Genomic DNA, 144,179 nt, shown 5'->3' on the forward strand with positions numbered 1-144,179 from the left:
ACTCCAGTTAAAAGACTGGGATAGAATCATAAATGGAAAAAAAGAGCAGCTCTTGGCATTTAACCAATCAAAACTGCATAGTGAGGACTCACAAAGTCTGACATGAAAGTGGAAAAAACAGTATATGGTGCATTTATTAAATAGAAGCAACGTGTTATGGATACAAAGAAAAACAAACATCATGAGGGTCAATACATTTCCATATAGTAAGAGTCCTTATACACTGGAAAAAGTTTAATTCTTCATGAAATCACAATCATTTCAAAAACAGTACATGTAAGTAACCATATAATCTCAAAGTATATAAAAATGGGAGGATTACAAACATAAATTTACAAAAATAATAGTTATTTTAGTCAGCTTTTCATCACCATGTCCAAAAGACTTGAGAAAAACAATTTTAGAGGAAAACATTTATTGAGGGGGCTCCCAGTTCCCACGGTCTCAGTCCATAGACTGCCTACTCCATTGCTATGTGAGGCAGAACATCATGGTGGACACAGCATGGTAGAACAAAACATCGAGGGACATGGCACCAGAAAGCAGAGAATGAGCTATATTCCTCTCGTCAAGGACAAAAATAAACCCTAAAGGCACACTCTCAATGACCCACCTCCTCCAGCCACATTCTCCCCTCCTATAGTTACCACCCAGTAAATCCCTATCAATCAGGGAATTAATTCACTGGGTTAAGGCTCTCTTTTAACCCAGTCATTTCACCTCTAAACTTTCTTGCATTGTCTTGTACATGAGCTTTTGAGGGACACCTCATACCTAAACGCATAACAGTAGTGATAATTTATTACCAGCTTTTAAGCGTAGAACAAGAATAAAGGAAATTTAAGAAAATAAAAATTTTAAAAACTATATAGTTAATAACCCTGATTTAATAATATGTATTTATATAATATTCTGTACCACAAATGAAGAGAAACACTTTGCAAGCACTACTTAACTACTATAAATATATAATTGATAACATACCTGGTCATAAAGTAAAAGATTTCTAAAGATTGCTACCCACATTGTTACCATAAGAAACTATATTCTCTGGCCATCATATTAGATGAGAAATAATGAGAAGAAAATTATAAAAATAGCCTCCTTAAAAACATCATACATTTGGACACTACAAACCCCAACAGTTATTAACTTATATAAAAGAAGATAAGAAGAAATCTTAGAAAATTAGAACTCCTAGGAAATGGAAGATTAGGAAAAAACATTACATATAAAGCTTGGGAAATAAAGCTATAGCAGGAAAATTATAACCTTGCTACTTATTGTAGAAAAGAATAAAAGCTGAAAAGTATACATGTTATTAAAGAAGAAATGGAACAATTGAAAAAAATCAAAGTTGTCTTAGGAAATAATAGTGAAATAAGAATAATGTAGGTAAACAAAGAGCAATTGGGAAGATTAACCCACATGAAATTGGTTGTTTGAAAAGACACACTAATGAACTTGAAAAACCTCTTGTGGCATTAATAAAGAAAAAGGAAATGACAGTGTATAAATAAGTAAGATTGGAATTAAGCTGGGGTATAATTGTACCAAATGGTGTAGGGATTTGAGCAAAACTGAAATGAGGCACATGCTTAGGACGTTCATATGGATTAAACATAGATGAGGAAGAGAAGCAACATTGTGGGAATAAAACCCTGGAGTAGGTATGCCTTATTTATTATACTGGGATAATTTAAAAACAGAATTCTAGAATGTGTGTTTTTACCGCAACTACAGGCATTCCTAAAATACATTACATTAAATTAATTTTGGACCTTGATGCAAATGATTAGGACAAATTCAATCCTTATTAACTTAAGAGAAAACAAAGATTCTCAAACTTTTGAGAATATTGAATTCAAATACTGTATGAACTTTAAAAGAGCAAGAAACTGGGTCTGAGCATTAGGAATTTTAAAAATACTCATTGTTTTTCATGTTCATGCTAATGTTCCTTGAGAAATTTATTTGTATTTTTATATCAGAAACATGTCATTTTTCAAACGTAAATTGATCTAGACAAGTATGACCTTATTAACACAGAGCAACAGCTTACACATTGTACATTTTTGGAGGATGTACACTTGAAGAAAGTAGAATTAAAGCATTAATATTATTTAATACCATCTCTGAGTCTTCAGAGCACAGGTTATAAGATACATGTAGCTTACACAGTTCAGGAATACTTGTGTTCTCTCCATATACATGGTATGTTATTTGCATTTCGCCTATACACATACATTCATTTCAAGTATTTTTAGATTACCAATACAATTTGAACACTCCTAATCCAAAATTTGAAATCCATAAAACTCCAAGATCAGAAATGTTTTAAGCCCTAACATAACACCACAGTTGGGTAATTCCATACTTGATTCAATGGGCTTAGTTATAGACTAAAAACAAATACACTAAAATGTTGTATTTTCAGCTTTGTGCATAAGCTGTATATGACTTCCATTAATTTCATGTTTAGACTTGGGTTTCATGGCCCAAATATCTCATTATATATATGCAAATATTCCAAAATCTAAAAAATTCCAAAATTTAAAATTCTTCTAGTTTTAAGTATATTGGATAAGGGCAACTTAGCCTCAACAATATAAATACTGTATATGGTTCTTTGTTTAGTTAATAATGACAAAAAAATCTCTACAAGTTCAGAACAGACAGAGTTGGTTTTATTTCAAATATTTACAATCCATGGCTAGTGGAAACTGTGGATTTGGAACCCCCAGATAACAGGCTAAGTACTCCTTGAAGTAAGTTTAAAGAAATTATTCAATTAACCAATATGTTCCTATGGCTCATATACTTCTTGAGAGCTAAGTAGTCTCAGTTTATAAAAAGATGTCAGATAAGTACTATTTTTGATTCCCCAGTTTTTCCTGCTTATTATGGACCATAGTAAAATAAATGAATCAGTAAGAATTGCAAAAGGTTTGTAAGGGAGAAACCTGAATTACATATTGTCATAACTTTATTGGGGGAGAACCTGCACATTTTGTGTCCCCTAAAGCTAATTTTTCTCCTTCCTTCCTTGCTACTCTCTCTCCCTCTTTTCTTTCTTTCTTTCTTTCTTTCTTTCTTTCTTTCTTTCTTTCTTTCTTTCTTTCTTTCTTTCTCTCACTCTTTCTCTCTCTCTCTCTCTCTCTCTCTCTCTCTCTCTCTCTCTCTCTCTCTCTTTCTTTCTTTCTTTATTTTCCACAACATGTTAGTCTTCTGAAATTGCAGGGAATATAACAGCCTAGAAGTGCAAAGGAAAACGTGGGCTTAGAAGCCATAAGGAATTTGAGACTGCTTCATTTATCTGAAAAATCACATCTAGAAACTATCATTAAATAGAGAAGTTTAAGATTTGTGTTGCAGAGTTCCATTATCTCACTCATGAGAATAAGCACTAGATAACTAGGTTCTCCTCCCAAGACTGTTTTTAGTACAGTTCTTGTAAACTTGAATATGCAGATGTGTGTAGTTATAATTACTTAGAATTGAAAGACCATTAAGTGTGAAAAGAAGATAGGGAACAGCAGAGTAAAAGAAACTAGGAAATTATAAACCATAAGAGTAGTCAAGGAACTTTATAAGTTTTCTAGATTCAAAGACTAGAGTGATTTTCAAATCATCTCAAATACACCAGTGCATTATCTCAATAATAACCATGATCGACTTTTATAAATAAACTGAATTATTGCTGAAATATGTTGAATCTATGTAGAAAATTAAACATTATCAGTATCAAAACAGAATAGCCTGCCTCCCATTTAAAAAAATGATTCTCTATCTATTGTTACGTAGCCACTAATCTGTTTTCTATATATTTTGTGTATTGATTTTGTAGTTGCCTCTTTTCTTCCCAAATTAACAATACCTGTAAGAGTCATTAATCTAATCATTAATTCATGTCCCAGTTAATTACAAATGCTGCTCAACAACATTTGGCCAAGCATTGATCCATATATCTTATTAGAAATTTCCTTAAAATGCAATGTACTGCCATTCATCATTAATTGACTTATGGAAAATCCTTTGTGTTTCATTTTATGCCACAGTGCTCTGTTCCAAGCTGATCCTTGAACTAGATTTTCAGTTGTTTTGAGCACAGTCTAATGAAGTTGAAGGACTATATTTAATTGTGTTTCATAGTCACAGATTATACCTCTCACTCCAGTTAACAAAAAGATGTGGATGATCTCTTTAAAAGGTCAATGTAATCATAATCCCTGAGAAAAAGTGAATGTTGAATATTATTGTCACATAGGAATAATTTGCTTGTTGAAAATAAAAACCCAGATGTAGCAATTCATACCCCTTCAGCAGCAGAGTGTGCACATTCCCATGTTCTTGCTCCCTCATCTGTGTTTTCCTCCAGAAAAGATTCTCAGAAATCCTGACAAGTATATTAACCAGAACTGCTAAATGCTACCCACCATGCCAGATACATTCAAAAACAAACAAACAAAGAAAAACAGTGATACTACTCTAATTGCTCAAGTCCTATTCCAAATTTTAAAATTTGTAGGAGGAGTATCCTTCATCATTTGTGTCTTTCATATTTGGATGGTGTTTGTCTTCTGAGTAATAATTCAAGTTCCAAAGCTTCTTTCCTATTGTTATGAGGTCCTCTTCAATTTATAATTGTCATTCTCTAGGATTTATCTACATTTCTGGTAGCAAAAACAGAACTTACCTGAAAGTAGCAGATATCATTCATTGGCCAAAGTGCATCATATGAGTAAAGTGCATCATATGAGTACTCCTAACTTAATAACAAACAAAAACTAAACAGAGTTATTGAGTCCTGAGTAAGAAGAGTAGGGAGGTTATTTTAAATTTACTATGGACAACATATTGTTTTAAAATACATACACACATATTTTGGAATGACAAAAATATAACTAGTCAACATATGCTTTACCTTTAAAACTTATATATTTTTTTGTGGTAACAACTTTATTCTCTTCACATAATTTCAAGACTACAATACATTGTTAATTATACTCACTGTGCTATACAATAGATATCTTGAAATTATTTGTTCAATACCCTTTCCTACCACCCAGAGTATTAATATCCATTAATGTTCTTTTCACTTGGAGAGGAGTTTTTAAGGTTTATCTTAATTGCTTTACCTATCCAGAACTTTACTATATTTCTACTTATAATTCTATTTATCTTTAACATGCTTATTGATTTATTTTATGTACTTACAATTGACCATTTTCTAATCCATAAGCTGATAGATTGGTCCACTTATTGATAGCAGTGAATTTGTTGTCAAAGAATGAACAAGCACTAAAGAATACTTACAAATTTGTGGGAAGAGTGTTCTCCATTTGTGTGTCCTGTCATGGCTCAAGTCTCTTCTGAGGGCTTTCCAACAATTTTAAATGAAGGAATGAAGTATTCATTATTGAATTTTGCCTTCACTGGTACATTTCCTTTCATGTGGTTCAATCCTCTTCTGAAGTTGTTTGTCCCTACTCTGGGGCTGATTCTCATCATTAGTTGTAAGGGTTATATTCACTCACATAATGCTGACAATTCTAACTGTCCATATTCGATTTGTATTTTTTTAAATTCTCTAGAAAAAAGGAGCAGAGTTAAAATCAGTCTTGTGATCAAATATTTTAGTCATTATCATCCAAAATACATGCACTGAAAACACCTTTGGAAGTGTTGATTTTGAAATTTGTAAAAAAAAAAAAAACAATCTAGAATGAACAGTAAATTCACTCTCAGGGACTTGCTGCTTATTTGAAATATGGAAATTGACAGTCCTGTAATATTCTTTTTGTAAATCTGAATCAACTATTCAAATTTATATCCATCTTCCTTTGTTTCCCATTCTGATATATCTGTTTTGTATTACCTTTCTAATTCTTCATTAAATTACTCAGAATCTTAGGTGTTTAAAACAACTCAAGACATTTTGGATGTCTTGAGTTTCTGCACATTGGGATCTTGACATGGCTTAACTAGTTTTCTCTGCTCAAGGTCTTGCTCAGGATGGCCATCAAGGTATCAGCCATGCTGTGGTCACTCAGGTCTCACCCAGGGAAGGGTCCACTCCTGTGGGTACAGGCAGGACTGTCTCCTGACTCAGGACTATAGGACTAAAGACACTAGTTATTTCCCATGTGAACAGCTACTTCCCCTATTATCAGAACTGAGAGAGAAAAAGTGGATGAAATCTTCAACTTTTTGATGATCATGTCTTACAATAGATACCCTGCCATTTCTGCAGGGTTCTGGTTATTAAAAAGTGAATTGGCAATTGGCTTATTTCACTTAGCATGATATTCTCCAACTCCATCCATATTGGCAAATGCCATAACTTTATTCTTCTTTGTAACTGAATTAAAACAAATCAAAAAGGTAAAAAATAAATAAATAAAACACTGAAAAACAAAATAAAACAAACAAACAATAAAGAGGTGAATTGGCAAGAACTGCACACTCATGGGGAGAAGATGATACCAGGTAATGAACAGCAAGAGACAGAAATTACTGGAGATCACTCTAGAAACTTAACACACCTTTAACACATTACATTTTTTGATACACTGTGCTTGCTTACCTGAATAAAATTCATACTAAAATGTTATTTTTGGCAACTAATCAACTAATTTTCTATGCTTCCATCAGAATTATCTAGGCTAATCACATATCTATGTTTTTCACAAGCCCAGGATTTAATGTGTCCTGCCATCACAAACAATAGGGTATTTTATTTGGAATAAATTGCAAAAATATGATTTTCCATAACATCAATTTACTATTTTTACCTCCACAGTTATTTTATGCTTTCTGTTTTCTCTTATTTCTCTTCATTGTTTAAAAATTTCAAAATGACCTTTCTATGTCCTTTCTTTCTGGATCTAGAATGTTCTTTTATTTCCAGGACATTAAAACTAGTCCACATTTAAATGTACACAAGATTCTTATATTTTGGGGAACTTGTGGAACAGGTGTTCTCTGTGATTGTCATTATTAGAGTGTTAATGAAGGCCTTAGAATCCTGAAAGTTCTAGAAAACTCCTTGAATGCTGGATTGTACTGTATTTGGAATATAATTTTTTTTGTTGTTGTTCTTTAAATTTTTTAAATTAAATAGCCAGCATGGTGGTGTACATCTGTAATCCTAGAAACTCAGAAGGCTTGGGTAGAAGTGTAAATTTGAGGCCAGCCTCAGCAATTTACTAAGGCCCTGTCTGTCTCAAAAAAAAAAATGCTGGGATGTATCTTAATGATAGAGTGATAGAGTGTAGAGATCCTCTGGATTCAATGCTCAATACCAAACAAACACACACACACACACACACACACACACACACACACACACACGTGAACTATAGTGTGTTTACTATAATCCTTCTCATTTTTCCTAATTTATTTTAATTAATAAACAATAAAATGATTTAAAGTATCACATACAGCCATTTTAATACCACCTTGAGAAAACATGTCTTACTTATATGAGGAACTTAAGGATACATCACTCTATTGCAAAATATTTAACTGAGATTAGGAAGCACAACTCTTTCCTAAGTTGTCTGGCAATTCTTTTATTAAAAAGAAATTGGAGAAGATTAACATTAATAAGAGTATAGGCTCACAGAAATATTAATTTGTTCCAACTGCAAGAGCTTGGAAGAGGGACTTGAGCTACAGAAAGAATTACAACCTGCCCAACATATCAGTTGTAACCTTGTGAGATACTAAGTGAAGGACCTAGTTAAACCATTCCCAGACTTCTGACCCATGGAAACTGTGAGATAATAAATGCTGTTGTTTTAAGTTGCTCATTTTGTGGTAATTTTATAACAAAACAATAGAAAAACAATACATTATCCAAGAAAAAGAAAATCATGGTTTCATCCATGGATGAAACCAAGATCTCAGCTGACATGGCATGGACATGGTAAACCAGTTGACATGGACATCACTCGTATTCTGTACATATGGAAATTGCTGAAATTCTGCCTCTCTCTGCTCCAGGGAGAAGTGCTTTGAAGTTGGTTGAAGGCAGTGAATCACCTTCACCTGTTCCACTCCACTTCATCATCTGAGTGTGTGCCTGAACAAGGTGTTGGGTTCTGGGTCCTCTTACACACTCTGTGATACAGGACCTGAACAATGGAGGACCTACTTATTGCAGGAGCCAGATGTTGAGGACATCTCATGCTACAGGAGCCTGTTTTGAAAAGTGTGCAAGCACAGTGAGACAAAAATACCTTCCTTTTTGGTGTCCCATAGAATACTCTAATAATATTGCACCATCCATCTGAGAAGAAATATCTAGAAGACATATCTTTATTTTTGCAAAGAAGCAATAAAGGTTTAATAAAAACCTGAGAGAAAGTGTATTGATAAGTGGTACAGCAACTCATTTCACAGAAATGAAAATTAAAGCCATAGTGTTTAAATCATTTGTGAAGATTAATAGTAGGACCAAGACAAATAAAATTACTTCAATGCTATGCCAAAGTCATTTCCAATAAATCTTACCACCACATATAATACTGAGAGTAGTTTTATCAAAATCACTTAATTTGATCATTTTTATTTCTTTATCAAAGAACTTGTCCAACACATATCCTCTGGAGAATATGAATTTTAAGACATTTTAATAGACATGTCTGCTACATAAGCAAACTTAGAAAGAATATTATCTTGGATTTTAATCAAATAATTTTTAAATTAGGCATATCTACAGTAAAACACACAGCTCTGATTTGCATTGTTTAAGAGACCAAAGTATATGACTTTTGTAATTAGTATTCCGCTTGGTATTTATTACAGCTCCATTAAACCAGGACATTTCCCTGTGCTCTTCCCAGCCAATTTTCTACTTATTATGGAGACAATAATTTGTCTAATTTCTGTTGGGCCACTGTGCAGTTTGTGTAAATTAACTTGTGCATTCCATTGTGCCTGGCTCCCACTAATTAGCAAAAGTTCTTAGAAAGATATATACAAGAATTGCCTCTTTCTTTGTTATTACTGGTTATTTTTCGGAAGCATACATACACCACAAGTTTTTAAAATGAGTTCCCTGTTCTTTTTCCTTTAAAAAGGATTTTAACTGATGAATAAAATCATAAAGACTTGTACGTATCAATGGACATCATGTAATGTTTTGATACATGGAGATGCTGTGTGATATTTAAGTCAGGTTAAATGTAATTATCTCCTCAAACATTTTTCATTCTGTTATGGTGAAAATTTTCAAAATAATTTCTTCTAGGTTTTTGAAATGTGCAGCACATTATTGTTTTCCATAGTTGCTCCGTCAGGCAATCACATTAGAACTTCTTGCTACTTTTCAATTCCCAGTAGCCAAGCTATGGAACCAACCTATGTGGACACCAGGTGAGGTGGTGCATAGCTGTAATCCAAGAGGCTCCAGAAACTGAGGCAGGAGAATCATGAGGTCAAAGCCAGCCTCAGCAACTTAGTAAGTCCCTTAGTAAATCAGTTTCTCTCTGTTTATAAAAAAAAAAATCTGGGGATGTGGATCAGTGTTTGAGTGTCCCTGGATTCACTCCCCAGTATCAAAAAAAAAGATGAATGGAGAAAGAAAATGTGTTATATATACAGAATGGAATACTACGCAGCCATAAAAAGAGTGAAATTATGGTATTTGCTGGTCCCAAAAAAACAAAGGTCAAATGTTTTCTCTGATATATGGGTGTTTAACTAAAACAAAGGAGAGTAGGGAGGGGAAGTATAGCAGTTCATTGGATTAGGTAAAGGGAAATTAAGGGAAGGGAAAGGTTTGGGAATAGGAAAGACAGTAAAATGATTTGGACATAACCTTCCTGTGCTCATATATGAATACACTACTAGTGTAACTCTACATCATCTACAACCACAAGAATGGGATCCTAATTGAAATGGATTGCATTCCATATATATGTATAGTATGTCAAAATACACTCTCTAGTATCATGTATATCTAAAAACAACAAATGGAAACAACAAATAAAAAAAATAAAGCTAATGCAATTTGAATCACCACCCTTAAAAAAGAATAAGTTCTTGCTACTAACTATAATTTAATATCCATTGATCAAGCTTTATCCATTCCTGGCCTCTGGTACTGTCATTCTACTCTCAACTTCTGTTACCTCAACTTCTTAAACTCCTCATATGAGTGACATCATGCTTAACTTGCATTTCAATGCATGACTTATTTCACGTAGCAGAATGATCTCCACTTACACACATGTTGTTGCAAATGACGGGATTTCATCTTTTATTGCTGAATAGTGTTCCATTGTGTATATGAACCACCTTTTCTATGTCCATTTATTAGTCTATAAACATGTGGCCATTTCTTGGCTGTTTTGCTTGATGTATCAGTGCATATGAAAGGGAAGTTTTCTCTTCGACATACTAATTTTATTTTCTTTGTAAAGATACCCAGGAATGAGATTGCTGGATCATATGGTAGTTGTGTTTTCACTTTTTAGTAACTTCCATACTGTTTTCTGGTAACATTCCCACTGATAACATGCAAAGATTTCTTTTTTCTTCCACAAGCTCACCAGAATTTATTAATTTTTGACTTTTTGGTAATAGTTCTTCTTAATAGAGTGTTGTGATGTTTCATTGTGGTCTTGATTTGCATTTCCCTAATGATGAATGATGTGAAGCAATTTTTTTCATATACCTTTGGCCATTTGTATATTTTTTTGAGAAATATCTATTTATGTCTACCATTTATTTTTAAATAAGATTATTTTTTTCTTGTTTTGATATATTTTGCTATTGAGCCTCTGGAGTTCCTTATATACTCTGGATACCAACCCCTCATCAGATGTAAAGTTGGAAAATATTTTGCCCCATCTGAAGGCTGTCTCTTCATGTTGTCGATGGCTCCTTTTTTATACAAAAGATTTTTGTTTGATACAAGACCATTTTGTTTACTTTTGCTTTTGTTTCCTGAAAACATCCTTGCTAATTTCAGTGTCCTGAAGCATTTCCACGGTGTTTTGTTCTGTAGTTTTATAGTTTCAGTTCTTACATTTATACCTTTAATCCATTTGGAGTTGCTTTTTGTAACAGATGAGAGATTAAGGTCTAGTTCCATTTTTCTGCATCTGGGTTTGTTTTCTTTTCTTTTCTTTTTTTTTGGTAAAATGCACAAAAAAGTGTCTCACTTTTTCAGTACTTATATAATTTACAATATTTTATTATATTGTTGCTTCACTTCAACCCCCCAAATCACACAGAAAAACAGGTATTGCTGAGAGGAATTTCTGATAAGTCAACCTTTTAAAGAACTAGCTTTGACATCACATCATCGAAGATGAAACTTCATTTTCTTTTTTGGTAACTACTATACCTGCTAATTTTATGTCTTTCTCAAATACTGCTTTCCTCTGTGTCCCATTATTAGCCATTCATTTCTTCTGAGCACCTTTGCATCTAGGAGTGGCTTTGTCCTTAGGGTTTCAGTCAGAAAATTTTCCAAATTCAAGGTTGTGAGTGGAACAATGAGGTGGTGGGTGCTGGGGCGTGTGCTTTTGGGGTATATATTTGGTGAGCTGAGCTGAGTTTCTCTCTGCTTCCTAGTGAGATATCTTGAGCTGCCTCCCTCAACCACACTCTTCTTCCATGTTATTCTGCTTCACCTTGAACCCTGAGCAATGGAGGATGGCTATGCACTTGGACTTCTGAAATTGTGAGCTCTCAAATAAATTTTTCCTCCTCTAAAATTATTCTTATTTTATATTTTGATCATAGTAGAGAAATAAAGCTGACTAAAATAATGGGCAACTAGAATTTTTTTTTAAAAAAAAGAGTACATAGTAGAAAATGTATGTGTAGTGCATGTACCATGTATATCTGTAATTTTTTAATTGGTTTAGATAAATGGATGCATGTGTACCTTAATACTAGAAAATTTTCTAGGAAAATGTGTTTCTTTTCAAAATATGTATTCAAAAACTGTGATTCTAAGAAACTCAAGTTATAATTATGTGGATTTTGTCTTACTTATCATCAAATGCACCCAAAATGATTCCAACACTGATACATATAAACAGTGTGTTTTAGATAACATCTCAAGATTTGGAAGTAGCTGTGTACAGAAGGTAGTGTGGCAGTTTATTCCTGCTGGGAAACTTGTGACCCTTTATATAAATTGGAAAATATTCTGTGAAATTTCTTATATATCATTTCTTACATATCATAAAATAGATAAACTACTTTCACTCAATCCACGTAATTGAAGAACAGCTTATTCATGAACTAATTTACAAAGATATTCAGGAAAAGTAACAATGAAGTATGAAGAAGTTCACAGTTACCGATGTGGTTGGTGGGTATGGGGATCATTACCAACACTTCTCCTAAAGAGAAAGGAGTCAAAAGAAAGCATGCAACTGTAGAAGACAACCTTTTGCAGAAGTTTGACCTATGGTCAAAAAACACTCCCACTTCCCTTGGATCTATCTGGTGCTTCCATTTAGCTGGATCAATAAGAAAACTAGAAGGCAAAGGGATTAGATTTCACATCAATAAACATTACTGTCTCCTCAAAGGGAATAACATTTCTAGAAATAAAGGATATTTCTACATATCCTGATAAAGCTTCAACAAATTAAAAGACATAAGAACTAGAAACTTACCTACCTGTACCTAATATTAGCTTCAAAATACATTTTAAAAGGCATAGAATTACAGGGAAAATGGACAAATGCAACATTTGGGCAGGAGATTTTTAATGTGCTTCTCTTCGTAATTGATAAATTAAGCAGAAAAAAATCACTAAGGATACAAAATACTTTAATAATGCAATTAACCAATTTGATCTAGTAGATAACTATAAATTCCATTCATCAACAGCAGAGAACATTTTAAGCATGAAAGAACACTTCTGAAAATTGACCACATACTGAGGTATGAAGCAAAGCTTATCATATTTCAAAGACTTATTGTCATGCAGAAAAGATTCTCTCCATATAGAAAAAAGCAAATTAGCCATCAATTATCTAAAGGTAAGAGGATAACTAGAGGATCAAAATTTCCAAGGAGTAGGGTGAGAATGAAATATTAAGTCAGATTGTAGCACAAGATTTCTAAAACAAAAATAATAATTAAGCAAGCATTTGAAAGTAATTTAGAAGTTGAGGAGATATTCTGAAGAACTCTATTGTATGATGATTGAAAATCTGTAGCAATAGCATTAATACAACCAGTATGGAGTGAAATGAGCAAGACCTATTACAGAGGATCATGTAGGTCCTTTTTAAATTCTCTAGCTTTTCCTGAAGTTAAATGGGTACAGGTTGCAGAGCTTTGTAAGAGGAAAATAAGATTCTTGACATGGACTTTAACAAAATTTGACATATACCTTTATAACACTACTTTGACACATTCACATTCAGATTTTACTGTGAAGAAACCACAGGAGAAAATGAAGTATCACTGTGACATGCATTGGGATGGCATTGCATGATTGAAATAAATTATCATTGGACCTCAGCAGAGATAACCATGCTAGAAATAATGAAAAAGGTTTGCATCTTGATATACTTTGAAACTAGTCAACATGCTTGTGTCATGGTGCAAGGAAAAGTATGGCTCATGATTGTGAACTTAAGAATCTAGATAGAAAGAGTTGCCATCAGATAAAAAGCAAATAAAATAAAGGGTAGGTCATGTAGACAAAGTCAAGAGCTCAGCTTTGGATACATTTTGTTTCAGATTGTGTGTATGTATGGGTGTGTATGTGTGTGTGTGTGTGTGTGTGTGTGCATGTGTGTGTAGGTGGAGGAGATTATTTAAGCAGTTGGAAGAATAGGACTTGGGTTAGGGACAGAAACTTGTGCTAGACATACAAGTTTGTATGTGAAGGGCGATAATATGGTATTTACTCTTGTTGAGCTAGTTGATGAAACCAAGGAAACAGATATTAAAAGAGAAGAGAAGGTGTATCAAACTTGACTCCCAAGACAAACTAACACAGTTAGTAAAGCAACAAGAGTAGGAAACAGAAAAAAAGAAATGAGAAGTAATAAAGACAACTGAAGAAAAAGAATCGAGAAGAGGGCAATCAAACACATGTGCTAAACCCTGGTATTTGTTCCAGAAATGTGAAAATAAAAGATTGAAATTATATTCAGCAAATTGTGCTGGTGGGACTGCAAATTGGTTCGGCCAATTTGGAAAGCAGTATGGAGATTCCTGGGAAAGCTAGGAATGGAACCACCATTTGACCCAGTTATTGCCCTTCTTGGTCTATTCCCTGAAGACCTTAAAAGAGCGTACTACAGGGATACTGCCACATTGTTGTTCACAGCAGCACAATTCACAATAGCTAGACTGTGGAACCAACCAAGATGCCCTTCAATGGATGAATGGATTAAAAAAATGTGGCATTTATACACTATGGAGTATTACGCAGCACTAAAAAATGACAAAATCATGGAATTTGCAGGGAAATTGATGGCATTAGAGCAGATTATGCTCAGTGAAGCTAGCCAATCCCTAAAAAACAAATACCAAATGTCTTCTTTGATATAATGAGAGCAACTAAGAATAGAGTAGGGAGGAAGAGCAGGAAGAAAAGATTGACATTAAACAGAGGCACGAGATGGGAGGGAAAGAGAGAGAAAAGTGGAATTGCATGGAAATGGAAAGAGACCCTCATTGTTATAAAAAAACTACATAAAAGAGGTTGTGAGGGGAATTGGAAGGAAAATAAGGAGAGAAATGAATTACAGTAGATGGGATAGAAAGAGAAGATGGGGTGGAGGGGGATAGTAGAGGATAGGAAAGGTAGCAGAATACATCAGTCACTAGTATGGCATTATGTAAAAATGTGAATGTGTAACCTATGTGATTCTGCAATCTGTATTTGGGGTAAAAATGGGAGTTCATAACTCACTTGAAACTATTGTTCGAAGTATGATATGTCAAGAGCTTTGTAATGTTGTGAACAACCAATAAAAAAAAAGAAATTATATTCAGCAAATTGGAGACTGCTGAAACAATAAAGAACTCAGATTCAAAAGGGGAATTTCGTGAGAAAAATTGGACTGAAATGATTTGAAATGAGATTAGGATGTTAAAGTTTATGAAAATAAAGGTTTATTGTTTCTTTAGTAAATTATATACAGACATTAAAAAACAGAAGAGAAGATTTGAAAAAATTGTAGACAAATTTCTAAGAAGACTCAGAAAATAAAAATGATTTAAAAACTGGAAGAGGATTAGGGTGAGCAGGATATTTAATATGTCTGTGTATATTAATTATATATACACATTTACATTTAGATAATGAGAAACTCATTATACATGAATAAAAATAAATAAAATACATAATATATGAATATATATGTACATATAATTCAGTAAATTCCTGTTCATCATGCTGTAGTTCTAATGAGTCCCAGCAATGGAAGTTAAAGAAAGAGAACAAATAAAATTTCAGTAATGGAAACTCTCTCATTTTTGAAGATATGTGGTCACTGATAAAAAATCAAGACAAATGAATTTGAAAAATTCCAATTAAGAAAAAGTTTTCAGCATGGTCAAAGTACAAACTATTGAGTTTTCATAACTACAGAAATCAATTGGTGAAAATATAATTTAAATCAGGTTTAATTTAAATTAATACTAAAATATAAAGATCTTGGGAAAAATTAGCAAAAAATTTCTGGAAACTGTTTTTTTCTTTTTTTTTTTCTGAATGGGGGTAGATTTTCTACCTATAAAGGAATGAAATTTGAAAGATGATACAATTGTTATTTCTCTTTTGAGGTTTTCAAGTCTCTTATTTCTTTTTCTTACCAATTTGCTCTGGTTAGGACAACTAGCACTAGGTTAAGATGTGTTGAGGTTGACTGTCTTTGCATTGTTCCAGACCTTAAAGGAAAATCTTTCAGTATTTCTCCATTGGAGAATTAGTCCTACCTTTTTCATAAAAGGCCTTTGTAGTGTTAAGTTTCTTTCACAACAAATGGTTGAGTTTTTCATGAAAGTATAGAATTTCGTCAAGTGATACTTCAGCATCCATTGAGATGACCATATTAATTTTGTTCTGTTAATGTGGTAACTTTGATTTATTTGCATATATTAAAACATCTTTGCATCCCATAGGTGAGACTCTCTTGGTTATTGTCTATAATCCTTTAAAAATGTTATCAAATTCTGTTTGATAATATTTAATCACTAGTATTTTATGTATTTCTTATCAATGATATTGAGCTGTAGTTTAATTTTCCTGTGTTGCCTTTGACTGGTTTTTGTATTGGAGGGCGACAGACAGTTTGTAAATGTCCCCTTTTTGAAGTTTTTGGTAAGAATTTAAGGAACATTGGCATTAATTATTCTTTAATGTTATGGAAAATTTGCCTGTGAAGCCATCTGAACCTGGAATTTTTCTTTGTTGGAAATTTTTTATTAGTGATTCAATATTATTATTTATTATTATTTATTACTTTCAGTTTTCAGCTAGTTTTTATTAGTGATTCAATATTATTATTTATTACTTTCATATATTATGTATTTTATTTATTTTATTCATTTTTATTTCTATTTCTCCTTGATTTAGTATTTGTAGGTCATATGTGTTATTTATTTTAAATTGTTCAGTGATTTGGCATGCTACTATTATTGTTCTTACAATGTGTTAGATTTTTGTAACATCATTTAGAGTGTCTTCCTTATTTTCTTTACATGAATCTTCTCTCCTTTTCTTGGTTATTCTAGCTCAGTTTTATTTTTTATTTTGTATTTCCAGATCTTATTTTGTATTTCAAATTTCAAAGACCCAAATCTTAGTTTAGTAAATTTTTTTTACAGTTTTTCTGTTCTGCATTTCATATTTTTCTCTTCTAATATTGAACAAATTCTTTCTTCTGCTACCTTTGATTCAGTTTGTTCTATTTCTCATTCATTGAAGGGTAATGTGAAATGCTCATTGGAGATCTTTCTTCTCTGTAAATGCAGATGTTTGTTGTGATACAATTCCCGTTTATTTTTTATTTTGCTGTAGTATGTTCTTCTGTGTATTTCATTTTGCTTTTCATTTATCTAGAGATATTTCCTAATTTTTTGATGTGTTATTTTGCCCAATTGTTGTTTAATAGTATGTGTTTAATTTTTCATCTCTATGTGAAGTTCTTTATTTTTCTTTTGTTACTGATTTCTAGATTTTATTTCACTGTAGTTTGAAAAGATACTTGAAATGACTTCAGTCTTCCTAAGTTTGTTCCTTTGTTGTATAGCATAATGCATAAGCTACACTGGGCAAGGTTCCATGTGCATTTGATATTTTATATATATATATATATATATATCTCCTATTGCCACTGAATCTATGATGAACAAATAAACACAAAATTAAATCAATCATAAGGGAAAATTATGCAATTAAGAGTGTGAACACAAGATGTTCCAGATGGCTGCAGGCATTATGCAGCATATTATTTTATGGTTAATTAATTTACAAGTAGAAGGAGTACCTTTAAAATAATAATAAATATAGACTAATGGTATACACCTAAGCTAGCCCAGTCATGTATTATAGTCATCAAGTAGTTTGCACTGTGTATGAGCATATGTGCTGTATTGTGTATGGCTGGTGACACAGCAGGTTTGTTTGCAGTGAATTGCCACATTTTTCACAATGTTACAGTGGCTCTGATAGTACCAGGGGATAGGAATTCTTTATCTCCATTATTGCTCCCTAGGCCCCAGTGTAAATGCCATGTGTTGTTGACTGAAATTTTCTTGCATAGCACAAAGCCATGTGGCTGTTTCTCCCTTCTCCTATGTCAATTTTAACATTATATTTTTAAGTGCTCTGATGTTGGCTAGATGCGTGTTTATAGAAACAGTAGCTACAGGGGAATAGGAACACAATGGTGAGTGTGCTAGTTTTCAGTCAAATTCACTCTGTAGCATCATGTCTTGTATTTTTGTCTCTTATGACAATTGTAGACTTAAAGTCCACCCTGTTTTCTGTAAGGATAGCCATCTTTCTCTCATTTTGTTGCCATTGGTGAAGAAAATCATTTTTCTATCTTTTTACATTCAGTCTATGCATAGTCTCAAATCTAACCTTTTAGATTTATAAATGGTATACATTTTGATATTGTTTAATGTCTTTTGATTTATGAATTTAATATAGTTACCCTTCATTATTCACATGTAAGGATATAATTGCCACTTTTTCTGTATGTTTTGTACTTCAATTATTATTTTCTTCTTTTCTTGCAATCTTCTTTTTTAAAACGTTCATTTTTGTTGTAAAGTAGTTTATTTTCTCTTCAGATTTTTGTATTTTCTATAGGGCTTTTTTCTTTGTGTTTCAAAATTTTATAAAATTTAAATTTAGTTGATAATAACATTATTAGTATAAATTCTACATTTTTACTTCATGTCTCCCATTACTGATATTAGAATTTACTTAATTTCTATAGTTATACTTAGTACTTTTTCTTTTAAATTTATAAAGAATTAAAAGTGATTGGTGCATCACCATCACAGTCATATCATTCTGTATTTTATATGCTTTTTAAAATATGTTTTTATATATGCTTTCACTTTACCCTTTGGTGTCCTTTAGTAACTTCCTTTAGTAGGTCTTGTGGTGACAAACTACCTCATTTTAGATTTATAGACTTTCCCCCCCCATCTCTCCTTTACTTTTAAGAAGCAGCTTTTTCAAGTATAATATTTGTGGCTTGTAGAATTTTTAAAAATACTTTGTATATTCACCCAAATCTTTCCTCCTTTGTAAGTTCTGGTTGTAAAATCAGTTGACAGAGTTGTGATGGTTCTTTTTTATGTAACAAATCACTTTCATCCCAATTCTTGGCAAATTATCTCTTTGTCTGTACATTTTGGAATTTAATTGCAACATGTCTTCATGTAGCCCTCTTTACATTATATCTGTTTGGGGCCTTTTGGACTTGATGAATTTGGATGTCCCTTTTCCTCTCCAGAATTGGAAATTTTCAATTTTTTAAAAAATAAGCCCTTGTAATCCCCACAGCTCAGGAGGCTGAGGTAGGAGCATCAGGATTTCAAAGCCAGTCTCATCAAAAGCAAGGGATTTAGCAACTCAGTGAGAACCCTTCTCTAAATAAAAATATAAAAAAGGGCTGGGGGTGCGCTCATAGGTTGAGTGCCCCTGAATTCAATCCATGGTAACACCTCCCCACCCCCCACCAAAAAAAGCCTCTGTTCTTTTCTCTTTCTCAAATACATTAATGTGTTCCTTCAATAGTGTCCCATTCATCCCATTCCTCTGGCTGGGTTACTTTAAATGATTTGTTTTTGAGGTTGCTTATTCTTTCTTTGCTCATTTGAGTCTGCTATTGAAGCTTTCTACTGAATTTTTCATCTCATTTGTTGTATTATTCAGTGGCAGAAATGTCTATATCAATTAGGTTTCAGCCTGTGTCTTGGATATTATTGCCAACTTTTCATTGGGTTTACAGTGACACTTGGGAATAGAGTAGAAAGATTTCAACAAGAAGAAGCAGACAAACGTGTGTTCAGGAAGGATACAGTGGAGCACTGCTTGCTGAAGAGATTTGTGTGGGTAGAAGTTGATAGTTGCATTGTATCCAGAAAAGGAAAAAAAAACCCAAGGGCCTCTTAGAATCCCCAAGTGCTCTCTTATTCCGTCAGACTCAGGTGCTTCTACAGGATGCTTATTTCAGGAAGAGCCCAGATCTGCTTTCTAGGGCCACCTTGGGATGGGATTCTACGTGTGTGTGTGTGTGTGTGTGTGTGTGTGTGTGTGTGTGTGTATGTGAAAGTGTTCTGTGGTCACAGCTATGATTGAAGAAGGTCCAGGGTCAATGGCAGACTTTGGTGACATTCGTATGTTGCTAGTTCTGCAAGTGCAGTGAATGAGGAAGTTATGGCACCATGCTGGCTTCCACCAAGGTTTCAAAGGAGGCCCTGGGAGGCCAAGCAGAGGTTTACCACAGGGTTGGGATGCCTGCAGAAACCCTCAATAAGGTCATGCCTCATGTATCTGAGTTAATAAACCTACAGTGGAAGATGCCAAAATGATAGATTGAAGAGCACATGCTACAGCTTTCCAGGAAGGCACCTGTCACCAGGACGAAGACTCAGTGAGCAATCACAGTGACCAGAAAAGCCATGGGGAGAGGACTCCCTAAGGTCTTGGAGGCCCATCCCTCACTACCACATTCACACACATGGCAGTTGGAGATTGAGGATTTAATATCTGCTCAGGCTTTGATCTCATTTTGGGTCACTCACTCCTTTCTAATTCCCCATTTTTCCCTTTGAAAGAGTAATGTGTACACTGGCCATTTCTGCCATTGCATCTTAATATTATGTAACTTTAAATGTTTTTTTCCACAGCTTAAAATGTAGGAATTTACTTTGATCCTCAAAGGGGACTTTGAACAGGGATTTATCAGTGATGATGAAAAAGCTATGACTTTAGGATTATTGGGGTTGGAGTGAGTGCATTTTTATTGTGTGATTGTCATAAACCAAAGAGGTCAGGGAAAGACTGCTATGGTATAAGTATGTCCCCCAAAGCTTCTTGGGTTGGAATCTTGGTCTCCTGTGTGGTAAGATAAAAGCCAATGGGACTTTTAAAATATGGGCCTACTGGAAGTTCCTTAGTTCATTGAGGACTATACAAGAAATACTGGTCTCCTGGAGTGAGTTCTCCAAGACTGAGTTGTTAGCAATCCTGAACCTGACCCCATCCCCAAATGGCTAACTTCCTGCTTCAAGATGAGATCTGTTCTTCCCACATGTAATTCTGCCATTGCCATCCACCATGAGGTGACACAACCAAGGAGTATCATAGCCAGAAATTATACCATGCTGTGTGCACTTTCAGCTTCCAAAACTTTAAGATAAATAAACCTCTTTTCTTTATAAAGTTAGCCTGCATTTGGTGTTTCATTATAGTAACAAAACAGGCTAGCACAATGGATATTCACATTAAATAATATGCTTTTCCTAGTCTCTCATTCAGTCTATATTCAAATCTTCTCCATTTAAAAACTTGGTGATATATTCCTATTCTCAGTATTCTGCTTGAGTCATTATTAGTGGTATCACTGTTTGTATTCACTTCTGTGTATCATGAAACCTGGCCCTGCCAAGTAACTTAACTTTGCCAGCCTTTTCACACTGATAATGCTGCACAAAGAACTGTACAGAACTTCCACAGGCTATGTCCATAATGGGTTTCTGCAGCCTGGCTAAATCTTCCTACATTTTTTCTGGAGGGAAGGCACTGGTCAATATTGAAAATAAAAAAATCATTTTTTAATATTTTTCTATTCCTACTATTGTAGTGATTATTAATCACTTTGATAATCTTTGAAAAATATTGCTTACAAATATATTTTTAAAACGGCTCATTAAAATGTTTTACTTTTGATTTGAAATTTTTATGCTAATTGCAATGTAATCTATGTTACTCAATCTCTGTTCAGGTGGTGAAATTCTTGTGTTTTATTGATGCATGCTTTTGGCTACAACCCTCATCTACTCTCCATTATCTCTTTCTTCCTTTGGTAATAGAATATCTGAATACAAGTTGGATTCAGGGCTATATTAACTACATTTATCTACTTCCCTTTGGGAAAGGTACAGCCACATGCCCAGCAAATTCAAGCTATTAGGATGTGGTTTTGCAACTACTGGGTGATGACTTTAAAGTTAAGGGTTATTTCCAGCACATTCCTTTTATCTCTTTTCCCACTGGCAGCAATGCAAATTAGCCAGGGAGAGCCAAAGCAGACATCTTGGACTATAAATTGAAAGTTCAAGGTGAGTTTGGCAAAGCAATTTGAGAGAAGACTCTGGTCTCTAATGACAGCTACGGCACCTTTGTGTTGCCTTAGTTGCCAGGGAACTGGCTTTTTAGATGAGGGAAAGCTAATCTCTGCAATGTTAAGTGTACCAGTATTTTGAGCCTCTCAGTTATACCTCTGAACTCAAAATATATATACTATATTCTTATAGCCACTTCGTTATAATAATATTGAGAAAATTTAAGGAATATTAAGGTTAAATAGAATTAAAAGATTGCCCAAATCAGAAATTAAATATTTCCAAGTTAGCCAGACCATTTTCCAAACCAGAAAATGTTTTCTATTTATCAGCCATGCTTGTGTATTTTATAAATAATCATTTGGATCCAATAGTGAGTTAGAATAATGTTAGGGATTCATAGATTGCTGATTTATTGTATTGTGGATTAAGTTAAATATGCAATATTTCCTTAGCTGTTCCAGATGGCGAATGCTAGAACTGTCTCAACATTTCATTCACTGCCTGTGTATACTTGTCTACCAGGATGATAAAGCACTAATAGATTCTTATTACTAACCACGGGCAAAATGTGTTTCTTTTCGGCATTTTTGTGACTATCCTAACATTTTACAATGAATGCCCAGAGCAAAGTGGAAGAGGTGGCATATAATAGAGATGAAGCAAAAAGTAAATGACAGGATAGAACACAGATATATATTCTTAAGATAAAAAATATTCAATGTAACTCTTTTTCTCTGGATAATGACCTATTGAGAAAATATTTCAAATTACTAGTTCATAGAATCATGGGACTTTAAGCTAAAAGGCAAGGTGAATAATAATCTCGTGCAAACCTCAGCTCCGAGGAAGGTGATGAATTAATACCCCAAGTCCACATGCCGGTTAATAGCATTTTTCCAAAATCGAAAATTAGAAAAGTCAGGAGAATATCCAGCTCTCTAGTGATTCTTCTTAATTCAATGCATGTAAGAATGTTATGTAAAGTTGGATTTGTACCATCCACTGATCTACATAATAGGTAAATAAGCAGACAAATGATGGTACCATGTGACCTGTGAAACAAAGGGTATGTCACAAGGGTGTGGAACCCAGGGAAGAAGCGAAACTTGTTTTAGAGGGCAGACAGCTGAGTTTTTGCATGGAGGAGCACCATAGAGCTGAGGTGCAGCATAGTTATTGTCAATGAGGAAGGGGCTGAAGAAGGATACTCTGGCTAGGAGGAATGCCTGCAGAGGGCAAGGGAGCCGTGAAAGTCCATAGTGACTTGAAGATAGCAAGAAGCCCAACACAACTCTGAGGCTGGAGGATTGGTGGACATGCTCCCTGTGTATCAGTGAGTGTGTGAGTGTGTGCTCCTTGTCCTCCTTGTCCTCCTCCTCCTATACCTCCTTCTTCTTCTTCCAGTTGCCTCCCCTTTTTAATCTTCAGAGTAAAAAGGGAAAATAAATGAAGAAATATTTGGGGTATGAATAATATAGACATAATAAAGACTTTCCCCAAGATGAGGGAAGTGCTGATGGAAAGAAAAGGTGAAACTTGATAGGAATATAAAAATAAAATACATATTCAAACCTGGGAACTATAAATTGCAACAGATGTTATGTTTTTAATAGGAACAGAGGATTATGGGACGTAAAACATCAATTTAGAGGTAGTGCAAATATTGTCCACCTGTAGATTTCCAGAATGACTCAATATATCTGAATGTCATTTCAGAAACCTAAGACAGCAATAAATATCATTAATTATACTCATCAGGAAGTAAATCAGAAAATACATATAAAGACACCATAAGTGCCAGCTAAGTGGTAGGTTAGTGAATAAGTAAATAGTCATATTTCTAATGATAATAATTATTATTGCCATTTTTATCTACACTATTACTGTGATGACAGTAACCTTAGATATATTCTACCTGATAATGAAAATAAATATCTCATCCTTGGGAAAAAACAGAAATGCAAATGTCTGTTTGACAGGCATCATTGTAAAGGTAAAGTTGAAAACACAAGATTAGATAAAATCCTTATGGAATTTTGTTTTTTATTTGTTTTGTTGAAAGAAAATCAATTTATAAAATTTGAACATGCTAAGTTAAACAAATAAATACTAGAGCCTGTTAGCTATCAACAAGAACAATAGAACTGCTACACTTGTGTCTATGCTGGAATAAATAAATTGCCAACTCACAGCATCCTCTAAGTAGCAGAGAGGGCTGGCTCCCAGCCAAATTTGAAATATGCAAAGTTTTTCTTCAGCTGCTGCCTTTTCAAATCCAACGCAGGGAGTGGAGGAGGAGAGATTATAGAATATGACCTGAAAATGTCTTAAGGGAGTTTAAGCCTTGGGCTTATCATGGCATATTCTATTCTCTCAATCATATATTTTCATAAAAGTGAAATGAAGTTAAATGCATATTTGAAATTGGCTTGAAGGAAAAAGAAAGTCACAAAAGAGAAACATGGCATTAGGGAAGCATAAGACATTTTACAGGAGACTTGACTTTTGTAGTAATGGTTGTCACTGATTATTGGTACATAAAACTCCAGTGTCAGTAACTGACAGAACTGTTTGATAATGGGCTTCATAAGTCATTGCCCAAACCTGAGATTTGTGTGACCTCAAACATAATCTCTGAAGATAGTATTCCTAGAATATCAGAGATTCTTTTTTGCTTTTCAGGGATAGAAATGCAGAAAAATGCAGACAAATTTATTTTTTCCACCCTATAAGGAGAAATCTTTACCACCATCACTGTGATACTTGTCACAGCCACTTGTGCATGCATGGTCAGAGGATGCCTGTCTAAGCCCAGCTCTTCTTCATTTGCTTTCCAAATATCAACTCATTTAATTCAGCAGCAACTTTTTTAAAGTTCCTTGTTGTGCAGATGAAGAATTTGAGGTTCAAGAACTCATAGAACTTCTTCAACTTCACACCGGAAATTTTTTCATTTAGTTAGCTATCATTTCTGTGAGCTCAATGTGTTTTAAGCTGATCTGATTATCTTGCAGAGGGAATCTCTGTTATGGGAACACAACTCTATGTAGAATTGCTATTGTAATGGCTGAGTTGCTTCTGTAGTTGGTGTGCTGAAGGGAGAAGCAGTGAGCCCATAGTTCTGTGACCATCCACATGCACAGAAACCTAACAAGATCACAAAATCCAGGTGCACTTCTGTGGGGTATAGTGCAGGCAGTGCTGAAACATTCACTCACTGGCATTATTTGGTTTATGACTTCATCTTGCTTATTTGATGACTTCCAAAATTAAAACAACTTTAAGTGTAAATCATCATGTTCACCCATACTTGGATTTGAAATAATCTAAGTATATTATTCTGGATAGATATGCTATTGCACATTATGAGACCCCTGGTGGATGCCTGAAAACAGTTAGTACCAAACCCTACCTCCACTATATTTTCTTAAACATGCATGCATAGAGAAATCCAATGTCTCTTCTATCTTAACAAAGAACTATCACAAATGGTGGCCTTAACTTTTGTACTTGGAGGTAGGTTAGAAAAAACTAGCACAGATTTATTTTTCCACTTTCATCAATGGAAGATTTATTTTAACTGTAGATCAAATGATTTACTTCTTTTTTTCATTAAGTTAAAAAAATCACCTGTTCAGTTAAAGGAAAACTGTAAAGAAATTTATAGCTTCTGCTTTGCATATCCAAATTGCCAGCATCACTACACTTGTAGTTTGGAGGCATAATCATACAAAATAACTGTTACTTGAGCACAAGTGCTATAATACCTTGAAAGATGATGTGATAACATAGATAGCTACTAAGTGACTAACATGAAGGTAGAATTACAGTGTGAGTACCCTGCATAAAAGGATGATTCACACTCCAATGGAATGGAGAGGACAGTGTGAGATTCCATCTTGCTTCTCAGAATGATGAACAATTTAAAACATGATTCTTTATGGAATTTTCTGTTTAATATTTTTAGACTGCATCTGACACTGGGTAACTGAAACCAAAGAACATAAAACTGTGGATAAGAAGAAATTACCTTAGCATTAGTAAAAGGCTGCAATATTTAAAAGAAGAGGGATTTTGAGCACTCTACTAATTATTTCATATCAACAACTGCCTAATTATCATATAGTTAATGTTATCCTATTTGGTTTCAAATAAGCACTGATATAAACCTAAAGTTTTCCTGCTTTAAAACCTCATTTCAAAATTGTAGGATCCTTCATTCCTACAGTAAAACAAGTACCTTAATAGACCATAAATCATTGTTGTTGATCCATAGAATCCAATTGAGTATATATTTTCCCCTCATATAAAGTTTACTTTTTTGCTTATTTTTATTTTATTTACTTGCTGAAGTAGTGCTAATTGAGACAGATGGCTTTATGATTTTTTATTTTCCATCTCTAAATAAGACATTCAACTGAACTCAGATTTAAAAATGATGTTTACCTCATCCTTTTGCAATTTCCCCTCTAGACTTCAAAATTTAGTAAATGTTTTAGGTTGGAAGAATTTAGAAAAAGGTTTAATTATTTGCAAAATACATAGAATAAATTAGAGAACCAATTCACAACCAAGTTGAGGTAAACCAAATCAATTCTAAACACATTTAGATTCACTTTTCCAAAATGACATTTGATTGTGATTCTAAAATTCAACTACATCTCCATTAATAGTGTTATTGCATTTGGAAGTTTTCTCACTACATATTTTAGAATATTTAACTCTACTTGATGGGCTACACTAATCCTAATTGCAAACCTGCCTTGGTTATCTATGAATTCAGTTTCTAGTTCTTAATTGAATCATAAAACTGTAAGCTAGTAAAAGCCTGATGTTGTTTGTTATTGATTTAATTAAACTATCACTCAATTTCTGCTTCTAACCTATTGGTGAAGTGGTATGGAATGTTTATTCCTTCTATCTTCTTTAACATTTGCAGATATATTCTCTTATCATTACAGCCTTATGAAAACAAAGAATGTGATTTTTTTTTCTTGTAGAATAACTCCTCATTCTAGGGAAGGGAGAGTCACATACTTACTTACCTGGTAGATTTTTTTTTATTCCATTACAATGTATCTAATATCTAGAGTTGTGAGAGTATGAATTAATTTATTATTTCACCATTTTTATTCAAGCATATTTCATATCAAATTATCTAATCAGCAATGACCTCCAGCGGGTTTATGGCAGATAGTTTAGTGATTAGATTTCCATCCTTCTATGTCTCTAGGTTTCTCCATTCTGGTCACACTGCTCAGATTCCTTCAATGGTTGACACTTTCCCTCTTCTTCGGAATCATCTTTCCTTCTTCTGTAAATAGAATAGCAATACTGTTCAAATCACAGAAGATGATAAAAAAAATCCTTCCAGCAAGACACCACAAGGTACTCAGGGACCTTGGTTAATCAATGGTCCATCCCAGAAGAATATGTCCACTTTCTGAGCTTAAGTGATTCATCCTGGTTTCCTTAGCTGAACATATAAGGCATGGAATAGATGCTTTATTTTCTGTCCATAGTGTCTACCCTGTGTATCAGGAGCAACAAATAATCCACCCAACGCCTCTTCAAATAAGCCCCAATAGTACCTAGAGGTCAGAAGGCAAAGCAGGTATAATGAATTACCTCTATCTTTGAAACAATCAGATTTTTGTTTTGCAGTTACTTTTGAAATATAATTTAAGTTTTTGTCAAAAATATTCATATGAGAAATGTACTAAGATGGTTTCCTGTTGTTCATATAATCTGTAAATTGGAGACTTATGGTCCTGAAAACTCTCAGACGATGCATTATCAATATGTTATATAGAAACCAGTGTGATGTACTTAGAAAAGGATTCAATGAAATCAAACAAGGGAAAGGGGAAAAATATATCACATATGCCATTTATTATTTCCTTTTGTGTTGTCTTTCATTCATTCTCTTCTTCACTATATATTAATTTACTAGAAAATATGTATTGATCACCTAAGTGCTAAAATCTTTTTGATTCTTTAAATCCCTCAACATCAGCTGAGTGTCAGCCTTTCTATTAAGGTCTACTAGACACTCAGAAGCAAGAAGTCTTGTTCGTGCTTGAAATCCTGCTGCATGCACAGTTGTGATCATGTTACTATGGACCTAAGAGTGTTATCTTTAGGAATCTACTTTTATGCCACTGTATTGTCATTTGTTTCTGATTTTCCCATACACTGTGGATTTATCAGACACAGGATGGTATAATGCATGTTTTATAAAATTTATCAATGACATGTAATTCTATCCAGCATGGAATCTCCAGACATAAATTTTATATACTCTCTCTATTTTGCTCATACACGTACAGACACTTATACACATGTAATGCTGATAGTATTCTGGTATCCAGGGATTTATGCTGGCAGAAGTTGAAGTAAAAAAAGGCAGAAGTGAAATACAAACTTTTAAAAAGTGGATAATGAATGTTTATAAGATGTACTGGAATAATGGTAAATCCATAGTTACCTGAATTACAAGTGAACCATCCCATTTCTTAGTTATTTTTAAGTCATAATGTTAGTGCACATTTATGGATGACATTATGATAACTCAATACATGTATGCAATGTGGAATGTTAAATCAATATGATTAAACATTTTAATTCCTCAGTTTTGTCCATGCTATGGACACACTAATTCCTTACTTCGTCTCTGTCACCATTTGTTTTTTTCCTGTGAGAGAAGTCAAGTGGTCTGAAGTTACACTCATGCATAAAGCATTTTAAAATAGCCTTCATTTATGAGCAATCATCTATGAAGGACTAACATTTGTGGAATCTTGCTGTGTCCTTTTTCTGAGATTACAACTTCTGTACAAAGTGACAAATATATTTAGATGGAGCAAAAAGTGTTGTCTGTACAGTGTTCGATTTGTAGAGTTAGCATTTGTATCTTTTTGGATAAAATGCCCAGAAGGGAAATGTTGAAGAATACTAATAAATACTAATAAATAACTAAAGTAGACTTTGTCCCAAAAGGGCAACAGCAGGCTGTATTTTCAGGGGATAAATTTGTGTAAATGATTTACATTTCTTTTCTCAGGAAATATTGTAAATACATTTTCTGACTTTTTATTTTATTCTCTCAAAAATTTTAGAAGGAGAGAGAAAAAAGTCGAGAGAAATGAGATTTGTAATCGTTTATCTTATGTCTACTTCAGGGTAATATTATATACAGGAAATCTTTAGAAATAGAAACTTTAGACAATTCAACAGTTTTTCTTAATTTATACATTTCTTGTAGCCAAAGTCTTATTGATTGAATAGATGTCTGGTAAAAGATCATTTTATAGATATTTATAAATTAAGAGGATGATAAATATAGTTATATCTAATTAGCTATACATTCTTAGTAGAGAAAGAAGAAGGTAGTGTATTTGGTGAGGATTTTTTTCTCCATTTCTGTAAGGAAATGAGCAACATTCTAGATGAGCCATGAGCATAAATTTAATTAAAATGAGAGATTTTTTTTCTTTTACTGGTGAAAGTGTCTTATTGAATGGTTTCTTATGTGTTGTTTGTATCAGTGCCTACACTAGAAATACCAATACTTGACTTTAGCATAACACAGGAGATGTCTGAATGTTGCAGTAGAGCACAAGAAAAGATGAAGTTTATTTCTAAATAATAACTTAGAAGACATCTATTGACCCATTTTATAAGTGATGACACTGAAGCACAGGGAGGTAGAATTAAAAGGATAGACTTATGGTTCAGAATCCAAGTTTTCTCATTTCCAAGAATATAGTCTCTTGGTGTTTTATGTTCATACTGACAAAATGATACATGATATCTCAAACCACTACAAAACCCACTTTTGTCAAGGTAATTATTTCCATTAAAATTAATTTAAATGCTAATTTCAGCACAATGTCTCAAAGGTCACCAAAAACTCTTAATATAGTTCTTCAGGTTTACCTATGTCAGAAAAAGTCAAATTTTATGCTGTATGTAAGCTTATATGCTCATCTTCCAAAGTTACAGGGATGCGGGTGGAAGACATGGACATGTGGGTAAGAGAAATTTCTTGCCCACAGCAGAGTGAGCAGCATGAGCACAATGTTTGTATTTGCAAAACCAATGTGGAGGTACCAGGATTATAACACTCACAGAGGGTGTGCCCCACAGATGAGGACCCCTCAGTTAAAGGAGCTCAAATCTCTTATGAATGTCTGTACACAAAGCTGTCATTTTGCTGAGGACACATTACCTTTATATTGTTGGAGAGTAAGGAAAATTCAATTTTGTCTCCAAAAGATCTCTATAAGAATGAGACAGTTCATGATAAAAAATTTTTTGAGAAGCCATTCCGGGAAAAGAGGGTAATTAGTAGTTGACTTACAGTGCAATGGACCCCTACAGAACTATGACCTTACACCCTTCTATTATGCACTTATTTATTCGTCACTCATTGACAGAAAAATTCATTTTTTTTTATCTTTCTATTCATTTATTCTAGTATTTATTCAGTGAAGATTCCAACTGTGTGCCAGGAACTGACCTTTTCTTGCAAAACTTCATTTAAACCAAATGAAATTATTTTCCACTTAAAGTCAATCACTCAATTAATGTGTTGACTTTTATAAGACAATGTAACAATTTTCTGATATTTTTTTCAACATAAAAAAACATAACACTCATTGAGATTATCTTGCTTTTAGAATCAACTAAATACCATATTTTTATTTATTCTTATAGGATTCCTAAGAGCAAAACTTAATTTTTTTCCTTAAGTTGAGCTCATACAATTGCAGTTTTCATTTTTACAACTTTTTTGTAATTCTTGTTTCCTTTGGTATTTGTCAGAGTAAAAATGTATTTATTTCTAGTTTCCTAACTTGCAGTCTTAGTCCTAGAAGAGAGGCTGTACAATCCTCAAACATTTCTTTTATACTCTATACTTCTAGGTAGTCTCTTTCTCATAGTTGGAAATTACACATTAATTGAAATTGATATCTCTGGCATTTAGTCTATGTTGCAGCTGGGCTTTTGTTTGGTATTCGAATTGCAGCAATTAACAAGTAGTTATATAATTTATACCATTTTCAAGTGGGAATATATAGATATATATGTGTGGGGTGATGTGTGATAGAGAGGTGATGGGGAGAGGGAGGGAGGGAGGGAGGGAGAGAGGGAGAGAGAGAGAGAGAGATAGAGAGAGTCAAAACAGTACCTTGAACATTTTTTATTCCCCCTTCATAGCCTACGTTATTGTACCTACTGAAATGTAATTAATAATTGAGGATCAAATTTCTATCTTCTACCTGTTGATTGGCTATAGTAAAAAAATGCCTTAAAAAAGAGTTATAAATAGAGCTTAGCAAACAGAAATAACTCAACTAAAATAGCCTGAAATACCAAGTATTAGTAAGGATGTAGAGCAACTGGAACTTATATGTTGCAGGAAGAGTGTAAATTAATGCAATTTCTTTTAAAACAATTTTTCACAACATCTACCAAAGTAAACCATCAAAAATATAGTAATAGATGTTGATTCCCTAGTGGAAACTATTAAATTTTATGCTATGATACTTAAAAGACCTTAACAAATTAAGAAACATGGAACATCAAGGATTAGAATATCCTCTATCATAAGGAGAGTAATTCTCCCCAAACTCTTCTGCAGATACAACAGATTTTATTTAATGTACCATCATTTTTGTTTCTGTTTCTGAGGGAACATGGTGGGGGGACTGGAAATGGATAGCTGCTCAGATGTATGTAGTCAAGGGTCAGGTACCCAAGACATGCTTATAGAATAAGCAGTATCTAGTGGATTTTTATAAGAGATTACAAAACTTTTAAGAGACACTCATAACAGAGATGATATGATATAATTGAGGGGAAGATAAAGAGAATTTTGATACAGATTAGCAAGTAGAGAAATATATCACATAATAAAAATCCAGAAATAATTTGTGACAGAACTGGATGGCATGTCCCATTCATGAGAACATAACAGCTTTTTAATAAATAATTATAAATATATTTATATAATATATATATAATATATACATATATATAAATTACATACTTTACATATAAATATATATTATATATAATAATTGCATTTATACAATTATATGTATACTTTACATATATGTATATATTATATACATATAAAGTATATATTATATATAATTATATATATATAATCTTATACACATATGAAAACAAAATTTGTATCACTCACTTTAAGAATAAAATATAAAATGCAAATATAAAATTCTATCATGTGACAAATAAGTATACTAACTCATTTAACACCACCAAGAATAAAAAAGTTAAAATGGTACACACTTGTAATCCTGGTGACTCTGAAGGCTGAAGCAGGAGGATTGCAAATTTAAGGATAGCCTCAGATATTTAGTGAGACACTAAGCAACTTAGCAAGATCCTGTCTCAAATTAAAAAAAAAATAGTTAAAAATGTCTGGGGATGTGGCTGAGTGGTAAAGTGTCCTGGGTAAGATCCTAAGTACGAATAAATTAATAAAATATGAGAGACAAATATAAAACACTATTATGTAACAATAGGTATATTAACTCACTTGATCATCAGAATTGCCATAGTATTATTTCTTTCATAGAAGAGCAACTTCCAACTGAGAAAAGTTGTATATGTTCCTCAAAGTCAAGTGGTCATTAAAAGGAACCAAAGTTGAACCTGTGCAATTTGTGATTAATGCCAAATAATAGTATTATAAAAGTAAAAAGAAACAGATAAAATTATTTTAAATCAACATTTTATCTCACCTCTTGACAATATGTCAAGGCAGGTATGGAAAACATGTTAAAATTAGCATGTCCGTATTAGTAAGAAGTTGAAAGAAGTCAATGTCCTCCATGAGTAGTTAGTATTATACTGTGGAATTCAATCTAACAGTATAAATCCGCTCTATCAGCAAGCACAGATGCAACTCAAACTATAATTAGCAAAAGATGCATAAATAAATAATATATTATTTATAAATATTTTCATTCACAGTAAAGTGAATGGTTTATTTATGGTTTAGATATTGGGTGTCCCTCAAAAGCTCATTTGTGAGAGAAAATAAGAAAATTCAGAGTGAAATGATTGGGCTATGAGAGTCTTAATCTAATCAGCTTATTAGGCCCTTGACAAGGACTAACTGAGTTGTTAACTGGCAGGTAGGATATGGCTGGAGGAGGATCATTGGTGGTCATTGGAAGGTCATTGGGGGCATTCCTTCAGAGTACATATTTTGTTCTTGAAGAGTGGTGGTGCTGCTCTCTGCTGCCTAGTTTGGTGTTCTGAACTGCTTTCCTCCACTACACTTTTCTGCCACACCTTCGGCCCTGAGTAATGAGGCCTCTGAAACCGTGGGCCCCAAAATAAACTTTTCTTCTTTTAATTGTTCTTTTGGTGATAGCAGTTAAAAAAAAAACAACAAAACTAATTTCCAAGATTTACTGGCTGCAGATAAATATGCTAAGCATGGCTGCTGCTGCTGTTTCTGCTGCTGCTACACAAGGATCAAACCACTATAATGCTGCTAAAACCACTTTATAAAAAGAAACTCTGAATAGGGTGCAGAATAGATAAACCTTGGAGACACTCACTAAGTGACATAAACCAATCACAAAAAGAAAAAAAGTACACTGATTTCACTATTTCTTACATGAGGAACTTATAGCAGTCAAATTTCTAGAAACTGAATGCAGATTGTGGTGACCCCAGATGGAGGAGTGCTGGGGAGTTGTGTGGAATGGGTATAGAGTTTGACTTTTGACTGGGAGTTCTGTTAGATGAATTTCATAGCAATGTAAACATGCTCAATACTCCTGAATCATATATTTATACTTATTAAGGCAGCAAATTTAATTCTGTGTAATTTTCCCTTAAATTAAAAATAAAAAAGTTTTAGGAAATTATTAGCATTAAATTCACAGTAGTAGTTACCTCAAGAGGTCAGGGTGATTTTCTATTTCCTAACCAACCATGAAAATAATTATTCTTTTAGTTGTACAAATAGATCATTATATTATATTATATGAGATATTTTTACAAAGATTGGAGCTAGAAGTCAGTAATGAGAAAGCCCACTTCCTTTCATTTGCCCTAGGTGACTTCTGACTGCTTTTCTAGGATCTTAAGACTGTCATGTTATACACCTGTGCCTTGCTGAAAGGAACTCTGAAGTTGGATCTGCCTGGATCAGTTTACTTATCTCAGGTCATGCTGTCTCATAAGGTGGCTTAGACTCTGTACCTCATCTTTGTGCAGATGGAATGAGAGAAACAATCTCCACATTTAGGCTCATTTCCTAAGAATCACAACAGAAGTGGCAGAAATGACATTACCTTGGTGTGTGGGAAGTGTGGGGAATATCTCAGCTCTCTTTATGGCTTGTGTTCCTTTCCCTTTATTCTTTGGATGGATTTGTTTGCTAGCATTCAGCATTCTTTGTGATAACCAGCATTTTCTCTTCACCTTTACCATGTTCCACAGTCTCCTAAGGTAACTAGGATACACCCAGCTACTTTTTAAGTGGCCGCCATGTGATTTTAGAGCCTGTGGTTTGTGAGGTCTCCACAGGATTCTGAGGTCAGGCGATAGGCTACCTGAGGTGTTCCAAGATTTACTGGCTGCAGATAAATATCCCAAGCATGGCTGCTGCTGCTGTTTCTGCTGCTGCTACACAAGGATCAAACCACTGATACTGATTGTAATGTGTGAGGTGCTGAGTGAGGCCAGATCTCTGCTTCTCCTCCCCTCTATCCACAGACAATGGTCTTGGGCAGGTTATGACTGCAAAAGGACTGACTGGCCAGTGGGTTAGACAGAATGTCTAAAGTTCCTGCAGTGTGGAGAGAGGTTGTAGGTCTTTGTGAAGCATACTTTCTTTGGGAAGTCAAGAGTTTGAGGTATTGCATTTCTTTCTCTCACAAGCTGGAATATGAGGTCAGTAAAATCACATTTCTGTAAGACAGGCCATGTGTGTTCAAGCCACTCAACTCCACAGAACTCTTGACTACTAAAGTCTAAATGCTAATGAGAACTATCTTCTTGTAAGTTTTGAGACTTAGAAAGATAGTGCATATCTGGAGAGTTACAAGAGAGCATATCTTGCAGGAGGTACTCAACTCACCTGAGCTTGTAAAATTGCATTTGTAATCTACTAAATGATCTAAGGGAAACTAAAGATTGAGCTGTTAGCATAGTATTATTTTTCCTTTTAACCCTCAGCAAATCCCATGACTTGGCTGGCGGTCTCCTGCATCTCCAGAAGAGGAAAGTGCAGGTAGTGGATAAGTAATATGAAATCATTTTTTTAAAGAAAATGCAGAGCATATACTTTTAATTTTCATGAACTTGTGGTTCTGTTAAGTCATGAAAACTACACAGATGGACTGAAGAATCCTAATAAGAAAAAATTCATTTGAGCAAGAAAATTAAACTGTTCATAATTAAAACAAATCCATCATACCTGGATTTGTTTAGTGCAGTGGTTAAGAGATCTACATCAGAGAAGACTCCCCACGTGGTTTGAATCCTCTCTAAAGTTCATCAGTATGCCACATGAGAAAAACTGTTTTACCTCTCTGATAGGCAGTCTCTCGTCTATAAAATGATTATAATGACAAGAGTATCTACTGGAGAGGGCAGTTGTGAAAACAAAATGAAACCCTATCCAAGCTCAAGGTGTGTGTCCTGTAAATTTTCTTGTTCTTATTACCAAGTGTACAAATGTAGTGTACTGAGTTTCCAGCCCTAGAAAAATTCTCAAATTAGAGCTGAAATCTTGCAGTTCCCATAACTTCTGTAGTTCATCAAATCACTCAAGTTGAGGTTATTAATCTATTTCAATTGATTGACAGTTGCACAGTAGTCTTTTGATTTATAATTTGCACCCAAGTTATTGAATTTATAATTTGGACAGAGCTCTGAATGTGTTTTTGATTTATGTGTGTCCCCCATAAAGTTACAACAAATCATTGGTAGTTCAGCAACATTTACTGTAAGACACGCACATTTAGCAGTTGGATTTTAAAGGGCAAGTGAATTTTAATTTCATCATATAAAACAGGGGATAGATGCTGCAAATAACTGCAAAAAGAGCAATATGATCAAGTGAGGAAAACCGTACTATTTAATAACTACATAATCCCAAATTCAGTTTATAATTTTTTCTCTGCCTGAGCTCTATCACAGATAGGATTTTTCAGACCATGGTAAACATCTAGGTCAGCATATTTACCTTTCACACAGGAGGGCTAAAATGCTGGGGGCCATACCACAGTTAGTGGCTCTATTAGGAATTTCATTAAACTTCCTCATTTTAAGTTTTATAATCTTTCCAGTGTATCACACAATTCTGTGACTCAGTTTATTTCTCTGAAGTATAAGAAGAAAATAATACATACTCTGTTTATCTGTGGAGTTTTTTTAATAATATGAGAAAAAAGTTCATAAGCTTTAAAATATAAAAGCACAGTACAAGTTTCCACTTAGACCTGTGTTTGATTCCTTAGGCAAGAAAGCTTATAAGGAGTGGAGTCCATCCTTTATCATAGAAGCTATTTATCAAACACCTGCTCTTTGTTAAAGAGCTACTCTTAGAGGGACTCCACCACCCACCTACTTTCATTTTGTATGAATTAATTTTGATTGATGTAATATTGAAACACATTTATGAGGTAAATGTGATGTTTTAATTCATGGATATATTGGGTAATGATCAACTTATGGTAATTAGCATATCCATCACCTGAAATTTTTATTGTATCTTGATGGTGAGTACACTGAAATCCCTCTCATTCTTCTTAACTATTGTCACCCTGTGTATCCATGATACCAGAACTTATTACTGCTAAGCATAACATTGTACCTCTGTCCAATGTCCTCACACTCCTCTCCCCCACACTCTGCCCAGCCTCTGGTAATTGCTATCCTACTCACAATTTCTATGAAACTACTAGAATTCACATGCGAATGTGATCATGTGACAGTTGTCTTTCTGGACTTGGCTTGTTTCCTGAAACATACAGTCCTCCAGGTCCATCTAGGTTGTCACAAATGATGACATTTTATGTTTACTTGTGATTGAATTGTATTTCATTGTAAATTTCTTTATCCACCCGTTCTTTATTTTAATTCTCACACAATCCCATGATGTTTTTCTGTTTTCAGAAGATATTTGACTCAGGATCAGAAACTTTAAGGGAATTATTCTAAGAGTTTGAACCCAAAGCCTCTACCTGAGACATTTTTCTGCACTGACACTGGACACACTTAGAATCTGCAAGGTTCATCAGTTAATATTTTCTGGCAAAGCAAAAATGCCTTCCTCTTTAAGATCTGATCCTAATTGTAAAACAGTTTTATTCTTGCTGCAGTATTAGCTGTAATATTAATCTTTCTTTCTGACCTCATTCTGGCAAATTGTCTTGGAAAGAGAAATAAATAATGCCTCTGCAAATTGATTTATATGAACTCTTGAGATATAGCACTAGCAAAAATACCAGGCCATATCTGGGCCCCCATCATTGAAGCAAAGTGTCTATGTCTTATTATTTATTTTCATTCCAAGTTCAGAATAACTATCACAATGCTTACTTTCTTAATGCCATGGCTTCAATAAAGTACCTTGAACTTTGACTTCCACTGATGAGATCTTGAATATAATGCAATGGTTCCTTCCATTGGTTCCAGGAATCTGAACTTGAGGTGGAGGTTCAGCTGGAGCTGCAAAAAGGAGCAATCAGAACAAGGAGGCTGCACTGTTGGACTTCCACCTTCTTCAGGGAACTCAAGGAGAATATTGTTTGCAGAGTTTCAGAGGTCCTTGTCTTGTTTGCTCTGTTTTGCCTGAGGGAAGTGAGATTGTTTGATTTTATTTTAAAACTGACCTTTGATTTTGACAAATTCATCCTTTTTCTAGCACGAATGACACACACACACACACACACACACACACACACACACAATTCAAAGCAGAAATAGGGTTATGTCTATATCCTCCCAAATTATTTTAATTGTTTTCTTCTCAGTGGAAATTGGTGCAATTTATATCAACAGGTTATTATTGTCTTCCATCCAATTCAGAATTGGTTTACTAAATGCCTGCTGCTGTGGACTAAATATCATGTCCCCAGAAAATTCATTGGTCAAAGCCATAATTCCCAAGTGACGGCTCTTGGAGTTGGGCTTTTCACAGGTAATTAGGTCATGGGAGTAAAGTCATCATGACTGGTACTAGTTTTCTTGTAAAAGGAGACACATGACAGATGCTCTGTCTCCATATGAGGATCCAGCAAGAGTCACTCAAAGAACAACTGGCTTGGTGTTATAAAAAAATATGAATCCCGGAAGTTATCTAATGCAAAAAGGCATAGAAGATGTTAAACTAAAAAATAACATAAACAAATAATAAATACTACACTTTGAGACTCAACTGCAATTAAGAAAGCTACAACAACAATCTGGATAAGAATAATAGGATCACAAACATCCTTTAGATCAGCATCTGTTTCATGAGAAAAAGAGCAATGACCTGGAACTTGTAGTTTCAAAAGTACAATAAAATATTGGACCATTTTGAAATGAGGATGAAGAATAGAATGAACTGTATGCATGAGTTGATTACTCTGCCATAGTGAGGTCAACATAACTAGACTTCAGGCCTGGCAGAGAAGGGACATGAAAATGCTCAGGTATTCACTTTTCTTGTTTTTGGTTCCTTTTTGTGTTTTTAAAGTTATAATGATTAAATGTACGTATTGGTTGGAGAAATAAGTATGAAAGTCTATTAGAAATTAAGGTTATGATAAATCATCTAAAACTTGAGAACCTATCCAATGTTAGAAAGAAGTCTTGAAAGGAAACTAATCCTTGAACAATGTTTGATCAAAGAACTATGTAAAAAGAAAAATGGCTTAAATATAAATACAAAAGATCACATAGATTTTTTATACCTTATAGAAAATTGAAGGTCAGAGGAAAAGGAACAGCACACTACAGCTGGGCGATGCACTATGGCAGGGGTGGGTACAAGTGATAAGAACCTGGTGAGGCTGCCTTGCTAGAGTGTTGCAAGCCTATGTCAAAAGCTTAGCTCCTGCTTGTGAGAGGTTGACACACTTTCTTTTCTTTTCTTTTCTTTTTTTTGTTGTGGTATTGGGGATTGAACCCAGACTGTCTCAGAGGCAAACACTCTACCAACTGAGCTATATCTCTGGCCCTCTTCATACAGACTTTCTAGATTGTTCTAACCACTATTAATTCCTGTGTTCTTCATAAACCTGTACAGCCTAATTTATTCACTCTTTTCTCACTGTGGAGATTGAGAAATGTGCTTCACAGTGGACAGTGAGAAATGTGGACATCCATATGTGCTTCCTTTGTTCTGTTTCTTCTTTCAGTTTCATAAGCTCAGGGACCATGGCTTTGTTTTGTCTATGGATTTCTAAACACCCAGACCTGTTCAAGAAAGGTTCAATAAATTCAATTAACAGAGGTAAAAACAAAACTTGAATGGAAGCGTGTTTTGACTGAAGACTAAATACAAAGCTCATCTGTCTGCTGTCTTGAGAGCAGGAGGCCTGGTTGGACAGATAACTGAGAGTTCCGGAGCAATATCCACCTAGTGAAGAGCAATGGGAAATCAAGAGCCTGAGATATGACTCCCCCATGCCATGCAGCGATCATTTCCTCTGACAAATCTTGTCCATTTTATTAATGAAGTTCCCTTTTACATAAGCATGCTTGGGACTTAACTTGAGAAAACCATGGCAATCTACCCCCTGGATGTAATATTTTTGAAAACAGAAAAATTCAAAGATCTTTGGAAATCAAGCTTCAAAGACACTTATTTAAGGGTGAGATGAATATTAACTTTTTTCAAGAACTTTATGTGAAAGAAAAGGAAAACATTTTTGCCACAGCATGAGGTCCAGATCTGATAGTGTCAACTAAAGAGCTCACTACTGAAGGCTAAAAGTACTTATAATAAACTGTGATATATTTTATTAATTCCAAAATGTAACAGCACCCTAGCATAAAGCAGAGAAACAAACAAAAGCATTGTTCCTACAGCAGCAGATTTTTATCATGCTTGTTTAAAGAATAGGAGACTTACACTCAGATATCAGTAGCACAGTTGTTAGACAGTAGATATGAGAAAAAATATAGTTTTTAGTTTAGCTATCTCTGACTTTTACTCATCGTTTTTAAAAAATCACTTAAAATTACATTGTGTACATTTAATCTGAAAAGACTAAACAATATGATGCAAATTTAAAATCTAGTTTAGATGGAAAGTATTGCAAAAGTATTGTGCATAAAATGCAATGTCTTGGCTGGGTTAGGCTGATTCTCAAAAGACCATTAAAGGCGATAGTTGAAAAAAAGCCCTAGTTCATTTGCCTATGCTAACCAGATCCAGCAAGGTAAAAGGAAGGAAGGAAGGAAGGAAGGAAGGAAGGAAGGAAGGAAGGAAGGAAGGAAGGAAGGAAGGAAGGAAGGAAAGAAAGAAAGAAGGAGAGAAAGAAAGAAAGAATAAATAAAACAGCATGAAAAAATTCAAAAGCAAATAAAATTGGTAGTGGTGGTGGTGGTGGTGGTGGTGATGGTGGAGGTGGTGGAGGGGGAACTTGCTTGTTTTTTGGCCAGGAATACATAAAAAATGTCTCAATGTATTATTTATAGTGTCAGAAATTCCAAAGAGGAACACTTGATTTAATTCAAAGTATAATTCCAGTTATGTGCACAAATAACTGAAGAACCTGAGATTGGAAACAACTCATGGGAATGTATGTTTTCAGAAAGAGCAATTGGTTCCTTTATACAAAAATTGCTACAAAGGACAGAATCTGCAAAATGGGTAACCTAGGAGACAGGGAGGAAATTCTGAAGAGATCAAAGAGTCTGGTGTTCATTGATTGTGCACAAATGTATCACAAAGCTATCACAGTACCACTCACACCCCAGCACTTGAAAAGGAGAATTTGCAAAGCAAGAAATGGAATCAGGCCTGTTTTCAAGTTCCTCCCTTCTGAAAGAGGTGAACAGGTAAAAGGTATGTTCCTCTAGATTGGAGAGAAAGGATCACTAAAGACCAGTGGTACATGGATGCTAAAGTTCTGACTGTACAAGTCATGAGGAAGGTGCCATTCATGAGAAGCAACACTTGGAGGCAAAGACACCCTGGAGGACCTGAGAAAAGTGAATGCTATGTGGAGTCAAGTACAGTTCTATACAATGCAAGTCCACAAAATACCTCTATCTCTGTAAAAGAAAAGAAGATTAGATGTCCCGCCCCGTCTGGAAGCTATTGATGCAACAGGCCTAGGGTTGGTAACCAGATACAAGACAGAACACACAGAAATATTTGAAGATCTGGAATTGGACTCTGGATGTGATTGCTGAAAATAGCTGGGGAATGGGAGAATGAAAGCTGTTTGCTGCAAGCAGTTTCAATTTGCTTTGTTGATTAACTTTGTTGTAAGTGAGCACATGCTATTTTTCTTTCCTGTGGACCTAGAAGAATTCAAAACTGCTTCTTACAGGTGACAGGCATGCTTACACATTGAAGCCTCTGTGCCATTGATAAAAAAAACAGTTCACTCATGTGGGCACCTGCACTTCAAGTGAATGTTGTAAACAAATATGTGACAAATGGATGTCAGTGAGACTTTGGAGAACTGATCTTCTCAGCTGTTCCTCTTTTCCCCTGAAAGTTGGTGATGCTAGATTCAAGAGAACTCTTTCTGACACCCTTCGTGTTTCATGCCTGAACTGTGCTCTGAAAGTTCTTGAGGAGAACAGCTTAGAAGTGCAGAAGTGAATCTGTTTGTTGAAGCAGCTTCAAGTGGCACAAGCTAACTTGTTCTCAGTGAGCACATGGGGATTTTCAGCAGTGTGAATGAGAATGGCTTCTCAGAGCTGGTAGGCATGTTTGCATTTGGCAAACTTTGCCATCTGTCACCCAGAGTTCCTTGCATGAAACCTACATTTCCAGTGTTTTCAGAAAGGTGTGATGAGTGGGTTTCCATGGAATTTTGTGGAATTGATCTTTTCAGGCAGTCCTCATTGCCTTCTCAAAATTGTTGATCCTGGTGCAAGGGCTCTCTTGTCAGCCAACATTGTATTTTGAGCCTGACCTTGGCTCTGAATGTACTTGCTGTACTTCCCATCTTTCCTCTCTCTGGTCCACTCCTCAGATCCCATCCTCCTTTCAATAGGGCCTCATCCAGGAAGCCTGCCCATGTGCCTCCCACTTGATTTAAACTTCTCCAGTGCACTTATTGTCAAAGCAGGGACTCCCAGGAGAGAGGGCTCTCCATTCTGCACACTGAAATTTCTCAGCAGGGAGGACTCCTCCATGCTTGGATGGCAGGGCTGCAATCACCTGGAAGGTGGAAATAGGAGGCTGGTGGTGTTCCTAGCCAGGATGCTGGTGACTGCAGTGCATTTAATCTATGGCCCTCAAGGAGCTTTATGCTGCAGATTTGTGTACTTCTGCATCTGTATGCACACAGTTCTTCATGTGGGGAAAAAAGCAATGTTCTCAAAGTTTGCTTTATATTATACTCAACTGGTAATTTACAAACCCCAGTGTCCCATCTTAGCCCAGAGCCATTCCATCAGCCCAGGGCCACTGGGTGGTCCAGCGGTCAGTACTATGCACAGCTCCCAGGTGGCTCCAGTGTGTAGCTGAATTTGAGAGCCAGTGTACAGTAGGATTTGCCCTTGAGGTTAGATTCATTGACTTCCTCTTATGTCATTTCACTGGTTCAGGATATTCCTTGTCTCATGAACCATTCTGTGAAATCTTCAAGTTAGCCATCTCTGGTCATTTCTTCCCTTTGATGGCACCTGGTTCAACAGCTTGTTGTTGGGTGGGGTCAGTCATGGGCAGTCCTGGGTCACAGAGAGGGACAGGAAGACCATAATGTGGAATGGTGGTGTAGAGAGTAAGGGTGGGGCCAGAGCCCACACTGTGGTTAGGGTAGGGAAGGGATCTGAAGAGACTACCTTGAAAGCGATCTCTGGCTGCAGTTAACCAGGAATCAGGGCCTGGAAATGGAAGCCATGACAGGGCTTCTGACTAGAAAGGACACATCTTTCTGGGCTCAGTTGGAGGTCCATCGAGGCAGAGGAAAAGAGAGAGGATGCAGGAGAGGGAGATGGTCTAGATCACAGAGCAGCTCCGTCATCATATCTTAGAGAATGGATTTTTTTCTTCCAGTTGTTGGTAAATGCTAATTCATTCTCGTGTTACATTCACATCCACCTCATCCATTGGAAAGGCCACTCAACCACCACAGGCAGTGGTATCTTGGTGGAAGTGTGCATTCTAAAAGGAGGTGAGGTTGGCGCCAATAGAGTGTGTGGGCGCTCAGGCATTGGCAAGCTTGCTTTGGAGAGTGAATCTTCTAAATGTTATTGGGCTGTTTTTGAAAGATCGTGTGGTTTGGCTAGACCTAGAATGCTTCCACACAATTTAGCATGGTGTATATTTTAGAGAGCATGATCACTGAGGGACAGGTTGCTGGTGTGAAGCCATGAGCATTAACATCTATCAAGTTTCTCACCTGGAGTTGGTTACCTACAACTGGTGACAGTGTTTTGCTCCTACTGAGCAATACTGAACAAGTCTCTGGGCCAGTAATCCATTGCTGAACTACATCACCAACAAAAAGACACTGAGTGAAGGTGAGGACCAGAAGAGCCCGGGAACCACCTGACAGCAGCCCTGAAGTCCTGAGCTCTGGCACATCATATGCCAACTCAACTGGGTATCAACCTCTTCCTGGGCTCATTAGAACTGTGTGCTTCAACTTTCAGAAACAAACGCAGAATGACAGAATCTTCTCTGAGGACACTTTTCTAAGTCTTGTTTGCAGCACGTGTTCTAAGTCTTATTTGCAGCATGTCTTCACTGGAATGAGTAGTCATTTGGCATTCTGTTGTACTTAAAATTTCATGAGATTCTACTCTTACTTGGTAGGTTGTGTGAAAGTGACTCGGCCTGAATGCATTTTACATCCCAAAATATGGCTTGTCTTTTCTCCTAAACCTATCAGGGCAGTCAGAGCAGCCAAGGAGTACTATAAATTCAGGCACAAAATGGCCAGATAGACTGGGATCACTGTATATCTTTCTAGAACCTTCTTTCATGCTCTGGCATCCCTGAGGTAAAGTGTGGAGACTCTGTAATGCAGATTTGTTAGCAAGTAGTTTTCTTGGGAGGTGATGCTAGAAAACTCCAGGTGGGAACAGGAAGTGATTAGGAACTGGAAGACAGGGTGTACCAGCCAGTTGTTGTCACTGAGTGACTAAGCACAGTCCTGATAAGGAGTGCTGGGGGTCCATGTAGATCATGCTACTAATAGAAGCCCTCCTACAGGATGAGAGAGCTGGGGTGTTCTTTACCCACTCCTGCCAGCCATGAGGGGAAGATGCTGCTGGCCTTCACTGTAGGCAAATGGGCCATGGTGCTGGGGGCTGGAGGTCAGCTGGGGTGTGAACAAATGGCATAGTGCTGGACAATGTCATCCAGCTTTGAATCCCCAGACTGGGATCTTTAGCAGGGCAAGGTCAGAGACTGTGCTCAGTGCAGTGTCTACTTCTCAGCATAGTGCCAGGCACACAGCAGAACTTCATCAATACCCTTGGAATGCTCTGGCTCGCCCCAGCCCTTCTCTAGGCCTCTCAGCTGGGCTCTCTCTGCTGGTCCTGTCTGTTCTACTATATTCAGCTCTTGCTTCTTCGTCTTTTGCTTTCCTGAATTATGTCCTCTTTCTTCACACTCCTGTGGTCACTCTTTCTCCACACTCCTGTGGTCCCAAATGGCTGTGTGGCGGGGCTGTGGCAGAGAGATCTCATTACTACCAGAGATAGAGTTTTTAAGCCAAATAAGACACGTGCTCTGCTGCCAAGGATGGTCTTCAGCATAACGTGAGGTAGAAGTTTTGAAATTAGGATTGTCCTCCCAATCTTAAGGCATGTCATCCCTGTGTGCACACCAGAAAGTGCCCTGGGAAGAAAGTCAGGTATGGGTTTGGAATCAGAGACCAGCATGAGAAGAACACTTTCACTGCTTATTGGACAATGACCTTGGGCATGTTCTGTAACCTCTTGGGACCTCAGTGTTTGCATATCTGAAATGGGGATAGTTGTATGACTGACTTCAGGAGGTGGGTAGAGAGAATCCTAGAAGTAGAGGAAGAAAACACACAGCATCTGTGAAGCACCCCGCCCCCACCTTTAGTCTCCATGATTTTCTAAGCGTGTGTTGATTGACTGTTGGTTACAGCATACCTGTAGATCTACCTGAGGTCCCGTCTAATTTTGCCCAGTTGCCACATTTGCAAGGACACCTTCTAATAGAATTGGATCTAGGAAGCTGGGGTCCCTTTGCAGAACATACAGGATCCATAGCAAAGTTCAAGCCCCTGAGACAGAGGGCTTCTGCTGGTGTCCTCATGTCCTCGTGGGCACTGCAATGTCTTTCTCCACCGATGTTCATTGAGAGCCTGGTCCAGGCCAGGCCAGGGCTCCCTGCTGAGAATGTGGCAGAGAATGAAGCACATGCCTGGCTGGCTTGTAGGGGAACAGTCGGGGGCAAGACAGGCCAGTGATGGTGAAGACAAGACCAGTTAGTTGACTTGTCCGAAGGTCTTGGAGCCAAGCACTCTTCTAAGCACCTTATCATAAAAGCTTCCTCATCCCTCAATAGTTGCAAGAGGAACAGTGCTTTGGTTGTCCCCATTTTCCATAGGTGACAACTGAGGCACTGAAAGATCAGGTCACTTGGCCAAGGTCATGGAGATAGCACAGGGGGAAGTATTGGCTGCAAACCCTCCCATGTGGCTCCAGCTTTGGGCTCTTTATCCCCCACGGCCTGCAACCTCTTGGTAATGCTGTGGCCCCTGTGACCTGTCTGTCACCAAATAGTGATTCACTGCAGGGCCTTTCCCGAGTCCTCTTCCACCTCAGAGTGCCTGTGTCTCACAGAGAGTTAACCAGTTTCCTGGGCCCCACTGGAGTTCCTGGTTTTGCCAATCTGGGGCGGGGCCTGAGAATGTGTGTTTGTAACAAGGTCCCAGGTGACCCTGAAGCTGATGGGTCTCAACACAGGTGACTTTCCTCCTCCCCTCAGGTCATTTGACAATGCCTAGAGACCTTTTGAGTTATCACAAGTCAGGGGTGCTGGTGCAAAACTCAGGTAGAGGCCATGGGTGCTGCTGAATGTCTACACTGCACGGGGAAAACCTCTACAGACTAAGAAGGATATGGCCTGATGGGCCAAGGGCGCCAAGGTGAGGAACCCAGTGTGGAGTACAAGCACATGAGCTTGGGTGTGTTCAGGTATGGCCTCGGGGCTTGTTTCAAATGTGGCTTCTGTCAGTGCAAAACTCCAGCACCTCTGAGTGGAAGCCTTTCTGACAAGCTCTGAACAGCAGTGTATTCTGAAATTTTTTTGTATACATATAATTTTAGCCATTTTCACAATTATTTGATAGGTGTCATGAATGTTTTAATTGTTAGAATTTGTGTGTGTGTGTGTGTGTGTGTGTGTGTATGAGGTTTGGAAACAGGGCATAAATTTGGCCTTCTTCATGGGCCATATTAGTATACACAACTGCTAACAGATGCTTAGCAGTAATTATAAGTCACATTTCCTTCCTTTAATATTTCTATGAAGATATGCCTTTCATGTGTAAAGACAAGTGTTTTCAAAATTGATTCTCTGGACAGATCTTTGGGCTCAGGTGTCAGTGTTCCAAACTGTGCCAGAAAACACCAAATCTGATTTCACAGACTGGGCTGTCCTTAGCTCTGGCCTCCAAATTCATTCCCCTTCCTGGCTGTACAACTCATGAGACTTGCCAGAAAGGAAGAGCCATGGAAGATTTTAAGGAGGACAGCCACAGGATCCTCTTTGCTCCTAGCCTCTTGAGAAAATAATAAAAACAATAACATCAAGCAAACACATGGTCTAGAACCTTCTGTAAATAATTAGTATTTACCATATTGATATGTGTGCCGTAGTCCAAATTGTATTTCAGAGAGAGAGAGAGAGAGAGAGAGAGAGAGAGAGAGAGAGAGAGAGAGACAGAGAGAGAGAATGTGTGTGTGTTTGATTCTGAAGAATCAAAGCCAGAGAACAGAGATAATTCTATTAGCTGCATCTGGATAGCACTTGGCCTCCTTTCCTAGCAGGAAAGGTCCGGAAGTCAATGGCAGAGCTTGTTCGTGGTGTAGCCAAGTTGTCTCTGCAGCATTTTCAATGCTAGAGCATCTGTTCTGAGAATTTTAGTATAGCACCTAATTTTTTTATCTTTGCAGGAACTTGCAAATGTGGGTGTTGAATGAGGGGTATCCATCAGAGGAGAAAAGTTCTTGTTTTGGAGATGGGGAATGTCTAAAGGCTTGTTAGAATGAGTGAAATGAGGTCACTTAAGACTTCAATGAGAGATAGCAAAAGCAGGGGTAGGGGATGGGGTTATGGCTCAGAGATAGAGCACTCACCTCACATGTGCAAAGCCCTGGGTTCAATCCTCAGCACTACATAAATAAATAAATAAATAAATAAATAAAGTTATTAAAATGAAAAGCAGGGGTGAGGGTGGATATACAACAAGCCTCTGAGATGTTCTTTCCATGTCAGGTGGTAGCAGGACATTGGAGCAATGCCTGTGCATCCACTGCTCAGTTCCATCTTGCAGGCAGACCCAGCACTGCAAGCTGATGAGGAACAGGACATAGGAAAGCCATTTACTGCAGATGACACGATTGAGCATCTGGCTCATCACAGAGGATGGGGGGAGGCAGATGCAAGCCAGGCTTGGAGGACCCCATGGAGTACCACCAGGTGACCAACAGCCAGTTCAAAACTCTATTGTTCCTTAGAAAACTTGGATTAGAACCACCATTTGGCCCAACTACCCCACTCCTCGGTCTATACCCAAAGGACTTAATATCAGCATACTGTAGAAAGGCAGCCACACCAATGTTTATAGCAACTCAATTCACTATAGCTAAACTGTGGAAGCAACCTAGATGTTCTGCTGTGGATACAAAAACATTGTCCTATATAAACACAAAGGACTAATGCTCAGCATTAAAAGAAAATATAATGATACCATTTGCAGGTAAATGAATGGAGTTGGAGACTATCATGCTAAGTGAAGTTAGCCAATCTCATAAACCCAGAGGCTGGATGTTCTCTCTTAAGAACTAGATGCTGATCCAAAATGGGGGGAATGTGAGAAATGGAGAAATTTTGATCAAATGGGAAGGAGGAGAGGGAAGGATGTATGGGGCAGGATAGATGGTGGAATGAGAGGGACATTATTCCCCCAGGTACATGGATGAGTAACATAGGGTGCAATGCTACATCGTGTCCAATTAGGCAAATGAAAAGTTGTGTTGCAATAGTGTACAGTGAATCCAAATGCATTCTTGCTGGGGTCCTGCCCTAGCGGGGTCCAGGGAGTCCTGAAGGATGAGTGGCGTCGGCGAAAAGATGAGACAGGAGTCGTTCCGTTGGAGCAATCTCCAGAGAGAGATGCAGCTTTCTCTGGGTCATCTTTTATTACAATTTTTCTCATCATTATAGATTCAGAATACGTCATTGATTATATAATTTAAAACTTTGCCAAGACATGACATTTCCTTAACCATGATTGGGGGTACAAAAAATGTAACATTAATTTACATTTTTCCAGGATATGACCTTCAGTTATGTGATTATTAAAAGTACAGAATCATTAATAAAATACGTCACTAATTTACATTTTTCAGATTTTTTCAAGATTTACTATTTTTCCCAAGATATGTTATATTCTTATTAACTAATGCCAAGCTACGTAACCAGACTCTAAGTCTCCTAACCAATCATTAACCTAAAGTACACTTGTACTTTATTTCTAATCTAAAATTCCCATCTAAAAAAGTCCCTTTAAATCTTATATTTAAAATATCCTAAAGTTTATGAAGCATTTGTGAGGCCCTAGGTTCCATCCCCAGTATCAAAACAAAATAAAATAAAAATCTCAAAGCCATATACCCTTTGAAAGATGGAGGTGTGGATGTGGCAAGCCGTCATCAGGGCTCACCCCTTATTACACATCAGAGAATTCATACTGGAGAGAACATTGGGGTGTGTGTGTTGGGGGTGGAGCCATCCCTTCAGAAGCCAGAGAGCTCCCCCTGCTGGTTACAACCCTGGAATGTGGACTATGTGGGGAGCCTCTGCTGGCTCTTCTGCTCTTTGTTATACTGGATAATTTGTAGAACAGTCACCTTTTAGGCAAGTGGGTCTATCAAGCTCCTAGTCTACCATGCTAGAAGTTAGTATTATTAAGATTTTTGTTTTGAGATGGGATCCTGCTGTTTTGCCCATGCTGGTCTTGAATTCCAGCAATCCTCCTGCCTCAGTGTGTGGGACTACAAGTGCATGCCATTGTGCCTACCTCTAGAGCAACTCTTTGAATTTGGTAAAACTGAGAAAGCCCACTAGTATAACTCAGAACTCTGCATACATCGATTCTTCACCCCAGAGAAAAACCCTGGGAGCTGAAGGAATGTGAGGAAAATTCCTTTCAGATTTGAAATCCACCACATGAGCTGAAAGGAAGCTGAAAATGGCCTGCCCGGTGCCTTCTACCTGCGGAGGCCAGTGTTTAACTGTGCCTGTCCTTGGTCACCACATCCTGTGGATCACGGGGAGGGGTGTCACAGGTGCCAGAGTGACAAGGCTGAGCAGGTGGACAGCCATCAGTGACCTAGCCCAGCCATGATTAGGCTAAGGAGATGGATCTTTAGAGAGCATTGCCCTGCAGACCTTCCTGGGCTGGCCTCCTCCCGTGGGTTCAGCTGTAGTTTGGGGATGAGACTGAAGGCCCTTGATATAGGACACCCTGTGTCCTTGTTTCTCTGTAGCATATTACCTTCTCTGTGAGGCCACAAGTAGTCTGTATCTGAGCAAGAAGCAATTCCCATTGCAACTGCATGCTACTAGATTTGGAATTTTTGGAATGAAATCTTCTTTTAAGATTAAAACCACTAAAATATGGCTGTCATAAAAATAAAAACCTCAAAAACATTATTCTAAATGAAAGACCGCAGATATCAGAGTCCATATTATATGGTTTTATCCTTAGGAAATGTCCAGAAAAGGACATTTTTCAGAGACAAATGAGATTTAGTGGTGTCCTGAGAATGGCAAATGAGAGTGACCACAATGTTATGGGGATGGGGGCGAGGGGGTTCTAAAACTGAATTACGGAGATGATTCAATGTTTTGGTAAATAACTAAATCTCTAAAGTGTGGAGAGCCACAATGAATGACCACACCTTCCAGAGGTTCTCTGGTCTTGTGATAACCATTTAAGTAATTTTCTGTTCATCATCTCACCACTCTTATCAGTTGCTGAAGGCCATGTCTCATGCTTCCTCTGAGAAGGGAGCTTCCAGTGGGTTCTCACCAGTTGGGAGTTACTTTGAAAAAGAATTTGACTTTCCCACGTTTTCTCAGTGCACCTGGCTGATTTCATATTTTTGTACTAGTTGATAAGCTTTCCTTCTAGAAAACTGCCAATTAAACATTTACTTAGAAAAATGTAATGGTGCCGCCTGGTTTTCAAATTCATAAATAGATTAGCATAGTTTCATCTTTAGGATAGTGTGGTGTGTTTTTGTGTGTGTGTAATAGAAATTGAGTGCTTTTAGAGTTTGCACTGTAATAGTTTCTGATGCCAACTGCTCAGAATTGGGATAAACTTCATGGGTTAAAAACATGGTAGTTTAAAAGGCTGCCCTCACAGATTGAGGAGTCCCCAGACCACCTTCACTTCTGAGAGCTGGCTACAAATTCAGGGGTCCCCACTACGCCTGTATGTTAGATAACTCACTAGAATGATTCTCAGAACTCAGGACAAAGGGCTATGTTTTTATTGCTTGTTTTTGGTACCAGGGATTGAACCCAGGTGTTCTTAACCACTGAGTCACATCCCCAACCCAACCCTTTTTTATTTTTTATCAGAGACAGGATCTCTCTAAGCTGCTTAGGGCCTTTCTAAGATGCTGAGTCTGCCTTTGAACTTGAGAAACTCCTTCCTCAGCCTCTGGAGTCACTGGATCATGGATATGCACCACCATACAATATTACATTGTCATCATAAATTTAATGATAGCTAAAAGAGACTCAGTAGAACCAGCCTAAGGAAGAGATGTAGATTGGGCAAGGTCTAGGAACTTCCAAATGCAAGGCTCCTGTCATTTCCCAGGAGCACATTAGGCTACCTGCACACTTATGTGTGACAATACACAGAGTACTGCCAACCAGGGAGGCTCACCTGAGCATCAGTGTCCAGGGTTTTAATTGGACTTTCATTACACAGATATAGTGGATTCTATCCTTGACCCCTCAGTTGAACCCAGTCACCAGCCCCCTTCCTTTCCCTAGAGGATGGACTGATACCACATGGCTCAAAGCCCCAACCCTCTAATCATTTGGTTGGTAATTCTGGCAAGGCCAGGCTGCCACTCTGCATATCATGCATGGTCCAAGGGCTCTCTTGTTGCTCAGGAAATTCCAAGGAACCAGCAACAAGGATCGGCCAAATACTTTATTACATAGCACCCACCTTAAAACAAATCAGTCAAAAATCCTTCTTCACTTATTATTCAATTAAACATGTACCGCAGTCTGTCTGGGCCAAATAACTGGAAGTGACAAGCAACTTGAAGGTTGAAGCTAGACCTGCTTTATTTCAGAAAAACTCAGCAGGAACTGAGCGGGAACTCAAGGTAGTGGGCACCCAAGGTAGTAAGAGCCGCTTTATTGCAGAACAGCAGAGGTATACATACCTAACTGATTACACACAGCTCGACTCAATTAGCATTATCTAGATACAACAGTCAGCCAATAAGGAATCCCCACCAACTTAATGGCTTGGTGGCGTTGTCTTACAAACCACTCCTCCTGGCAAACTGCCAGGCACCATCTTGATTTGCGGTCCCCAACAAACATGTAACAAACATGAAGATTACAGACATTCCTCAATAAACAACTGTAGTGTATCATTCCTGCTTATAGACTCCCTGTTGAGGAGACTGGAAACCAAAGTCTTTGTCTAACACAGCAGGAGTGAGCTCAGCTACAATTACTAAGGAAGAAGAGGGGGACAGGAATCTGTGCCAAATACTCCAAGACATTTGGAGGTCACCTCAATGACCTTCTCTGGGACTTGGTTTTCTTCTCTAGAAGAGGAAGGGCTTTGCCCATGTGGAAATAAAGGCCTTTCAAATAAGAGCAGTCAGAGATGATTCAGAGGTTCCTATAAACAAGTCATCAGCCACCTCCACCTGCAGCAGACATCCAAATGCATGCAGGGAGTGAGACACCTTTTCAATGGAAAAAACATAATAAAAGGAAGCTCAGGTGTGCCCCAGGTTGAGAGCTGTGGGCGTGGAAAACTGGGATGACCTAGCTGGGAGCAGGACATCTCATGTGGCTGCTTCAGGGAGATATGTGACTTTCCATGGTTGGTCCTGAGTTGGTAGTGGGGGCAAAAGACAGAGGAGCTGCAGTGATTGACCAAGTTCAGGCCATGTCTGAGATGACTGCTGCACAGGTCACCTTCTGGCTTCCAGGATGGTTGCTGAAGAAGTGTGAGCCAGACCTGTGGCTCAGTGGTGTGGCTATCTTCCGCTTGTGTGCTTATGGATCCCCCTTCTGCTCATTCTCTTGCTGGAGAGAGGCTGGCCAATTCAGGGACCACTAGAGATGCTATCTTCACCACGTGGAGAATGTTCCATTGTTCATGTACACCGTAGCACATGATCTTGTTATATCATCTTCATAATATCTGTTAAGAAATGGTGGCCGTGCAGAAGAATGGAGCAAATTGTTCTCTTTAATGTGACGTCTAGCCTGTTCATTGATCCAAGTTCAGAAAGAAGCACAGATGCCACCACATCAAGCCAATGAGAAATCCAGAGCAATGCAGCAGCCCATCACTTCCTGTGCCAACGCACAGACACAGATCTGTATCCCAGGGAGAGCTGCTGTCAATAACTTATTTCAGAGTTAGTGATACTTTTGTTAGTGGTTCCTTGAAAGGTCCTTTGCAAGGAGGTTCAACCTTTCCCCTGTGACTCTTAATAGACAAAATCTTGTGGTTTAATGTAACAAAGAGGGTCTTTAGGAAGATGCTGTGGGAAGGATCTAGACCCAAGTCCTTTGCAGTACTTTTCCATGCCTGAGAATAGCAGTGTAGATTTATCATTGGAGGCAAAACCCCTAAGTAAGTGGGCCTTACTGTACCAGTTCTCAGGGGAAGAACTGATGTGTCCCAAGTGAGTGAATCTTATGGCCATAAGGAATTCTGTGAGTAAAACCTTTAGCTAGGAGTTCAAGGGTTTCTGAAAAATTTGCTCATTTTAATTTAAGAATAATGTTGGTTCTTTCAAGCTTTCTGGGAGATTATGTATGGTAAAAACAGTGTCATTTTTAAACATGGGGTAATGCCTTATGGAGTTCTAATGATTCCTGTAAAATATGTGCCTTGATCACTTGATATGAAAGTTAGGAGCCTCAGGTTGGGGGAAAAAAACAAGCAGCTGCTAGTGGTTGTAAGGACTGTGCAGGTTTAGCAAGGAAATGCTTCAGCTCATCCTGAAAACAGATATACATTGATGCATACATATTCCAACTCATTAAGAATGGAAGCTGGGTAAGACCCACCTGAAGGTGTGCAGGGTGGCCCCGGAGGCTTTGGCTCCTGGCCATGCCCCACCTTTACAGGATTTCCAGAATTATGCTGACAGGTGACCCATAACCTGAAAATAACCTGTTAAAAGCTCCCTTTTAAAAGTTCCTTCTCCAATACTAATTTAAGATAGTGACCAAGTTGTCTGTATTATGATGGGCAACTACATGGAGAAATTTAGATAATATTAATCTGAAATAATCTAATACCAGAAAGCAGCCATTTTGGGAGCACTAGAGATTATCCAAGTGAAGGTTATAATTTTTAATATTATTCTTTTTTCAGAACCAGGGTCTTCACGTTGAGAATGTGTAATACTCTCTTTGAATCACTCTAGATTTACTCTTTGGGGTCCATTTAGGAGCATAACTTTGGCTGAGGCTGCTACTTTGGCATAACTGCTTGCTAGAGCATTTCCTTTCACATCCATGGTGCCATTTCTCATTCTGACTTTGCATGGGCCACAGCCCTGATGACAGCCGCTCCTCTAAGAAGGAAAAAAGCTGCATCTACATGTTCCTTAATTTGTTCATTTTTATGGGGGTTCTAGCAGAGGTTAGGAAACCCTCCTTGTTTTCAAAGCATCCTAAAGTCACATGATGCTGCCACGCAAACCTACTCTCAGTGCACGTGAGTTGACAAACTCTGTGTAGTAAATGCAGTACATTTTGCCATCTGGTCTGACATCCCCTCAGGTCGACTATATTCTAAAGAGAATTCAAATTAGTGATCACGTATTCTGCTTGATAACCTCCAGTTTCAGTTCTGAGAGGATTCATCAACAAATAATAAGACAGGTTTCTTAATTGGAACTTCTAATAAATCCAAGTGAGGTACAGAGATTCTGTGATTAAGGAAAGACAACTGTGAGTGTCCCCTTCTGTTAAAAGCTAGAGAATGTCAGGATCCAGAGCACTAGAGTGGTAAAAAGAAATGTGAGAGGGAGAGAACAACACATGCCCTAAGAGGCTAATTAGCTAGCTCAAAGTGAAAACCTCTTTGTTCACAGATGACATGATTTTGTACACAGAAAATCCTAAGCATCCACTAAAACCTATTAGAATACAAGAGTCCCACAACATTGCTAGAATCAAGATCAATATACAAAAATCACTACTACTTCTGTACATGCACAACAGGCAATCCAAAAATGAAATTGAGAAAACAATTCCATGTTTAATGTCACCAAAAAGAACAAAATACTTAGGAATAAAGTAAAAAAGGAAGTGCAACATTTATATTCTGAAAGCTAAACAAACTGGTTGAAAGAAATTAAAGAAGTTATAAAAAAGAAGTGGAAAAACATCCCATGTTCATGGTCAGAAGACATGCTATTGTCAAGATGACTGATCTATACAGTAAAGCACTCTCTATCAGAATCCCAGCTGTATTATTTTCGGAAATTGACATGTTGATTCTAATATTTACATGGAATTGCTAGATATCAAGAATAGCCAAAAAAACTTTTAAAAAGAAGAACACAGTAGAAAAATTCATACTTCACAACTTTGAAACCTACTACAAAGCAACAGCAGCTAAGATAGTGTGGTAGATGTTGTAGATCAATGGAATAGAATCGAGAGCTCAGAAGTAAACCTACATGTCTATGGACAGCTAATTTTCAACAGGTGTGACAAGACCATTCAATAGGGAAAAAATAGTCTTTCCTTTCTTCTCCTTTTTCTTTTTTTTCCCCTTCCCTTAACCAATGATGATGTAACACTTGGAGGGCCTATGCACAAGAATAAAGTTGGACCACATCTCTCCAATATGAACACAAAATAGATTAAAGACCTAAATGTAAGAACTCTTAGAAGAAAACATGGATCAAATCTTCATGACCTCATATTTGACAGTAAATTCTTAGACATGACACCAAATGCATAAGCAATGGCAATAAAATAGAAAAACACAATTGAAACTCAAGTCTTTGTGCTTCAAAGGATACTTATTAAGAAATGGAAATAAAACCTACAGAATGGAAGAAAATAATTACAAATCATGTACCAATAAGGGGCTGATATCCAAAATATTCAAAGAACCAATAAAACTGGATAATAAAAGACAACCAGATTAAAACAGCAATGCTTGAACTCCAAAACTATTGGCGAGAAATCAGAATCCTAAGCACTGCTGGTAGGACTGTAAAATATTGCAGCCACTTTGAAAAACAGTCTGGCAGAGTTACCATGTGACCTAGCAATTCTGCTCTTAGGTACATATCTAAAAGAGCAAAAGCATGTTTACACAAAAGTTGTACATGCATGTTTATGGCAGCATTATTTATAATGGACAAAATGCAAAAGTAACCCAAATGTACATCAACTGACGAATGGATAAGATGTAGTATATCCAAGCAAGCAGAATGTTACTCAGGCATAAAATGTAAGGAAGTACAGATACTTGCGACAACATGGGTAAACCACAACAATGTTATACTAAGTGAAAGAAGCCAGCCACAATGGACCATGTGTGACTGCATTGATAGGAATTTTCTAGAAGAAGCAAATCTATAGAGATAGAAAGTAGACTAGCTATTGCTTCAGGCTGGGGTAGCAGATGGGGATCAGGGGAGTGGCAGAGGGTATGGGGGTTTCTCTTTGGAGTGATGAATGTGATCTAAAATTGACAGTGATGATGTTGTACAGCTCTGGGAATACACTAAAAATGGCTCCAGGACCATGTGGATGGCTGACCACACAATGACAGATGAGCTCAACAGCAGTTTATAAAAGGAAGACACAGAATGTCCCACTGGGCAACATGGGGATGCATGTGGGTGCAGAGTGGACTAGCAGTGGCTGTGGGAGGCAGTTTTGTAGAAATGAGGATAAGGGGACCCCTGGCTACTGGGAGAGGAAGTGACTAGCTTGTCTGAACACTTCTGCAAGCTGACTTCAACCTCACACATCATACAAAAAGAAAACAAAATAAAATGGATTACAGACTTAAGTGTAAAGCCCCAAACTACAAAACTTTTATAAATTAACAGGAGACAAGCTTTAGACCATGAATTAGGGGTATGGTTCTTAGACACGACACCAGAAGCACAATGCATGAAGGGAAATTAATAAACTGGACTATCAAAATAAAAACCTGTTGCTTGGTGAATGGCCAAGTGGCCTTGCTAAAAGAATGAAAGGACAAACTGTGGATTGTGAGAAAATATTCGCAAATTATCTATTTGAAAATGAAATCGCCTAGAATAAATAAAAAAATGAACAGTAACTGAACAGTAAAAGAAATCATCAGGGTTGGAGCTGTAGCTCAGTGGTTAAGCTCTTGCCTAGCATGTGTGTGGTCCTGAGTTCAATCCCCAGTACTGGGGGGACAAAGAGAAAAACAAACAAACAAATAATCCAACTAGAAAATGAGCAAAACATACAAACAGACATTTCACCAAAAAGGATATGCAGATTGATGATTAAGAAAAAACACACACACACATGGAAGGAGTTCAGTGTTATTAACAACTAGGGAAATATAAATTAAAGCCATAAGGAGATGTCACTATATACCCGCTAGAACAGCTTTTAAAATGGTGATAATACTACATGCTAGTGAGCATGCAGAGAGCATCTATCTCTTACACATTGCTGATGGGTATATAAAATGCTAAGACCAATTTGAAAAAACAGTTTGGCAGTTTTTTTGTTTGTTGTTTGGTACCAGGGATTGAACCCATGGGTATTTAACCACTGAGTCATATCCCCAGCACTTTTTTATATTTTATTGAGAGCTAGGATCTCACCAAGTTGCTTAGGGCCTTGCTAAGTTGCTGAGCTGGCTTTGAACTCATAATCGTCCTGCCTCAGCCTCCCAAGCCACTGGGATAACAGGCATGTGTCACGGCACCCAGCTGGCAGTTTCTTTAAAAACAGAGCATATACTGACCATACATCTAGGAATCTTAGAACTTGGGATATTCCAGAGAAATGAAATCTTATGCCCATGCAGAAATAGGTATGGGGTTGGTATACGCTTCAGAGAATTGAAAGCAGGGACTCAAAGACATGCTCATACACCCATGTTCATGGCAGCATTATTCACAATAGACAAAAGGTGGAAATAATCCAATTGTCCCTTGACAAGTGACTATATAAACACCACAGGGATGGAGTTATATATATGCAACAGCTGTATACATGACATATATATGGAGTTATATGTGTGTACACACGCATGTGCATGCAAATGTTATTGATCTCTAAAGGACGATTCTGCCAAATGCTACTAAAGTGAAATCAATGAGAAAAAGGAGAAATACTGTGTGACTCTACTTGTATGAGGTACTCAGAGTAGGCATACTTCTTGAGACATAAAGGGGAATGGTAGGGCTGAGAGACAGGGGGGGGAGTTAACATTTGGTAAGTACAATTTCAGTTTTTCAAAAAGTAAAGAATTTTTCCCCCAGTGCTAGGGATTGAATCCAGGGGTGATCTACCACTGAGCCATATCACTAGCTCTTTTTATTGTTTTTATTTCAAGATGGGGTCTCATTAAGTTGCTAAGGCTGGCCTTGAATTTGTGATGCTCCTGCCTTAGCTTCCTAAGCAGCTGGGATTATAGGTGTGCGCCACCACACCCAGCACAGAGGAAATGAATACTATGAACAGACGGTGATTATGATAGCACAACAATATGAATTTATTTAATGCCACTGTTCTGCACACTTAAAATGGTTAAGATGGTAAAGTTTACATGTATTTGCTACAATTTTTAAAGTTTAAATGTCTAAAATATGTACATGATTGTTTATGATAGCTTTGGTTGGAATAGCCCCAAACTGGGAACAAGCCAAATATGCTAGAAAGGGCAAATGGTAAAACAAATGGCAGTAATAATAAGTACTTAGTAATAAAAGTGAGAAACTATAAACAACTTGAATAGACATAAACAGTCTAAAAGCCAACTCAAAACATCACTCACGGGGCTGGGGATGTGGCTCAAGCGCGCTCACCTGGCGTGCGTGCGGCCCGGGTTCGATCCTCAGCACCACATACAAACAAAGATGTTGTGTCCGGTGAGAACTAAGAAAAAATAAATAAATATTTAAAAAATTCTCTCTCTCTCTCTCTCTCTCTATCCCCCTCTCTCTCTCACTCTCTTTAAAAAAAAATCACACATTATGTGACTCCATTTATTTTTTTTATTTTTTATTTTTGTATTTGTTTCAGTTTAATCTTTAATGAAATACATATTTTATTTCAATTTTTTCTCTCTACATTTGAATGGTATCTATAAATAAATTTTATTCATCTTATGTCAACACATGAATTTCTTCTTTTGTGAGTAGGATAGTAATAACTAAATGTTCTCAAGTTTACAAAATTATAGATATGAAGAATAGATTGGTGGTTGCCATCTTCCAGATGGTGGGAGGGTGGATGAGTGTCTCTACAGGTGAAAGGAGGGATCTTTGTGGAGATAGAAGTTTTGTACATTGATGGTGGTGGTGGTTACATAAGTCTACTTATGCTACAATTGCATAGAACTCCACACACACACTTTCACAGATGAGTCCATGCAAAACTGATTAATCTGAACAAACTCAGGGGGTTACATCAATGCCAACTTCCTGGTTTTCACATTATAGTTATGTAAAATATTACCATTTCAGGAAACTGGGTGAATGGTGCATGGGTATCTTTTTGTACTAATTTTGCAACTTCCTGTGAATGTATAATTATTTCAAATGTATAATTATTTAGGTATAAACAACATGCCAACCAAAATAAAAAAAAACAAACTTGCTATTGACCTTAAACCATTTGAAGGCTTGACCACAACACAGACCAGAAAGTTGCCACCCATCTGACCTGGGCTGTCCATACTGAACTGGCTTTTGTCTCACTTAGCCACAAAGGTCAGCAGTGCACAACAACTGTGTCACTTTTTTAAAAAAAATATTTATTTTTTAGTTGTAGTTGGGCACAATACCTTTGTTTTATTTATTCATTTTTCCGTGGTGCTGAAGATCGAACCCAGGGCCTTGCATGTGCTCTACCGCTGAGCCACAACCCCAACCCAACTATGTCGGTCTTGGTAGGCAATGCCACGATTTTTACTTTTCTGTATATCTGAACATTCTAACCCTGATGCGATCAATCGTTAAAGACTATCTGAGCAGGAGTCCGTTTCTCACAACACATTCCTTTCGTCCTTTGTGGTAGGTTTGTGCATCATTTGTGCAAGAACAGACTGCATAAAGCGGAGCCTGAGATGAACGGGAAAACCCTGGGATATGCGTGTGTGACGACCACACGTTGGAATCAGAATAAATGCAGAAATGCCTGTGAAACTCGAGCAAAGTACTTCATCTCCAAAACTCCAGGGCTTTCCTGGAGCGGGTTTCAATCTCTCCACCCTGTCTTATCCACCGTGTGGATCCTCCCTACACTTCCTGGGTCCCGGCCTTGGGTACCGTGGAGAGCTCGCTGGGCCAGCCCGACCTCCCGGGCGCTCACAAGCGGCCGCCTCCAACTGGCCGACCTGCGCCCCGGGCTAGCCCCGCCCCAGCCCCACCCCGGGCCCTAGCGCGAGGACCCCTCGGAGCTGTCCGCGGCTACGTCTGACCCAACCTACCCTGTGGCCCATCCGGATAATCCTTCCAATGCGATATGGGCTACGGCGTGGTCCTCGGGTCTCGCACCTCAGGCTGAGGGCTGGGGCCCGCCGTTTGACGAGGAGCCTCGCGGCAGGCGAAGGACTGGATGCTGCGGAGGGAGGAGGCGCAGCTCGCGCTTCAGCATGGCGGCGGCGGTGCGCGCTGAGGGCCGCTTTCCTGCGCTGTGCCGGTGTGTCGACCGGTGAGCGCAGGGAGGGGGCGCGGGAGCCGGGGGTCGCCAGGGCCTGCGGGAGTCCGGGCGGAGGGAAGTGAGCAGTGTCCCGCGGCTCTCCCATCCAGCCCGGGACCGCTGTGTGACCTTGCGCGCGTTCCCTGCCTCTCTGGGCGTCGGGGCGCCTGGCTGGAAAGTGACCGTGAAGTGCAGTCTGTTCTTCACGGTTCGTTTCGGTGAAGAGGAGGGAACTGGCGAGCCTTGCTTTCCCGTCAGGCAGGCGCGACCCCCGGCATCACATGGTGATGCCCACCGGGTTCGGGGCTGAGAGACGCCCGCGGGGCTCTGAAGGTGATGGTGGTTGTCCAGGTGGAGTCGGAGAGCACTGGCCTCCGTCAGCTTAATTCCAGCTGGCCGGTGGCCTCCGTGCAGAGACGGATGACTCGGACGTCAGCCCGCAGTGTCGCCTTTCCTGTCCCCCGGCCCTGGTGGGTTGTGTGCACCCTAGGAAGGCGCCCTGCTGCTGTGTTGCCTAAGGTTGGCTCCAGGGCCACTGCGTGGCCGCCGCCTGCCTTCTCTACCCTATTTTGTTGTTAAGTCCACAGTTCAGCATTTCTAATTCTGGAACTCAGAGCCCCCTAAAACCCTCAAAGTTCTTTTTTTTTTTTTTTTTTGGTAACTCATTTTGTAGCAAAAAATTTCACCAGCAATCTTGGCAGAAAATCTGACCTTAATATTCTTTTCTTTTGTCTTTATGATTGTCTCTTCCCTTTTATTTTTCTTCCCCCATCTCCTACTATTTCAAGGCTGTCTTCCTTCATGAGTCTAAACTATGTGCCAGCCACTGTCTTCCTCTGTTCATGCGTTTTCCCTCACTGCCTTCCCAGTCCCTTTATGGAGTAGATTCTGTTATTACACTCTTTATACAGGTGGTGGAGGGAGCCACACAGATTGAGCAAGGGACATAGGTTTTTGCACCCAAAATTCCTGACACCAAAGTGTGTTTCCCCGCCCCCCCCTTTTTCGTCTTCTTGTGTATAACTATTTTTTTTGTTTTTTTTTTTCAGCTTTATTGAACTATAATTCACATACCATACAGTTCATCTATTTGAAATGCACAATATTTGCACAAACCTGTGCATTTATCATTATAATCTAATCAGAACATTTTTTTCACTCCAAGAAGGAAGCTTTTTAGCTGTAGCCACCACTGATCTATTTTCCACTCTTCTTAGCTCTCCTGTTCTAGACATTTCATATAAGTAGAACCACATACATGGCTAGCTTATTTAGTGCAAGGTCATCAAGATTCATCCTCATTGTAACATGTGTCATCCTGAATTTCTTGGGGCTAAATTGTAATGTGTCCATCACCACACTTTATCTGCTCATCAGTTGAGGGACACTTAGAGTTGTTTTCCATCTTTTGGCTATTATGCCTAATGTTGCTGTAAACATCAGCATGCCATGTTTTTACATGTGTGTCTATTTACTTTTCTCTTGAGTATGTGCCTGGGAATGGAGTTGCTGGATAAAATGGTAATTCTACACTTGAGGGATGGCCAGAATGTTTTCGAAGTACCTGAGGGTACAGTGAGGGTTTTGATTTTTCTTTAGCAACATTTCTTATTATCTGTTCTTTTGATTATAGCCATTCTAGTGAGTATGAAATGGTATTAATTTGAAATTTTGATTTGCATTTCCCTGATGGATAATGAATGTATTTTCATGTGCTTATTAGCCATTTTTACATGTTTTTTTGAGAAATGTCTGTTCAAGTGTTTTGGCTCTTTTAAAATTGGGTTTTCATTTTATTATTGAATTGTAAGGAGTTCTAAAGGTGTCTAATCAGATGTATGATTTGCAGAATTTTATTCCATATGTTGTTTTTTAACTTTCTTAATAGTTTGTGGGGTTTTTTTTTTTTTTTTTTTTTTTTTGTACTGAGGATTGATCCCAGGGGTGCCTAATCACTGAGACACATCCCCAACCCTTGTTTATATATATATTTGTAGAGACAGGGTCTCACTGAGTTGCTTAGGGCTTTGCTAAGGCTGGCTTTGAACTCAACAATCCTCCTGCCTCAGCCCCTAGAGCTGCTGGGAATATAGGCATGCACCACCAAGCCTGGCTTGATAGTGTTTTTTTGAGGCATACAAGGTTTTTGTTTATTTGTTTTTGTAGTGCTAGAGACTGAACCCAGGCATGCTGGTTCTTCTACCGTTGAGCTGAGCTTTATCCCCATCCCCGAAACATAGGTTTTAAATTTTGGTGAAGTCTGGTTTATGGGTTTCTTCTTTTTTTTTCTTTTTATCACTTGTACTTTTGGAGTTATGTTTAAGAAACATTGCTAGACCCGAGGTCATGATAATTTACCTCTGTTTTTCTTCTAGGAGTTTTATAGTTTTAGCTCTTACCTTCAGGTCTTTAGTCCATTTTTAATTAAGTTGTACATAAGGTGTGAGGTAGGGCTCCAACTTCATTCTTCTATGGGTTGACACCCTGTTATTCCAACACCATTTATTGAACACATTCCTTTTCCCCTATTGAATGGTCATGGTCCCTCTGCCAAAAACCAGTTGCCCACAAATGCTGTCTAAGTCTGTTCTGGAGAACCACACTGTATGAAGGGTTGCACAGGGAGGTACAGTCAGCCTGGTGCTGTGGGGGCTCCAGAGGGTGGAGGTTTCACAAGAGCTCCTGAGCCTCCAGGATCTGGTGGATCCAGGATCTCATATACAAAAGTGTATGAGAGCGAATTCAAGACTAACTGTGTGTTTGGATGGCTATGGGAGGGTGGGGCAGGGGCAGCAGGAGGCTGGTGTGGAAGCCTGGGGCCATGTGGCAGTCCTGCAGGCTGTGCCCAGAATTTGTAACTTGGCAGCAGGAAGCCAGGGAAGGACATGTCAGGGCTGTTAATTGATGAAGCCTCTTACTGTAGAAAGGTGGTAAATACAAGGGGAGAGGTGGGAGACCCATTAAGAAACCTTGAACCTGTGTCTGAGTGATGCTAAGGCCTGAACAAAGAAGTGGCAGGCAGCAGGACCACAGCAGAGGTGTGGCCCACGGCAGAGGGATTTTTAAGGTGACTGCCAAGCATGATGCCTGGTTGATGGGAGGGTGAAGAGAAGGTGCAGCATGATGGCAGCTACTTGGCCAGTGGTCACTAAGCCTGGAAATCACTCGTCCACTTCTCTTAGTTCTTTAATTCTGTGGATGGTATTATTTTGTGAATGTTACTGTTTTAATTATTTTTGGGGTACTGGGCATTGCACCCTATTGTGCTTTACAGAGCCACATCCTCAGCCCTTTATATCTGAATTTGCACTTCCCCTGCCTTAGTCTGAATTTTCACTTCCCCTGCTTTAGCCTCCTTGGTATCTGGGGTTGCGGGTTTGTGCCACAGTAGGTGGCTCACCTTATTATTTTAAATGTCCCTCTTCATGTAGGAATGTATCTTTAAAATTTATTTATTTATTTATTCTTGTTGGAGGCCTGTGGACATAGCTCAGTGGTAAAGCACTTGCCCAGCATATGTGAGGCTCTGGGTTCTATTGCCCACACCACAAAACAACTCCACTTTTTGCTGAGTGCAGAGGCCTTCATCTGTAATCCCAGCAACTTGGGAGCCTGAGACAGGAGAATTGCAAGTTGGAAACCAGTCTGGGCAACTTAGAGAGACCCTGTCTCACAAAACGTGGCTCAGTGGTGAAGCGCGTGCCTGCAGGCTCCAGGCCCTGGGTTCAACCCCCACACTGGAACCAAAAAATATTTATTTACTTATTTTTAATTGACAGGTCATTTCTGGTGCAGGCAGCTTTCCCTGAACACCTTTCCAACAGCTTCTGTTTGGGCGCTGAAGACCACTTTCAGCAATGGTGAGATTCATTTGGGAAGTATCTGTTCTCATAAGATTTAATAAGAGTTTCTGTAGATTTTAAAATGTGAATGGACAAGGCATGTCCTTGATGATGGTATTGTACAGTCTTGAGTATTTTTCAAATTTTTTATGACTGCAGTTGTTGTAGTTCAAGGCTTTAAAAAATAATGGTTGCCATTTTTGAGTAGGTATTGTGCACTAGGCTTGAAACATGTCACCTTGTTCAGCCCTCACACTGGCTTTCATGAGCTTATTCGCATTTTAGAGATGATAAGGTGAATCTCTGAGAAGCCAAGTGACTTGTTCAAGATCATGCAGCCAGGCCAGGCACAGTAGTGCACACCTGTAATCGCAGTGACTTCGGAGGCTGAGGCAGGAGGTTGCAAGTTCAAGGCCAGCTCTGTCTTAAAATAAAAATAAAAAGGACTAGGGATGGGGCTCAGTGGTTAAATACCCCTGAATTCAATGCCCAGTACCTTCCCCCAAAAAAGAATGAAAGAAATCACACAGCCAGTGAAGCAGGGCTGGTCCCAGAGCTTTCTGGCTGCTGTGATGCCCTCTCCTGTGGACACAGACTTCCTTGACATAGTGCAGGGCCTCTCTTCAGCTGCCTTCTGGGAAGTCCAGGCCAACCTTGCTGTGCAAGGAAGCCTGGCCCTTTCACCTTGAGCTTCTGGGACTCCTGAGTGCTGGGCTTCCCTGTGGGTCTCCTGCCTTTTCCTCTTGGAGACCCACCTGTGAGATGCCTTGGAGATCCTGGGAGAAGTCCAGCTGACAGGGCTTTCTCCCTAATGGCAGATTTCCTACGACCTGTCACACCCACTGTGAATTAACCAGTTTGATTTGTTGCTTGGTTGATTCACTCACTGATTTATAAACAGTTTATTTACCCCTTAACATGTGCCAGGCACTGCCCTGACCTGAGCCGGTGTAGGGCCTGATAGGGATAGCTGTCCTCACTGCAGGTTGCTGTGCTGTTCCTTAAAATATTAACTTTCAGGCTGGGGGTGCGGCTCAGAGGTTGAGCCTTGCCTAGGGTGCCCAAGGCCCGCAATTGAATCCCCAGCTCCACACCAGAAGTAAAAAAAAAAAAAAATTGAGTTTCCAAAAGGTCGTAAAAGGCTCAGAGCTTTCATTCCTAGTCCTTTTCTGCTCCTTCCCATCATCTAGGGACACTAATTCTTTCACCTTCCTCTGGTTATATTTCTAAATATGTTGAGTCTTCTTTAAACAACATTGTTATGCTAATTGGAGATGAAACAGTCTATCCTTACCCTTACTTTCTTCCAGTATAGGTAGAAGCTGAGTTTGGACTGAATCTCTGGGCATTGTTTTTGTTATTAAATTATGTGCAAATTCAGAGCTGAGCTAGGTAGTATTCTACTGTTACATTTTTTCCTGAAATTAATAATTGCCTGATTTTTAAGAAGTTGATTGCTTTCCTTATCACTCTATTTTTCTAAATGCTTCAACAAATCAGTCAGAAACATAGTAATAAATTTTCTAAAATCTCTCACCAGCCAGTTTTCCTAGAAGAGACCCAAGTGAGAAGGAAGGAGTTCTTGGTGTAGAACGTGATGTGTGCTGAGGTAGAACCCTGGGGGCCTCTCCGTCCCCACCTGAGGGGCTCTGGCCTATCCCACTTTAGGCTGCAGGGTTGTTGCTTCCTGAGTCTGGGGTCTCATGACCTAAACTTAATAAGAACTCAAAGGATCAGAACAGAGTTGATAAGTGAGGTGGATTGTGATCTGTAAGTGAGCTTCAGTGACTCAGCCTGAACTACTGAACTTTCTTCTTTAAAAAATCATAACACGGGGCTGGGGATGTGGCTCCAGCAGTAGCGCACTCCCCTGGCATGGGTGCGGCCCGGGTTCAATCCTCAGCACCACATACAAACAAAGATGTTGTGTCTGCCGAAAACTAAAATGTAAATAAAATATTAAAAAAAAATCGTAACACAATGTAAGCAAAACCATTTATACAAGTGTGCATGAAAATTGACTGTTGTTTTGGTGGTACTGAGGATTGAACTGAGGGGCACCCTATCACTAAGCCACATAACCAGCCCTTTTTATATATTTTTTCTTTGTTTATTTGTTTTTATGGTGCTGGGGATTGAATCCAGGGCCTTGTGCATGCAAGGTAAGCACTCTACCAACTGAGCTATATCCCCAGACCTATGTTTTATTTTGAAACAGGTTCTTGCTAAGTTGCTAAGGCTGGCTTCGAACTTGCAATCCTTTGCCTCAGTCTCCTGAGTCACTGGGATTACAGCCATGTGCCATGCACCCAGAAAAAGTGACTATTTCTAATGTGTACAAAGCCCTGGGTTCAATCCCCAGTTCTTCCTTGCCTCCCATTAAAACAAACAAACAAAAAACAAGTGGCTATTTCTAAATTCTAAAGTTGATTTTTTTTCTTTGACATTTGGTTTCTTTTAGGCTGGGTACATTATTAGCTATGAGTGATATTTCAGTCTTTCAAAAAAAATCTGTTAATTATTTTTACACTTCTTGAACTACATTAAAGATTATAATGCTGAACAGAGCAAGATGAAATGTTTTAATATTAGATATGTGTTGAAGATGAAGGTGTTTACAAGAAAGGCTGTATATAGCAGAATGAGATTTGTAATGATAAAGTTCTGGTTTGTTAAACAATGAAGACCCAGGGCTGGGGTTGTAGCTCAGTAGCAGAGTGCTTGCCTAGCATGTGAGGCACTAGGTTTGATCCTCAGCACCACATATAAATAAATAAAGATCCATCAACAACTTAAAAAAAATGAAAACCCAATGTTTTCTGGCTACATTTTATTTGGTAGTTCATCAGGTGGGCTACAGGTCTAGAGGACATCTGTGTGCTAGGTGCGATCTCCCTCCCCACAGGTGAGCAAATCATCTGGAATCGAAATTAGTGTTGAAATCTCATCCAGTCATCCAGTAGCTTGTGGCATTGGCAAATGTATCTCATAGGCCTACATTTGAAACAAAATGGTCGTATTAAGTGCTGTCCAGTAATCAAAGATTATCCCTTTGTGTTTGGGTCTCTGTATTCAGTGGAACTATTTCGATGGCTTCCTACCACCCTTAGATGTCACTCTCCCTGTCCTTACCCGCTTTCTTTCTCTGGTCCTGTGAGTCATGGTTGATGCTGCTGATGAATCTGCAGTTACTGTCCTCTGCATGGCTTCACTCAGACTTGAAAACAGCTGTTGTCAGGTTTTTGTTTTCTGTTTATCAAGCCAATACCCTAAAGGCCACTTTCCCTCCAGGGCTGTTTTAATCCTGTCACTTCTCTAGTGAAGCACAGAGCTCAAGAATCTGTGCATGCACTGATCTTGCCAGCACTGTCCCACTCCTTCATCACCACCTGTTCCTGTCACCTCTGCCTTCTTCCTCACGTGAAACCGCCATCCCTGGGACTGGTCAGATGGCTTCCTCTCAGACATGGCTGTTATAAAACCTTTTCTCAATTAATAGATGCATGTGGTTAAAAAAAAAAAATCCCTCAAAATACAAAAATGTGGGTCTTTCACATCCAGCCTTAAATGCCCCTGTTTTCTTCCACAGAGGCAGCCGCTCCTCAGTTTCTTGCGTGATCTTCTGGAGTTGTCTACAGCATGCCTTCCCTGCTTCCCTGTGTTTTGAACATAAAGGGCAGGGTACCCTCTACACATTGAGTCTTGTTCTTCTGAACAGTTTCACTTGAAGGTCTTTCCTCATCTGTCCACTGCCCAGCTGCATACAGCAGAGGGCGCCATTTGCCCAGAGCAGCCTAGGAGCTTGGGCTGGATAATGCAGGGCAGAAACCCTGGCTGTACAGAGCTTTCTTGAGACTGGGACATCCACTGTGGAAATGAACCATGACCTCTCTAGGATGGGCATTTAGGTGGCTTTCATTCCTAAAAGTTTGTTTTTATTTTTGAAATAACAATTGTCCTCAAAATATGATTCTTAAAAGATTAGAATTTTTAGTGACTTATTTTTATCAAGTCACAGTTATTTGGTGCTGGCAGCTCCACAGCCAGGGAGCATCTAACTTGGTTTTGTTTCATCTCTCTGTAGGCCCTTTGTCACTGCAGGGAACCAGAGACAGCCGATGCTTCACCAGCTTGAGCCATGCACTACAGACACAGTGCTGTATCTCTCCTCCCACCAGCCGGTCAGGCCAGCAGTACACACCTTACAGCTTCTTCACTAAATGTAGGTAGACTGGCACACACTTCCACCTCCTGCAACAGGAAAGTAGGGGTGCTTTCCTGTCTTAATTTTTCTTCTGTCATAAACAAATTAACATTTTAGTGATTATTAAACTAAAAATGTAACTAGAATTATCTCATGTGCTACACCTGTATTTGGAGAGCACTAGTTTATCTGAGCCCCTCATTTGGGGCACCCAAGGCCTAGAAGTATTGAATTGTGCCCCAGCTACCCTGCTGATTTAGAGTCACACCAAGAAGGCCCTTACTGTTTTTAGCTGGGCCTTTGCTAGGACATATCATTTGGAGAAGTTCAAGAGACGTCACTACTGAGACCTGAGTTGTGATTGGCATACATCAGGGAAGCAAGTCTACTTACTGGTCAGGGACTTACTGGGATTTAATGTTAGCCATCTTTTGTGGAAAAAAAGTGGAATTGTCTCCTCTTGTGTTTTCCAAATGTAATCATGTTTTATGTTCACTGTATGATTTTATTTTATTTTCATTACCTCAGTGTCATGGATGAAGCTGGGCTTTCTGGCCTTTCTTATTCTTAGGAGAGTGTAGATCTTTGCTTTACAACTACAGAGTTTTTAAAAACCCCGTTTCCTTACAGTGACAGCAGATGAGCTCTGGAAAGGTGCTTTAGCAGAGACTGGTGCTGGGGCAAGAAAAGGAAGAGGCAAAAGAAGCAAAAAAAAGAGAAGGAAGGATCTGAACAGGGGTCAGGTCATTGGTGAAGGTAAATGTGTTTGGTTGTTTTGACAGTTTTCAGATTTGGTCCTGAACTTGGGGTGGGAAACTGATGATCTTGGGAAGGGGAGAAATAGGAAGCAAGCTGGGTCTGAGGGAGGCCTGGGGGGGCCCAGTGGCAAACTTTGTTCTAAAAAGAGTCTATGTGCTTTTAAAGTGTTTTCCCCCGATTTTATGGATATTTGACAAACTGGAAACATTCTCATTAAGTGCATAAGAATCCATGGTTTAGAGTCCAACCAGGGGGCTTACCAGCTGCCCCAGAGTGTCACGTACTCCATGGGGCACAGCTGTGATAGGTCCTGTGCTGCACACAGCCCAGTGCAGGCAGGTGGAGCTCGCAGAGAGCTGGCAGGCTTCCTCCTGCCCAGAGAAGACAGTGACCAAGAGCAGATCTGTAGTCACCGGGCCTGTTGCAGCTACTCAACTGGGCTGCTGTCACACAGAAACTGCCCTGGACAGCGCATGGTTGGACAGGCCCAGCTGTGTTCCAGTAAAACTTTATTTACAAATCAGCTGGTGGGCCGCACTTGGCCTTGGTCCTTCACGTGCTGATGTGATTGTTTATACTTGTGCTTTTGAAAGCAAAAATAGGATGGGTGAACTTGAATTGGCTTATTTTTACTGTTGTGCAGACTCATCGCTTTTGATACTAACAACCTTTCAGAAATAAAGGAAGCACCTTGTGCTGCACTTCTAAGATTGCACATCTGCTTGGGTGCTTTCACTACTTGTATCTTGTTTTAGTTTTTAAGCATTTGTTATTTATTTTTAATAATGTTAATAATAATAATAATAATAATAATTATTATTATTATTATTATTATTACTATTATTGAGACAGGTCTTGCCGTCTGGTCTTGCCAGGCTGGTCTTGAACTTGCAGGTTAAAACCTCCCTCCTGTCTCAGCCTCCCACCTAGCTGGGACTGCTCACATGCACCACTGTGTCTGGCTATAATTTATTTTTTCAAATTATAAAAATCGTATGCATACCTTCTCAGTAAAAACGGAGATTGTAGAGAAAACTAAAAGCCCCTGATGTCCTTTCTGCCGTCCACATTCCCATTGTCTCCCCTGAGGGGCCACTGGTCTCATATTGATTGGTATTTCCTTCAGTTGTTTTTGTGTGTGCTGGTGCGCGCTTTTGTATAAATTCCCTAAAAGAAATAGATATCGTCTTTAAAAAGAAAAGAAAAGAAAAGAAAAAGATAATTATACTATATGGTACATGCAATTGTATAATCTGCTTTTTTTTTTTTTAACCCAATAAGAGGTCTCAGGGCTGGACATGGTGGCAAACCCCTTAAACCCAGCGACTGGGGAAGCTGAGGCAGGAGGATGACAAGTTTCAAGGCCCGCCTCAAGAATTTAGTGAGACCCTGTCTCAAAATAAATAAAAAGGGTTGGGGATGTGGCTCAGTGGTAGAATGCCACTGGGTTCAATTTCCAGAACCAAAAGTAATAATAATAACATGTCTTAGAAATCATTCCACATCAGAACCTGGAGAGCAACGTTTTTTTGGTTTTTTGTTTTTAAGAGAGAGAGAGAGAGAGAATTTAATATTTTATTTTTTAGTTTTTGGTGGACACAACATCTTTATTTGTATGTGGTGCTGAGGATTAAACCCTGCGCCGCACGCATGCCAGGCAAGCACACTACTTGAGAGCCACATCCCCAGCCCGAGAGCAACGGCTTTTGATTTTGTGCAGGATATGGCACCTGCTGGCTGTGCGTTCAGCCGTTCCTCTGTTGCCGACTCGGCTTACGTGCGTTACAGGTCGTGTTTCAGCAGACATCTTAGCGCTCACAGGCCTCACGAGTGTTTCTCTTGGTAAAAGTGAAAATGCGGTCACATGCCTGTAGGGTAGATGTGCATAAAACTGTGACAGTGCCAGGTCACCTGCCAAGTGATCGCATCAGCTCCAACTCCACAATACTATGCTGGTGTCTGTACACGCGTTCCCTGGCATCTTAGCAACATGAAGAGTGAGCACCTTTTAGAAGTTGTCACTTACCTAAATCTTTACCCTTTAGGACGCTCCGGCTTCTTGTGGCCGGGTCTAAATGCCCCTCTCATGAGAAATGGAGCCATGCAGACTATTGCCCAGAGGAGCAAGGAGGAGCAGGAGCAGGTGGCGGCTGACATGCTCCAGCAGAGGGAAGAGTGGGACCGGAACCGGAGGATGAAAGTGAAGCGGGAGCGAGGCTGGAGTGGGAACACATGGGGTGGCCTCAGTCTCGGTCCCCCGGACCCTGGTCCCAATGGAGGTAGTGGAGGCCTGGTTTGCTTGCCTTTGGTAGAGGACGTATCGTCCTACAGTGTTTCTGAAAATAATTTTATTGTTTACTTGTCTGTTTAGATTACCCTTTTTGAAAAAAGAATTTGACCTCTTTGACTAATTTTCCACATTGTTATCCCAGTTGCATTTGTGGGACACTAGAGGCCTGTAACCAGGAAGTGTTCCTCCAGCAGGATGGAAAGCCCTGGGTCCCAGTGCCTTAGCAGGTACCTTATACATGGTGGTGTGCATTATAGATCTGTAGGGCACAGTGTTTCCCAAACACGTGGCCTCAGGCTTGGAGTGCTGTTTAACAGCAGAGTTGAGAGACCCCAGAGAGCTGTCACTAAGCCTTCGTAAAAGCAAACATGAAACAAAAACTGACGACACTTAGGCTGAATTAGAAAACAAAGCCTCCCCCTCCCCACAAAGGCAGATTCACCTGAAAAATCTTGCTCTTTCCAGTGAGTGGGAGAGGAGGAAGCAAACAGGAGTTTGGCTCAAAGTAGAGGAACGGTTGGGCTGGAGAGGATGGGGCGAGCGTGTAGGAGGGTGGAGGTCTGGGAGGGAGAGGACCTGCCCCAGTAACCAGATCCAGAGTTTAGACAGACAGGCTGCTGTTAGCCAGCAGGGGCAGGGTGCAGGTTTGGGTGAGCCTGTGCAATGGGGGTGGAAAGGCGGGGAGGTCACCTGGTATCTGGTAGCTTTGGTCAGGAGTCATCAAGCCAGATAGTGGCATTGGTGAACATGGCCACCAGAATATTTCTTGATGAGAAGGTGGCACTTGGCACTGGCTTCACTATCACCCAGTGGGTGGGACCCTGGCAGTGTCCAGGAAAGAAGATTGACTCTTGAGCTGACCGCTTTCAAAGCCGACTGCTGGGTACAGAAGCTTTTATTCTGCTCTCCTATTTTATTATGTAATTGAGATTTTCTGTAATAAGTAAAAGCAAGAGAATTGGGGAGTGTTGGAAACAGCTGTGGTGGTAAGCAGAGGCTGAATTAAGAGAACTGAAAGCTGAGGAGCCGAGAGTTCCCGAGCCGGTCAGACCCGCAGTTGAGAGTGGTCAGCATAGGCCAGGCTCTGATCTCTCCCGGCAGCAGCAGCAGGCCACTTGTGACCACACAGCTGCCTGGGTTCTGGCCTGGAGAGGGTGGTAGAGACAAAAGTGTAGGGATTGAGGACGTTGGCGAGATCTATGAGGAGTGAGGGACTTTGGTGTCTTTGAGGGACTTTGGTGAGAGAAGCTGTGAAGAGCCCAGGAGACCAGATGGGAAAGCAGTGACGAAGGCTCTGGAGGTGTCGGCGCTCCAGGAACCTGTGCCTCGGGAGCCGGCAGCAGGGAGCTGGAGAGGGGGAGGCTGCGGTCAGAGAGCCGTGGCTGAGCTCGTGAAGTCAGGCCAGGCAGTCCCCGTGGATGATGGGAACTGGGGCGCAGCCTGGAGAGCAGCACCAGAGAGCTCAGGTTCTTCCCATTAGAAGTCTGAGGGCACCTGGGAAAGGCTGTCACACGTGAGCAGCTTGGATGCTCTTATCTGTGTGCTTTCTTCTCTCTCCTTGTAGAGACCTATGAGGACTTTGATACCAGGATACTCGAGGTAGGCCTGCCGAGCTCAACTCCCAGGGTCCTCTGGAGAGGTTGCCAGGGACGGGTGGGCAGGAGGAGCTGAGCAAAGCTGTGGTCACAGTGATCTCTTGGACACAGACTCAGGTTCAGGGAGGAATTAACACAATTTGAAGTTCAGTTCCTTCATGTTGGTGGTCCCCACTGCTGCCTTGGTTTGTGGGGACTATGAAATTGAGGTTTGTGAGGGGCAAATTCAGGAGCAGAATTTGGAGATTATGTTAAGTTCCTTCTTCCTGGAGCTAGAGTGTGCTATCTGGTGGCCTCTTGTGGAGCTGTACACCAGTTGTATCTAGGACACAATCAGAGAACAGGTTGGGAGGAGCAGGGGCAGGGGCAGAAAGCCTCAGGTTATGGCCAGTGTCCAGTTTGACTAGGGCAGTGGTCTCTGGGCTGCTCACAGATCCTGTATCAGGTGTGCTTGAACCACCCTTCCAGGGTGGTTCTCTGATGGCCAGTGTTCCTTGGAGCTGGCACTGTGCATTTAATCAGTGTTTCATAATGTGGAACAGAGCCGGGCGCGGTGGTGCACAGCTGAAATCCCAGTAGTTTGGGAGGCTAAGGAGGGAGGATTGTGAGTTCAACAGCCTCAGCAAAAGCAAGGCCCTAAGCAACTCAGTGAGACCCTGTCTCTAAATAAAATACAAAAAAGGGATGGGGATGTGGCTCAGTGGTCAAGTGCCCTGAGTTCAATTCCCAGTACCTCCCCAAATTGTGGAATAATTTATATATCAAATTTGTGACAAAGCCTCTCTGAATATGTACATTATTTCTTCAATATCAGTTATATTATGGAATTTTTAAAATATGTTTACAAGTATTTTATCTTGGTATCCCATTGTGTGTTATTCCCCCCACCCCAATTCTAGAGATTGAACCCAGGGCTTTGTGCATTGCTAGGCAAGCACTCTGCCACCAAACCACATCCCCAGCCCTTTTTACTTTTTATTTTGAGAAGGGTCTCACTAAGTTGCCCAGACTGGCCTTGACTTTGCCTTCTTCCTGCTTCAGTCTCCTGAGTCACATGGATTACAGGCGTGGGCCCCTACACACACCCCAGTTCATAGCTTTTGAAAGTTAATCCCACTGAAAGAGTCTTTCATATGTAGGTTGTTTCCTATAAGATCATTCAAAAGTGTGGCCTCAGCCTCTCTTTTCCTTAAACTTCTTCCTAGAAAGGAAAGGGGACAACTGTCATTTAAGCAGTTTAGTTAATAGTTTCATAATTCCTGGCCTTTAAAATAGGCTGAAAAAATGGGAGATTTTCCTGAAGTTTATAATGAATAGGTGTTTCCAAATTCTGTATTCTTGTTTAAGCCTGATCCTTAACATAGCAATCCAGTCCTGCGAAGTTTTTTCCTTACATTGCATTTCATCATTTCTAAGATATTTTAGTACCTTTGATACTGGAATTTGTCTTATAATCAGTGTTAAAGTATTTCAAAGTTTAATCCATAGTGTTTTCTTTCCTGTGTACATTTATTAAGATGGGGTATATTGAGTTGTGTAGTTGTAAATTCCTTTAAAGATTATCTTAGTTAACTCTCCTAATAACCCAATGAAATAGGAAGAGAAAGTCTTATTTCCATTGTGTTCCCGAAATGCTCCAGAGGGAAGGTTTGTTTGGGAAGTTTGCATTTGTGCCTGCAGACTGGAGGAGGTGCTGGGTCCTGCACCAAGCCTTGTGTGGCTGAGTCAGCAGGTCCTCGTCCTCTACCTCAGAGTTTTCTTCAGCTGTCCTATTGATGAAGCATTTTTTTGTCTTTTAGGTCAGAAATGTTTTCAATATGACAGCCAAAGACGGAAGGAAGAGATCAGTCCGTGTCCTGGTGGCTGTGGGGAATGGGCAGGGAGCTGCAGGTGAGTGGGGTGACGCTGGACACAAAGAGGCCTGGCTGCCCGGCTGGAAGCCAGGGCCCTGCTGCCAGTCTCACTTTTTCTACTAATAGAGCCGTCTAGAGGTCTGGGCTCACAAACCTGGTGGTAAACCACGAAGCTTCTCAGAGAAAGAAAGAAAAGCTCTTAAGGCCTACATCTGAGGACTGGGTATTTTAAAGGGCTTAAGACACTATTGTATGGTGCATAATAGTGAAAAATTAGAACAAGTTCAGTCGGGCCTGGTTACAGGATAGCTGTCCAATATAATATTCTTTTTTTTAATATTTATTTTTAGTTATAGGTGGACACAAGATCTTTATTTTTTATGTGGTGCTAAGGATCAAACCCAGTGCCTCACGCATGCCAGGCGAGTGCTCTCCCTCTGAGCCACAACCACAGGCCTCCAAAGTAATATTCTATATCCATTAAAGAATTGTGAAAAGCTACTTACACAATAAGTAATTTTTGTTAAAAATTTGTCATGTAATGATGATTTCTTTTTAAAGTCATTTATACGCAAGGAAAAAAACTAGAAGACTATACACTGACTGATAAGTGTTCACTTGGGTTAGCAGGTTTGTCAGTCATTTAAATTTTCTTCTTTAGACTTTTAAAGTTTCCCTACTGAACATCTTGTTTTTGAAATGTGTTCACATAGAACTGAAAAACTGTTAGTTGCTTCCTTTTGAAAATTTCAAAGCAAAAGCAAAAGACATGATAGTGCGTTGCTATAAGAGACCATGGTTAGCAGTTACTGTTGTCTCTTTTCAAAAATATCTTTTCTGAAATTTTGTGTCCATGTTACCTCCCTTTACCTTTTTATAAAAAGCTTAGCAGAGATCTTATTATAGCCATGAATTTGCACCTTGCTCTTCTTGCTTGGTTTTGCCCTCAGAGGTCTTCTGTTAGCATAAGCAGATTTCTGGTATTGGTTTCATAGTGTTCCAGTGTGTGCATAGACATGATTTTTGACCCAATCCCTATTGTTTCCAAATTTGTATCATTTATTACAAACAACAACAATAACATTGACCTTTTTGTACGTGGAGTTTGTTGAATTTTTGGAAATATAGAAATAGGAGAAATGTCTTGAAATTGCTGCCGCACTGGGTGTAAATGTCAAGTATTGCCAGATCTCCTCCTCAAAGGTTGCATCAGTTTTTGTCCCTCTGTACCACCCATCCTTGCCCTGAGTAGTATCAGACTTTACTGATTGTCAGTATGATCCCTGAAAAGTCTCTCCTAGTTTAGACCTGTACTTTCTAAGTTAGGAGAGTGCCGACGCCATTTTGCGTGTTCATTGGCCGTTGCGCTTTCACTTTGGACATCTGTCAGTTCAGGTGCTTTGCCTATTTTTTTAATTGGGTGGTTTTCTTGTCTTTATTGATTGGGATTAGCTTCTTGTAAGTTAAGGACATGAGCCTTTTTCGTCTATCATATTTTGACTTAGTTTTGAATTTTTTTCCACATCGAAGCTTTAAAATCCACAGAAGTTTTAAACCTTAACATAGCAAATTTATCAGTCCTAGGTCACTTCTGGTTTGTGTTTTGCTTAGAAAGTCTCCTTTTGAAGATTATAAGTAAGTCCACTCATATTTCCCTCTAGGACTTCCATGGTTTACTTTGTTCTGTTTAAACTAGGAAGTGGAATTTGAGCCCTTTTTATCCCAGGCCTCAGATGTCTTGCCTATTTTATTTTCCTGTGTATAATTTTAAAACAAAGTACTTTTTTCAAATTAAATAATAAATGGTGGCAGCAAATAATGGAAGCATTTCTGCAACTTGTGATAAACCTCATTTCTTAGGGTAAAGCATTTACAAATTGGAAACTATTAGGTTTATTTTTCTGGTTAATTAAAATTGAAATTTTACTGAAATCATAGTTTTACTCTATAACAATGTATTTTTCCCCTATCCCTTCTGGTCATTATAATCTCTTTGCACAAGTGCCCCAAAACATTTGCCTTTTATAAATATAGAGCATACTTAATTTTAAAAATTGAGTATATTTCATTTTATTAGAGATTTATAAAAGGTCATGTTATGTATCTAAATGTCAAGTCTGTAGAATGCCTCAGAACAGATGAGCACATCTCTGGCTTTCTTCATGGCTGGTTGTGCAGAGCAGGTGTTCTGTGGGCAGTTGAAAGAAGGGCGTGAAATCCTGCAGAGCCCAAACTGGGAGCTGGGGAGAGGCACAGGCTGGATCAGAGTAGCTTTCCTTTTCATAAGTTTTGCTTTTTCTTTTGAAGGTTTTGCCATTGGGAAGGCCACTGAGCGGGTGGATGCTTTCAGGAAAGTACATGCATGTTTTTCTTTGTTAACATTTAGTAGAAGATGAAAAGCTCTGTGTTCTCATGGGGGCACTGCAGGCACACAGTCACTTATCACGAAGGAATCGTCAGTGTACGTGTGATAATGATATTGTGGCTAAGTCCTTATCTTTTAAGGTGCATAGGTGGAATTTTTTATAATAAAATACTTTATAAAATAGTTTTGAAACCCAGCAAGAGATTTAGGAGAATTTGTTCCTTCTTTTCTTCAGGCAAAGAACAAAGCCATCCACTATTTGCATTACATAGAGCGGTATGAAGACCATACAAGTGAGTGTGGGTCTTTCCTTGTAAGATTTGCAGAATGCCACTGTGTCGTGGTGTGTCTCTGACATGCCCAGTGGGTGTCTTTGTGTTGCTCTGACTGCATTCTTACAAATGTGCAAAATGAGGAAACAGCCTGGCCTGGGGGGGGGGGGTGGCAGGAGAATGAGTGGGGTCAGCGTCTGTGTGTCCTGTGGGCTGGCTGCTTAGGGCAGCACCCAGTGCTCTGTGGCTTTTGCAAACATTAAAGCCACATGCCTGACCCTCCTGTGTCTGCTTTACCCCCCAGTATTCCATGACATCTCCTTGAGATATAAGAGGACACACATCAAGATGAAGAAACAGCCCAGAGGTAACTGGAAAGCTCTGACTCTCTGTTGAACATGAAGCAGAGAAACCACCACAGTCCCACCCTCCCCCCTGGGGTTGTTTGCCTCTCCTTGAACTCATCCTGAGAGTGACAGATGGAAGGCCTGAATTAGGCTGAGGAAGGCAGGCTCCTGGGGAAGAAGCCAAGGTCGGTCTGCACAGGCCCAGGCCTGTTCCCGGAGTGGCTGAGGCGGGCGGAGCAGGTGGTGGTGGTTGGGTTGGATGAGTGGGCACATGGTTCCTCCTGGAGACTTCACCCAGCTGGACGGTGTTCCTTCCTGCCAGTCACGTGCTGTTCCTCTACAAGTGTCGTGGTGTTAGGCTTGTTATTTGGTGCTGGGGATTAAACCAGAGCCCCACACCTGTGAAGCACGCGCTGTCACGGAGCTCCCCCAGCCCCTCACCATTGAGTACTGTTGAACTTCTATGATCTCTATTCATTGAGGCACTGGGTGAGCAGAAATGGCCTTTCTTGTCTTGTGGACAGGCCACAGGCAGTGTTGGTTATGGGGACAGTCACACCCAGTGCACTCTTGGTGCAGAATTCTTAAACATTTGGATTTGCATTTTGCTTGCAGTTCTGTAGTAAGAACCTGTTTCATTTGACTGTAGTTTTTTAAATCTCAGGAGTTCAGGTCAGGAGCTGGGCACAGTGGTGCACACCTGTAATCCCAGTGACACTCGGAAGGCTGAGATAGGAGGATTGCAAGTTCCAGGCCAGCCTCAGCAACTTAGTGAGGCCCTAAGCAACTGAGCTACTGCCTTGTGCCTTCCTCAGTGCTGTCAAGAGGAGGAGGAGGGCCACCTTCATCAGGGTGGCCAGAGTGGCCTCTGAGCACCTCTGAGATCCTGAAGGAAGAGGAGCAGAGGGGCAGGTCTGGGAGAACGTTCCAGGCTGGTGCATGCCCCAGGTGCAGTGTGCCCTCGTGCACAGGCCATGTGAGGACAGTGCAGTAAGTGGGGTCAGGCACGGTGTGTGTGTGTGTGTGTGTGTGTGTGTTTGTGTGTGTGTGTGATAATGATATTGTGGGGGGAAGATCCTGCAGATGTCTTTGTTTAATTCAGAGAGCAATGGCCAGTGAGAGGTTGTGCCCTGGAGCCTTGATTTGCTGAGGATCAAACCCAGTGCCTCACACATGCCGGGCAAGCGCTCTGCTCTATAGTCCCAGCCCTGGCTTGTGTTTTTGAAGCTCTTCTGGAGGAGGGATTGCCGGTGGCCAAGAGCAGGGCACGTGGCTAGAGGGGAGGAGACCACCCCAGCACTGAAGGCCATCAGGGAGGTGAGAAAGCACTCCAGGAGCCACCAATTCAGGAGACGCTGCCACTTAGGCCAGAAGGTGTTCCCAGGAGAGGGAAGTGGTGTCGCTGCCAGGGCAGCTGAGTGGTCTAGGAGGGTGAGGACAGGCGTCTCCCTAGATGGTAACCAGGCATGGACACGGGAGCTGGCCTGGGCAGAGGGCCAAGAGTTTTCAGGCACTTAAGTTTTAATGTAAGTAATATCCTGGTTTCCCCCCCACTACGTTTAAGGTAGATGTTCTGTTTAATTTTTGTACATACCATTGAATAAATGTCGTCCTAGAAGTCACACCAGCTGGGGGTGGTGAAGCCAAAATGTCATTCCCTAAACCCAGAGCCACACGAAAGGCAGCATGCTGGCAGGTGCTCAGTCCATTTCCTGTCTCCTAGGATACGGCCTGCGCTGCCACAGGGCCATCATTACCATCTGCCGGCTCATTGGCATCAAGGACATGTATGTCAAGGTCTCTGGGTCCGTCAACATGCTCAACCTCACCCGGGGCCTCTTCCATGGGCTCTCCCGCCAGGTAACCTTCCCTGGGGTTTGAGCAGGTCTGGCTGTGCTGCAGACCAAGGTGCTGAGGGTCTCCTAGGGGCTCCCACGGCCACCTGCTGCAGTGACCCCAGGGCTCTGCTGCCCAACCAGAGCTAATCTCGTTTCTCAACATCACCTCACCGAGTCGTTTTGAACCAAATCTCAGGTGCCATTTTATTTCATTCGTAAATATTTCAGTGTATTTCTAAAGGATCAGAATCAGAAACCACTTCTCAGGTTTCTGATTCTGATCCTTTAGAGGATCTAAAGGATCCATTTACTTCTATGGTAGAGCGCTTGCTAGGAACACTTAAGGCCCAGGTTTGATCCCCAGCACTGGGAAAAAAAAAATGTCATGGTACCCTTACCATTCCTAAATATCATGACTCAGTATTATCAAGTATCGAATCTGTTCATTCAAATCTATCCATTCGTCCGATTTAAAAACATTTTTTTTTTTACACAGTTTGATTCAATCCCGTTGATTGATTCAATCCAGTTGAGAAGATGTCAGCACTTCTATAGTTTCTCCTGTGTCTTTTAAGTATCTCTTGGTCTGTCCCTCTCTCTTCCCCCCTTGCTGCTGTTGTGTTGAAGAAGTCAGGTGTTTTGTCCCATAGTGTTTCCAGGGTTGAGCACCCATGGGGTCCTTGATGTCCTTTCCCCCCTGGACCTCCTGTGATTTGGTTGTTAGATCTTAGGGCTCCACCAGGTTCAGGCTTGGTGCTTGGCCCAGCAGGCACGTGCTTAGGGAGTTTGGAAGGCGAGGCCTGGCGTACCCCAGTTTGGGGTGGGAAGGTGGGCTGAGGCATCCCCCTGTGACAGCCACTGTGGTTTAACCACCCAGAATCAGCTGGCACTGCTCTTTCCCCCAAGCTCTCTGGTGGGTACTGCACCCCCACCCCCACCCCACCCTGTGGTGGTGCCTCTCACTCCTATAGCCACAGGGACCCTCGGAGACCTAACTGCTGTTCTCACTTTGGTCTTGCCCAGGAAACCCACCAACAGCTGGCCGACAAGAAGGGTCTCCATGTGGTGGAATTCCGGGAGGAATGTGGCCCCCTGCCCATCCTGGTCGCCTCCCCCCGGGGGGCCTTGAGGAAGGATCCTGAGCCAGAAGAGGAGGTTCCCGACATCAGGCTGGACTGGGAAGAGGTGAAGGCTACACAGGGAATGAAGCGCTCTATTTGGTCAGATCTCAAGAGGGCCTCCACCTGACCTTCCTGCCACCTGGCTCCCCCACTGCAACACTGTGCCTGCTGCCCTAGGCGCCTGGGACTCCCCGTCACATCTTGCTGTGTCACCTCTTTTTTTCTTTTTGAGGTAATTTCAACCTTCTTTATTTACAAATAAATAATTCTAGTTTTGATTTATTGATCACGTGATCTGTGCCAGGCAGTGTGACAGGGACATTATGTACTGACCTCAGTTCAAGATACTTTAAATACTCCATGAAACCAGCAAAAGCAAATGGAGCAGGGAGACAGGAAAAGACCCACCCAGGGGTAATGTGCACAGGGACATGAAGGGCTGTGGTGGCTGTGCCCGATGCCCACTCGGGCTGACCCATCCCTGGGAGGTGACCTCCTGCCCTGTCCCTCATAGCTGCACCCACCTCCAGCAGGGCCCAGGCTGCCCTGGTGGCAGGAAGTGCCTCATTGTTCCAAGTTGCACATCAAGTGCCAGCAGCAGGAACCTCTTGACACCGCTTGTGTGGTGTCTGGAGAAATGTCTCTTCACCTCTTTTTGCCCATTTGAAAAATTGAGTTATTTGTGTTTTTATCAGAGTTGTAAAGATGCTTTAGTATTGTGGACACAGACCCCTGTAAGGTGTGTGACCCACCATGTTCCTCCTCCGTTGGCAGATGATCATTTCCTGTTTCTTTGAATACTTTCTCTGCCCCCATCCTCCTCCAATCCTCTGCCTACCCAGGTAGGCCCTTGTCACAGTCCCCCAGTTTATTGTCTTTAAGACAATAGAGTAGTTAAAGCACAATTAATGCCAACATTTTTTTTACACATGTAAATGTGCAATGTATGATAACAACACAGAGACCAGGCAGGAGTCCTGGAAATATGCTGTCATGTGATTCTTGCAAGGGGTCATTTGAAGATAGACTGGTTAAGGTAAAGATGTGCACTTAAACCCTATTGTAAAGGAGTCACTAGCGTGACACAGAGCTGTAGCTATTAAGCCAGCAAAGAGAATGAGGTGCAATCTTAAAAATATCTCATTGTGCTTGTGCAGTGGCACACACCTATAATCCTAGCTGCTCAGGAGGCTGTGCAGGAGGTTCGCAAGTTCATGGCCAGCCTCAGCAACTTAGCAGGACCCTGTCTCAGAAAGGGCTGGGCAAACATACAATGCTCTTGATTTGTTGATTATACATATCCTTTGATTAAAGTCTAAACATAACAAGTCTTTAGAGACATTTTGTATCAGAAAAAAAGAAACTGTGATCTTTTGCAAGTTGCTAGATAATGTAGAAATTTGGTACAAACAAAACAAAATGCAAAAAAAATGTGTATGTATTTATAGTGAATAGGATTGCCTGAGGTGCGTAATAGTTGTTTATTTAATGTGTGCCCTTGCAGACAATTTTACATGTTTGTATGACAGAACATACATGTATGTGTGAGTGTGTGTGTGAGAGTGTGTGTGTGTGTGTGTGTATGTGTGTGTGTGTGTGAGAGAGAGAGAGAGAGAGAGAGAGTATGTGTGTGTCTTTTATATACAAAAGAGGCTGAAATGTCTATCCAGGCAGAATATGTGATTAGATCCAAGCCTGTGCAGGGAGTTGGGTGACCATTAACTACGCTGATCTGATGGGTCACAAGTCCCAATGTGTGTCACCCACACTTCAGTCAGCAACAGCAGCCAATCTCCCAACTGTAGCAGCATTAGTTAGTTTCCCTGCACACTCTGTGTTCCTGACATCACAGTGCTGTAAGTTGGTGGCCCTCGTTAAGCAAAGTCATATTTGCAAAACAGCATTATTTGTTTTTAAAGCTTTTAAAGAAACAATTTTCTTGGGGGAAAAAAAAAAGGCTTGGGACCCAGCTCACTGGTGGATTGCTTTCATCGATGTGGGAAGCTATGGGTTCCATCCCCAGCACCACAGAACAAACTCAAAAAACCCTCAATCCAAGAGAAGGCAGGAAAAGAGGAGAAGGGGAACAAGGAACAGGCGGCCCCAAAGAGAAGCCTGGGAAGTTCAAACCAGCCGTTCCTCGACCGTAGTAAGTGCAAGCCCTCTGAACACCTGTGCACATCCTGTCAGCGCACTGTGCTGTGTCCTGTTGAGCTTAACTTTGTCCTCCTGGTGTTCCCCTTCAGGGTCTGTCCACTTCTGGCAGCAGGCTGGTCCCGTCTCCAGCTTTGGTCATGGCGTCCACCCACCTCTCCTCGCAGTTCTCAAGTATTTTAATGTTCTGCCATGCAGTGCGTGCTCCCTGAGGATGGTACATCTTGGAGAACTGTCCCATCATCATTCAGGTGGTGTCCCTCTATATGATTGGCAGTTTTCCTTGCACTTAGTTAATATAGTCTGAGCTTCATACAGTGACTACTGCTTTCCTTCACTAGAGTTGGCCCCGTGTTTCCCTCTTCAACACGTCACTCTTAATCTACGGTGGTCCCCTCCTACCCACGGTTCAGCTCGCTAGGTTTCAGGTACTTGTGGTCAACTGCAGTCCCAAACTGTTAAGTGGAAAATTCCAGAAATAAAAAAATTTCCTAAGTTTTAAATTATATTTCATTGTGTGTAATGCTATGAAGTCTCGCACTGTCCCCCTGAGGTATGAATTGTCCCTTTGTCCAGTGTGTCAACACTGTATACACTCCCTGCCTGTTACTCACTCTTGGTAGCCATCTTGGTTATCAGATGGACTGTTGCAGTATCAGTGCTGACACTCACATACCCCTGATTTTACTTAAAGCTTAAGGGGAGCGATGGTGGGAAGTTTATTGAATTATGTTAAAATTATTCTATTTTACTATTAGTTACCATTGTCAATCTTCTCCTGTGCCTAATTTATAACAGTCATAAGAATGTAGATATAGGGGAAAACAGTGTATATAGGGCTCAGTGCCATCTGCAGCTCAGGCATCCACTGGGAGTCTCGGGATGTATCCCTGGGTGGGGGTACTACTGTATATTTTAAGTGGACTTCTAGACACCAAAGGTGTCTGATAATCTCTGATAATTGGTACGTTTAGGCCCCTGACGTATAATGTGATTATTGATCCAGTTGAAATAGCATCTACTGTGCTTGGTACCGTTCTGTGTAATTGCCCTAGTTCTTTGTGCCTGTTTTTGTCTGTCTCTTCTTTTCCTGCCTTTTGATTCCATCTACTCACATTTCTCAGCACACCTGTTATACTTCTTTTTAAAAACCTTTTTTAGTGGTTGCAGTGTATACTGAAAACTAACCCAGGTCCACTTTCAGATGACACTGCTGGGTCGAGACTGGTGTCAGTACCTCACAGCAACAAAGCATTCCTGGTGCTTTTGCCACCCCGCGTCACACTGTCATCTGACATGTAGGTATACAGTTCTCATCGAGGACATTTGTTAATTTTGTTCTGAACAAACTTATCCAAGAAAAATTAAGTTGTTTTTCTTTTTATGTCAGTCTCTTTCTGGCTGGGATCATGGTCCTTGTCTTTAAAGGACTTCTTTTAGCATTTCTTGCCAAGCAGCTTCCTGGTGACACAGTCCCTCCGTGGTGTGTCTGAGAGTCTCTATTTCTCTTCACTCTGAAGGCTGAGTTTTCAGGACATAGCTGTAGGTTGGGGGGCTTCCACCTCAACACTTCTAAGTGTTTTGCTCCACGCTCTTCCTTGAATACTTTCTGAGCAGTTGGATATATTGTGTCTCTGTTCCCAGAGGGCGGGCTTCTTCCTCTGGCCCCTTTAGGGTGTGTGTGTTTGATGGTGGTTCTGTTTTGGTGTTGGCTTGGCTTTCTCTTGGTGCTGCAGTTTGGATTCCTGGAGGCTGAGGCTGGATGGAGTTCTTTTGTTGTTTTTTCTGCTTGAAGTTCTCTGAGCCACTTTGATTTGGTACTAATTTTGGAAGTTCTCCTCTTCTCTTCCTTGGATTTCCATCTTGTCTACATGACACGTCTTATCTTCCCACAGTTCTTAGATGTTGGTTTTTTCTCTCCCTGTCTCCCTCCCCCTCAGCCTCTCTCCCTCTCCCTCTCCTCCTTTCCCTCTCCATCTCCCCCTCTCCCTCTCCCTTTTCCTCCCCCACTCCTCTCCATGTCTCCCTTTCCCTCTCCCTGTCTCCCTCTCCCTTGTTGCTCCCTCCTTCTCTCCCTCTCTCTCTCTCCCTCTCCCTCTCCATCTCCCTCTCCCTGTCTCCTTCTCCCTGTCTCCCTCATCTTCCTCTTCCTCTCCCTCTCCATCTTCTCCCTCTCCCTATCTTGCTTTGCTTTCCTGTTTTGGAAGCTGAGACATTCTTTGCTCAGTGGAGTCCAGTATGTTAATGAGCTTATCAAAGCTGTTTCTCATTTGTTTCCCAGCATTTTGTGTCTCCATCTCTTTCTGCCTTGTCCCCTCTGCTGGTGCCTGTTCTCTGTCTTTCCATGAGAGCCCTTGGCAGGTTAGTCGTGGTTGTTTGGGGGGTTCCTGGTCTGAGGGTCCCAGCATCCCTCCTGGTGGGAGTCTAGTGTCCTTGCTTGCTCCTCTCTCAGGCCTTTGCCTTTTAGTCTGCCTTGTAACTCTAGCACTGGGGAAGGGAGCTCCTGGAAATAGGCCTTGGGGAGTGTCCAGGAGTGGGAGGCAACCTTTCTGTGGCCCCTCCAGTGGGTCCCTGTCTCCTCAGCCTGCATCCTGGGCTGGGAATGTCCCCAGTGCTTCTCCCTGTTGCCCTCTTAGGTGGAACAGCAGGACTCAGGGTGCTGGAGCTGGGTGCCTGCCTTCCCCCAGGTGGCACAGGCTCTGGTGAATCCCACTTGTTCAGACTCTGATAAAGCAGTTTCTCTAGAGGGCAGCCTTGTTAGTAACAGAATGCTCTGGCGTATGTCAGAAAGGTCCAGAAACATGAGGAACCTGGAGACAGTCTCAGTCGGAACACTGAACTCCTGCAGGTGAAACCCACAAAGGTGGAGGGCCCCTGTGATCTGGCGGTGGTTCTGAGTTTTTCTTTTTCTTTTTTCTCTTTCTTTTTTCTTTTTTTCTTTTCTTTTTTTTTTTTTGTTGTTGTTGTTGTTGTTGTTGTTGTTGTTGCTGGGGGTTAAACTCAGGACTTTACTCTGCAGAACAAGCTCTGCCCACTGGGTTCCCTCCCTGGAGTTTTCAATATTCAACTTGCCTACTGAGCCTCAGAAATCCATCAATTACAACCTGCCTTTCCCAAGACTAGTATACACATTTTCATAGCAGCTTTCTTTATAGACAAGAACTGGAAACAGTGTAGATGTCTATCAGCAGGTGAGTGGATGCAGACTCCCCAGGCCCACCTTAAGAGACAGTTGATCACTCAAAAATAGGAAAGGGTAAGCTACTGACACTTAACATTGATGATGCTCAAAATAATTATGTTGAAAGAAGCCAGATTTAAAAAAAAAATAAAACATGCAGTATGATTCCGTTTATTGAAACTTCTAGAAAGTATATAGTAACAAAAAGCAGATCAGGGGTCACCTGGAGATGTGAGGGGGGATGGTCGAGGTGTGAAGGGATTGCAGAGAGGAAGGAGGAAACTTTTGGGGTAATAGACATGTTGTTTTTATTGATTGTGGTGCCCTCACAGCTGATGCATAGTATTGGAACTCAGCAGAGTGTGCTTGAAATGTGCAGGTTGCTGCCCTTCATTGAAACTGTTTTTTGAAATTAGCTACAACCAACAGGGGACAGAGAAGCCCCCAAGTGGTCTCTTCCTTTACTGAAGACTATGTTGTAGAAATTGATTGCAGAAGAAATCTCTTTCTTGTCCATGCAATGTTTTGAGCTTAGCAGTGCTTACCTGCTGCATGGCTAAATCGATCCTGCTTCAAATGCTGGGCGAGATCTTCAGGGGTGTAAGTACCACGTAGGCAACATGATGCTAAAGCGAGGTCTCTCTGCCCCCAGATGCAGGTCCCTTCCCTCATGCATTAATCCTTTGGGGATAAAGGGGAGAAGCCCTGCCTGGGGTTCCAAGGCCTTTGGAAAGAAAGTTGAGGGGTCCCGGGAGCAAAGAGGGTTGGGGATGTGCCAAGGGATGAGTAGGAGGTGCGCACTGGGAGGAGGACACTCCACACGGGCCTCCACTGTGCACCCAGTGTTCCACGAGGCTGGTTCAGAGCCAGGGCTGCAGGCCAGGAACGTCTGGGCACATTGCAGGTTCAGGGGACTCTGCCGAGCCTAGAGAAGGGGATACTGGGGCTGAGCAGCATCTATCAGGGCAATCGGTCGCTCCCACCTGACAGATCCCTTTCCAGGGCAATCTTGGGGCCCTGCTGCAGGGACACCCAGTGAGGATGCTCGAGGAAACCTTTCTGTCCAGTAACGCAGTGGGGCTGGTGAGGGCTGGGGTCCTAGGGCGAGCTGGCTGCAGCTTTTTACCTGAAGTCCCCCTGTCCCGCCCCTTGATGATCCTCCTGGAGTCGGGCCCCAAGTGACTTCTCCCTTGGCCGTCTTTGGGAAGCACCAAGGAACTGTCTGGGGCCCTGTCCCTGAGGGCGACAGGGCTTTCAGTGTTTGCTGACTTGAGTCGTGGGGAGTTTGTAAGGAGGACTCCAGCCCTCCACCTCTACCCGCAGACGTCCAATGGATGGCTAAAGGCAGAATTAGAAGGGCAGCATCTCTGCCTCAATATATGGCCCATCCATCCCCTTTGCCTGAGTCACCTTGGATTTGTTACTGGACCCTGCTGGCTGCATCAGTGCCCACCAGCACAAGGAACAGGCAAAAAAAAAAAAGAAAGAAAAAGGAAAAAATAAAGAACGTTGATCAAACTGGGGAGAAGCAGCCAGAAGGCTTGGAAGAAGCCCCTGACCCACAGAAGTGGTTACAGTTTATAGAAACAAAACCCAAGTGATCTACATATGTGAACTTTCTTGGCCTGAAGAAAAGCAAAAATGGGAAAAACACAGAAAATGCCTAGGCAGATGGCCTGTGCCCAGGCCTGAGGAAGGGCGGGACCCATCTTAGCTTTCCTGGCTCCTCAGGTGGGCTTGGGGGTTGCAGCAGAAGGAAGTTGCTGTTAATTCAGAATCCAGACCCCCGCCCCCATGCAGTCTGTTTCATGTCCCAGGAACAAGGTCTGATTGATGTGCATCTGAGAGCCAAAGCAGGTGGCACAGCTCTCCTGACAAGGCCCCACCTGGCCAATCCTGGGATGATGGACAGACCTCACCTGGTCAGGACCACCTGCTTTGGCAGCTGTGCAAAGCCCAAGCCCTTGCCCTCATTCCCCTTTCTATAAAAGCTCCAAGTCATTGTCACTCCCTGAAGACAGGCTAAGATGTGGGTCCCCTTGCCTTCCCCTTGTGGCTGCACTGATAAAAGTTCCTTTCCTGCTGGGCATGGTGGTGCATGCCTGTAATCCCAGAGATTCTCGGGAGGCTCAGGCAGGAGGATCACTTGAGGTCAACCTTGGTGATTTAGTGAGACCCTCAGCAACGTAGTAAGACCCCTTCTCAAAACAAGAATAAAAAGGATTGGGGTGTGCTCAGTGGTAAGGCACCCGGGTTCAATTCCTAGTCCTTTACCTGGAGCTGAAGCTCCCTGCCTCCTTTTCTTTTCCGGGTTAAAGCTTCCCCTGTGCATTCAGTCTTATTGGACTTGGAGTTACCATTGACCCAACTCAGAAGTTCCTATCTCTGGTATCTCCACCTCCTCTTGGTACTGGGGATTGGACCAGGGGCTCTGCCACTGAGCTACATCCTCAGTCCTTTTAATTCTTTATCTTAAGACAGTGCCTCAATAAGTTGCTAAACCTGGCCTCAAACCCACAATCCTCCTGCCTCAGCCTCCTGAGTCACTCTATCACAGGTGGGTGCCACTGTGCTCGGCCTGTGGTTGCATTTGGATGCAGTCCAAGCTGCTGCAGGTTTGGGGAATGTTCTTTGGGCATCTATATAACAGTACCTGGACTGGGGTGCTTTCTGAAGGGGGCACCAGACCCTCTCGCTGTTTTTCTGTGGATGTCTGCCTGGCCTGCAGTGGGTTGGTCACAGGACATTCAGGAGAGATCTAGGGCACTGGGCAGTGCCCTCCATTTAGCAGGTGACCTGGCAGGAAGAGCCCTTGCAGCAGGGAAGTGGGGTGGCACTCTGTAGGTGAAAGCACAGAGCTCTCTGATGACTAGTGACTAACACAATGTGAAGCAGAAACATCCCATGAACTTCATGTTCAAGTACAAAGTTGGCTAGGATGACTGGGTGGCATTGCAATCTCCTGAAGGTCCTTCTTGGATTCATACAAAAAGAGAGAGCGAGGGACTAAGGGGCAGGAAGGAAACACAACTTTTTCAAACACTGAGATCTGGAGTCCAGCTCCTGCCATGTAGTCAGTGAATGAATGGATAATAGTTGTTTTTACAGGACCATGTGACCTGGGGCTGCTCGGCTTCCTGTGGGCCCTCAGCATCCCTATGTATAAAGCAGGGGCACAGACCAAGGGTGCTGTCAGCTTTCTGTTGCTGTGACAAAGCATCTGAGAGAATCCCCTTAAAAGGAAACAGGGTTTCTTTTGGCTCATGGCTGCATAGGTCTCAGACCATGTCACCTTAGCCCTGTTGCTTTGGGCCTGTGGCAGCACAGTAGGACATCCTGGCAGCTGGAGCACATGACAGAGGAGGCTGCTCATCTCTGGGTAACTGGGAAGAGGGTGGGTAGGACTGGGCTGGTTCCCAATATCCCCCTCAAGGTCACACTTCTTATGATCTCATTCCTTCCATGAGGCCCCACCTACTAAAGTTTCCATTATGTCCCAAGGGCCACAGGCTGGTGACCAAGACTTTAGTAGCACATGGGCAATGGGGACATTTGACATCCAAACCACAATACCAAGTGATCATTAGCTGGGGGCTAACCTCTGGTCACCGGGCCAACCCCTCCCCACAGCCCAGGCCTGGGGAGATTGACTGCATTGTGCAGGACACCCACTGCAGGCAGCTGCCTCAGCCAACATGGAAGTCCTTAGCAGAGGCTCTTTTTTTGAGGGTGAGGGAGATACCGGTGTTTAGTCTCAGTGGTGCTTGACCACTGAGCCACATGCCCAGCCCAATTTTGTATTTTATTAGAGTCAGGGTCTCCCTGAGTTGCTTAGTGCCTTGCCATTGCTAAGGCTGATTTTGAAATTTTTGATCCTCCTGCCTCAGCCTCCTGAGGTGCAGGGAGTACAGGAGTGCACCACTGCATTGGCCAAGGGGCTCCTTTTTGGCAGTGGGGTTTCCTTGGAGAGAAAGCTGACCCTGTCCTGGGGTCATCCCTGATTTTCCCATACAGCAGTGCTTTGTTACTTTTTCTTTTCTCTGGAGGGCAACTCAATTCATACTTAGTAAACATAGCCCCACAGGTTCTCTGATTAAGAATAGTGCAGAGCTGGGGGGCAGTGGTGCATTCCTGTAATCCCAACAACTCTGGAGGCTGAGGCTGGAGGATGGCATGTTTTAAACCAACCTTAGCCATTTAGTGAGGCTCTAAGCAACTCAGTGAGACTCTGTCTGTAATGAAGTATTTTAAAAAGGGCTGGGGATGTGGCTCAGTGGTAAAGCACCCTTTGGTTCAACCCCTGGTACCAAAAGAGAGAGAGAGAGAAGTGAAGAAATAAGGGAAAACAAAACTCAAGCTAAGATCTTAACCCTGCAAACGCAGCTGGTAGAGAAACGTGCTGACTTCAGGGCTATGGGGATTCACCTCACCAAGACTCAGTTAGCAAATGCTCTCCAATCCTGTCACCCTCAGGTCTGGGTGAGCTCCACAGTAGAGCACTTGCCTAGCATGTGCAAGGCCCTGGGTTCAATGCCCAGTGCGGCAACAAAAAGAATTTCAAAACCCCATGTGATCCTCATGTCCAGGGAGAGCAGTCAGAGCAGCTGTCTGCCCCTGAGACTGGGCCTGGGAAGACTCACTGGGAGGATGCCAGGGGGCTCATCAAAGGTCCGGGGAATTGCCACCAGTGCGGCCAAGGTCACTCCTAGATGGCAAAATGAAACCTGTGAGCCATGTTTTCTGTGACTCTCAGAAATCCCTTCCACACCTCTGTCCTTAAAACAGGGAAGAGTAATAATGTCACTCAGTCCCTTTGTTCTGCTGGGACGACAGTGGTCTTTAGAGGAGATCCCATGGCTGCCCTGGGTCACCCCCTGGTTCACATCCCCTTAGTGACCAGTGGTCTCTTCCCACCTGAATGCTGTCCAGACCCGACTCCTGGGGTGCAAGCCTTCCCCTCCACCCTCCACCAGTGCTCACCAGCTGCCCTGGGGCATGGGAGCCTGTGACCCAGGCTTGGGTAGGGTTTCCCCCTTAGCCAGAGCCATCCTGACAGCCCCAGCCTGGAAGTGGCTGCCTGGAACAGAGCAGGAGGTTGCTCCCTGTGGCCCCTCTGGTCCCTCTCTTCCTCCTGTTGAAGGAGCATGTGAGGAATGACTTGTCCTTAACCCTGTGCAGAAGCTTCCAAAGAAACCGCTTCAAAGCCCTGGAGCAGGGGAGGGGGTTGAAAGGTTTGGAGATGGAGCCATCTGAGAAGAAATGGCAGAACTTCAGAGATGAACAAGAGAGCAGGAGTTCCAAGCCTCTTTCTATGGAGTTTCTAGCAAAACAGGATGTTGGTTGCAGGAGCCAGATGCAAGCCAGGCTCAGATGACCCCATGGAGTACCATCAGGCGACCAATGGCCACTTCAAAACTGTATCGTAAAAGAGCTTCCAGTCCTGAAGCACAAACTATGCCAGGGGCCTCCAGGCTAAGTGACAGAAGCAGGCACACAATGACACATGGTCTGTGACCTCACTCATGGAGAGTATAATACAGTTGTACCATAGAAGTAGAAAACATTACTACCTGCCTTGCCTACCTGATCCTCACAGTGTCCCCAAGAAGCCAATACAACAAACCAGAAAGCACAGTGTCCCTGCTAGCAAGTGCAGGACCTAAGTCTTGAACCCAGACACAGAGACCAACCAAATTAAATGAAATATTTACTGGAATACTGGTAGAAATCTAGGAGAAGAGGCTGTGGCCTAGAAATGGGGAGGGTTGGCTTCAATCCTCAAAACCCAAAGCTGTCAAGATGGTTCAATTGACCATCCGCATTAGAAACTACTCTTCAACGAAATATGCCCCAAACATTCTCAAAACAGAGGGACCGATTGGGAGGAAATGGCAACCCAGTAGAACAGGAGGCACGAGGAGAAACAGATGAGCACTATGCATGGGAGGAGGTCACTGGAACACAGCTGGCAAGAACATGAACACAGGCTCAAATGATGTATTTCATTTATTTATTTTTTACAAAAATTAAGGATGTTGATAATATGTGCTGGGAGGGGATAGGAAGATAAGCTTTTTTCATACATTTTGGAGGCACATTTAACATTATCCATGAAACTTAAAAAATGCACGAATGCTGGATACATTGATGTGATGACTCTGATGCAGAGTCACGTGCTTCCAATCCAGGTAGAGGTGCTCAGGAGCAGCCTGGGCTGGCACGTGGGTTCCCCACCTCCACACCTGTGGAACATCTTGGGGCTCTGAGAAGCACAGCAGCCTGACCACGTGAGGGCATCTGCTGTCTCTGCGGACAGTGAGCTGGGTTTTTTTCATGTCCCTCAACAATTCCACATAACACCAGCTCTGAACCCAGAGTCCTGGGCACTTAGTTGAGGCTCCATCAGCTCCCACCTCTCTCTACCTGACAGAGCCCTCCTGGCTCCCTCTGCACTCATTACATTGAAGATGAAAACCTGGAGGGTGGGACTTCCTGTCATCCAGAAGTTCCCAAACACATTCCACTGTTCCTGGAACTCAAATGATTGGGGTGGGCCACAAGCACCCTGGCATCCATGTGTGGGAACCATGGTAGTATAATCAAGAAACAGGAAGGAGAGGGGTTGGACTGATCAGTACAGATGGCAGGGCATAGTACAGAGTGGAATGGAGAGTTCTCACCTGGGGTGATTGTTGTGATGTGCACAAATGATCTGCTGGTGCTGGGGTGCCCGCATGGTTTCTGGGGTCTTGAAAGGCTACACATGCCCACAGAGTGTTCTCAGATGCAGTGGGAGGCCCGTTCCAATATGTACATGTGGAAGAAGTAGGAGACCCCCTTAGTGTGGAGGTGCCATCTAGAAGGCAGCCTCACTTCTCTGAAAAACTTGATTGGAAAAAAAGGGTACGGACCTGTGCCCAAAGAGCCATATATGCTCCTGGAAGTTGGTGGTGGAAATAGTTCTCCATCCTTTAATCACTCCCTCACTCACTAATGTCCTTGTGTCCTTGAGAAAGGCTTTCCCTTTCCTGGTTCTCCTGAATAGAAATCCTCTTGCCTCTTGGGTGAATAGGGTTATGGGTTGTGCAGAGGGTATTGGTCCACTGAGCATCTCAGAGACTGTCCTTTATGGAGCCTAATGATCCCAACTGGGGAATGAGGCCAGGGTCCTAACTGTGGTTAGTGTGAGGACACCATGGGTTCAGAGAGGGAAAGAAGGACAAGGGAAACTCAGATGTCCCTTCATGGCCCCTGGAGTTAGAGGACTTACCCCTTTGCACCTGGGATCAGGAGACCTCATTTCCTCCAGGACACGCACACTCAGACGTAAAACTTGAGTGTGGGTTCCTTTCTGGGGCCCAGGGCTGTTCTTAGCCACCAGGAATGACAGTGCTCTCCATGCTGAGTGGAGCTATTTTTGCCTGGAAAGAGCCCATGGTCACGCCTTGTCCAAAACATCCCACGCCAGGAGGTCCTATCCCTACATTCCTGTTCTGAAAGGAAGCCACTCAGAGACAAAGTGGGTCCAACCACCTCCTATGTGTTCACTCATCACTGTGTTCCAGCAGTCACCCCAGTGAACAGTCCTGATGGGATTAAATGTGGCTCAGAATGTCACCCTCATGAGCTCTACCCTGCTACAGCTGCAGTTCTGCAGTGGGAGAAACTCAAAACCTCAAAACACATGCACATGAAAGAAAAGAGCAAGAGCCAGAGCCCAAACAGGCCAGGTGTGGCAAAGACAGCTGGAGTGCCTAGGTTGGGACTCAGAATTATATCAGTGGGGTGGCATTGCTGCTGACACCAGCATGATAACAGAGAGCCAGCCCTGCTCATTTTGGGGAGCAGTGTGTTGAAAAAGGCAGCAGAAATTGAGAGGCAGAATTGAGTTTGGCTGTAGGAGGAGGTTGGGTAAAAGACCAGTGTGAGTTGGAGGGACTGGGCAGATAGAGAGAGGCCAGGGCACACCCCAAAGCCTGGAGACTGCACTTGATGTCCAGGGTTGTGAAACACCACCTCCCCTCTTACTCACAACTGAGAGCAAGGGGCATTGATAAGTTCAGTTTGTGTGCAGCTGCATCCAAGGTGGCTCGGCTAGGCACCTCTGTTTCCTTGACTCAGGAGGCTGGAAGTCCAGGCTCCACTGAGGCTCAGCTGGGAGGATCAGAGTCTGAGTTCATGCCTGTGTTCCTGGTAGGATCCATGTTGGCTGAGCCTCAGTGTTTTTGTAATGAGAGGATGGGTGACCGTCATGTCTTTATCACAGGACACACTTGCTAAATGGATTTGTTTGCTCTGAGGAGGAAAGAGAGAGGGGGGAGTGGTGCTGGAGACAGGGATGCAGACAGGGGTCATGGACTTGGCATAACTCAGTCTTGGAGGTGATATCCCATCACCTGTACCCACTTCAATTCCCATGAATCCAGAGGCTGGGCCCCCTTGAGGTGAGGGGTGAACTGGTTCTGGGCAGCAGGATGCTGTGGTACCTCGGAGTCTCTGTGAGACCCCAACACTAGACACACTTGGCCCTTTTGAAATATTAGGAGAAGCCTTGGGAAGCTGTATGGCAGAGGGGAGCAGCCTCTGCATCTCAGTCACCTCCAACTTGCCATGGTATAGAGTGGGAACTGCAGCCATGATTGGACGGACATTGGCCACGTCCCTGTGTGGGACACAGGCCTGATTGAGTTAGGGTGTATTCTTTGTCTCTCCCCTTCTTGTGATTGTCACATGTCTACATTTGTTCTTTAGCCAACTGTGAGTCCCATCCGTGGTTTCAGAGAGAATAGAGGGTGTTATGGGCCAATAGACACAATAAACCCTAGAGATTAGATGCTACCCTACTTTCCAGAAAAGACTGGGCACACCATGAGTTGCACAATGATGGGACCAGGATCCAAAAGCTGCTGTGAGGGAAGGACTGGTTGTGAATGCATTTTTGAAGGCTCCAAGCTGGAACTCTAGTGGCACCAAGCAGGGCAGATGCTGGTGGGGATGTTTGGGTAGTTGTTGGTGAACACATGCGCACCTGAGATGGGTAGGCATGCAGGAGAAATCAGCAGCCCATAGGGCTTTTGAAAGTGGTCTTATGTGAAAAGAGGCTCAGGTATGGGCACAGGAAATGACATCATTGCCTTGACAATGGATCAAACAGAACATGGAACCCTGGTATCCAGGCACCCACTTCACTGACCAAGCCATCCGAGCTCATTTGGATGGAGACACTGGAGTGAGAAGGATGTTCCCCTGTCCTTGCAAACAATGCTGAGCCTCAGGCTCCCAGGAATCTCAGGGGGGCCAACTAGGCCTTTTGTGGATACACTGGATGAGGATTCAACTTAGACGCCAGAGCCTCTGGCGCTTGTCGCAGAGGAGCTCAAGAGTAACAGTGAGTAGCACAGGGCAGGTGAGCCCAGCAGGCCCTCTAGTCTGATCCCTGATGAATGGCCCAGGACTCCTATTCTGACTCTGTGTGTGTGTGTGTGTGTGTGTGTGTGTGTGTGTGTGTGTGTTTGTGTTTGTACTGATAGGAACTGACCCATTGTGCTTTGACTCTAGTGTATTGGCACAAGTCATTTTTCTGTTTGTCACCATTTCCATTTTGAACCCACCATTCTTGGTCCCAACCCAGGGTGAAAATGATCAGAACACGGAGGAGCCCTTCAGGATACAGAGCCTTGAACCTTACAGGCAGGACCAGCTTAGGAATGAGCTCCTGCCTGTCATTTGTGGGAGGAACCTACATTTCAGCAGCAACATGGGGTTAATCTCCTGGGATTCCATCCCCACCCAGCAGGTGCTGGATCTCTTGTTCCCAAGGTAAGCACCAGACCACCAAGCCCAAGTGTGTAGCCCCCTCATGCCTGGGTCTTGGGGCTGCCATGTACCTCTCAGGGACCCAAAGGTTTGTGATACCTAATAGATAGAGAACCACACTCATAGTGGAATGTCAGCCCCGAATGGGACAAGTCCTGGAGGTGCCTGCCACAGCCTTGCAAGGGGAGTAAACTTTCCCTCTCAGGCAGAGAAACCATCCTGACTCCAGCTGATCCACAGAGGTCCGTGGAGCAGTCCCCACACACTGGGCACCACAGCTCAATGGTGTGCAATGAGCTCATTTCCAGGTGGACTCAGTGAGGCCAGGTGGCCTTTCTGGTTGATGTTGGCTTTGTGAAGAAGGTAGATCTGTGCCAGAGGCGTCTCAAAACTCGGGCCTTGGGAAAAGCACTTTTGGATTAATAAAGACATGTTAGTATACATAGTGGGACAGAGCGTCCTAGCTGGGACATAGCTGGACAGGGGCTTTGGACATGGCAGCTCCCACCCCCAGAGATATGTGGGAATCAGCAGTTTGGGCTCATTCACTGATGAACATGGAGAAAGCACCCACTGTGTGAAGACACGTTTCCAGTCACGTTTCATAATTCAGTGAAAAATGGGGTGCAAATGACTGCCATTGTGTTCCTTTTCATGGGGGTCAGCCTAAAACCGCAGGTGCCATGAGTACATATCCTACATGTGACTGCATCTCTGACTCCATGAGGCATAACTGCACGTTGTCCTCTTCAGTGACTGTGGTGGACCCCTGGACCAACTTCAACATAGAATGGGCTTGGGGTCAAGAGGGTGGGCTCCTGTTTCCAGAATAGGGACCTGCAAGGTGATTTGACTTGGGAAGGCTGAGGAAAGATTGCTCTCCCCAATTCTGTGTTCTGCCTGCAGTGTAAGGTGTGGGGCTTCAACAGTAGGAGGGATAAGGCGAGGAGTTGTAGGTAGTCATGGTCCACTGGGGAAGCCCCTGGGACAATGGATCCCTCCACACCACACCTCCCTGTCCTCCCCCAGGGACACAGAGATGTAACCTGCACTCATGGGAAAAGAGAGGTCCACCGCTACTCAGGGGGACTCAGTGAGAGCTCACAGAGAATGAGGTAGTATTGCAGCCCACGCCAGGGGCGGAGGTGTCTCTTGAGCCCTGAGAAGAGTGGGCAGGAGGACAGACACTCCTGGAAGGTGCATTCCAGGTTGGAGTGCACGTAGCCAAGAGGAAGAAGAGTGTCAGGCCTGCCCAGAGGAGGGGAGAGCTGGTCATACCATGGATCTAACGCTCCTTTATTGAAGGTTCTTTGCCTGTAGCGACCTGTCCTGTCCCTGCTTGTACAGCCACTGTGTCTTGTCTGAGGTGGACTGGTGTGTTCAGAACCAGGGACGGTTCAGAAGTGTAGGGTCAGAGGTTTTCTCTGGAGGCCATGGCGAAGGCAAGGCCAGGGTTTTGCTGACTCCACACCTGCCTCCCCACAGTGCCTCACCTTCCTTCCTGGGGACCTGGATTAACTTCTACACCGAGGATTCCCATCAGCCTCCAGGCTCTATGAGTCTGCAGCAGCTGCTGCCATATATGTGGCTCTTGCTGGTTGGTTTGTACCTGGAACATCAAGCATACCACCTCCTGGCCGCAACTGAAGATGGCATATCAAGCCAGGCAGCGACTGAGAGCCAGGCGGACCGGGGTGAGTACCTAAGGGTATATGAGGAGAGGTCCGAGTGTTGTCCCACTGCAGGGAGTCTGTATGCCTGGTGTTGGGCTGGAAATTAGGATAAGCCTTTGTCCATTCAGGAAGTGACCCCAATCTGCAAAGAGGTCCTGTGTGGGCTAAGGGCCTGAGTTCTTCCTGGCAGCAGGGGTATTGTCTGTGTGAAGGTCAGGGCAAGGCAGTCATGTTGGCATTTTTTCTCCTCTAGCTACAAGCTCAGTTCCTGTTACGGCTCCTAAGCCAACCCCAGAGCCAGAGCCTTCTCCCTGGGAAGGGGCAGAGCCAGAGTCCAGGACATCAGGGGTCTCCACTGGGCACTCCCAACGGCCCCAGTACAACAGGCGGGTGAGAGGCAGGTGTCTCATTCACGTCTACCTGGAAAATGAAATGACAACACAGTATAAGAGCATCCTGGTGAGTCTTCGAGCAGGGGAATCTCCTGGGAGCCCACAGTGGGGAAGACCGAGTCCACAGAAAACACCTTGGACTAGGCCTGTCTTCTTGAACTGGAGTTTCTGGAAGGTCAGGAAGGAGAGCAGAAAGTGAGGAAGAGAGAGGCGGGAGAGCAGCAGCATGCCAGGTCTGGGTGCGAGTGGGCCTGCGTGTTTTGGGGTGTGCAGGTCAGAAGTGCAGAATTGAGTGCTGGGTTCAGAGGAGGTCAGAGAAATATCGAGGGTACAGGCCATCCTCTACTGATTTTGGTATTGAGGAGGAGTATATTGAACCGTGGAGATTGAAGCAGAGGAGTTGGCAGTCAGTCATTTTCTTGTGTGTGGGAGGGGATATGTTGCTGGTTGAAGAGAAGGGAGCCATTGTAGAATGATTAGGGTGGGTAGGTGTGGGTCACAGACAACTGGGGCCCTTGGAGGGCCCATTAATGTCCTAGTTTGCATGTATGTGAATAGAGCGTGTCTCTCTGCAGAATTTTCCTGGGTGTGGAGTATCCATCATGAGACTCTGGTGTCCACCTCTTGGGGAGCCATGTTGAACCACTGCACCTGCTGGGTCCAAACCTCCTGACACCCCAGCAAGCACTGACACTCTTGAGCCCAGCAACTTCCATGCCTATCATTAAAGAGTCCTAGTGTGTGTTGTTCCCTGGCTGTCAGGACCAAAGCACCTAGGGTTTGTGCCTGGTCCACACAAAAATGCAGCTGCATCCCAGACCAGAGCAGGGATATGGAAGTCCACTGGACCATTCCTCCCATCTTGATGGGACTAGAGTGTGTCTGTACAAAGCCTTTTGGTCCTTATTCCCTTGTCCCTGTAGGGCATAGCAGGTTGAAGCAAACTCTTGTACCAAGATTGGACTAGAGGCTCATAGGAAGACCCCACATGATCACATGAAGGCCTCAGGTAGCAGGGTAACAAGATGGTGCCCTTGTGTTGAGAGCTCTCTTGTCTCTGATTGTCCTTGAGCACTGTCCTCTGGGTAGCTACTCCCAAATTCCCTCTCTGATGAGCTTTCTCCAACCCTGCTCAGGTGACCTGCCAGGACAGCACTCCAGTCATCATCCGCAGGGCCTTAGATGCACACTTGCTCCAGCAGGAGGATCCAGAAAACTACGAACTTCTGCAAATTGTCTCGAACCATCAGAGTAAGTGGAACCATCAGAGGGTAGGGAGCAGTGAGTCACAGTGGGCTCAAGATATCTGGGAGCCAAGACACAGTGTGCATTGACCCAATGCCCAGGAAGAGTATGGTGGGACTTGTGCACAAAACAAAGTGTAATGATGGGGCATAAATCTGCAGGTTCTTCATGTTCCCCAGGGGCTGTGGACCTGCCTATCATGTGTTCTTTCCTTGGCCTGAGGAGGCATTGCAAAGCTATTATCCACAAGGGGCCAAGAAGAGAGGCTTCTTTGTCTTGTGTCAAAGAAGACAGACAACCAGAGGGTGCCTACTTTGGCAGCCTTTCCTGACCTAGACGAGTACATGAGAAAAGCAGTTCAATGAAGAATCATTTCTGGCTTCCAATCTTTCTATTCATTGCAAACTGAGTCCACTTAGGACCAGAGGCCATTTCTAGAGAGAAGTATGTGGTAGAATAGAACCCTTCACAGCTTGAAAACCCTTCTTGGAGAGAGAGAGAGAGAGAGAGAGAGAGAGAGAGAGAGAGAGAGAGAGAGAGAGAGAGAGAGAGAGAGGGAGGGAGGGAGGAAGAAGGAGGAGGAGGACGAGGAGGAGGAGGACGAGGAGGAAGATTAGGAGGAGGAGGATGAGGAGGAAGAGAAGGAGGAGGAGAAAAATGAACATAAGTTGAAGGAGGAGACCATGAATAAGAAGGTCAAGATTACTATTAGAAGAAGCATGAGGAGAAGATGAAGAAGAACAAGAACAAGGAGAAACACAAGCCAAACAAGAAGTATAACAATAAATTGATTAAAAATGTGAATGAGAATTATACTCATGAGGAGGAAATGCAGAAGTAGGGAACTCAAGAGAAATATATTGCTCTGGATGGCACAGCCCTGCTGTGGACATCCTCCACCCACGCTCAACACACCTCCAAACCACACCCCTCAAATTAGTGTAGCCCTGTATGAGTGAATGAATCCACTAGCAAGGTGGAGGCACCCACCATCAAGTGCTTTTCCCCAAACCCACCTGTGATCATTGCTGCAGTGGGGAGAAAACCTTCAACACATGAGTCTTTGGGGACCAATCCAGATACAAAGTCTAGCTGTTTCTCTTTGGTGGGTCCAACGTGAACTAAGAGGGTCTGGGGTACAAGGGGCTATTTCCTTGAAAGGTGTTCCTGTAGTGGACCTCCTGTGCATAGAGGGTCCTCAGGGAGGAATCAGTGGGGAGTCTTTGGTGGAACAGTAGCTGGATTCGGGGGCTCTCAGGTGTATGTCTGAGACCTGAGTTGGCAGAGGCTCTCAGTTGTGGGGGATGTTGGGGAGTATATTCCTTGAGTGTCACCTACCACGCCTCTGCCCCTGCCTCTCCAGAGCTGAGGATCCCTGCTGATGGGAAAGTATATTATGCCCTGGATGGAGAAGTGGATTATAACTTTCTTCTTCGGGAAACAGCTGCCAGCAAGTCGTTGAAGGTCAAGCCAAAGGAGGTAAACAGCCACCTTCTTCAGTCTTTACTCCTGGTGCCACTCCACATCCTCCAAGGGGACAAGAACCTCAGGTTCTGGATGGATGTTGTAGAATGCCCACAGAACCAACTGCCAGGCTGGGTGGGGTGCAGTTGCTGGGCTTTGCTGATGTTTTCATCCCCCACAGTTCTTGGAGCCTTCTGTGGCAGTGGCATCCAGGACCCCAGCAGCTGTGAGCAGCAGCTCTGCAGTGGCTGCAGGATCATTGCCCCAGGCCACCCAAAGCAATGAGTGCTGCATGAGAAAAGTCACCAGTAGTAGCTCCTCACTGCTTCACTCCAGCGAGCAGGTGGAAGACAGCCACTTTGTTCACGTCCTCCTAGAGGGACAGAGCCTGAGGGAGACAAAGTGCATCCTGGTAAGCCCGACAGCAGGGCTGCCTCCTGGGTGTCCACACAGTGGAAGGCAGGAGACACAGCCAACCCTGGGGCTATGGTGGGAAATAAAGAAGAGAGAGGTCTGTCTTAAGGGCTTGACCTGAGGAGGGAGAGCATCAGCATGCCCAGCTCCAGTGGTGAGTGGGCCTGTGTATTGTGGGTTTTGCAGGCCAGAAGTGCAGACGGAAGTGCTGTGGACAGATGAAGGCAGAGATATGTCCAGGGTGTAGGCTGCAGTGCCTAGAACTTGGTATTCTCAATGAGTGAGGTTGGAGCAGAGGTGGTGGCAGTTATTTGTCACATGTGTAGGAGGGGATGTGTTCCTGGTGGCAGGGAAGAGAACCTCCTTAGCATGACTAGGTGTAGGAATTTGGGGTCGGGATCACCTGGGGGGTCATGCCAAAGCTTCGGAATGTTAGCCTTTGCATGTATGTAAATACAGAGCTAAAGGGGTTCTTGGCAGAATTTCTATGGATGTGCAGTAGACACGCTAATGCTGCAGGTGTCCAGCTGCAGAGGAGACATGTTCAGTGACTGCCAGTGCTGAGTCAAGTACATCATTACAACCAGACCCTCACCGAGCTTCCAGAGCCCAGGGCCTCTCAAAGCTGTCATGAAGCACTCAAGTGCACACTCTTGTATCTGAGTCTGTTTTGTGTAGTGGCAGTCAGGACCAAAATTTTCAGTGCATCTGCCTCTTCCACCCACAAAGGCAGCCTGCATCCCAGAGCACACTTGGTGCGCAGATCCCTGGCCCATTGCTCTCATCTCAGTGTGATGAGAGTGTGTCTGTGCACAGGCAGTTTGGTCCTTTGACCTGAGTGGAATGTGGCTCCCCAGGGGGAGGGGAGATGGCAGGTACAGGCAGATATTTGTACCAGGATTGTTCTAGTAGCACATTGCAAGAACCCAGGGGGTATATGGAGGACACACTTGGGTAGCAGGATAACAAGATTGTGCCCTTTTATATGTAGCTAATATTTCTCCTGAATGTTTGACCACAGTCTTCTGGGTAGCTCCTCAAAAAGCCATTCTCTGATGACATTTGTCCCACCCTGATCCAGGTGACCTGTCAGGAGACGGTGACAAGCCTCATCCGCAGGGCCTTGGACCAAAATTTGTTGCAGCATGAGGATGTGGACAACTTTGAGCTGCTGAGTATGATGTCTGAGGATGAGAGTAAGTAGGACAATCAGACAGTGGGGAGACATGATCCACAGTGGGCTCAGGATAACTCACAGCCAAGAGAAAGTGGGCCTTGGCCCCAAAATACCAAAGTGTGGTGGGCCTGGCAGAGACTCTCAGGGGGTGTGGGTGTTTTGTGGTATAATCCTTGAGTGCCACCTAACAGTTCTCTCCACTTCGCTCTGCAGAAATCCAGGTCTCTGACCACTCACTCGTGTGTCTGTCCATGAATCCGGGAATAAAATATTTCATCGTGAGGAAACGCCCCCAGGTCAAGGCAAAGGAGGTAAACACCTACCTTATTCAAGCTGTACTTGTGCTGCCATTCCACTCCCACCTGGGGAAATAAGAAGCCTGAGCACCTGGATATATGTGCTAGAAGCCCATAGAGCCAACTGACAGGCTGGGGTGGCTTTCTGTTTCTGGGTTTGCTGATGTTCCATCCCCCACAGTTCTCAGAATCAACCTGCAAGTCCTCCAGGCCGCTTTCCCACAAGCAGGTGGGAGACACCTGCTTAATTCGTGTCCACTTAGAAACACAAAGTCCAAAGATGGCCAAGACTGTTTTGGTAAGCCTGGGAGCAGGGGTGTCCCCTGGTGCTTACACCTGGGTGGGGAGCAGACACTGGTCCAATACCATGGACTACTCATGCCCTCTTGAATTTGGAGCTTCTGGATGATCAGGAAGACAGAGGGGAATCAAGAAGGGAGAGGTCAGTGTGAAGGGCTGGAGCTGAGATGAAGGAGAGAAGCAGCTTGTCCACTGCCATGTCTGAGGGAGTCTGTGTGTCAGGTGGCAGCATGCAGTCCAGAAGGGCAGGGGCAGGTATGGGTGACAGATGAGAATAGGATAGGACCTAGGTTGCAGATTCCCTTGTATGGGATGCTGACGTCTATGGAGGAGGACAGCAGTGTGAGGTTCTCCATGTTCCTTGAACAAGGAGCTGAGAGAGTCTCTCTGCAGAGTCGATATGGATGTGGAGCAAGCACACTAAATGTCCAGGTAACCCAATGACCACCCTTGCCGGATGAGGTGCCCTCCTACATCCCAGCCAGCACTGCACCTCTGGAGGCCAGGAGCTCTCGTGGCTATGTTTCAGCACTCCTGTGTGTGGTCATGTTCCTAGGTCTGTTTTTGGCCCTGGAAATCCAGACCAAAGCCTCTAGGTTTTGTGACTAGGCCATTACCAATGCTGCCTGCATCCTCGGGCAGACCTGGGATCTTGGAGGCTATTGTCCCATTCCTCCCAACTTGTGGGATGAGATTGCATCTGTATGCAGGTAGTTGAGTCCTTTCACTTCGAGAGGAGTGCAGCTCCACAAAGAGCAATGGCAAGCCCAGGAAGTCCTATGTACAAGGATTGGGCTAGTAGCCTATGGGAAGAGCCCACACAATGAGTAGAAGGTCAGCCTCAGGTAGTAGTGTCATGGATGTTTCCCTTGTATTTAGAGTGGAGGTGCCTCCAAAATGCCCCTGCCCACTGTCCTTGAGTAGTCACTTCAAGGCCCATTTCCTGAAGGCCTGTCTCCCATGCTGCTCCAGGTGACCTGCCAGGATAGGGCAGGATGTAGGTCCGCAGCGCCCTCGACCTACACTTTCTTACTCAGGAGAAACCGGAGGATTATGAGCTGGGCCAAATCATCTCTCACCGTCAGAGTAAGTGAGACAATCAGATGGCAGAGAGCAAGGGTCAGGATGTGGACTCACGTCAATTCTTAGCACCAAAGAGTAGTCTCTGAGCCCCAAGAACACTCCAACAGGTGTGTTGGGTTTGTGCACAAAGACAACTGCACTTCTGCTGGTGGAAGGTCTTGAGGTCCAATAGTGTACCCCAGTGGATATTGCGGCTCCCCACCAGGTACCCTCCCCTGGACATGAACAGGCATACAAAGCTGACATCATTGAGGAGTGAGGAGGAAAGCCTCTTTCCAGGAGCAGTATGCTTTCATGGTCTGGGATAGGAGTGGTTTCAAAGGAACATGGGAATGCATGGGCTAAAGATGGAACTGGCATTTTGTGGACTGAAGCAGTACTATTGAAATCCTTCTGTGTGACCAGAAATCCACTTCCTGGGCAGAGCATTGCCAGGATTCTAGCAAGCAGTAACAGGATGAAATTGGGAAGAAAACACAGCCTTGGAGACAGCCTGAATCATTTGTTTTTGCATAAATTCCATGGTCTTCCGCACCTGAGTCCACTTGCCAAGGAGTGATCACAATAGCCAGGTTGTGATCCCTAACTGAAGTCAGATGAGGGCTTCCTGAGCACGTAGCCACAAAGCTCATCTGATAATAATGCCAGTGCTTTTTCATTGGTTGGTTGGTTGGTTTTTGTGAGCCAAACACCACAGCAGCCATTATCCCAGCCTATGTACACTGAAGACCACCATCCGTATGAGTTCTAGGATCACTTGTCTCCTATCTTAACCTACTGTTAGGTTAGTAGAGTCTATGGAAGAGGAAGTCTGTGTGGGGCCTTGATAGCCTAAGAAATTCATAGCAGAGATCCCCACATCCAACCCAGAAGGGATGGAGAACAGGCTCTAGGTTAGAGGAGGGTGACAGGAAACAGGTGTTCAGAGGAAGGAGAAGCAGGCTGTTGTATTTTCCCACTCGGGGTCATGGTACCACTGGGTCATACACCATGTTGGAGGGAAGCAGTTTCTTTGCTGGTCTTTGGAACCATTGTTCTCAGTAGGGCAGCATTTGGAATGTGGCCTCCATTCTCAGAAGCCTGGTTCACATGGAGGCAGGCTCCACCAACACAGAAGCATGGGTCTAATGTGGTATCCGTGCTGGTCAGCCTGTCCTCACTGTGGCCATACTTGAGGAAAATAACTCAGAGGAGGAATTTTAGGCCTTTTCTCTGGGTTTCATAGCATTCTCTTTGGTTGTGCACTGAGGCTGTCCATAAAGCTCTAGTGTGTGGCAGTGGAGAGCTCCTCAGCCCTTGCCACACAGGCATAGACTGGGAGAGAGAGAACAAGGGTGGCAGAGAGGGAGAGACAGAAAGATGGAGAGGAGGAGGAGGACCTCTACTTGGAGAATGAGGATTCAGTGGAGCCAACAGGAACAAGGTACTGTTGCCCAGGGCGCAACCCTGTTTAGGTCTTCCTCCAAACATGCTCAACCTTTCTTCCAGTCCCTCCCACCTCCCAGTAGTGTATTCATCTTGAATGAGAATTTCATGTTGACATTAGAGCACTCACCATCCAATGCTTCCCTCCAAACCCACCTATGAAGATGGCTCATGTGGGGACTGAATCTTCGGCACAGGAGCCTTTTGTGGGAGATTTCAGATGTAAATGTAGTGGTGTGCTTTGGCAGATGCAAGAGGACCTGAGATGTTCTGGAGTCCAAAGCCTTTGGTAGGAACAGACATTAGGTCTGTTGAAGTGCTCTGCTTAGTTTTTCCTCAGGGAGGACTGTGGAGGCTGTCTTGTTGGTATTGGTGCTGAATTGGAGAGCTCCCAGGTGTGTGGCTCTGGCCTTTTCTGGCACAGGCTCTCAGATGTTGGAGTGTTCTAGGGAGCACCTCCTGAGTGCCACCTTCTTTTTGTACACCCCTCTCTCCCCAGAGCTGAGGATTCCAGTGCAGGCCAACGTATTTTATGCCAAGAATCCTCACAAAAAATCCAACTTTGTGCTGAGGAAAAGGAGCCTCTCCCAAAAGAATGATGAATGGATCCAGCCTCAACCTCCCTCTTGTTCTGCAAAGAAGGCTCCAGCCCTCCTGAGGATGCTTGCAAAACCATTCTGCTGCTGTGTGCCTGGGCGGGGCTGAGGCAGCCCAGAAATATTTACATTGATTACTATTTGCTTCAAAGTTTGAATCTATAGTTTGCCATTGTCTTTGACCTTGTTTAGTAACACAGTTGTTACGCTATCCTGTATTTGTTGTTTCCATTAATATATTATTATTTTAAAATATATATGTTTTGTTACCTGATCTACTCTGATGATTTGAGTATACTAAATGTAGCAGTGTTTCCTAATGGACACATCCAAACCAAAAGGAAGGAATGTTTCATTCTATCAGCAAGAACTTTGGTTTTTAGGAGTTTGGCAGATGGCATTATCTGAGTCAGTTTTCCAATGGGGGCAATGAAGTATCAGCTATCATGGTACAAACACAAACAAAGACACACAAACACACACAAGAGCACACACACTCACTGAGAGATAGATAGACAGCTGGAGTTGGTCTCTGCTGAAATACTTTGGAGACGTGGTTCTGATTTCTCCCATTTTGGAGTATTTTCAATTGCACAAGGTGTCTTGCAAATGAACCCATGTCTGAGGAACACATGCATGTGTACTTCACATGCCACTTTTCACATAGCAGGAAGGTCATGTCATGTAATATTTTTCATGCAGCTGTGTTTTGACTGTGAACCATCCCATGAGGTCAGCTGTGGAATTTTCCACTGGTAGCATCACAATGGGGATCCACTCTTTGGATTTGGGGATATTTCCGATTTTCTTGATTCAGATTGGAATGATATATATATATATATATATATATATATATATATATATATATATATATATATATATATATATATATATATATAAGTTTTTGATGAAAATTCTGCATTTGATGGTAATGAATGCCATGCATCTAGGAATCTGTAGACTGCAGACAATGAATGGATGCCTACTGTTGCCTGGACTGGTCTGAAAAGTCCTGTAGCATCTGAGCAAGTGTGAGGGCTGTACAGGTCTTGCAAAAAGTCCAGGTCACATGACCCTGCACAAAGCTGAACTCCTAGTGGTCTCCACAACAGTGTAAGGGCCAAGGAGAAACACACTTCCACACAGAAGTTGGGAAGCTACCTTTTGAAGGTGATCATAGGTACGGGATACTCTTGGTAGGACCCATTTTCTATTGGGCCAGAACTGTGCTCTGATGTGGTTGCTGAGAACTTGGAATTTTCTAACTGAAGCAGTTCGTGCAAGCTGCTTCCACTTTCAGGAACAAAGTGTGTTCTCGTTGAGCACTTTAGGCTGTCCCAGGTTGAACTAGAGTGTCAGAAGCACTTGTAATGATTGGCATTCACGGTTTCACATTGAAGCCTCTGTGCCATCTGTCAACCACTGATGGCTGCAAGTGGGGAATGGAAGCCATTTGCTGCAAGCAGTTTCAACTTGCAGGACTAACTTTGTTGTAAGTGGGCACATGGTGTTTTTCCTGTGTGAGCTAGAAGAAAGCAAAACTGTTTCTCACAGGTGACAGGCATGCTTTAACATTGAAGCTTTTGTGCCGTTGATCCAAAAGAGTTCACTCATGTGGGCACCTGCACTTCAACTGTATGTTGTAAACAAGTGTGACAAATGGATGTCAGTGAGACTTTGGAGAACGGACCTTCTCAGCTTGTCCTCTTTCCTCCTGCAAGTTGGTGATCTCTTTCTGTCACACTTTGTGTTTCATGCCTGAACTGTGCTCTGAATGTGCTTGATGAGAACAGTTTAGAAGTGCAGAAGTGAAGCTGTTTGCAGAAGCAGCTTCAAGTAGCACAAGCTAACTTGTTCTCAGTGAGCACATGGAGATTTTTCCCTGGTTGAAGCAGTGTGAATGAGAATGGCTTCTCAGAGCTGGTAGGCATGTTTGCATTTGGCAAACATTGCCATCTATCACCAAGAGTTCCTTGCATGCAGAAACCTTCTTTTTAAGTGTTCTCAGAAAGGTCTGATGAGTGGATTTCCATGGAATTTTGGGGAATTGATCTTTTCTGCAGTCCTCATTGGCTTCTTAAATTTGGTGATCCTGGGCGCAAGGAGTCTCTTGCCAGCCAACATTGTATTTTGGGCCTGACCTCGGCTCTGAATGTGCTTGCTGAGAGTAGTTTGGGAGTGCAAAAGTAAAGCAGTCTCTCAGCAGCTTCAACATTCAGGAGCTCATTTTGTTCTCAGTTGAGCACATTGGGGTTTGTCACTACTTAAACTAGCGTGAAGAACCACCGCTTCTCAGAGGTGGCAGTTTCCCTCTGAACCATCTGTACAATTGGTCAATGCGAGTTCAATGCAGGCAGGCACTTGGATTTCAAATGAATTCTGTGACAAACAATTGAGCAATGGCTTTCAATCAACCTTGGGGAATTGCTCTTCCCAGTGGGCCCACAGTTCTCCTCCAGTTGCTGAACCTAGGTCCAAGGGCTCTCTTGCTAGCACTCTTTGCATATGGGCTGAAACTGTGCTCTGAGTGTGCTTCCTGAAAATATTTTGGAAGTGCAAAACAGAAGAATTTTGGCAAGCAGCTTTCATATTAGGAAATGACTTTTTTCTCATCATGCCCATTGAGCTTTGTACCTGGCTGGAGTAGCCTTAAATCCAATGGCTTCTGAGAGCTGGCAGGCCCAGTTTCCATTGGAAGCAACTGTGCTCTTGGTCAATGGCAAGTTGGTTACTGTCAGGTACCTGCAGTTTCAATGAGTTTTTAGAATAAGGAGACCAAGGGGATAAGATGAAACTTGTGCAATTCATTTCCTAATCAATGTTGGTGATGCTAGACCAGAGTGGACTTTTGCAATGATACTTTCTCATGTTTTTTGCAGGAAATGTGTTCTGAATGTGCATCCTGAGATGCATTTGTAGGGGGCAAACAGAAAAAGTTTGTGCACAAAGTAGATTTGTTCTCAGTGAACACGTGGCAGGTTTTCCTTGGTTGAACATGCAGGAAGCAGAACCTCTTGTCAGAGCTGATGGCACCACTTCACTTGGAACCATCTATGCACTCAATAAAGTAGAGGTCATTGCAGACAGGCTCATGCAACTTCAAGATAGTTTTCAGAATCCGTTTGAGGAATGGATTCCAAAGAATCTTTGAGGTATTGACCCACCCATCAGTCCTATCACTTCCTATCTGAGCAAGTGCTCCAAGGTACAAGGGCTCTCCTGCTAGCACACTTTGGATATTGAGCCTGAACTGTTCTCTGAATGTGCTCAATGAGAAGAGTGTGAAGTGCAGAAGAGAAGCAGGGTATACAAACAGCTTCAATTGCAGGATGTAAAAGTGTTTCTAGAGAGCATATTGGGGTTTGGGCTTGGTTGAACTAGTAGAAATTGGAATCCTTCTTAGAGCCAGCAGTTATGGGCTTTACTTAGAAGTTTCTGCATCTTGTATAAAGCAGAGTTTGTTGCTCATGGGTACCTTCGTTTCCAGTGAGTTTTCAAAAAATTTGAGAAAAATATTTCAATGAAACTCTGGGCCATTAATCTTGTCAACCGTCCAATGTTCCACGTGAATATTGGTGATGTCCCAGGGGATCTCGGGGTAGCACAATTTGCACTTTGGGTGTAAACGTTGTCTGAACATGCTGGCTGAGAAAAGCTTGGAAGTGCAGAACAGAAGCATTTTGTGCAGGCAGCTTCCAATTGAAGGAACGGTCTTGTTCTCTGTAAGCACATTGAGGTTTGTTTCTGGTGGAAGCTGCATGAAGTGGAACCGCTTCTCAGAGCCAGCACTCTCAGTTTCTCTCTGAAGCATCTGTTCCATTGGAAATGTAGATTCCCTTCAATAGGGCCTCATCTAGGGAGCCTGCCCATGTGCCTCCCACTTGATTCAAACTTCTCCAGTGCACTTGTTGTCAAAGCAGGGACTCCGAGGAGAGAGGGGCTCTCCATTCTCCACACTGAAATCTCTCAGCAGGGAAGACTCCTCCATGCTTGGATGGCAGGGCTGTGATCACCTGGGAAGGTGGAAATAGGAGGCTTCCAGGGGGCTGGTGGTGTTTCTAGCCAGGGTGCTGGTGACTGCAGTGCTTTTAATCTATGGATCTCAAGGAGACTTATGCTGCAGATTTGTGTAATTCTGCATCTGTATGCACACAGTTCTTCATGTGGGGAAAAAGCATTGTTCTCAAAGTTTGCTTTATATTATACTCAACTGGTAATTTACAAACCCCAGTGTCCCATCTTAGCCCAGAGCCATTCCATAGCCCAGGGCCAGTGTGTGGTCCAGCGGTCAGTACTATGCACAGCTCCCAGGTGGCTCCTGTGTGTAGCTGAATTTGACAGCCAGTGTACTGTAGGATTTGCCCTTGAGGTTAGAATTCATTGACTTCCTCTTATGTCATTTGAGTAGTCAGGATGTCTCATTAACTATCTGTGAAATCTTCAAGTTAGCAATCTCTGGTCATTTCTACCCTCTGAGGCAACTGGTTCAACAGTTGGTCATGGTCATGGGTAGTCCTGGGCCACAATCAGGGAGAAGAAGACAATAATGTGGAATGGTGGTGTAGAGAGTAAGGGTGGGGCCAGAGCCCACACTGTGGTTAGGGTAGGGAAGGGATCTGAAGAGACTACCTTGAAAGCGACCTCTGGCTGCAGTTAACCAGGAATCAGGGCCTGGAATTGGAAGCCATGACAGGGCTTCTGACTAGAAAGGACACATCCTTCTGGGCTGAGTTGGAGGTCCATCCAGGCAGAGGCAAACAGAGAGGATGCAGGAGAGCGGGGCATGGTCTAGATCACAGAGCAGCTCCGTCATCATATCTTAGAGAATGGATTTTTTTCTTCCAGTTGTTGGTGAATGCTAATTCATTCACGTGTTACATTCACATCCACCTCATCCATTGGAAAGGCCGCTCAACCACCACAGGCAGTGATATCTTGGTGGATGTGTGCATTCTAAAAGGAGGTGAGGTTGGCACCAATAGAGTGTGTGGGCACTCAGGCATTGGCAAGCTTGCTTTGGAGAGTGAATCCTCTAAATGTTATTGGGATGGCTTTTAAGAGCTCCTGTGGTTTGGCTAGACATAGAATTCTTCCACACAATTTAGCATTCTGTATATTTTAGAGAGCATGATCACTGAGGGGCAGCTTGCCGGTTTGAAGCTGTGAGCATTAACATCTATCAAGTTTCTCACCTGGAGTTGGCTACCTACAACTGGTGACAGTGTTTTGCTACTGCTGAGCAATACTGAACAAGTCTCTGGGCCAGTAATCCTTGGCTGAACTACATCACCAACAAAAAGACACTGAGTGAAGGTGAGGACCAGAAGAGCCCGGGAACCAACAGACAGCAGCCCTGAAGTCCTGAGCTCTGGCACATCATATGCCAACTCAACTGGGTATCAACCTTGCCTTCCTGGGCTCATTAGAACTGTGTGCTTCAACTTTCAGAAGCAAATGCAGAATGATAGAATCTTCTCTGAGGACACTTTTCTAAGTCTTGTTTGCAGCCCGTCTTCTAAGTCTTATTTGCAGCATGTCTTCACTGGAATGAGTAGTCATTTGGCATTCTGTTGTACTTAAAATTTCATGAGATTCTACCCCTACTTGGTAGGTTCTGTGAAAGTGACTCGGCCTGAATGCATTTTACATGCCAAAATATGGCTTGTCTTTTCTCCTAAACCTATCAGGGCAGTCAGAGCAGCCAAGGAGAACTAAAAACAGGCGTAAAATGGCCAGACTTGGATCACTGCACACGTTTCTAGAACCTTCTGTCATGCTCTGGCTTCCCTGAGGTTAAAGTGTGTGGACCCTGTGATTGAGATTTGTTAGCAAGTAGTTTTCTTGGGAGGTGATGCTAGAAAACTTCAGGTTAGAACAGGAAGTGATTAGGAAGTGGAAGACAGGGTGTACCAGCCAGTTGTTGTCACTGAGTGACTAAGCACAGTCCTGATAAGGAGTGCTGGAGGTTCATGTAGATCATGCTACTAATAGAAGCCCTCTTACTGGGTGAGGGAGCTGGGGTGTTCTTTACCCACTCCTGCCAGCCAAGGCAGGATTCTGCTGCTGGCCTTCACTGTAGGCAAATGGGCCATGGTGCTGGGGGCTGGAGGTCAGCTGGGGTGTGAACAAATGGCATAGTGCTGGACAATGTCATCCAACTTTGAATCCCCAGACTGGGATCTTTAGCAGGGCAAGGTCAGAGACTGTGCTCAGTGCAGTGTTTACTTCTCAGCATAGTGCCAGGCACACAGCAGACCTTCATCAATACCCGTGGAATGCGCTGGCTCGCCCCAGGCCTGCTCCAGGCCTCTCAGCTGTGCCCTCTCTGCGAGTCCTGTCTGTTCTACTATATTCAGCTCTTGCTTCTATGTTTTTCACTTTCCTGAATATTTTCCTCTCTCTCCACACTCCTGTGGTCACTCTGCCTTCTTCCCAGGTGGCTGTCTGGTGGGGCTGTGGCAGAGAGGTTCTCATTACTACCAGAGATGGAGTTTTTAAACCAAATAAGACACGTGCTCTGCTGCTTAGGATTGTCTTCAGCATAATGTGAGGTAGAAAGTTTGAAATTAGGATTGTCCTCCCAATCTTTAGGCATGTAATCCCTGTGTGAAGACCAGGAAGTGCCCTGGGAAGAAAGGCAGGTGTGGGTTTGGAATCAGAGACCAGCATGAGAAGAACACTTTCACTGCTTACTAGACAATGACCTTGGGCATGTTCTGTAACCTCTTGGGGCCTCAGTGTTTCCATATCTGAAATGGGGATAATTGTATGCCTGACTTCAGGAGGGGAATAGAAAGAATCCTATAAATAGAGGAAGAATACACCTGGCATCTGTGAAGCACCCTGCCCCCATCTTTAGTCTTTCCATGATTTTTTAAGCGTATGTTGATTGACTGTTGGTTACAGAATGCCTGTAGATCTACCTGAGGTCCTGTCTAATCCACACGGATGGAGAAGCTCACTTTTGCCCAGTTGCCACATTTGCAAAAACACCTTCTAATAGAATTGGATCTAGGAAGCTGGGGTCCCTTTGCAGAACATACAGGATCCACAGCAAAGTTCAAGCCCCTGAGACAGAGGGTTTCTGCTGGTGTCCTCATGTCCTCATGGGCACTGCAATGCCTTTCTCCACCGATGTTCATTGAGAGCCTGGTCCAGGCCAGGCAGAGCTCCCTGCTGAGGATGTGGCAGAGAATGAAGCACATGCCTGGCTGGCTTGTAGGGGAACAGTCGGGGGCAAGACAGGCCAGTGATGGTGAAGACAAGACCATTTAGTTGACTTGTCCAAAGGTCTTGGAGCCAAGCACTCTTCTAAGCACTTTATCATAAAAGCTTCCTCATCCCTCAATAGTTGCAAGAGGAACAGTGCTTTGGTTGTCCCCATTTTCCATAGGTGACAACTGAGGCACTGAAAGATCAGGTCACTTGGCCAAAGTCATGGAGATAGCACAGGGGGAAGTGTTGGCTGCAAACCCTCCCAGGTGGCTACTGCTTTGGGCTCTTTATCACCCATGGCCTGCAACCTCTTGGTCATGCTGTGGCCCCTGTGACTGGTCTGTCACCAAATAGTGATTCACTGCAGGGCCTTTCCCGAGTCCTCTTCCACCTCAGAGTACCTGTGTCTCACAGAGAGTTAACCAGTTTCCTGGGCCCCACTGGAGTTCCTGGTTTTGCCAATCTGGGGCAGGGTCTGAGAATGTGTGTTTGTAACAAGATCCCAGGTGACCATGAAGGTGATGGGTCTCAACACAGGTGACTTTCCCCCTCCCCTTGGGTCATTTGACAATGCCTGGAGACCTTTTGTGTTATCACAAGTCAGGGGTGCTGGTGCAAAACTCAGGTAGAGGCCATGGGTGCTGCAGAATGTCTACACTGCACGGGGAAGATCTCTGCAGACTAAGATGGATCTGGCCTAATGGGCCAAGGTCGCCAAGGTGAGGAACCCAGTGTGGAGTACAAGCACATGAACTTGGGTGTGTGAATGTATGGCCTTGGGGCTTGTTTCAAAGGTGGCTTCTGTCAGTGTAAAACTCCAGCACCTCTGAGTGGCAGCGTTTCTGACAAGCTCTGAGCAGGGATGCTGGTGCTGCTGACCAAGCGAACCCACTTTGAGTAGCCAAAGTGAAGTGGAGTTCTTAGGACACCATGAACTTCTCAGAAACGCAAAGTAGACATCTCCTGCATTGGTTCAGAAGGAAAGAAACTCTGAATTGGAATAATCCTCTTTGGACTCACCTAGTTGCAAGTTTGCCCTTAAAGCAGCGCTGAGACAGCGGGGCCAGGTGGGGGACAGAGCTCCACTTCTCTCCTAAATGCAGGCAGAGGCCTGCTGAAAATGAGGAGGGAGCAGAGGTGGGTGAGAACTGCTTGCTTCAGTCCCCAAGCATCCAGTCAAGTCTATTGTCACCTGGAGTGGTGGCTTCTTTTCCAGGGCCCACGCTAGCATTGGGGTTTGCATCTGCCTGACTTTCAGTTCTGCGAATGGAAGGTGGGAACTGGCTGCTTGAGACATGGTTGCTCTCTTGGGAGAGGGTATGGGAGAAATGACAGGACGCCCAGCCCTCCAGAGCCCGCACCCCTGCCCCTGTGATAAATGGCAGCATTAACAAGGTTTGGTTGAGAGGGTCCCTCAGATTTGTGACTTCCCATATCCGCCAGCAGATGTCACTATGGCTGGCAGAACAGAAGGCCTTTCAAGAGTGAGCTGGGGGGAGCAGAGAGGGGAAAATATCATCAAATAGAAGGCAGAAGCCAAAAGTACCCTTGGCCCAGCAGGATATGGTCCATACTATCATTTTAGGAATGGGAGACATTATGCAATAAACCCACTATCAGATCGTGTCATTGAGGTCCAGCTTCTGAGATTTAGGCAGAAACTCTCCAATGAAACACAAAGTTCCAGGCTTCTCTCAACTGAGAAAGTCTCCAGGTTTTGGCTCCTGGCCTATATGTATCAGGAAACATTTTCTTGAAGGAAACAAACACGTTGCACTGAATAATCATATATTTGTTGTACCTTACCCAGAGACATCATATTGAAGGGTTTTAAAAATTGATTCGTTTTACAAATTCAGCAGCTTATTCTGAAGTTCCATTGTCCTCAAAATCCCTTATGACTGGCACATCAGCCAACAAGCAGAATTCTCTGAAGCCCCAGCAAGAAAAAAATAAAGTCAAATTCCTATTTGCTGACATTTGAGGAAAACAAGGGAGAAGCAAGGGGCCCCACTCACTGGTGACAAGGTCTGGTTGAACATCTTTTATCTAATGCTTACCAAGAATGGTAGCAGAAACAGCACTGGTTCCTCAAACAAGTCAAGAGAGAGATTGACACAGATGAAGAAGTACGTGGCCATCCGCATGGCCCAGTGATTATGAAAATGGTAAAGTCTGGAGAGGAAAAACAGTAAAGGTGGTTATAACCACTGAGCAGGAGTTATATAACACTCAAACTTCTGTGCTAAGATGAACAGGGGCCGGGGCTGGGACGGCAGCTCAGTGGTAGAGCAGTACCCAGCATGCACCAGGTCCTGGGTTCCATCCCCAGCACTGCCAAATAAATGGGTAAATAAACAAATAAATAAATAAGACTCGTGATGGGTCACATGCCCTTTAGGTTCTCAGGAGCAGGGTGATATTACCTGAGCTCAAACTATAAAACACTAACAGAAAACATCAAGACGATGATCATATCTCAAAGCACACTTGGTGGACAGTCTCCAGCCAGCTTTAGCACCTTCTTCACGGAGTTGTTGTGACAGTAATAAGAGAACACTCTGAACCAGAGACTGACAAGGTGAAACCTCAGTTACAGTGACCTAATGCCATGTGGGCATAGCTGAGTCCAATGTGAAAATGTGCACAGCCCGTCTCAACGCGGTATACTCTGGACAGATGTGGCTGCCACACGCCAGATCTCTGCAGGGTGGGACAGTCCCCCACTGCTGCTTGGCCATCTGGGCATATGAGGTGTTTGTTGCTTTTGGAGACCCTGACACCGAGCGCTGATGTAAGAGAGGGTTTTTCCTTACTCTAGCCAAGGGCTTGGTCTTAGTTGAAAATTTAGGGGGAGATAGAAAAGGCTGGATTCCCAGGAAAGGAGTGAATGTGTGGGTAGCATTAGGAGGTGACAGAAGGGAAAAAGAGAAGCCCTCCCTTGCACTCCAGGTGACGCTGGCTAGGAAGAAAGGTGGCCATGTGCGTCCAGCTTGGGCACTCCATCTCCTGGCCCTGGTGGTGTCCATTACCCCCGATCTGCTCTTAACTGACGGGATGCTCCCTGCACATGGGACACTGTGCTCTTAGAACTTAACCCAAACCACTAGGCTCAGGGGCTGGGCTGCAGCTCCGTGGTGGAGCGCTTGCCTAGCACAGGCTCATCTCTGGGTCGGCTCCCAGCACCGCAGAACAAAACACTCTTGGGTTTTACCCAAATTATGTGCCATACCTAGACCCCTCTGAAAAGTTTCTGTAGAAAGAATGCCTCCAGGTTTGTCTCAACCTCTAGAACTTAAGGTGGACAAGTGGGACAGCTAGATGATTAAATTACCTTATAGCCTGAGGGGAAGTTTGGAATGGAACGTTCCTGTTGTACTGGGCATCAGAAACATAGGCAGCTCCAAGAGAAGGTTCTGGAAGGGAGAAAACGTCAGCACAGGAACTAAACTGCTTTTTCCTTGTTGGAATGCATCAGGCATGAAGGGGAGCCCTGCCCCTCCACCTCCAGCCCAGCTCCCTAGAGGTTGCCACCATCAGCAGAGCCATAGGTGCCTTTCCTGGTGGGTCCCCTGGGACCAAGGATCCTGCAGCAGAGCTGGCCACATGCACACTGCATTTTCTAGAACTCAAATACAGGTTCTCATTTGAGGAAGGAAAATAAGAAAGCACTGAACAGAATATGTACATGGCTTAAGTGGCATATTTATACATCAATAAAGGTTCTATCTGTCCAAATATACATATGAGTATATGCACACAAACCCAAGTATAGAAACCCCAAATTATATTTAAGCCACTTGGTGGGTGATTGAAGGGATTTTTTTTTTAAATATTTATTTTTTAGTTCTCGGCGGACACGACATCTTTGTTGGTATGTGGTGCTGAGGATCGAACCCGGGCCGCATGCATGCCAGGCGAGCGCGCTACCGCCTGAGCCACATCCCCAGCCCAATTGAAGGGATTTTTGAGGCGAAATCTGACAAGTGAATTATCCATGTCTTCCAAATCTACTTAAGGTAGATCTCTATACATACATGGAACTGAAAACCAGTCACAAGGCTTTCATGTAACTCATGGTGGACACATTTCAGCCAATATATTCTGGACTTTATCCCCCTGTCAGGACACAGAGTTGCATTCTTCTTAACAAGCAACTTATCATTCTGATAGTACTCATTTTTTTTTCTATTCAAACATAGTTGCATTACATATTCTTATGGAGGTGGGTACGACGGAACTCAGGGAGCTTAACCACTCAGCAACATCCCCAGTCCCCCCTCCCCCCACCCCCCCACCCCCCGCCTTGAGACAGGGGCTTGCTAAGTTGCTGAGGCTGGCTTTGAACTTGCAATCCTCCTACCCCAGCCTCCAAGTGCTGGGATTACAGGCGTGTGCCAATGTGCTCAGCTCAACATTCTTTTGTATATTATACACACACACACACACACACACACACAAGAATATCACACATGCACACATAAATATCTTGGGGCCCTATGAGTGTTTTTGTAGGATTAAAAAAGTGCATTACTTCTTGATGAAAGAAGACATAGATATCCCACAGGCTTCCAAATGGTATGGGAAAGAAGACTTGTGCAGGTAAGCATGTGCGCGCGCTCAAACACATACACACGTGCGTGCACATTCTCCTGCTTGTCACTAAGGGTGATGTGATTTTAAACAGTGTCTAATACCGACCAGCCAAAGGGGCTTCTAGAGACTTTGTTTGCCTTTCCTTAGGACCAGGACTGCTGCCTCCCTGTGTGATGATTCACATTCTGATTCTGCATCGATGAGATAAGAACATACACACACTGACCAGCTATTTAGCCCTTTCCATAGACTTCAGAAAGAAAAATAGTCTGATAAGCTAATTGACTGCCTGAGCTATCCACTGTAAACAGAAGCCATCTTCCTGCCTGTTTTGAATGGGTGTCTCTTACTGGTCAGGCAAGTTAATCTTAAAAATGCATCACGTATTCATAGGGTCAAAAGATTGCCAACTGTATGCACATGGTCAATCATAGTTAAAAAGCTGTTAAAAATCATAGTTAAAAGCTGTTAAAAATTATCCAAACAGAAAAGAAATGCTTGAATTAAAAGTTGATGCAGAACCATATCCTTAGAGATGGATTCACTGCTGTAAGAATGGATCGCTTTGGGAGTCTCACGCATTCCAGGGCAGGAGGACACTTCACCAGGGCACATTACCAAAACCTAAGATGCACTATATATGTTTTTGACACATTATACATTTTTCTTTAACATATCTAATAAAATATTAATAGAAAAACTATTAATATCAATTATTTTTCCATCAAGCATCTTTAATATTGAGCAATAAATAGTTTCCCAGTATACTCTTAGAATTCTGTTTTAGGTAAAAACATCTTGTATCAGTAAGAGTTGATTTGTTTCTAGCTTTTTCAGTGCATGCACATCAACTTTAAGAAAATTCTTTAACTTATATAAATGTTAAAATAGATTCTACTGTCTTTTATGCCTAAAGAAGAAAAAGAAAAAAATAAATATATGTTTAAAAAAATAAAGTCCTATTAAACCTCAGAAAGATCATACTGGGGCAGCAAAGAATTTTGACTTTTTAAAAAAGTATTTACAGCAATATCTTTTTAAAGTTGCTGCTGTTCCTGGTTTGAGAAGATGATGCAGGGTTTGGTGTAGAGTGTGTGCTCAGCGTGTACAAAGCCTGGATTTGATTGACACCCAGGAAAAGAAATTTAAAAAATGAAGCTGTTAACATCCTTATGACTGGACCCTGAGACAGGAGCCCTTTGACACTCACAAGCTTGAGGTAGACCATTCGCAGGCCCTCCAGAGGGAGGATGGGGAAAACCACTCCCACTACCCTGGGAGCCAGGCCAGGGGGTTATCTCCCTGAGACATCACCCAGACACAGACCTTAATGAGACCAGCACAGGTTTCCCTCCACTGCCCCTGGCCATCGGGACACCCCTGGTTGTCAAGATCTGCTCAGGCTCTGTAACACCAAGCCTGCTCCAGACAGCCCACAGAAGTGCTCTCGAGGCTTTCCCTGCCTTAAGAGGAGGCACATTTCTGACATCTGTCTCCACTTGCAATTTCCTCTACTCTGCCTTCTGTGCCTACTTCCCTCCTTCCCGTTACTGTGCAACTTCTTTCTCCTGCCCATTCACTTGGGAAATGTTGTTCTCAGCAGATGAACTGTAGTAAGCACGCTTACTTGTACTAAAGCCATTTGTGTCTTCCCAGAAAGCAAATTCTTTTCATCCAACCCAAGAATGTGACCTATCTTAGACACCCCATTCCAACACTTTATACTTTTCAAGTTCATATGGTGTATTGGTTGGCTTTCTGCCACTGTAAGACCTGAGGTTGCTCATTCATAAAGAGAAAAAGTTTATTTGGCTCAGAGTTTCCATATCCAGTTCACATTTGTTTGACCCTGTTGCTTTAGACCTGTAGTGAGGCAGCACAGTATGGCAGGCAATGCATGGTAGAGCTACCCACTCACCTCAAGGCAGCTGGGAAGTAGAAAGAGAAAGCCAGGAAGGGACCAGGGTCCCAACATGCCCTTCAGAGGCACACTCTTAATGACCTAAGATCCCCCACTGGACCCCACCTCTTAAACATTCCACTACCTCCCAAGAGAGTCACAGGCTGAGGATGGAGCCTTTAATATATGGGACTTTGGGGAACATTCTAGATCCAAATGATAGCCTTTGGGAACCACTGTCAGTCTCTACCATGAAAATGGCAACCACCAAATACAGATGCTCCCCTGGAGGCACCTCCTACAGGCTGCACCAGCCCACAGAGGGCCCTGGTGGACACAGGGGTTCTCAGTCCCCACGGCAGGGGTCCACTCCCTGGAGAGCTCTCAAAGACCCTGGTGCCAAGAACACCCCACACCAGCCATGTTAGAACCCACAGGAGGCGGGACCTGAAATCCGCTTTTTAAAGTTCAAATGTGACTTGACGGTCCAGTGACAGTGGGAAGCAGAGTCTACACTGGCCTTTCCCTGCAGCTTCCCTCCTGAGGTCGGTTCTCACTGCACCGTGAGGGATGCACCTCCCTGACTCCCTTGTCTCCTCTTCTCATAGCTGTGACGTTTCCTCTTCTCCTCGAGATTGAAAACTGGATTTTAAACAGTTGTGTTTCCTCCCTCCCCTCCTGTCCCAACTTTGTAAGCCTTAGAAGGGAGGGGAGAGCACAGAAAGGAGGCACAGATGATTCCAGAGGTTCTCAGGGGAGAGCAAGGACGTTCCTTCCAAACGCCCAGCAGACACCCTCTTCCGTCTCCCCTGCCCTAGGAGTGACCACCGCGAGCCCCAGATTCCGTCAGGCAGGCAGGCGACAGGAGCCGGGAATCTGAAGCTGCTGATGGAAGTGCTTTGAAAACACACCAACATGCCTTGATGATATAGATAAGAAAATCAGCAAAACTAGCCCTATCTCAAGGTCAAGAGAAGTCCCCACATGTCTTAACTTACATTCTTCCACTCGGGTTTTTCCTCCCAATGCCAACACTCCGTCTGTCACTACAAACAGTCTTGCCCCCGTCTTGCCTGACTCCACTCCTGCCATAAACTCATCCTGCATGTGGATAAACAGAGCAGGCCCCTGTTTCCCAGGGCCCCCTGTGCGAAAGCTGCCAGTGACTTCTCTTCCCTTAGAGCTACTCTCCTTTGCCCAGTTAACCAAGTGGGAAATCCTTGGCTTGGCCTTTAGGGGCCCCACAATCCCCTCTCTCCAACGTTCTCTCCCTGGCTTTACCTCCAGGAACAACATTCTCTGGAAAAAACAGATGGGATTCCTTGTCCACTGCCCTCCACGGGCTCCCCCTCCACGCCTGATCTCATGCTCAGGCGCTACCCTCGCACTGTCCTTCCTTGGACTCCATCTCACACTGCAGTCTCTCCAGGAGGACGAGCGATCCCACATTTCCACATGGAAAGACCACCCGGAGAAGCTGGGGCAGTGCCCGTACAGAGCGCATCCCGTACAGACAGCAGCCACAGGTGGAGGGCACCGGCCACTCTGGCAAGAAGGGTGAGTGAGTGAGTGACTGCAAACAGGCATTAGGACAAACACCTCGTGTCCCTCAGCATAGCCACTTGCAAACCAACAACCCACAGGCCAAGTGCAGTCTAAAGGTATGTTTTGTTTGGCCTGTAGAATGTGTTTAGGATGTTGGCTACTAATTCAATTTTTTTCAAAACTGTAACTTACACAAAAATTTGAAATTATGATTTTTCTTTAAAAGATGGATAACATCTGGCAAGGTGGGGCTGTGTTATGGTTAGTTATTGCTGTTTGCCCCAATACTTCATCACCTGAACTTAATATTTTCCTGTGTTCTGCGAGTCAGCTGGGCAGTCCTTTTGGAGTCCACTTAGCTGATCCAGAAGGTCATGAGCACTGGGTGTTCTAGGAGGATTGTGCTCACATCTCTTGGCCATGTGCGTCTAGAGCATAGAGAGAGCAAGCACCAACACTCATGGGCTTCGCACACCTCTGCTTGTGGACATCTGCTAATGTCCCATTGGCCAAAGCAAGTCCCATGGCCCACTTCAGGTTCAAGGGCTGGAGAAATAGACCCTAACTGTATGGAAAGGAATTGCAAAGTCACCTTGCAAAGGGGCAGCATTCAAGGATCAGAAGACTTGGTGAGCATTTTTGCAATCTATGATCAACCCCATGACACAGCTAGAGGTGGGTGACTGTGCTTTTCTTAGGGCAAGGGACATGCCCTCCTGATCATCACAAGCCCTGTCCCCTCTGTCACTGAATCATTCCCACCTAGCTGGCTGTTTTTATGTTGCTCTTGAGGGCACTGCAGATTAAACCCACACTGCTCTCTGCTGAGCCCAGGGAGCCCTGGCCAGCCCTCTGCAGGCTTCTGGTAACTGCCATCTTCCCCTGACACGAACTTCTCTGCAAATGGCTATAAGGTAACACCAGGGACCCAAGAGCTTGAAGACAGAGTAATCACAGACCTGCATGAAAAAGTTGAAGAGTGAGAACATTCAAATAGAAGCACACAAAATATCAAGAGGTGACCACAGAGGACAGTTGACAAGAAACAGCATGGGGCACAGGCTCTCAGCCCTGGCTGCAGCCTTAAAGTTACTGGTGGCATGAGCCACATCCTGACCAGTAAAATCAGAATCTCAGGGGCAAAGCTGAACCAAGTACCTTCCTAAAAACTTCCCAAGGAATCTGACCAACAGTGAGGTTGGGAATCCCTAGCATTGGGATATTTCTATTTCAACTCTGAAAGTGAGGGATGCTGATGCATTTTTCAGGGATTATGCAGTTTCCTGTTCTGTGACCCAAAGCTAACTTACAAAAGGTTAACTGGCCACCCACCTCCCCAGATCTAGATGTTCTGCTGCCTCAGAAAATATGGGGCTCTGCTGAGGACTGTCTTTTGGTACCAGGTGCATTACCCTTAGTGCCTGCTGCCTGGAGGAGGTCTCTGAAAGACCTGGAGTCGCAAAATCTATGGCTTCTGTAGACATGCATTAAACAAAACGGCTCACACTGGAATCAACCAGGACTCTGACTTATTTTCTGTTCTTCTTCTATTTGCTAAGTTGCTGAGGCTGGCTTTGAACTTGAGATCCTCCTGCCTCAGCCTCCCCGGCCACTGTGATTTCAGGCCAGTGCCACCATGCCCAGCTGTATTTCTTGATCTCTCAAAGTATTAGTCATCTGCATGCGTCTCTTATTTAGACAAAAAAATTTGAAACACACAGAGGGAGGGCATCGAGCATCTCTGGCTAAAATGATTTTCTCTCCACTGAAGTCTCTCATGATCACAATGAAGCCTGTCATTTTGTAGATGCTGGGACCAAGGGCAAGACTTGGAACCAAGTAACCATCTCCTCCTCCTATCATTTGCCTGCTCACTCATTCATTCACTCACTCACTCACAGAGAGGACTTAGTAGAATCCACCTGTTGGAAGGGGCCTGACTTCTGTGGGAGAACAGTAGGCCAGATGGGAAGCCCAATGTTCCACCCCACACATAAGGGCCCTGTGGACTCTCTCCAGCAGGCTACTAGCCCACTGGGAAGCAAGGGAGCAGGGGATGCCATTCAGCCCAGAGTTGAATGACAGGGCCAGCCCAGGAAAGATGGGAAGCAGGACTAAAACACTCTGACGTCCTACATACTTGCATGGCCTGAAGGAAATGACCAGTGTCACTGTGTGCCAGACACTGGGCTGGACCCAACCTGCGTGGTCATCCCACAAGGTGACTGCGATTTACCAATCCCACCTTACAGAGGCTCAAGGAGGAGACCAGCCCATGATATGGAAACTGCTCCATCAGAACAGGGGTTCTTGCCTCTCTCTCCACCCTCTGTTTCTTATCCCTCCAAAGGACACAGCCTAAGAGCAGCTGCTTGGAAGCTCCAAGTCATCCAGAGGAGCCTGTCTGTCACAGCAAACACACAGAGCCCACCCTGGAGCTGGGTCCCGCAGGCCCAGGAAGAGCCAGGGCTGCAAACCCCATCCTGCGCTGGGACCCTTGGTTGTTTTCCTGCAGGTACAGAGCGCATAGCGCTGCTCCGGAGCCAGGCCAGCAAGACCTGAAATCAGGTCTCCATGCAATCCAGCTCAGTCCCAGAGGATGGGAGGCCTCTCCTGTGGCACAGGCTTGACAGCTCCAAGTGACCCCCAACTCGCAGGGCTGCCCTCCAGCCCACGGTTTGCTTTCCGGCTTCGCAGCTCTCCAGAGCAGCCTGTGCTCTCAGGGCACAGAGGACAGAGAAAGCGCCCCGAGCAGAGGGGCTCCCTGCCCCACGTCCCCACAGGGGCCCTCGTTCGCAGCAGCCGGTGCTGGCTTTTAGCCGGTTCGTTTTCTCCCGGGGCTTTTCTCTGGGGAGGCGTCTGGCGCGGGGAGGGCGACCAGACGCGCTGTCTGGGCGCCCTCGAGCACCGGGGACGGCGTCCCTTACCCTTTGGGCGAGAGGCTCATCGCGGGGCTCCAGATGTAAGTGACTCACCCAGGCGGCTGGGCCGTTCCTAGGCATCGCAGCTGCGGCGCACCAGAAAGGGATGCTACAGAGCCAGCGGACTCTGCCCCCAGCAGGCTGGCAGAAGGCCCCGGTTGCGCTGGGCTGTCCAGGTGACACAGCGGATCGGCCCGGGGGCGAAGGACCTGCTCTGGCCAGCGGAGAGAGCTCCGGAGGCCCCTTCCAGGACGCGCTGGCCGGGGCGGGGCGGGGTGGACCGTGTGCGGGGCTGCGGGGACCGCGCGGGTGGCCTGGTCAGCAGCCCTTGGCCCCAGCGTGCAGACTGTGCACCCCAGCGCGTCACTGTGTGTGCCCTGCTTTCGGATCAGCGGATAGGAAGGGAACCTTCCTCCAGAGCTTCTTTGCAGAATTAATTGATTTAATATATGCGCAGGGGCTGCTGCTGCTGGGCGCTGGTAAATATTGGTTCCCTCCTACACTGGTGGAGTCCCCCAGAGACGGGGTGTGGACTTTAACTTGGCCTCCTGTGGAGGATGCCCCCAGGGAAAGAGATGTGGGTCCTCCTTTCTTCTCCTGGGGCTTCCCAGTACCAGCCTGACCTGGAACTCTGGGTTGCCAGAAATGCTAAATTTTCAAGAGAAAATGGAAATGTGAATTCATTTATTTATTTATTTTGTGTACTAGGGATTGACCTCAGGGGCACTCAGCCACTGAGCCACATCCCCAGCCCTGTTTTGTATTTTATTTAGAGACAGGGTCTCACTGAGTTGCTTTGAACTTGCGATTCTCCTACCTCAACCTTTGGAGCTGCTGGGATTATAGGCATGTGCCACCAAGACCAGCGGAAATCTTAATTTTCATTATCCTGTTCCTGAGTTTTTTTTCTTCTAATGTTGGCTATGAATTTAAAATAATGATAAATCCTTCCATGCCACCAAGGGCCAGCAAGGGCAAGTGTTGCTGGACACCAGTACCAACCAAATCCCTGGTCACCTACAACAGAAGGGCGAGGCCTGGAGAGGCTGTGACTGGCTCTGTCACATGTAGGCACCTACTCTCCTTCTGGATGGTTCAGCAGGAATGTGCTAGGTCCTGATGGCTGGCAAGGTCAAGGTCAGAGAGAGAAAGATGGGCAGAATTACAGCCCCAAGGGGTAATCTATTGTTAAATCTGTTTTATAATGAAGTGTCAGGTATGTTACATAATTTATTGAATACTGTACAGAAAATGAAAAGCAGAGTGGCTGTATGGGTATACACTCACATCATCCCACAGTCAAAAGATTGTTAGCCTGGAGTGGTGACATGCCTGTAATTCCAGCAGCTACGGAGGCTGAGGCAGGAGGATTGCAAAGTCAAGGCCAGCCAGACTCAGCAACTTAATGAGGCCCTAAGCAACTTAATGAGGCCCCGTCTCAAAATTAAACATTTTTTTTAAAAGGGCTGGGTGTATTGCTCAGTGGTTAAGCTGAGAAAAAAAATTGTTAATTCACAGCATCATTAAGTCAAGGACCACTGTACACAAATGAGCCTGGGACATCTTGTCATGCCAGAGAGCAAGGGGACTGACCTGAGAGGACTGGTCATGTATGGAAGGATTCAGGGACCAGGTTCACTAGCCAGAGATGACATCGTTGGAGCACCAACAAGGGCAATCATAGCCACAGGCTGAAAAATGAAGTAAGCTGAACTCTGTGAGTTCCTAATGACATAAAGAGTTCAGCCAGAGGGGGCCTGGAAACCAATTCATTATTTGGAGAACTGGTAAATGAGAAGACCCAACATCTACCCCAACTTTAATCTCATTTAATCAAACTATATTCGGGATACCCCCGGGTGGACAGCAGGAGGTTTCTCCTTCCTGCCGTATTCCAGGTGAGAAATGAAGAAGAATGAAGCAGTAGAGCATGACCAGGTGCAGTTCCTGCTGAGCTCAGGGGTGAGGGCCAGGGCCACCGCGACTCCTGACATCATTGGGAAGAAAAAACCATGTGCCTCTGCCTCCCCCTAGCACCTATGATGTACCCAGGCCGAAACTGAACTTGACAAGGTCTCTACACCTAAACAATCACTGTGAAGAAGAGAGAAAGAAAAAAAGAAAGTGAGGGAGGGAGGGAAGGAGATGGAGTGAGAGAAGGAAGGAAAAGTGGGAAGGAGGGAAACAGAAGAAAAGGAAGAGGGAAGCCAGGTGCAGTGGCACAGACCTGTAACCTCAGCAGCTTGGGAGGCTGAGGCAGGAGGATGGCGAGTTCAAAGCCAGCCTCAGCTACAGTAAGGCACTAAGCAACTCCGTGAGACCCTGTCTCTAAATAAAATACAAAATAGGGCTGGGGATGTGGCTCAAGGGTCGAGTGCCCCTGAGTTCAATCCCCAGTAATAAAACAAAAAAGGCGTGAAAAATTCCTCTAGGCATGGATTTTATTATTACATGCAAGTGTGTGGAGTGGTGATCATACACACACCATGTACAACGTGATTAGCATCGCCCTCCTCTTAAACATTCACCATTTCTTAGTGTCAGGAAGCTCTAATCTCCTCTCTTCTAGTTCCTTGTAAATTTGTGATACGCTGTTGTGAACCACGATCGCCCCACTGTGATCTAACTGCACTTGAAACCATTATTCTCCCCAGAATGTAGATTTGAAGAAGCGTTTTGATTCTCAAACAGTCGGAGTACTGTTGATGCTTGGTATCCTTGTCTTAAAGTCCCTGACCACTGAATTAGCCACGTTGACTGCTGCCCCTCGGGGTAGGTTCCTATGGGCTATGGTCACATTTTCACCCACTGGTCAGGCTGCAGCCCTGTTCAATGTGCACTTCTGTTTCCCTCACTTAACTCACAGCTGACAGCACTGTATCTCCTGACCCAGTGAAGCTTACCTAGCATATTTTCCCCACAGGTAAGTCCCAGATCTTGCTCTTAGGAACACGACACAGCACTTCAGTGCTTGCTTGGGGCCACTTGAAACAGCAAAATCTCCAAGAAAAAAAAATGCAAATATGCAAAAAAAAAAATCATGGACTCAATAGAAAAGGACACTTGTTTGTAGCAAGTGAGAACTGAAGCAAAAAGTCAGAGTACCACTTTGAATGACCTCAGCTGGGGGTGTGCATGTGAAAGGACACAAGGCTTGGCAGTTCTGCAGATGTCTGCAAATTCCTGCAAAAGCGCTATGAGAATTGAGTACTGCGGGTATTGGGTTTGGAGTTGCACATACGTTTTAGCAGGTTGTCAAATTCACAGACTCTGGAGGAATGAGGAGTAATTGTATTTCATAGACCCAGGATTGTAGCTAGGTGAACGGACTTGCTCCAGGTAGGCTGTTTTTGAAAGAGCCACGGTGATTTTCCAGTGATAACGACCTTTGATACAGCCATAAGAAGTCTGTGCAAGCTTCTCTGCCCACCTGAGAATCTTCCTCCACAGTGTGGAACAACCCCCGCCCCAGTGCTGTCTCTGGACAGCGGATGGTCCTGTAGCCATCGGGTTAGTGCTGCCCACCTGGTCCACAGGTCCCACACAGTACCCAGATCCATCTATACCTGGTGCCTTACTCTTTCCCAGCCACTTACTTGTCTGTCAGTCTCCTGGATGTGCCTTGGGTGCTCAGAAAAGGTGTGTCAACTGACAGACACCAGGCTCTAAGCTGGACCACTGAACTCGAAGTGAAATACAGGAGAAAGATCAGGTGTTTGGGGATGGAGGTGGAAGGATGTGTCACTCTGGGCTGGAAGGGGAAAAGTAAACAATTAAACTAGGAGGATATGAGGCGGGTTTAATTAAAGGATGACTTATAAAAGGATGGGGGCTCTAGAATAATCTTTAGGGCTAGCCAGGCTGATCTGGCACCCTCCTCAGCCCCTCCCCAGGCCAAAGGGAGAGGGAGATGCAGCTGCTTCCGAGAGGAGGAGCAGGGAGGATGGAGACATGTCTGCCTTCAGAGGGGCCAGAGCAGAGTAAGAGGGCAAAGCCCTCTGTCCAGAAGGCACGGTCACTGAGAGGTATTACAGTGTCTTCAGGGGTTCCTCCTCCTTCTCCTCTTCCTCTCTCGCGTTTTCCCTTCTCCTTCTCTCTCTCTGTCATGTTGCTTTTCATTGACTATTTAGAGTCGCACTCCCTCCAGAGAGGTTACAGACCCTCGCAGGCATCTGCTCTGGATCTTAGCAGACCCTTCCTCCCCACTGCAGGGTTCTGCTGCCTCCAGCCACAGGACTGGGTGGATGTGTCACGCCCCAGCAGGAGGCGAGCAAGTGGAGCCAGGCATCCTCCATTCCCAAGAGCTGCCACCCCAGCCAACATGGCAGGAAAAGCAACCCCCCAGGAATTAAAACCTTCACCCCAGGATGCACCAGGCACCTGCAGGAGCTGGGGAAAAGGCTCAACCCTTCAAGAGGTGGCTATGAAAATGGCCAGGGTGCTGCCGACTTGTGGGATGGTGGAGGATGGCCACAGCCATGCCCCAGGTGTGGGCACCCTACCCTAACCCCCCATGCACCCACACCTTACCTGGGGGGTAGCATGGCAGCAGTTGCTGCACCAGGGGAGAAGGGAAGGCTGTGTGAGGCCAGGGCACTCAGTGAGAAAGCAGGTGGCTGAGAGCCCACCTTGGGAGATGGGCCTCTCCTGAGGCAAGGCTCCAGGTCCTGGCACATGCTCTGCTATCCCGACGGAACTTCCCTTTAAAATGCAAACTCAAAGCAAATGATTAAGAATTTCAGGATGGCCACTGCAGAGCCAGGGCCATTCTGAATGTGGGACCCTGTGCAGCTGTGCCAGTCCTACACCTATGAAGCCATCCCTGAGAGGAGAGGGACAAGACCAGCTGGAGATGACACCCTAGAAGGGCAGGCAGGGAATAAGACCCCACCTTCGCTTTCCTCCCCATTTCTCGGTGGGTCTCTTCAATGGGAGAACCCAGATGCCAGCCAGAAGGCAAGATTGCCAGTGGAACAGAATCCACAGAGGTCAGCCTCCTGGCGCCAATGGAAGGACGAAAGAGGTGGAGAGTCTAATCCCACCCAGTCTGCACCTTCGAGCCTCAATATTCACTCTTTAATATGGGTGGGAAAGAGCTACCATATCACTGGAAGCTAATGTCAGCTTGGTCATTGGTATGGTCTGAATGCTTGTGTCCCCAGATTCATATGTGCATTCCTAACCCCCCATATGATGGTCTTAAGAGGTGAAGCCTCAGCGACATGAGGGTGGGGCTTTCAGGAATGCAATTGGTGTCCTTATAAATTTCCATTGTTTATAAGCTACTCTACCTATGGTAGTTTGTTACAGTCACACTCCCACCTGAAACAGAAAGGGAGCCACCAGTGACATCCTCTATATAAAGTAGTGGGACTGCAGGCAACAATGAAGTAACAGCAGCATGACTGCAGAAACCCTGCTTCTTTAGCTGGTTCCAGGACCTACGGGGTAATGACATCCCTTCACCTGCTCCATGATCCCCTCAGCCTTTGTTAAACAGGGATCTTTAGCTGGCAGAGTGATCCCACCTTCCTCTCCTATGGGAACTCCACTGGCAGTCCCGTCTTACTTGGGTTGCTATAGTTTTTTTCCATAAACTTGTACAGTGGGACATGGAAATATAATAAGAGATGTCCAAAGCACCTGCAAGACTCCAGACCTGGCTCTCCCTGCCCCACTGTACAGCAGATCTTCCCTTGGCCATTGGGACTGCTAGCATAGGCAACATAGCACCCCTCCCTGTGCATGTTGTTTGGCAGCACGAGGAGCCCAGAATAGGCAGGGATATTCCACTTGCAGTGCTTTGGTACCTGGTAGAGAGAGTCTCCCTTAAGTTCCAACACTGCTTTGGTTTGGAAGAGTGTATCCCACAGGTCCATGAGTTGGAAGCTGGGTCTGCAGGGTGATGCTATGGGGAGGTCCTACGGGCCTTTAGGAAGTAGGGCCTAGGTCACTGAGGGGGCACCCCAAGGTACATTCTGGGACCTCATGCCCATCCTCTCTTTTTCTTTGCTTCCTAGCTCATGATGTCAGCAGTTTGTTCCATTGTGCAATCCAAAGCCCCAAAGTAGTGGGGGAGTCACAAGGTCTAGGGTTGGATCCCCCAGAACCATGAGCTCAAATAAACCTTTGGGTATTATTACCTTCTATCCCTGGCTAAAGGACCACCTTGCACAGCTCCGTGTGGGAGGAGCCCGGAAGTAGCCCCCTGGAGGCGGGGCTGTAGGTCTGGGTGTGGTGGGTCCAGCTCCCGGGATCCAGGAGCGGAGAAGGTGAGCTGACCCGGAGCGCCCCGATCTAGGCGCCCACACGAGGGTAGGACCCCGGGAGGACTCTGCCGCCGCCCTGGAGCCTCGGTCCCGGGCTGCCTGTCCCCTGGAGCCGCTGGGGCGGTCCCCACAGCACCCACCGCGGACCCGGCTGTCCCGGTTCTCACCTGAGGGCTCTCATAAGCGGAGCTGCTGGTCACAGCTGGTGGGTTTTGATTTGCAGGGTCCTGTTCAGGATGCGGTGGCCTCAGCAGTGTGCCCTGCGCCCTGGACCTCAGAGGAGAAGAAGTGGCCTGATCCGCAGGCCCCCTGGAGAGGGGAGGGCGACGGAGGAGCCCAGGTGACCTGGGGAGCAGGAGGCGGTTGAAAAGACAGACCCGCCCAGGTATTTCAGGTCTCACTGACTCTGTGTCCTTTTGTTTTCCTGTGGCACCTGTGGATTTTGTTTTAAGTCCTCGCTTTAAAAACCCTCTCCTGGTTCCTTCTGTGTACCTGACCCATCATTTTAAACCATGTTCCAAGGTCACTTTTTGGTGTATGTGTGGTTCTGGGGATTGAACCCAGGTCCTTGAGCCTGTTAGGCAAGTGACCTACTTGAGCTCCACCCTCAGAGACCCTTGTAATTTTTTTCCCCCTTGGCCACAAGGTCTAATTGCCAAGGCTGACCTCAAAGGTTCCTCTTCCTCAGCCTCCCTGGTGGCTGGTATGACAGACATGCACCTGGGACTGCCACACTCTAGCCTGTGATGGGAACTCATGTGCATCTGTCCAGGGCTGAGCATGGTTCTGCAGAGCTGTGCTCCAGGCTCCCTGCAGGGCTGTGGAGGCTTCTGCTGCCCAGCAGCCCTGGTGCCATGGCCAGTGCTCCTCCTAGCCTGGGGCATTAGCTGCCCATCGCTGTAGGCTGACCGTATTTTCTTCTTATGGCACTCATACATTCACTGGAGTATGTTGGATGGTTTGTCCATTAGGAGTCTAAAGTTTAACAGTCCACTGTTTTAATGAGTGTCTAGTGGGAGTATAGTTACATTGCTGGTAAGAGAATCAAATGAATTTAACCCATAAGAAGGTTAGTTTGGTAACATTGATTAGTAATGCAAACACACTGACACAACAATTCTGATTCTGGATATTTACCCTCCAGTATCCTGCAAATATGTATTCATAAGCTGTGGCATGCACTAGATAATCTTTGTGCATACAAAATTAGACATAAAAATGTTAGATGATGAAACACTGTCATGAGAACAAGATAAGCCATAGACTGGGAGAAAATATTTGCAAAAGAAATGTGATGTGTCAATATTGGTTCATTGATTTCAACAAGCGCAAGACTCTGATGTGTGCGATATTGATGGCAAGGGGGTTTTGTGTATGTGAAAGGGCCTATGTCAATGTGGTAGCCATCTTGGGATGCCATAGCAAAATGCCACAGACTGGACGCTTAACCAACAGAAACTTATCCTTCCCAGGTTTGAAGGCTTGGGGGACTAAGATCAAAGTGCTGGCCAATTCAGTTCCTGATGAAGGCCCTTTTTCAAATGGATATCTTCTTGCTGTGTCCTCACACAGGAGAGAGAAAATGAAGGAGGAGGACATTCATTCAGTCCATGGCAGGGAACCCTGTTTACTTTCCATTTAGTTTTGCTGTGACTCTAAAACTTCCCTACAAAATTAAAAAAAATGGTAATGACAATGAAGAGACCATCAGGGTGACAAGGTAAAGTGTGCTGATGGAATGAGTGGGCTTCTTGTCTAGTATGAGATAACTGTCTTTATGTGGATTTGTCTCTGTGTCTTCTATTCTGTACCATTGCCCTACATGTCTATTTTGGTGCTAATACCATGCCAATTTTTGTTACTATAGCTTTGTAGTATAGTTTAAGGCCCGGTATTGTGTTGTCTCCTACTTCACTCTTCTTGCTAAGGATTGCTTTGGCTATTCTGGGTCTTTTATTTTTTTAAATGAATGTCATGATTGCCTTTTCTATTTCTATAAGGAATGATGGGATTTTAATTGGAATCACATTGAATCTGAATAGCACTTTGGGTAGTATGGCCATTTTGACAATATTAATTTTGCCTTTCAAAGAGCATGGAGATTGTTCCATCTTCTAAGGTGTTCTTCAATTTCTTTCTTTAGTGTTCTGTAGTTTTCATTGTACAGGTCTTTCACCTCTTTTGTTGATTCCCAAGTTTTTTTTTTTTGAGGTTATTGTGAATGGAGTAGTTTTTCTAATTTCTTTTTCAGAAGATTCATCACTGATGTATAGAAATGCATTTGATTTATGGGTATTGATTTTATATCCTGCTACTTTGCTGAATTCATTTATTAATTCTAGAAGTTTTCTGGTGGAGTTTCTTGGATCCTCTATAGAATCATGTTGTCAGCAAATAATGATAGTTTGAGTTCTTCTTTTCCTATTTCCTATTTTCATATTCCTTTAATTTCTTTCATCTGTCTAATTGCTCTGGCTAGAATTTAAGGACAATGTTGAATAGGAGTGGTGAAAGAGGGCATCCCTGTATTGTTCCAGTTTTTAGAGGGAGTGCTTCCAATTTTTATTATAATTCTTGGAATTGAGTAGATTAGTTCCTCTGCTTTATTTGCAAAATTATTTTAGTTTGGGTTAGTTAGCTGCTCAGCACATGCTGAGTGTGTGTACACACACACACACACACACACACACACAGAAGAAAAAGTAGTTTGGGTTATTCTAATTCCTTTGCCTTTTAAAATAAAATTTACAAAAACAATCTTGACAGGCCTTTGATAGAATTGTGTGAAACCTGTGTGTCAGTTTGGAGGAGAATTGCCATCTGAACTATTTTGAATATTCCAATCGTGAACATGATATGTCTCTCCATTTATTTAAGTCTTTTTTAGTTTTTCACATCAACGTTGAAAACTTTTCTCCATATCAATCCTGATATATTTTGTTGGATTTGCATTCATACATTTCACTGTTTTTTTGAGTGATTGTAGTTTTAATTTCTATGTGTAAATCTTCATTGCTAATCTATGGAAATATGATTATTTTTTGTTTATCTTATGTCTTTCGAACTTACTTGGAATATCAAGAATTGTTTTTGTTCTTGTTTTATTCCATGGGATTTTCTACATACGCTATTATATCATCTGTAAATTGAGGGAATTTTACTCCTTCCTTTCTAATCTGTATTTTTTTATTCTTTTGCATTCCTTAATACAGTGACTAGAATTTCTAGTATTCTGGTGAATAAGAGTGGTGAGAGTGGAAATCCTTGCCTATTCTTGTTCTTAGTGGGGAAGAATTCAGTCTCTTACTATGTTGCTAAAATCATAGCTGTAGACTTTTTGTGGATGGTCTTTCTCAAGTTCACATAAACTCTTTGCTCTTTTTAATTGAAGAGAGACTTTGTTTTGTTTTAATCATGTATGAGTGTTAGGTTTTATAAATACTTTTTCTGTGTCAACTGAAAAGATGTGGTTTTTCTTCTTTAGTTTATTGACATGGTGGATTGCACTAGTTGATTTTTAAATGTTGAACCACCCTTGCATACCTGGAAAAAATCCTACTTGGTCATAATTTTTATACATTATTAGACTTGGATTACTAATATTTTATTGATTTTTTTGCACCTAAGTTCGTAAAAACACTTATGCAAGTTATTTTTGTTTGGGTTGGGGCTGTATCTCAGTGGTAGGGAATTTGCCTAGCACATACAAGACTCTGTGTTCAATCTCCAGCATTGTAAACAAACAAACAAAATATAAATTATCTTTGTCTGGTTTTGCCATCAGGGTAATACTAGCCTCATAAAATAAGTTGGAAAGTTTTCTTTCCTCTTCTATGTATTGAAATAGTGTGTGTAAAGTTTGTGTTAATTCTTCTGTAAATGTTTGGTAGCATTCTCTAGTGAAACCATATGGGTCTGAAGACTTAATTTTTGAGGGCTTTTAAAGTATATAATTGAAGTATATTAATGAATAAATTATATTAATACATACTTTTTATTATATGAAATGTAGCCTTACATTTATACAGCTTCATATTTCCAAAATAGGTTTTTTAAAAATTTTCCCAGAGGAAGGATGTCAGAGGAGACCATGCTTCACCCTCCTGTCCCACCCCCACCCCCACATGGCCTTTTTCCTTTCCATCTCTTTGATGATTTCAAAGTGAGGAATTGGGAGGTCAGGAAGCCTCCTTGTGGGTGCCCCAGGTGTTTCCTCATAGGGCTGACTGTGGCTAATACGTGTGAGATGAAGGTGTATCACCAGTGTCCTACATTAGAGAAGAGGCAAGGGAATCAGATGGGGTGTCCCCAGAAGCCCCCTGGCCCCATTTCTTTGTGGTAAGAGGGCTTGATAACAAACAGCAGGTGCCAATATGGAGATAGGCACAGAGGGCCCCAGCTGTCCCCTCACTCCACTGTGCTGTTGATGTTATCACTGTGATTATAACAGCAAAGAGAGGCAGGTGTTGGGCATTAAAATAGGAACATTTAAAATGAAGGAGAGAGGATTTCAGTAGAGGGTCAAGATCACTCTGGGGTTACCTGCAAGGTTACGCTTTGGGGTACCCAAAGTCCTTATGAGAGTAGATTCAGCTTCACAGGCTTCTTTCATTCTGAGCAAACCATTCTGGGTGTACCGCACACATCTATGTGAGCAGATACTTATGTCCCAGATTGGCTCATGGCCTTGCAATTGCTCTGGGGTGGAGTCTCTAGGCTGGCTTAGCACCTCTTATGACTGGACTCACTTCATAGCTGACCCGAGCCTGCACTCCCCACCTGGAAGCTGATGGCCCATTTTGCACTGTTAGAGGTCATGAAGGGATGTGCTTTTATACCAAATGTTGGCATGAGCAGGAGAGGAATATGACAAGAAGCTGGCAAGAGCCTGCATGGGTTTGCCACAAAGGAGTGGGAGGCTCAGGTTAATTCAAGTTGCTTAAGGTGACATAGCACATGACTGCTTCAAAGCCTGGAATAAGGGCCTGTCATAAGCAATGTCCTTCAGGGTTAATGTCCAGAATATATAAGGAATTCAAATAGCAAAACAAACAAAACACCCAAATAATCTGATTGAAAAAATGGATAATAGATCTAAATAGACATTTATTTTTAAAAAGACACACAAATGGCTAACAAGTATATGAAAAATGTTCAATATCATTAATCATAAGGTAAATGCAAATCAAAACCACAATGATTTAACACCTCACCCCAGTAAGAGTGACTTATCAGGGTTGGGTTGTAGCTCAATGGCAGAATGCTTGCCTAGCATGTTTAAGACTCTGGGTTTACTTTCCAGGACAGACCAAAAACAAATGTCTATTATCAAAAAGATTAAAGATAACAAGTACTGACAAGTATGGGAATATTTGCACACTATTATTAGGAATATAAATTAATATAGTGACTATTGAAAACTGTGTGGAGCTTTCTCAAAAAATTAAAAAATAAGACTACCATATGATCCAGCAATCATACTACTGGGTATATATCCAAAGGAAATGAAATCAGTATGTTGAAGAGATATCTACATCCCTGTGTTCATTGCAGCACTATTCACAATAGACAAGAGATGGAAATAACCTAAATGATTAATTTATAAAAAGACAAAACTGTGTTACATGTACAGTGGAATACTGTTTGTCCATAAAAAGGATGAAATTATTTCATTTGCAACATCGTGGATGTAACTGGAGGAATTTACTTTAAATGAAACCAGGCAGAATCAGAGATATTACATGATCTCATTCAGATGTGGGATCCCAAAACGTGGATCTCATAGAGATTTAGAACAGAGTGGTGATTACCAGAGCATGGGGGGAGTAGGAGAGAGGGAGGGAAGAGGAAACAGTTTGGCCAACAGGTACTAAATTATATTTAGATTTGAGAAATTCTGATATTTTGAATGGCAGCTATTATGAAGACAACAACCATAAGTGTAGGGGAGGATGTGGGGGAAAAGGCACACTCATACATTGCTGGTGGGACTGCAACTTAGTGCAGCCAATATGGAAAGCAGTATGGAGATTCCTTGGAAATCTGGAAATGGAACCACCATTTGACCCAGCTATCTCTCTCCTCAGGCTATACCCAAAGGACTTAAAAACAGCATACTACAGGGAAACAGCCACATCAATGTTTATAGCAGCACAATTCATAATAGCTAAACTGTGGAGCCAACCTAGATGTCATTCAGTGGATGAATGGATATAAAAAAATGTGGCATATATACTCAATGGAATTTTACTCAGCAATATGAGAGAATAAAATCATGGTATTTGCAGGTAAATGGATGGTGTTGGAGAAGATGATACTAAGTGAAATTAGCCAATTCCCCCCCAAAAAATGCTGAATGTTTTCTCTGATATAAGGAGGTTGACTCATAATGGGGTAGGGAGGAGGAGCATGGGAGGAATAGATGAATTCTAGATAGGAAAGAGGGGTGAAAAGGAAAGGAAGAGGGCAGGGGATTAGCAAGGATGGTGGAATATGATGGACATCATTAATCAAAGTACATGTATGAAGACACAAATTGGGTGTCAATATACTTTATATACAAACAGAGATATGAAAAATTGTGATATATATGTGTAATAAGAATTGTACTATATAAAGACATGAATTGGTGTGAAAAAAATTCTGATATTGCACAGTAGAGTGAGTATAGATAATGTATTAGATATTTCTAAAAGGTTGGAAGAAAGGACTTTGGATGTTTTTTCCCCACAAAGCAATAATACATGTTTGAGGAGATAGATACTGATTTGAACATTACACAATATGTGTGTGTATCAAAGCACCATGTGGTAGGTGTACCATAAATATGTACAATTTTTATATGTTTGTTAAAATAAGTACATACATATCATGCCTATATAATAGGGTTTGGTTTTCTCATTTGTATAGTGGATGAACCAATGGTCCTTAGTCCCAGTAGGGTAATGAGGATTAAAGGAACAATCTAGCACATAGCTTAATAGAATATAAGATCTTGCTTAAGATTACCCATTATTATTGTTAATATGCCTTTTTATCACAAAGGCAGAATTATAACTATGGTAGCCAAAACTTAGCATTAACACAAGTATGATAAAATTGGAGTTGTCATCATTCATAAACCTGTGTGGCCTTTCACTGGACGCTACCAGTCTGAAGCTGTGGCATTCCCCCATGTCAGCCACCCCTCAGCCTTCCTCTCTGCCTTCACTCAGATGGAGTGGCCAGTCTGCCTGCCCCTCAGAACCTCTCTGTGAACTCAACCAACATGAAGCATCTCTTGACATGGAGCCCAGTGATCCTGGCTGGAGAAACAGTACACTGTTCTGTTGAGAATCAGGGGTGAGTGATTGGTTTTTGTTTGAATAATTTTTCCTCCCTCAGACAGTAATTAGTTTCTGGAGACACAGCCCCTTCCTTCTTGGCTCAAGGAGGCCTTGTGAGCCCAGGGATGGATTATCTCCAATGATCTGCCCCCTCTGTGTGAGTGGGCATTGAAAGAGTCAAGGAAGCAAGGAACTGCCCTTTGCTTTTGACAGTGAACTCTCTAGAAACATGAATGTGTAGACATACATTTTGTTGTGGCTTCTTTTCAACAGTGAGTCAGCTGTCCAAAGAGTTTGACCCTGACTTGAGATGGACAAATCATTGGAGACCCAGATCCTTTGGGAGGAGAGAGAGATCTCAGTTTTCTTGACTATATATAGTCTTGTACTTAGAAGCCAAAACAAATATTCACCCTAAAGATCAGCTGGCCCTGGGGCCTACCAGGCTCTAGTCTTCTCCAGGAATTTGCAACTGTTGAGTAGTGACAGCAGCAGAGAAAGTGCTCAATGTATTTCATTGGCAGTAAATACAAACTGATCACATTATTTAGAAGTGTGTAAGTATTGTAGGCTCAAGACACAGCTGACAACATTTCTGGATATAGGGAACTTAATATATGAAGGAGGAGATGGGCAGAAAATATACTAGGTCCATTCTTTTTCAATATGGTATCCTTTAGCTACAGGGAGTTATTTAAGTTTAAATTAAACTTAAATATCTGCTTCCCAGTCACACAGGTCACATTTTGGATGCTCCAGGGCCATATGTGGCTAGTGGCTGCCATATTGAGCACTACCAGTACTGAACATTTCCATCAATTCAGAAAGTTCTACTGGGTAGCAATGCTTGAGGCAATTTCAGAGAGTGATTTGTGCTAGAACAACTGTAAGGCTGAGGCAAAAGGGCTGACTCTGCAGCTGCTTTGTAATAGGTGGTTGGAAAGGCCTCTCTGAGGTGGTGATCCTTACATCAGATCTGCAAGGAACCATCCCTGTGAACAGCAGGGACAGATCATTTGAGAGAGTGAACAGCTGGTCAAAGGTCCTTTGGAATTAAGAGATCAGCATTCTGGGAAAAATGACCAGGAGGTCAGTGTGGCAAGAATATCTCTCTTCTGAGCAGGGTGAGAGAGAAGGCCAGAATCTTATAGCAATAGGGATGAGTTTGGATTACATTCTAAGTGCTGTAAAAAGCCATGGAAGACAGAAATGTCATGGTATGCTGAGGGTGGTGAATGGCTTGAAGAACAGCAAGAGTGGAGGCTGGGAGACCTCAGCAAGGCAGGATATGAGGGTGGCTGAGATAAGGGTGCTGACTGTGGACATGGAGAGAAATACACAGATTGGGGTTCATGCCTAGGTTTCCCTTGGCTGGTGACAAAAGGAGTGAAGAATGGATGATTGGTGAGGGAAGAGAGTGGAGGAGCTGGGGGTGGGGAGCAAATGCTGACTATGAAGAGTGGGAGAATGGAGACAGTTCCCATCACCTTTGCGCCTGGGTCAAGGGGTTGGTGTGACACTACATCTTCTTTTCTTTGGCCAGAGAGTACGAGAGCCTGTACATAAGCTGGATCTGGATCCCCACCAGCTGGTGCACAGTCATTGAAGAACCCAAGTGTGACGTCACGGATGACATCACTGCCACAGTCCCTTACAAACTCCGCATCAGGGCCACATTGGGCTCCCAGACTTCTGCCTGGAGCACCCTGAAGCACCCCTTTAATCAAAACTCAAGTAAGGCACTTTTTTTCCTTACTCTCTGCTCTACTATGCTCCCCTTCTCATGTTCACCAAGACTTTCAGGATCCTTTTTATCATCAAAATAATCTTGCAAAGCCAGAGTATGGTGGATGTAAACCACTCTTACTGATACATTTTTGAAAAATATTTTTAGTTATAGATGGACATGATACCTTTGTTTTTATTTGTTTGTTGATTTATTTAATGAGGTGCTGAGGATCAAACCCAGTGCCTCACATGGGCTAGGCAAGCGCACGACCACTGAGCTAAACCCCCAGCTCGCTGATATATTTTTAAAATTGCTGATCACTTCCCTCTCTTTGGTTCTTTGACTTTGGATGTCGTTGCTGACTGTCTTGGTCAGGGTTTGTGGATGGTGGAGACCCTGGCATTGGGAACCTGGCTATTCCGGAAATAGGGAGATAGCTCTAAGATTGCCTCTGACTACACCACTCATACCTCCATAAATCTTATACTGCCTCCCTTCTGGTGCCTCCTGAATTCCATATTTACTGACTGTCAGCAACTTTGTTGTTTAAAAAGATCTATTTCTTTAATGGCCATGAGAAATAGTACCCTTCTGTGGTTGCTGGGAAATGACTCTTCTAATTGCTATAGTACCTGGAAAATGATTGAAAAAGAAGACAAGAATCCGGGTAGGTGTTCACATATAGCTGAGTGCAAGCAATGGCCAGAGCATGACAGGATGTGCAGAGGTGGAAAACAGTAGAAGCTAGGACTTGATGGATGGCAGGGGGTAGAGAAGCAGCTATCCATGTGGCTTTGATATGAAGCTTGTCAAGTCAACAGAAGGTAGCCATGGAAGAGAGAGTGTCTAGGCAAGGTCTGTCTCACAGCACAATCCTTCTGGCTGCTGTGTGGAAAGTGACCTGGAATGGGCAAGCCTGTCCAGAGCAGCAGAAGAGCGAGGAGAGGGTTGTAACACTCCAGCTGATTCAAGATGGAGCCCAGTCCCAAGCGTGGAGGAGAAGGAGGAGGAGGAAAGGATGAATTCAAGAGACATGATGAGTTAGAAAGGACGGGGCTTGGAGACCAGTTTTAGGGGATAGGGCTGGGAGAGATGGTGATGGTGTCCAGCTTCTGATTAGAGTCAGAGAGAATGCCATCCAAAGCAGAGACACTGGGAGAAGCAACTGGTCTTGAGCAATGAGAGACATCTGTGTCTCTGTGCCCTTTGTGATGGAGATTCCAGCAGAATAGCATGCCATGGATGCCTGACTGGCAGCTGGACATTAGGATCTGGGCCTCAGAGAGGTCAAAGCCAGAGACACACAACACAGAGTTGGTAGCTAAAGATTTGGGAGAGTATAAGATTATCCAGGGAGAAGATATGGGAGACAAAGAGACCCTGGGGTCTTGGGGAACCTCAGGGTTTAACATGTCTATGGAGAGAAGATGGATGGGCTGGAAGGTCATGGAGGGAGAAAAGGCTGAAGGAGGCCCCTGCACAGGTCCTCAAGAAAGTGACCTCATGGAATGGAGGGGATGGCAGTGTGGTTGCCAGGGTGGAAGACTGATGGAGATGGGAAGCAACAGGGCAGCTCTTCCCCTAAGCAGGTGTGGGTGAGAATGCAGACTGTTGGGAGCTGCAGGAAGAACAAGGGCAAGGGCCTTTGGTAGCCTTTTATTCAGAGGTGGCAGAAGATTCTCTGCTGTGAGTGAGGGCAGAGGAAGTAATGGGACAAGGTCAGGGTGGTTAAGGAACTTGTGACATTGGGTGGACCTTAGAAGGTGGGGGCGCCCAAGCAAGAGGCTGAGGAAGATGAAGACAGCTTTGAAAGGGAAGTTGGCTCCGTGGAACTTGAGGGATGTGGTTCAAATCCCAGTTCAGTCACTTGATGCTTGGGTCCCTGCCTTTTCCTCTGTAAAAGGGGCAACAGGTTGCTTCACTGGATAGTTGTAGGGACCACATGAGAAGAAATGTGTAAATTACTGAGCAGAGTGCTATCCTACCATAGCACTCAACTGTGGGTAGGTGTTATCACTTTTTGCTCTAGGGATGCCTGGAGTCAAGAGCCAGAGAACAGAGGAGTGGAGGGGTGGGGCAGGAACAGGATTGTTGGAATGAAATACCAGTAGGAATTGTGGTGCCAAAAATGAATTCCTCCCTCTGGCCTCCTTCTCAGGCAATGGGAGGACTTAGTGGAAATGGCAGGATCCTAGGCACTGGGGGAGGGCACTGCAGCTCTGCCTCTGCCTGCAGTACCCAGGTAGCACCCAGCACCACCTCCCTCTGGCACCTGGGAGATGCCAAGACTATTGCTGGGGATTGGCAGCTGTTGGAAGGAAGACTGGGGTCAAATAGATAAGGGAGTGCCTTTCAAACTATGTGGGCAGGGCTGTGCTGTCAAACATGGGCTGAGAAGGCCAGAATAAACAGGAAAAGGTCTTGCTGCAGGGAGAGCTGAAGAAAGGAGCCTGTACTTGCATCAGAAGGTTGAAGATGTGTTCTTGAGCTGTCCTTGCACAGTGGAATCAGCAACTGGGCTGGGTGGCTTGGTGATCTCTTAAAGGCATTCCGTCTGTCCTTTTCTGTTTGTAAAAGGCCACTCTGACTTTTCCCCAGGAATGTGAAAGATCCTTCTTTAAGGCTCCCCTATAGAGGATCTTCTGCCCTTAACCTTGTTGGGAGCAGGGGTTATTAGCCTCAACTGCATGCTGGAGTCGAGGAGGAGCTTGAGAACCACACTCCTGGGGCCCATTCCTGGAGGGTCTGATTTGACTGATTTGTGTGCATCCTGGTCATTGGGAGTTCAAAATTCTTCCTAGTTATTTTAATTATAGCTGGACTTGGGATTGCCTGGTACAAAGAATAAACACCCCTCATGGGGGAGCTAGAAACATAGACATGGGCTCAAATTCTGGTCATTAACTGTGATTCTGGGAAAGTCCCTTAACATTTCCATACAAACAGAATAATATTTACCCTCTTAGGTTTCCTGGGTGGATTAAATGAGACAAGTATGCAGAATGCTTAGGACAGAAGTTCCTGGCCCAACACTGTCAAAAAATTCTTCTCTGAACTTCGGGTCATTTTCTCTAATAATATCTATCCTCCATAAAGATGAAGGTCAGAGGACCTGGATCTGCAAGGCACATATGGATTCATCATCAGTAGCGAGGGGGAGGGAGCTGCCTCTGTGACCCTTTCTGTTCTTGGCCTGCTGGTGGGGATTCCTCTCTCTTTGGGATCCAAGTAATGTAAAAGATGATATTTATATTTAAATTGTAATTTCTAGAGTCAATGTTAAAATTTGTAAAAAGCCTTTGACTTGCCAATAATATCCCTCTGTCAGGATGTGAGATGAGGCCTAGAACAGAATAGCTAACCTATCCACAGGCCTCTGGCGGTTTGCAGATGTCTGAAAGTATTCAGATGCCTGTACATGCCACTGTCTATGAGAACTATAGGGATGCACATGCCCTGCTAGGTATGTTCATTCCTAAGGGGAAAAGATTGGGCCCAGCTATGCTCCACATAGATCCAAGTTCAGGCAGGTGTTTGGCAAGCATTAAGAAACGGCATCTGCTCATTAGATGAGCCAAGGTGAAGAGCAATGTCTACTAAAATATTAGGTTAGTGGAACCTGGAGCACACAATTTTAGAAGGGAAAGTAATAATGTCTACTTGAGTATGTAATCCCTTTTCCTCTTTTCTTGAGTATATATATTTCTGGAAAAGAATAGAAGACTTTATCGAAGTTAAGAGGCCAAAAAAAAAAAAAAAACAGAATCATAGTAAATCTTTGCCATTTGGGTTTCATTCATTCATCATTAAAAAAGTGGTCCTGCCTGGGACTGGCTTTGATTCTGCCCTTGTCTTGCCAACAGCCATCCTCACCCCACCCAGGATGGAGGTGTCCAAGGATGGCTTCCACCTGGTTATTGAACTGGAAGACCTGGGGCCACAGTTTGAGTTCCTCGTGGCCTACTGGAGGAGGGAGCCTGGTGCCAAGGTGAGTTGGGCTTTGTGGGGAGATGGCACAGCTCTCTGAGGGTGGGTGAGGAGAGCCAGATCCTGCAGTGCTCACTGTCTGGGCAGCCTGAGAATGAGCAGCTCTGGGTGAAGCCTGTGGAGGGAGAGATGACTAGATGCTGACCATTCCGTGGGCCTCTTTAAAAAATAAAAATGCCTTAGTCCACTTTGGTCTTGGCTGGGAACATTTTCAGGCAGATCTGCTGAAGTTTGGGGGACAGCCTCATGCCCCAAACTAAGCTAGATTGACCTGGAACATCTTTTGAATGGACTTTTCCCCTCTCTCATCAGCTGATCTCCTCAGCCAGTTAAGGGAAACAGGCCAGGGTGTTCCAGATCAACTGGATGATTTCAAGAGCCTACGACGCTGGTACAAGCCTCTTGAGGGTGTGGATCTTGGCAGGGAACAGAAGGGGGCAGCCAGCCAGGAGCTGGCTTATGAATAAGCCCATTTACTTAGGAGCAGGTAGGCCATGTAGAAAGCCTGAGAGGGAGCTGCCCCTCCCCGTGGGAAGGCTGCTATAGTCCAGGTGAGTGGAGTCCAGCCCTCACAAAACAGCAGCAGCAGAAGGGGTGGGGCACCAATGGAA

At 43.0% G+C, this 144,179-nt stretch overlaps 2 protein-coding genes and 2 long non-coding RNA genes across 11 annotated transcripts; 3 read left to right on the forward strand and 1 right to left on the reverse strand.

The window, feature by feature from the left end:
• Positions 1-26,440: 26,440 nt before the first annotated feature.
• On the reverse strand, positions 26,441-58,613 carry LOC144366528 (uncharacterized). 2 transcript variants are annotated; one of them, XR_013425586.1, is made up of 3 exons: positions 58,543-58,613; positions 37,444-37,665; positions 26,441-27,127 (listed from the first exon to the last, which is right to left on the reverse strand). It is a non-coding gene; the product is annotated as an uncharacterized LOC144366528 (long non-coding RNA). The 2 variants fall into 2 exon arrangements; XR_013425585.1 differs by having other exon boundaries at positions 37,414-37,665.
• Positions 58,614-60,175: 1,562 nt separating this feature from the next.
• On the forward strand, positions 60,176-83,527 carry LOC144366819 (small ribosomal subunit protein uS5m-like). 7 transcript variants are annotated; one of them, XR_013425955.1, is made up of 13 exons: positions 60,176-60,391; positions 64,159-64,239; positions 68,306-68,443; positions 69,056-69,181; positions 71,230-71,463; positions 73,039-73,073; positions 74,869-74,959; positions 77,230-77,276; positions 77,523-77,580; positions 77,864-77,926; positions 79,630-79,766; positions 80,768-81,097; positions 82,785-83,527. XR_013425955.1 is itself a non-coding variant. In XM_078021656.1 (13 exons), the coding sequence occupies exons 1-13, from the start codon at positions 60,333-60,335 to the stop codon at positions 80,990-80,992; spliced, it is 1,293 nt and encodes a 430-aa protein (XP_077877782.1). In that variant the 5' UTR covers positions 60,318-60,332; the 3' UTR covers positions 80,993-81,143. The 7 variants fall into 7 exon arrangements, 4 of the variants coding, with proteins under 4 accessions (XP_077877781.1, XP_077877779.1, XP_077877780.1 ...); XR_013425956.1 differs by having other exon boundaries at positions 82,823-83,527; XR_013425957.1 differs by having other exon boundaries at positions 83,112-83,527.
• Positions 77,933-79,586, forward strand: LOC144366820 (uncharacterized). Its single transcript, XR_013425958.1, has 2 exons — positions 77,933-78,896; positions 79,009-79,586. It is a non-coding gene; the product is annotated as an uncharacterized LOC144366820 (long non-coding RNA).
• LOC144366818 (uncharacterized) lies at positions 83,165-103,499 on the forward strand. Its single transcript, XM_078021652.1, has 11 exons — positions 83,165-83,270; positions 84,224-95,588; positions 95,832-96,019; positions 97,502-97,710; positions 97,943-98,148; positions 99,218-99,332; positions 100,690-100,805; positions 100,972-101,202; positions 102,286-102,400; positions 102,595-102,692; positions 102,859-103,499. Exons 2-11 carry the CDS (start codon positions 95,526-95,528, stop codon positions 103,084-103,086), a joined length of 1,569 nt encoding a protein of 522 aa, XP_077877778.1. The 5' UTR covers positions 83,165-83,270; positions 84,224-95,525; the 3' UTR covers positions 103,087-103,499.
• The last annotated feature ends 40,680 nt before the right edge of the window (positions 103,500-144,179 follow it).

The sequence above is a fragment of the Ictidomys tridecemlineatus genome, chromosome 9, assembly GCF_052094955.1.
Source record: "Ictidomys tridecemlineatus isolate mIctTri1 chromosome 9, mIctTri1.hap1, whole genome shotgun sequence".
NCBI lineage: Eukaryota > Metazoa > Chordata > Mammalia > Rodentia > Sciuridae > Ictidomys > Ictidomys tridecemlineatus.

Excerpts from the sequence above, each read along its gene's own strand:
- LOC144366819 (XM_078021655.1), top strand. The coding sequence starts at position 60,196 with ATGCGATATGGGCTACGGCGTGGTCCTCGGGTCTCGCACCTCAGGCTG. Across the intron at positions 77,277-77,522 it reads GGGTGGATGCTTTCAGGAAA|GCAAAGAACAAAGCCATCCA; the intron begins GTACATGCATGT and ends TCTTTTCTTCAG. Across the intron at positions 79,767-80,767 it reads TCCATGGGCTCTCCCGCCAG|GAAACCCACCAACAGCTGGC; the intron begins GTAACCTTCCCT and ends GGTCTTGCCCAG.
- LOC144366818 (XM_078021652.1), top strand. The coding sequence starts at position 95,526 with ATGAGGATTCAACTTAGACGCCAGAGCCTCTGGCGCTTGTCGCAGAGG. Across the intron at positions 96,020-97,501 it reads CTGGATCTCTTGTTCCCAAG|TGCCTCACCTTCCTTCCTGG; the intron begins GTAAGCACCAGA and ends GCCTCCCCACAG. Across the intron at positions 99,333-100,689 it reads AATTGTCTCGAACCATCAGA|AGCTGAGGATCCCTGCTGAT; the intron begins GTAAGTGGAACC and ends CTGCCTCTCCAG.